The 144,179-nt window shown below is 36.5% G+C and overlaps 2 protein-coding genes across 6 annotated transcripts; one reads left to right on the top strand and one right to left on the bottom strand.

The window, feature by feature from the left end:
• Window positions 1-24,229: 24,229 nt before the first annotated feature.
• Window positions 24,230-97,587, top strand: LOC117334608 (growth hormone secretagogue receptor type 1-like). Of its 5 annotated transcripts, none has more exons than XM_033894309.1 (4): window positions 24,230-24,430; window positions 38,861-38,945; window positions 55,712-55,824; window positions 95,867-97,587. In XM_033894309.1, exon 4 carries the CDS (start codon window positions 95,871-95,873, stop codon window positions 97,005-97,007), a length of 1,137 nt encoding a protein of 378 aa, XP_033750200.1. In that variant the 5' UTR covers window positions 24,230-24,430; window positions 38,861-38,945; window positions 55,712-55,824; window positions 95,867-95,870; the 3' UTR covers window positions 97,008-97,587. The 5 variants fall into 5 exon arrangements, with proteins under 5 accessions (XP_033750200.1, XP_033750201.1, XP_033750197.1 ...); XM_033894310.1 differs by having other exon boundaries at window positions 55,715-55,824; XM_033894306.1 differs by lacking the exons at window positions 24,230-24,430; window positions 38,861-38,945; window positions 55,712-55,824 and adding an exon at window positions 63,245-63,600.
• Window positions 97,588-119,802: 22,215 nt separating this feature from the next.
• Window positions 119,803-121,455, bottom strand: LOC117335243. The gene has a single exon (XM_033895245.1). It carries the CDS (start codon window positions 121,425-121,427, stop codon window positions 120,276-120,278), a length of 1,152 nt encoding a protein of 383 aa, XP_033751136.1. The 5' UTR covers window positions 121,428-121,455; the 3' UTR covers window positions 119,803-120,275.
• Between the last annotated feature and the right edge of the window lie 22,724 nt (window positions 121,456-144,179).

Below are 144,179 nucleotides of genomic sequence, written 5' to 3' on the forward strand. Positions count from 1 at the left end.
AATATCTTCTATATTCACATTGGAGTCAAACGGGAGCATGTATTGATCTATATACTGATGTCGGTAACACGTTAGTTACACTATCATCATACCGGTTTGAATTCCCTGTTTCGTACAATCTACCGACAATCAGAAAATAACTTAAGCTAAGCGCACTATATAAATAGTGAGTTAAATAATGAAAACACGTTTAATATCTTGTTTCGATTTTTATCGAGTGCGGTATTTTAATCTGTATGAAAGTTACTATATTTAGTATGTTGTATTAAAGGTATGAAAACATACCTGTTACAGCCCACTGAATACGTTACCCGTATATACTGGTCAGCTGTTGCGGTCTCGCTTGATGTAACATCACTTGTATTTAAAGCCTCATACCACTGAAAGGATAATTGGAGTTAATTTCAACAACAACAACAACAACAATAACAACAACAACAACAAGAAAATTTTAAAAAAAATCAGTTCACGATTGCTGATACTGTTTTCTAGTACAGTTTATGACTTCTTTTTGCCAAATGTGATTTTCACTTTTTGTTATTTAATTTTTGCAGAACGGGTACTTAAATACTTATGTGATGATACTTCATCATCCTAAACTGTATTTCAGAATAGATATTGTCAGAAAATAGATTATCAGAGTATTGCATCGCAAAAGTTAATTTTAAGTGTCGATGTAATTATTAAGAAATCATATTAATGGAAATTAATGATAAAAGTTAGATTATAATGCAGCGCTATAAAAGTATAAATAACAGGTCCATTGATATACTTATATAACACAAATTAACTTAAAACACAATTTTATTGGTATCCTAAGCCATGAAAATGTTTTATATCTAATTAAAGGGAAAATTGATTGTAGCGCTGTCTCTTGTGATGGCTTTTTGATAGTTCATGTAGTTATAGATTCAATTAAATAATATATATTAGGCAATGTACGTCGTTTCAGAAAACTACATTAAATGATCCCGGCCAGCTGTTTTAATGACATCAAGGGAGAATAACGGCTGTGAAATAATTGCTACATGTGACAGAAGACAGAACAAAGAGGACGCTAGTTTTCGTTTGTTTCCTAACATCTCATTTGGTATTAATTGTTTCATCAATATCTTGTCGTTTAACCTAGCATGATCTCTACGTTTTTATGGCACGCTTATTAGATACAACATTTAATATATAATCAAATGTACTATGTCACCATACAACCTGTCGTGGCCTGAGTTTTTTAAGACTGGTTGATGTGTAGATATATATATATATAGTTTTAATGTTGTCAGACACTACTTATATCTGAGGAGTGGATTCTCGTTCTGTCGTAATATTTTCCTTTACGTCGCAATAAAAAGAAACATAACCATACGGCGTCATTCATACATGTCACTGGTCACCAGGGGTACAAAACGTTCATTACAAAAAAAAAAAAAAAAAACAATTATCTAGGGACAAAAGGAAATAATTATCCCGGTCACTCATGTTTTGTTACTTGTATTTCGACGGGAAAACTGCAGATATGACTAGCAAAGAAGAAGTACACCCTCGAGTAAAGTTTTGTTATATCAACCTAAGAGCGAATATTTATTTTATGTATGTGTCTTGTCTAATCTTTTTTAAACCTATAACATGTAGATGCACCGGCATCTTTCCTGATGCTGAATGAACATTTTAGGATGATTTCGGAATAAATATATTGAGTACACCTTTGGCTCTGAATCAAGGTATCGTTTAAGAAGGCATTTTATCGCTCGAATGTCTAACTAAGTTTAAGAATTGTAGATTATTTAGACTTTCTGTAATACTAGGGAATTGTTTCAAGTTTTCAATTACTTTTTTGCATTATGTTTAAAACGATAAATACAAAGCTACTTCAAACAAATATGTTTCGTGGGAGCTCATGAAACAAATAGTTATCCTCGAAAATTTTTTTTTTTTTTCTAAATTTCAAATAATATGGCATTTCATTATTTCAAAGAAGATTAAATCTTTCAATTTGTATCATAAATGAAAGGTAAAGACGGCATTATGTAGGATTTCGTTCCTCTGCCCCGCAGAAGGACAGCTTACATTGAAGTCATGATTAACAACAGAAGTTTGTAAGCAGTAGCTGACACACTGCAGTGGGTGGTCCACAGTCTATTAGTATCTACATTGTAGCACGACTGTTCCCCTGGGTTGGTTACAACCAACTACCATTCCTACCTATCACTTTCCTCTTATGACATTTTCGGGCTATATATAAACTATTCATAACAGTTATAAACTTGTCAAACTATAACAAGGAAGCACGATGTACAATCAGGAATATTTCAGCCATGACAATTACCCTTATCTAGATAACACGGTGAAGTGTGTGATCTGGCTTTTGTGTTGGTGTAGCTAATATTAGCTTTAAAATTTCAACTAACTGACAATATAATCTCACAGAGATGTATAGCAAGTAGCCCTAACGTTATGACTATAACTATCGAATGTAAGAGTGGATGTACGGTTCGTTGGATAAACGCTTTAAGAGGCCTCTTGCCGTTGACAGCGTTTAACCACATGGGAGTCAAGACGACATCATAGTGGTTCTGACGAAGAACATTGAATGCGATGTAGTCTCTCTACATTTATGGTGAACTGAAATTAGAAAGGCCGATTTTTATCGCCGTAGTAGTGTGTAGTTCATTGTGTAAGTAGACTCCACACAGTTTCACTTGTTTTAAGAAGTGTTTGAAGTAAATGACACATATTGGTATGTGAGTGGAGCTTTCAGGGAACTTTGCGTTCCGACCGTAGGAGTCGTTGAGGATAAGTGAAGAAAACCTCCAATATCGGTAAAGCCGATAAAGGACTTCTACACTGAAGTATCATTTAATTATTACAAAGTGTACAGACGACAACAGTTAGACTCTCTAGACTTACACAAGGCCGTGTTTAACAGGTGAGTACTGTTAATAACTTATTACTAGATTATCCTTGCATTTATTATTATATATCTTTGCATTATGTTTCGGAGTAGTTTGTTTTGTTTGAACTGATATTTGCTAGATATTTTACATTTTTTTTTCATATCGATATCTTCCCATTCTGCGAGACATAATGTTTTAGTAAGGCGGGCGCCTATGACGGGATTTATAAACTAATACAATGGTGGTATTTTTTTTATTTATCTCTTTTAAATATGTTTCCCCGTGCTAACAAATGGCACGTCTCAGAAGGACAAGACAAATATCTAATTCAACTCTACATATATGTATCAGCAACACAGCACATCAATTTCTAGACGGTACATTTGTGATTAAGTTGTCTGTTTTATTCAATGCTTGACTAAGCATACTATGCTGTTACAACGCGTTTATTACATGTACAATTTTGATCGGTAGGAAAAATACAAAAAAGGAATGACGAATTAAGAGAGATGGCATACTCAGTCTTTAATGTATCCATTGTTAACATAGTATCATATATGTTTTCCCAGCTGTATTAGCTGCGGTATCGGCGAGAATGTTGTGTGATTACAGTTACCTGACGGCAAGCCGATGGTTTAACGGGAGTGTCATTGGCAGAATGACTTGGGCTTAGCCTGTGTAAAACAGAGATCTAGATCGATAATTAAATGATGAGAAGAGGACGCCTTAAGCTGTCTTTACATCAGACACCTCAGAAAGTAACATTTCCCCAACCTACATTCAGCCAATATTTATACTTCCAATGGTTATCGTGATTATCAACATTGGTCACATTGACCCCTATGAATAGCAAATGAAGCTCCATTTAAGGACTGATGTTCGGTATTTATCAACAAGGAATTTGTTGAATGACGTATATCCGAATGATCCCATGATAGTATCCGTCTTATAGCGCCAGACTCGTAACCTTAAGTGAAGGTCCGAGGTGAGTGGCTCGACGCTCCCTGCCGTGTCGGTGTGTTTCTTGGGAAGCTGCGAAACGGTTCGGTCTGTAATGTGACTTTTGGCGACAACCCTAATTGCTCTCGATGCCATGCAGCGAACCACCCATACGTTGTTCATTGAGGTAGTCACCAACTACTACAATGAGACCCCGCCCCATAATGACTCTGGGTGTTTACGGAGCGATGAACCAAGCAAACAAACCACTTTAAATATTATCAATCCTTAATTATAACAATACCTTCCGATTATCGCTATATTGTTCTCTTACTGGTAACCATTATGGTTTAATTCAGTTTTGATTGGTTAACAACAAAAAGTAGATTATGAAGAAAATAAATGATAACACTAATCATGGTATCAGGGACTTAGTTTGTTAATCCAATGTGGCACATGGAACACATTTTATCTAGAGAATGATAAATCACAGTAGGAACTTGGGAATCGTCACGGCTTTTTATATGCCTTATTGGTAGAATTTTCCTGTTGTTTACGTTGTAAGAAAAGATAGAGAAGAAAACCTGACATGGAAAAGTTAACGTCTGTTATTTCATATCCTTGAGCCACGTGGTCAAAACACGTCTTGTTGTTGAAAGAAAGCCCGTGCACACAAAGTTGATATTGAAAGAAATTTTATTCGACCATGTTTGAAAATACATCTCAAACGTTTTCGACGATATACTGGTATATGATTTAATTTCAAGGTAATTTTTAAATCACCTAAAGTATTTTTGGAATCACCGAAACAATAGCAGTTTATTCATGGCCAATATATTGCAATTAGGAATTTTAGCTAAATACTAATTACACCTGTAATCAGAAACAGCGACAAAATACCTTTAAGGTATTTCAGGTAAAAACCTGTTAGGGTGTTCTTTTCATTTCATCAAAAACAAAGTGTGATTAATCCTAGGTCTGGGTTTGAATATTTTTTTTTCATTTTTGTAGAAGTTAGGGTTCCCTGAAATGATTCAATAAACAATCTATATAATTTAGCATTTTAATAAATACATGTATATCCGTCTAATTATGGTGTACAGAAAAAGGTTAAAACAATACAGTCCACTAACATACAGTGTATTTTCATTGAGCTTGAATGACATACACTCACCTATAAATGCAATTGCAGTTCAGCTTCCAATTTCCAAATGTCAGTTTTGTGCGAAGATAAACATTGAACAAATTATATAAATAATACATCATAGACCAAAACAAACCCGTGAAATGTATCATACTAGTGCATCTTTGAATGGTTTTATAGCATGATTACATTATCCTTGTCGTAGTCCTATTGAACCACTTCTGACACCAAAATTAGGATGTGTTATATTTATGAACCTCACTTAATGTTATATAAGTTACACAGACAAACAAACCATGGCCATTAATTAAATGACTAAATACCAGTATTATAATTGAATTAAACTGTATAGTAATTGTATTACGTGATGTTAATATCGTTAGAAAGATAGTAGAGACTCTCTCTCGGATTAAAAATAAATACGAAACTAAGGTTAACAGGATAATCGGGCTTTAGAAGGTGCCGGACTTCCTCTTCTTGATTTCATTACGTCAGAATGAAGTTCTTATACATGGTATCACATCACATTCCTAGAAAATCCTAAGTAATAATGACGTCACAATGTCAATGAATTTAGGATCAAATTGCATTATATTATGAGACTCGAACTTTGAGTGGTCAAACGTAAATAGAAGGAATGTATTGTCTTTAATCATTGGCCTTTCCAGCATTAGGATTTCACTCTTTGCTAAAATAAAACATTTATCATTGCAGCTGATGTTGGTAACTGAATACTTGTTGATCAGGAAAATTAATTTCTTCTTGTCTCATATCTTTTTGTGTCTGTGTTGTCTGTTCATCTTTTGTGTCAGATTTGATTGCTATCTATTGAGACCACACACGTATTGTCTTGTCAACAAATGGGTAAACTATGTCCTCATCATGGTTTTATTACATCAGATACGTTTTACAGATATGACCTGCATTAATGAATTGTCTCTTTTCCCCAGAGATTAAAACCAAGTGTGTGTATACATGTTTTGCCTTGACAGATATTCTAGGGATGTATTTGCATGCGCTCATTTAATGCAGAAAAAATATTTAGCTTATTCGTTATGTATTATATTACTTACATACACTATATATCACCAACAAATCTACATGCACTGTATGACACTTGCATGCACTATATGACACTTGCATGCACTACTGTATATGACACTTGATGTACTATATGACACTTGCATGCACTAAATGTCGCTGTTATGCACTATATGACACTTGCATGTACTATATGACACTTGCATGTACTAAATGTCACTTGCATCCACTATATGACACTTGCATGCACTATATGATACTTGCATGCACTACTGTATATGGCACTTACATGCACTCTATGACACTTACATGCACTATTTGATATAAGTTTATACACTGTATATATAAAACGCATTACATGATAATAGTGACATTTAACATTATTCTGTAAATAGACATAACATTATCAGTACCCACAACCTGAACATCTTGGCCCGAGCGATGTGTTACCACTGATTTCTTGACTTGATTGTTTTGTAAGAAAGCATACAATGGCCAGGCATCACTGTCTTTCATACTGGTCTAGTCGGTTGTTATGATATTGTGGTTCCGATATTAATTATATTTATATACTATAGACGTCTCATAAACAAACGATATGTTTTAATGTATTGCTTGGATGAAAGGCCAAGGCACCTCTTTGGAAACGGTTGTTCAGAGACTAGATAACTTGTATAGTAACAAGGCGTGTTCGCTCAATCTATTTTTGTTGTTTTTGTTATTTTTGCTTCTTATGAATACAATGTATCAAAAACCACTGTAGTTATATCGCTTCTGATATTTCTATTTCTGGGTATTTAGATGTACATGTACACTGAATATAATATGTATCACACAATTTAACAAAAAAAATCGTGCATGTTTCTTCATCCTTGTGTTGTTTATTTACGGTCTATTGAACATTGAATGCATTTTAAACACGTTGTTTACACACACAAAAAAAGCTGATTCATATTAAAGACAAACGTTGATAAAGTCACGTAAATGTCTGTTTTAATAATACCTCTCCTCTCTAGAAATTATTTGAAAATGCCAGGGATTTAACAAATATTGAAAAATATGATTTAATGTTCAAATATTTAATTAGCGGTTTAAAATTACGCAGGAAGGAATTTTCGCTAAAGATAACCGATATATATCAATATATATTTCTAAAGAACGTAGTTGATATAAGAGAGAAGATACTTATCTCCATACTATACGTATACAGATCTCGGCTATTTTCGTTCTAAAATTCAAATCTTAGATCTGTTCTCAACTTCGATAAAACGACCAGTACCTTTTTTTGGAAGATCAGTGAAGCATATGCCCATTTATGTACGTACATACAAACATCTATCTGCTAATAAATGGGCTTCAATCTGTTTCCGTGTTTGTGATTTACAGCGGTAACTTTATAAGTAATCTGCTATCAGATGTTTACTTTAGGTGTCAGCTTAATAAAGTATTTAAATGCGTTCTATTTGCATTTTTACGTATGTTATACTGTCATTAATAGTTACATTTTGCAACTGTTTGAGATATACCAAGGTGATTGTGGCGCCCTTTCACTTTGAATCTGTCTTCTTCAATTAATGCTTTTATCAGATACAAACAACAGAATCTCATTAACTTCAAAAACTGCATGTAAATGTATTGATCATCTGTCTAGCTACAGATAGCATCTTATTTTCACAAATCAAAATGACAATATAGATACATATCAAACAGCAATAATATTATTGAGTGTGCAGTATCAGTCAGTTGGCTATCAAATTCAAAACGAACATTTATAATTATGGTTTGGCAGGTGAGACACGATAAGAAGAAGGTGCATTAGCATCCGTATTGGATAAAAGCATATGATTTCCGTACACCTGTGTACAAGTTGATATGTGTTCGGTCATTAAGAGATAGATGTACATTTCAATGTTACTGGTTCTGCGTTATTGAAAAATAGGAAAATATTGAGTGAAACAATATCTTTATTTTAACTCATTGAATGTATTTTGGTTTTCACGATAGAGGGCCATGTCCTAAACATGAACAACATCAACGGGACCCGCTATGTTACACGATATTGTAATCTACAATGTAAAGCAAAATTAAGGCATTGTCAAGTGCTCAAAGTGTTAACCGGGGTAGAGACGGACGGTGGAACAAGCACCAACCCCATCAAAGATCGATAGCATATGACAGAGGGATGTATATCAAATGGATTCTTGTTGGCTTTAGTTTTGTTATCATTGCTTGGTTTAATAGATGATTAGTCAGTCTGTCTGTGTGATTTGGTGAGCTTGCTTGGTGAGTGTTGTTCCAATGGTCGTGAAAATGTTGTTTTTGTGACACAGACCTCAAATCATTTTCACCTATGTCGAAGCAACCAAAATAAGAGATATTTTAAGCATTTTGTGGAATTCGAATGCACATAAAACATGTTAGGACGCATTTCTATAGGATAGTTTTAATTTCCACACGATAACACTGAAAAGACTTCGTTTCATAGGGTAGGATACCTTTTTGTCAAATAAAGGTGCCTGCTTTATAAGATTTTTTTTCATGTCTGGTAGTTTACATTCAGAAGGGTCGTCGGAATTGCATGGGACACGCCGTACGAGATGTACAAAGCCATTGCAGGACAAAAATGTGTGTAATTAAGGGAGTGAGTTAAATGGTTATGTGCTGAATTGAACTCGTGATAAAGCGGTATGAGGATACTGTATAACTGATAATATTCACGGAATGTTTAAATTCGCTTTGTTAGAGGTCGTTATATAAATCCCGAAAATAAATACCAACGAATATTCATATTTGACACCAAATGAACAGAAGTGTTTACTAGAAAACGTAAGCATTACGTGTTTGCGCAAATTTTATACACTCGGAATTTGCTCGATCAGACCTTCGCAAATCATTGCCGTTGAAATTAAAACAAAATGCAATACATGTACGCGTCGTTGGGCGTCTGGGGGCGTTTTGAGGGTTAACTATGTATTGAAGGTGGCTAAGACGTTACAGAAACAACAAAGAAACCAGACATAATAGCGAACCAGTAATTCTGACTCAAATTAAAAACGGGAGCTAAATATGAACATAAACATAGATTATCAAGGTGAAAATTCTTCGTCAATGACACACAGAATGCAAATCCAGGTCAAGTCCGTGTTAAGTAACATTCTCGAAATGAGAACTAGGGTAGGGATCATAGAATCACTAGGCATATCTACACGTATCGACCATGTCTGTCCTCTTATCGCATAAGGAAACATTTCCAAATGAATTCGTGACGTCAACCATAAGACTTTGATCTTCATTAACATACATTTCTCGTTGTGGTGTTATGTACTGTAAAAGTGGATATTTTCGCGTCTGGAAATTTTCGCTTAGCCAGCTTCCAAAGTGTTCGCTGTGTGGATATTTTCGCGCCGTCAAGATATTTTGCGCTAACTGTTATCTTTTATATTAGTATTTTTATGTGTTAATATATTCGCGTGTGGAAATTTTCGCGGAGATTTACTGATAGCGAAATAAGCGAAAATTTCCACACCGCGAATATTTCCACTTTTACAGTATTCCATCAATTGTAGATCTCTGCAACGAAAGTCGTGATAAATGAAAATATTCCTTTAATATCGTTTTGACTGGTTTGGTTTGAATTGTTAATTGTCTTGCCGACAGTTTAGTTCATTTAACTACGATTTCCCCTTTGTGAGAGGTACATGCATGTGGTGAATGTTTGTGTGTGTTAAGGGGGTAGTGGTACGGTCGTGTTTGCCTCTTTGCGAAGGCATGAAACTGATGTCGACATCATAGTGCTACCCCACTGAAGCATACTGTCGAAAACACCAAGCAGACCACATCACCTAGTCGCATCACACTGACAACGGGCGACCCAGTCGCCCCACTCCTAAAATGCTGACCGCTAAGCAGGAGTACAAACTACCATGGTATACATGTATAGACTAAGTACATCTCGAAGAAGGATCATAAATTAAGTCCCTTCTTACTATCATGCAGTGGAGGAGGCATGTACAATACTTTCGCTTTGCCTGTAGGGCAGTATTCAACATAAACATGTTAACACCATTGCTAGAGCAAGCAGAAATTTTACTATCTAGAAAAAGAAAAAAAAACATTTGGGAAATTGTGAATTTTCTATTAAAACACGGTGTAAGTCCTATGAGTAGACACATACATGGAGTAGGTACTGAAAGGTAGACACCGAGTAAAAGTGTTGTATTTATAGAAAGAATTTGTATATATAGAAAAAATTAAATGTTTTAGGGCGTAAGATCGTGTACGTATTCAGGGGATTGAATGTTAGAAGGCGTAAGGGGGTGTATGTGTTGAAGAATTGATATGTTTGAAGACTTTAGATCGTGCATGTATTGTAGACTTGTTAAGACAATATATACAAATGTAGTTGTGCATTGAATAGATTAAGACGTGTGTATGTTTTTATGGATGACGTATTATTTATACATAGTATTCTGAAAGCTCTATATTGCAGATGTGCCATAACATACAGACAAAAATTTGATGCCATTCATAATCAGCAAAAAAGATAAAACGATAGTTACTTCTCATTTAACTTACGCACTCTAACAAAACTCTTTTTGCGTATCACTTGCGGGTTACAATTGGTAACAGTTACATTTCTGGAGTTTGAAATGATGCAAATCACAATTTCTGATATTTTTATGGACCATCGCTTGACTTTTCGTTCAAATCTTGCAAAAAATAAGGTAGTTTTTATTGTCTGCCTTGTAAACCTACAACTCACCTTGAGTAATAAAAGTCATAGCCAGAATTCCGGGCTCTTTAAGTGTCTACCAGACGCTGTGATGTGGTCATCAATCTGTTAGAGTCGTAACGCTTCATTTGAGGCGCGTGCGCTGCCGCGCGCGAGTTACCGACACCGACCTCTATATCATGTAACTCATGGAACAGCATGGCTGTTCCACACACTACGTAGCGTAGGTCTGCAATCACATGAACCAGCGAAATGTGTATGCGATGTGTAATACACTGAGCGAAATCTCGCCAAATTGCAATTGCAGGCAAACTGTTTCCTCCGAATTGGGTGGCAAAGTAGCAATTTGGACTTGTGCAGACGCCATAAAACTGTGTTTTAACATTCTTTTCATGAGGTGATTCATTCGAATGATATTAAAATCTAAATTCTGTTGGCCATTATGGCAATGGTCATGACCAGAATCGAATGAACTTTTGTAAAGCGGAGTCTTGGCGACGCCACACGTTCGGGTCAGAAATATATATACTGTAGTGATATTCTATTGTCGCAGCAGCCAAATACAGGCTAAATGAATTCCACCAGAAAAAGCACTATGCTAATGAAACTGATTTCTGAATACATCCCAAATAGCATGCATTGCTTGACAATCGTTATTAATTGATAGAATATATGAATATATCTTATACTATTAGTAAAGCTCTGTAAACATAATAGTATGTTCAACTCTTAATTGATTAATATATTAAAAATCATTCACCTCTTAAAAGTAATAAATAGCCAAGTGTTCTGGCAAAGCAATGGTGTTCCATACTTGTTTAACCTAGCTAAAATCCAAATGATACCACGTTCCCGTGAATGCATTATATAACTGTATTCACTAATAATAAATTAATTGTATTTGTGTTATATACTATTCGGAAAAAAACTGGAAAAAATCAGATATTAATCTCTATGTTTACCAGACATATGCAAAGCAGTACATTAATTCATATTGTACCTACTGTCTGATGAAATAGTAAAACTTCCTGTATATAAATTACCAAACATTATATTTATTTGTATCAATCCTGTTTGCCCAGTTGGCAGCAAGAATGGACCTCGAACATGAAAACAATCCTCAATACGGAAGGAATAGGCGATATCACTATCCACTGAGCCATCTGACTGTGTTAACAAACCACCAATATCATAATCTTATCTTTTTGCTCCTGGTTCGATTACACCAATCCTTCTATATTGAAGTTATCAATATTGCTGAATAGTAACCTCGCAAAGATCACGAAAGAAACTAAAGAGGGCTCGGGTCTTGCCAAGCGTAATTATTAACGCACCATTACGAGTTACCTCGCAATGAAATGTTTGGAATTTAACGACCGACAATAAAACTGTGAGAAAAACAAATAAGCTTATGCCTGTGATTCATTACATCTACGAAAGACATTATTGCAATGATTTCTTATCACTGATATCTAACACTTGGAACGGTCTTCAAATATTTAAATAATTTTGTTGATTGTAATGCATTAAAATAGCTTTACATTTTATCAAGGCTCATTCGTCGTTTTAATATAGAGACCATATTATCAGTCTGGCTATGGTGCTATGGAAACAAGCTAAGAATAAGTTAATATCCAGGGTGAAGTTGTTCAGTAGTTGATTAGGCTACATGTAGTTTAGCATACATTAAATCTCGATAGTACGATTTCTGGTAAAACTAACTTGAGAAATTGTTTATTACTTTAGAGCATCAACCAGTTTCTTCGTACCTGCATAGTTAAACGACACATACGGATTTTGAAGTACGGGGGAAATGAGTTTTTCACTTATAATTGATTAAGATAATCATCTCTAGATCAACTGACCCAAATCGTTTGCACTTTAGAATATCTAAAAGAAGGTATATAGCAAAATCATAAGTAATCACAATTATTGTTATACCCCAACAAAACCCAAGCTTCTATCTCTATTATAAAATGTGTCTTATTTATTTATCTATAATCATAACGCGATAAATACACATGTTTATATACAGTTTTGTCTTCAATAAATTGATTCTCAGATAAGAAAATTGGGTCCAGATAAGAATTTGCGTCATAAAGATCTTTGCTGCCAGTTCTGCAACAAGGGATTTTTTTGTTGGCTATTGTGGTTCTCCGTCTTGCCAAAGTAACGTAGCTACGGTGGTCACGGTTGACTTGGCAAATGAAGGACGCTTGTACTCTGTCAATGACATGGCATTGTCACACATGGACACGGTGGCATGACATGTTGTACTGACAAAAGTTCAACCATAAAAAATGTCACATAGGGACTGTTTGACATGGAGGTCATATCGACCTTTGTAAAACTAGTCTCAAAAGATAAATTAAAGATACATATTATTGAAAGTTGTTGTTCCATGACAAAATCATAAGTTTAATATCTTGCGCATGATTTTGAAACATGCATTTTTCGCTACTATTTTTCTCTCATTTGAAGAACAATGCCCATTAAAAACGCCGTAATATCTATCTTAAAACACATCTATTGTTATATTTTTTCTGAAAGTTTTATGAACAAATATAGAAAGTTCTTAAACATATATCTGTAGAATTAGTGATACATTATTGGTACAGGAAAAAATCTGGAAATGAAGTAGATTATACGTACTGGACTATCTTTGTACGTTGTTCATGTCATTTATAGGTTTTGGTTATGAGCAAACGCTCTCTTCCCCCACTTGGGAACCTGATAATATGTGTCACGATGCGTAAACCATGGTTTTAAACTTCAGATACAGTTTGCGCTATCTGTTAAGATTTAAGCAACATCTTATGGGAATTCGATACGTCTTTTTTCTTAATGGTTCCTACCGTTCTCTATCGATTTGTAGATACGCCTGAAATGGACATAATTCCTTGGTATCATGTATGTTGTATACTAACGCTGATATTCAACTAAGGCTTTCTCGGAACATGAAATATGCATGCTTTAAGATACTGTTCGTCAGAGTGTAATACGTTAGAGTCCTTTGCCTGTACAACAATTTCCATCGTGATATATTTTAATGTAGCAGCTATAATTCATAAGAAGATATGTGTGGACGTTCATGTGATTCCTGGGAATTTAGTACAAGATATATACAAACACTTGCAATGTCAGGGTATGTCATTTAAGTAAAAGGTACAATAGGTATAGGTCATAGTGATCCTGTGACGTCATTATGTATATGGCAATGACGTACGAGGTTGCTTAACTGGACAGTTATACGATGTCAAAGGTTGCATAATGTTATTTCATCGTCGAGTATTTAGACCTTTTCTGCTATGAAGTCGGCATTGAAATATCGAAAATTGTTCATTCTATAAAAGTGATACTGTTTACTTGTGAAAATCATAACTTTTTCTGATTTGTCACTTTAGGGAAAATTTAGAGTTTGAATAAATCTCTCCGTCATGTTGTATGACGTGTGCCTTGTATGGCTTATATGACGTATGCTCGTTGGCCTAATATTTTGATATTTTTCACGAGTGCGTAGCTACACACTCGTTAAATATATTTGGCAGTATCGAAGACACTGTTAGATACCCGTGTTATATAAATGCACTAGCATACCAATACCAGATATGTATTTGGACAAACAGCGTATATATCTCACGAAGCAATGTATATTGCTTGGCGTTGTATTGAAATCTGATACTATAAAAGAATATTGATATATGGGATTACATTGTACTTCACCTCCCCATATATATTTTGGATCCTTCTTTTGACCAATTATAAGTGTCCTTACTAACCTCCGAGGTTTATTTAGCAAAAACTTATTACAAGTGCTTCAGTATAATACATATTGGCTCCAATTCATGAAAGATCTATTTTGTACCGAATGGTGCTTATAGGTTATTATCTTCTCTACAACTCTTTCAAGACTCACATAATCAGGATGTTTTCTATTCGTTATTTGTTGCTTCTTTGTAGTGATGTATTACATAAGTAACTACAATTGCAGTATGAACATGCATTACATAATGAGATTATATGTATATATGTGTATTATTGTCTGAGAAAAGCTTACTCCCCCTACAACACAGCATATCTGAAGACAAACAATGGCCATCTGCCAGAAAGGGGTGGAGTACCACTGACAGTTCAAAACAAAAACAAAAAAAAACAAAAAAACAAGGGAAAGAGCGTTCCATTAGCTGGAGGAAAATGATAAAATCAGTCTATTTGAGGATATATTGTACATATTCACGTACTTCAACATCTGTACATACGCATTTATGAGAGATTTTCTCGAGATATGGCTACTAATAGGGATGTCGAGATATAGATTTGTCGGCAATGTGTTTTTTCGGAGTTGTAACAGAAAACGAATATTATTATCGATAAATAAAAAGTACGGCCAACCCTTTTAATTATTTATGTAATACTGTACTGGTGATGTAGACATTAACATTACCAAAGATTGTATGGTGATACCGTTTATTGATGTGTTTCAATTACAGCACTTACGTTATTCATAATGTAATTGTATGCCGTGTAAGTATTTCTGTATATCAGTAATACAATGTAAAATTTATCCCTGAAGATCATGAAATCAGACATGCGTGGCATGGGGTTTCCTGCTTGGTGTCTTCAGAAGTGTGTTTCAGTGTGGTAGCACTATAATGTCGGCATCAGTTTAAAAGGAGATAAACACAAACATGCAGCAGCGTCTAAAATACACACGAATTCACCTCACACATCCATCTCGCACACAGGGGAGACTATCACTAAATGACCTAAACTGTGAATGGACGTTAGATGCTAATCCAAACCAAACAGACAATAATTCATCCGCTTCATTCTAGTTTCTGAATGAGAGGCAACTTATGTGAACATCATTTGTGAAGTTAGGGATTTATTTTCGTGATATCAACTAGGTACCAACAAAAATAAATCAAATCTTCCAGGCTTCATGACTTTACCTTCCGTTTTAATGTAAATCTTGTTAATAATGCTCGGTTTTTGTCTCAGAGTATTAAGTCGTCCGCCATTATAAGGAAGGATATATAGCCTCCCCTGTGTGCGAGATGTATACGTGTGGTGAATGCGTGTGTTTTGAGAAGCTGTGCTATATTTGTGTTTGTCTTTTTGTGATAGTGCGGAACTGTTGTCACCTCTTTAGTGCTACCTCACTGAAGCTTTTTAGAGACTCCGGTATGTCTTGGCTAGGGGACAGAACCTGTAACCTTTCTACCAGGGACGAACGCTCAACACTCAAAATAAGATCCAAAATTTAATCGTCTCTTACAATCATGCAGTTGGGGAAGCAGGCACAATTTCTAAGCTCTACATGCCAAACCAGAGGACATAGGGCAATGGAAATAGACAGATAACGGGCTCATCACAAATAACTTGAGACGAACAATGGTGACCCGAAAGGTTTAATGTTTCCTGTGCTCCCAGGTTGGTTATCAAATATTCTGCAGGAAAGCTATATCTGTCAATAGGCCAACATAAGGTAACATGCTGATGCCATATTGTTAATTCAAGGCGTTGTGTTGCCTTACTATGACGATTGAGTATAACCATTACGACCAATCGTTTAACTTTGTATTACAATCTTACTTTCAATACAATGTTTGATGACAGATCGAAATGATTTTAATTATGTTAATGATAATAATTTAACTACACCCCAGTTGATCCTTTATCTCATAATTTTCTTAAATTTTCGTATAAATTGGTCTAGTTAAAGAGAAATGACGTCGCAATATTTGCCCCGAAAAATCGTATTACCGTAACGCGACATTAGAATATTCCGATGGCAGAAACATGCCGCTATGCATCAAAGAGACCCATTATCTAATTGGTGATTTTCTTTGTTATATAAATTATCTGAGTCGTTATCCCTTTAACAGAGAGCTAGTAGAACCGTTTGGTAATTGACGGCCAGATGGAAAGGAATGGCTGTTTTGTTCAGAATAAATCTTGTATGTCGGTATTGGAAAAATAACGTATTAAGCTTTACGACCGGAGTTCTATTTAAAACTCTTGATAACACTTAATCTTCTCTACAATTTGGCCCTTACATTAAGCTGATGACCTAATAAAGATACGGCATTTCTTTATTTGCTCCTGACTGTCTCTCTCATACTGACACAGTTCCTTTGGTTGATTAACCTATTAAGAATAGGAAGCAAGTCAGGTCCTACGGGACAGCGTCCTGTTCCCTTTTCCTGTATTTCTATAGAATACGGGATTATTTCCATCTTGTGTGTTAACATTGTAATGAAATGTTGCCCCTAGAGCTGTCTGCAATACCGATTCTTACACCAGACCCCGACCTTTAGTTTAATAAAGCTGATTGTTTAGATCTGACCCTGTCAAATCAAACTAGATATAGTGCATGCAACCCAAGTCTTCTTTAGACATTCGCCGAAAGTCATGTGGTGTTTCAGCGGGACACGTTCATTTCTGATATTGATTGAAACGAATCCATGTCTATATGTTACATGCATTATGAAGGGTGTTAACTTGATAATTGAAAACATCATTTGCTATTCACTTTTGTAAAAGCATCTAGTCAGGGCAAAGAAATTAATATACGATATGTATTTAACATCAAAAGATTACATGATACTTTCACGCGCTATTACCACATTACATTGCTCTCCTTAACGGCATGGCTTTGCCTACGACTAAATGTTGGTCCTGCATACTAGTGATGCTATTCCTTCGGCTTACTCCGTGGAGGACTTGAAAGAACCGAAATTGATCCTATCCGATTGAATCACTTACTATCTTGTCTTCTCGCTCTTTCTTGGCATTTCCGTCACTCAACATTAAATAACAAGCAAGCAAGCAAAACGCCATAAGCTTAATTATGATGTATATAAATGTTAAAGTCCATTACGTTTCTGATGCCATCCAACACGAAAACAAATTTTCCCCGATGCCTGACTCATCATTTCAGCATTTTGTATTTATCATTTCTTATGTCAAATGCATGTCATTAGACTTATTACCTTATACATATTCTGAACGAGACATATTTCTTAATACGTAGTTGAATATTTCTCAATGCTACATACATCCAGAGACTTGTAACTACGCCCGTCTGATTACCACTTAAGTATACCTTATAGGTATCAAGTGTAATTTTCAATATTATCTTTTTTTGAATATTATCTAATCAGTTGGAGAACATGTACTACGCGTTAAACGCACTCTGAGTGCTATTTCGTTAGATTGTTGTAATGGGATAACACATATCAAAATATAAAATTTCTCCTTACTTGTAAATTACTTGCCGTAAGAGTCCTTATGTTCTCGATGATGTATCCGAAATGCATATGAATTTGAAATATGACATTAGTTAAAGTGTTTCCTCTCAATTATTATAGAGAACGTCCCCGGAAATTGAAGCTGGAAAAAATCATTATCATCTTACTGTATAATGCACGGTAAGAATGTTAAATGACTTAAAGCCGACAACGTTATCAGCCTTTTCAACGTTTTCTGAAGATATTAGGATCAAACCATACACAGACACCAAACGTGCATTAACGCTGTGGAGTGAAATCTCTTCGCTATCCCGATCAATATAATTCTGCATGGACAGGTCATCTAAATCACGGACCAGGAATAATAACTTATGATGATCTAAATTAATATTTTGAAAATTGTCTTTTTCTCTTTCCGTTTTTTTTTTTTACCCTTAAACTAAATGACACAGTGTATACATTTATATATGTATATTATGAATAACAACGCCGGCGTCAGTGGGTTCAATGTGTACAGTTCTTAAATCAATATTAACGGTCTAGTAGGTAAATTCAGAATGCTACATACATATTCCTAACGCTTGGCAAATAGGATTGTATTTTTTTATTGTAATATCGTGGTTAGTCAACCATGCTAATTAGTTACGATATGGATGGTTGGACAAAATGAAGGTCTAGGGGGGCAGGAAACAACCTATTAGGTCGGAAGTATTGACATTGGTGATGGTCGTTACGACGTCAACCTACTCTTTTAGAACTCTTTAATTATCAATATTGAATGGATCTTGTGGAATTAATATCCCATTATATTTGCTTCCGTGAGTATAGCGAACGGATTCTTCTTGTTTGTCGAGACAACGAGAATTCTTCCAATTAACAAGATATCGATATCCTTACTTAATGGTGTCTTCCACGGCACTAAAACATCACTTCCTCATTTTGCGTATTTACTAAAATGTAATATCTGTCTAATTGATATTGAGCAACTTAAATTACATTATTCTGTATTATTTTTACCGACCAGTCATCAGAAAAGGGATGAGTGTGTCAGGAGGACGTATGGTAATTTTTCCTTCCCCTGTAGTTAGGAAAACATGTTTTTTTTTTTTTTTTTTTTTCAAACAGCTCGACAACAACGCAAATAAGAAACACATAATGTTTCTTTTTCACTGCACATATATCTAATCAGTATACTTTTTGTAATAAGACCACTCCAATGTATATGTGATGTGCATGTCCAAATAAATGGCAAAATACATGGGTTCTGAATTGATGAAACATTCAATCAGTCCAAAAAGACAATAGCCATAGATTGATATACATCATATGTTTTTTTATATTATTTCATGTTATGTATCATTTATATATATATTTATATTATCAGAGTGATCTTACATATATATATATATACAATTCTTGACCAGTCGCTAACATTTACTGGGGGCATTTTATGTGCGAAAGTATTCATCTCAAGAACGTGGCATTTAAGTTTAACTGTATGTCAAATAAACAATACTTTGCTTAACCACCAGGACATCCTGCCTCCATCAATAATCCCTGTCCGTCCTCCTTGTGAGTGTAAACGTATGTATACATCTGTTGCACCACCAGTATAATTGACAACATACAACACTAGCTTGCATAAATCCTTTGCCCTTTGAGCGCTGGCAGAGGTCTTTCTGATGAATTTACATGCATGCATTCTATTCTGTAATCTTATTTTTGTATCCTGGGAGAAAGAGATTCCACTTTCTCATATGTGGCACGAGCTAGGTCGTCCCATACAGTGAATATTAGCAATCTGGTACAGTTCTGTACTATGGATTCATATACGAATTGCGTACTTTGGATTTATGAAAACGTTGTTTAGATAGAATTCCTATATCAATTCTGTAGTGGGGACTAATGTTAGAGTTATATACTTATACTATATATATCGACTTTGTATTAAAGATTAATATAATACTTAGGAACTGATAATTCTTATATCAATTATGTACTTTGGATGAATGTAAAGCTTAGATACATATAATCTCTATATCAGTTTTCGACTAGGGTCTAACGTAAAAGTTATACATAAGAATTGCTATACAGTATAAATTTTGTGTACTTGGGACTAATATAAAAGTTTTATACGGATAACTCTATATAAATGTTATACTTGAGATTAACGTAAAATATATATATTGTGTCTCTCTATATTATTCTTTTACTGGGGACTAATGCAAAATGTATTTAATGTGAATATCTATCTCGATTTTTAACCGGGGACTAGTAAATACAAAAAATCCCATTATCTATTTTGTACTGGGGACTAATGTAAAAGTTATGTACTGAGCAATTCTATTTCAGTATTGTACTGGAGACTAATGTACTGAGTATTCCTATATTATTGATTACTTATAAACGATATGATACCTTATTTGCACGACAATTAATTTGTATGAACACGTTACGTATTACGTAACATGACGTTATCTTACAAATTACATCACAGGTATACCACTGTTTTTTTTTTATCACCCTGGCTGTTACGAGGACGTTAAACTCCTAGAAACGAAATCATGTCTTATGAGAAGTACCACAATATTTGCAAGACGATGTAAAAAAGTTTAAAAGTTGCTACAATTTCATACGAAATCTATGTTATTTCATCATTTATTTATCGTTTTACTTCGACGTATTCGACGCTTAACACGGAAGCTTCAAAGTGTATTTAACCCGCTTGCCAATAGTAATTGTTGTATTTCATTACATTTTCATTTTGATCTCGCCTTGCATTAGAAGAAATGTGAACATTACTTGCATCCAAGCTATCCACAGAGCTTGCAATAGCGGAACCATAGAATTATCTCATTAAGCTTCACATCTTGACATTTATCTGCAGTTTGACAGGAATATCACCTCATTACTAAACTCTATTACTAACGTGACTGTTTTAATTCCTCCATTTCCTCAGTATTAGCAGCCTTCCAGCCTCCCCCACCTATGTAATTTACATAGCTTAGTTCCCATTCCAGAATCTGTCCAAAGAAACCAGCATTTCTTAGATACAATTTTATATATGCCCTGTTATCCGATTTAATTACTTCCCTAGGGCAGTTTTTCGTGATGTGCTTGATTATTCTAATATAATGACACTTTCATAAAAAAAAAAAAGTGAAATGATGTCAGCGTTCCTTTAGTTACTATTTAATGGGATAGCTTTTATGACTTCTTTTTGTTTGGTTGGTGAACATCGACCAAGGAATTATTCCCTTAGATCTGATTTATTTACAACGGGTGAATAGAATTAGCATGTTAATATATGAAAAACAAATTAAATAGTTATCGCTTACATATACTTGTACCATCTCGATATGCTTGAAAGGTTGTACAAAATACATGCCACATCTCAAAAACAAATTGACAGATAAAGGTGAGCAAAAGTGAATTATGATGCACGATACAGCTGATTTGTCCTGTAAGGACTCGTCAGAGATGCAAAGGCTCCAGTGTTGGGGAAAGAAGTCTGCCAAAAGCAAAGCATGAAATAGATCAAAAGAAATGCTAATTCCGGTTTGGGAGGTACAGAAGGCCCGGCATTCAATATTTCATAATTGACAACATTGCATTTCAAAGCAACAAGCACCTGTGTGCATCCTGAATCGTGTCACTATTCGAATGAGTTAAAAGGTGACAAGTAGGTTGAGCAACATATTTCATTTCCGATAAGATGTATAATGGCTTAACCTACCCATGCAGGTAATCAGCGTATTTACGCTGTACATGAAAGTGCTACTCAAACACTCTAAATATAGAAAAACTTAGCCGTATTTTGGGGTAACCTTTTTAGCATTGATAAATTGTGTGCCGTATATTTATGGATTGTGCACCATTAAATATAAACAGCTTTGTGTCTCCAGCGTGTCCCATTTCAATCCATATTCGGGTTGCATTTAAAACAATTATAATATACAGCAGTTATTTGAAAATGAAATATAAAACAGCCAAATTAAAATATAATTAAAAATGAAATAATAACAATATATATAGGATATTAAATTGTTTACCGTTAAATATAACACATATTCAACAAGTATGACCAAATATCGATTTTTCCCGAGTGCTTCTTATCGTGCAACTCAATCTCCCCTCGACCAGCCAGTATCATTTTGAGGTTATATTTGAAGTAGTTGGTGACTACCCCACTGACTAACATACGAGAGGCCTGTCGAATGCCAATCATGGCAATTGGGGTAAAATGTTTGCCTAAAGACACTGCCATGACAGCACAGATAAGACCGTTTCTCAGCTTCCCCAGAAACAAAAATCGAACGGGTAGGGAGCGCGAACCACGTACCTCGGACCTTCACCAGGGGTTACTTAGCCAGCGCTTTCCTTTAACCGATTAGTCTATTTCGGCCCACATATTCTAGCTTCGCTTAATTAAGATCGTTAGATCCTAACAAAACTATCGGCGGTTTTCAATGCAGTGAATAAAACCAGCCGTTCTGATTGGTCCAATATAAAAGTTACACCTTCATTACTGACTTAAAATATGTTGTTCGAAGAATGTTGATACCAAATATATAATATATATACGATATAGAAATATACATTGACAAATGACATTAACACAGAAGGTAACAATAGGCAAGAATATCGCCTGCTTGATATTTCAGACTCCGTGTAGGAGTGTCTTACTATAAAAAAAAAAAGTGTATTAATGAAATTAAAACGACCTTGAAACGATTAGCAGATATTACTAGCAAAAAATGCACCATTTGCAGGCATGTACATTGTCTCTATATACTACTAATTTCCATGAAATACAATTGAAAAATAAGCCCAATCGTGTTAATGCTAATGCAGCTAGGTACGTTTACGGCAAGATCTAGCACTTCGTTAATGACATTGGTGGCTAAATTTAGAAATTCAGCTTCTCTACATTTGTACAATATCACACTTATTAGATTGGAGTAGAAGAGTACAACACCTCCCCACGGAGAAAGGAAATCTAATCTATTTCTTTTTAATCATTACCTATTGAAACTGTTGATATGTTTCTGGTTGCTGTGAACCCACATCAGAAACGCAGTTGCAGTAACTTATGCACTGGAAGTACTGAATGGAATGCTATAAACCTGTTCTTACAAATCTCTTTAGAATATTCTACATTGTGCATCAGTCTGAGGGTGATCATTATCTTTTTCATTTGGTGGGTTACAAGCTATTAAACCGTGTTAATCTGTTCTGCTTAATACGGTTCGTTGTTTATTGTACTTCATTTATTACCAGTAAGGAATTTTATACGACAGCTTTGAGGAAAACCCTTTCTTTTTCCTGTTGTATCATACTATGAGGCACGATCTAGTTAGTCTCAGGCCAAGTAAAGCAACTCAATTACATCCGTTCCAAAAAAAATATTAACTTTTCATTGTAATGAAGTAGATTTTTTAAAGGTCAGGCTCCACTGATAGGTGAAAAGTACTATTTATATATGTGTTATATCCCCAAACTACCTTATACTGGTGATAGTTTAAGCGAATTTGGCACATTGTTAGCATCATGTGATCGGATGGGGTATCGAGGTATCGTGTCTGGGTTTGACATTTCAGCTGGATGACACTTTAAATGCGTCTGTCAGTGGCCAAGGACTCATCCTTCAATGAATGTCTAGTGTTGATGGAATACACGGCAATATCATACTGTATACGTGTACATGAACTTTCAGTAAGGTATTCTGTCGTGCGAATACAAATGCTGGCTTGCGCAATAGCACTTAGTTTAGATAAGCTCATATTATTTCTAAATTGAAGCCACGGAGCATGCATTATTAACAACTCGTGCTAACCTTTTATGCACTCACGAATATCGGATCTTCGCTATGTTTGTAAACAAAGGGGCGCGGCATTACGTATGCAAATGAAATACTCATACAATATTGATGATGCATATCTACAAGTAAAGTTCGCTTTTATAGATTCAATCAGACATATTCCCAAAGGTGGAAATAGTTTAATCATTCATCAGGTAAATGTGTGATACATATGTAGCATGTTAGGTTTTCTTACAATGAGTAAAAGGGCGGCATCACACTATGCAGGCAACTATCAAGATTAACATGATTTCCGTCTACACCCCCTACCTGATATTTAGTCACTGTGACGAGTATTTATACAGGGAAGCATTCTGCTGATATGTTATCCATGCGAACCCATCCAATCAAACCATAGTGCGCGGTATACATGTATGACCGCCTGTCGTACTACAGACTCTGCACAAGCTCTCCTGAGCGTGTGGGGGTGCACACAGATATGTACTGTCAACAGTGAGTGAAAGAACGGGTATTGGGAATATACATCATCTCGCAAGCTCCAAAACATTGCCGGATTTTAGTGATATCTAACGTTTGTGAACCTCTCCTAGCACCAGTTCAGCACAAAGAGTAAGTATTGCTTTTCTTTTACGTATACATTACACTCTTTAACGACTTCTTTTTCCCTTATTGATCGCAAACACTTATTTCAAGTAGACACATTGCTGCTTAATTAAATTTTCCACACTTTTAATAGCTGCATTTAAATTTAATATCCCTGCTACATATAGGTTAGGTCTTCAGTGAACAGTGCACATGACTGAACTACAATTGTCATCCATGGTACATTTGGCAAAATTGCAATTAACATAAATAAAGTCGACATATATCTTCAAAAATACATTTAATCAAAGCGCCTTCTCAACATCTTTAATACTATGCGAAACAAGAATTTCCCCAACTATTAGCAGTATGATATGTACTTTTTGAACTTTGTTTGACGTTTTCGACTCTAATATATAGATACATCTAGCTTCTTGTAAGTTTATCTTATAATTATGTCTAATATCATATTTCTGTAATTGGCGACGGGGTTTCAAATTCGGCGCATTTATATGCGGGACATAAATTCACCAGTATCTTCTATCTAAAAATAATTTAGGAACTAATTTGTGTATCCTTTCTGTACATTAATAATATTCAAAGGTATACGTTTGGTTAACGATCTTGATAAACATATCAGGGCTATCATATGAGGTAAAAGTTTAAGAAATCAAATACTCCATTTGAAGGCACTAATTCCATGTGGTGTGTGTTTTGACTATGATATGAACTCACAAAGCTGGTGTGCATTTGGCAGATCATGAAATGTCCTTTGATGTTGATATTCATCCTTTAACAAATTTGGGTACAAAAGGAATTGTTTGATTTCCAAAGCGAGAGTAATATTTTGTGAAAATGTTTAACCATGTAAAGTTAATTAAAAACGTGTTAAAAGTAACAGAATTCAAAAACTTGTTTCGCGTCATAAGCCAACGGGATAACATTGCGTAAACAACGTCAGAAATGTAGAGCAAAAAGGTGCGGCTGTACTCACTCATGTATGGTTGATTATGTGTATGCAATTGATAGAAGTGATAGTAGTAAAACGACGCCGTTGTTGACTATTGGTTTGAAAATGTAAAATGTATATACATGTAACTAGTAAAAAATGTACCATACATTAAGGGCGTTTGTAGCCTTCCTTTTGGTATATTATGTGACAATAGAAAGAAGCTATCATTTAGGCAAAGAAGGTTTTAATTAAATCTGTCATGCCAGTATTATCAAATCATTTACTACGTTTTTGTCATTACGGAATCTTATAGAACAGGATCGTTGGATGTCACACTGCTAATACTTGCCTTTAACCTTGGAGGCTTAGGTTCGATTCTCCGATCGAACGTGAAAAGGTATGAGATCACCTGCCCGACCACGTGGGCTTTTTTCCAAACTTCTCTGGTTTCCTCTCATAGTACGGCCCATTTCGCTTCAATCTGGACCAGCAAGCGTGATTGATATAAGATGATATAAGCTGTTGTGCAGTTGTTGTGAAATAAATAAAGTTAACACGTTTAGAACAGAAAAAAATAGCCGGTGCCTACAATTGGTTATATTTAGCTGATTTATAGATGAACATGATAGGTATTGGTTTAATCGTTAAAATAATGGGTTTTTTTTTTTTAGAATTGTTCATGTTCAGTTTCGTTCATCACACAAACAGATATATGCATATCCCTTACCTTTGTGATACGGGTACGTATGTCATATGCACGTGTAGGTATAAATGATGCGTCCGCCATCTGATGGATAAACTGAATGATGTGTGGAATTGTTAAAATATGGGATGTGTGAGTTGAAAAAGAGCAGGAACATCGCAGGTACATTCATTCAAGTTGTACAATGTATAATTTGGCTTTTTGAAATACATGTACACACTATGTATGTAAATACGACCACATCGTTTAACTTGAATCACCATGAAGATGAAAGTGAATAATCAGACAAGCAGTTTTAAATATTTTGCTTTAAGATGTGTACACGCGTTAGAAAATACTAAACAATTATTTATTCACACCTTGGTGAATAGTGCACCAATTGATAATTTACATTCATGCATGGCATACATTACTTGGCTACTCATTCACTTCGAGATTTTCACACATACAACACACACACACACGCCGTAGTGATTTTTTTTTCTTACACTATAGAGTTGTTGACTTGAAATTCAATTGTCCTTGACATCAAACAGGTATTTTAAGCATTCCATGTTTCCTTTACCAACAACGAACTGTCACCGGTTGCTATGGCAAGGATCCGATAAGTGTGATAAAATGTTAAAATGGTATCAACAAATCGTGAGACCACAGGACAAATGTTTGGCATCCGGTATGAAGACGTTTTACTCCTAATCGAGTCTGGTTGACAGGGATTTGGCAAAAGCATTAAGGAAAAGTGCGTCATTAAGGCATATTCAGTACTTGTTCTTCAGCAACTTCGAGCGGTTTACTGAATAGTGTTTTCTTACGTTACTACTTCACATTGTGGTGGTTGGTTATTGCCAAAACTTCTCCCGAATGCCCTGAGGATTAATGATAATTGATTTCTAGACTTGGTTCTGCTGAAGCAGAGATAAGGCTACTTGGCTGCTTCCGGTACATTTAGTTACTGTCATGAGTTCCCTTAACTAAAACTGTCGTACACGACACATTCTAACGGAGTTTGTATATCAAAATGCACAAATGAAGTCCTAAGATGCTGTTTTTATGATTAACATTTTTTATTCTGCTGCAAAAAGCAATATCATATATCTTCTAATACTGTCATTGCTGACGCAAAAATTGTCAATGTCGTTTCGGAAAACATTAAGATACATTCCATCAATTTTGAAATAAATTGAATCATCACAAAAATCACGCTCTGCTGTATCTACTTTCATCCAATACAAACCAAATTGATTTTGCTAAAGATTGGTTTATCGTAAAATTTGAAATATCAATTTTCGTTGGTGTCATCGGCTTATAAGACCGTTATTTACAAGAGTTTAAAAACTGGCCGGACTCAGTCTTTATGCATGAATCACTAAGAGTATTTCACATTCAACTTAAGAAAAATGCTTATACTTCATCAGAAAACCATTTAAGAAAAACTATGCATCACATCAATACATGTGCTTATGGAAGCAGTATCCATCATTATATGTATGTCTTCATGTTATAGATACTGTAGATCACAATTATTTCGCAAATACTTTATTTCGCGAACTTACTTCTTCAGACATGTTCGTGAATACATGATCTCGCGATGATTGCTGATCTCTAAATTACCTTAAATTTGCAAATGATGAGCTATAGATGTAATAGGCTCGGTAAAACCCCTATACCGGTACTCTTACCGATAGGTTGATCGACTTCCGTAAACTTTATTTATTTTACAACAATTGCGAAACAAGTTATATTAACGTGTATTAATCCTGTTGTTGGCCCGGATGGAAGCGCGCGAGGGGTCTAACTGTGGGAGGAAATCGGAGTACCCGGGGCAAAACCCACGTGGTCGGACAGGTGACCCCATACCTTTTCACGTCCGATCGGGGTATCGAACCCCGGTCGCCTAGGTGAAAGGCAAGTGTACATGTGTTACCACTGTGCCACCCGACCACCCAATGGTCGACTCCCAATGATGTTATCTACAAAAATATCGCAAAGGATTTGAATTCGCGATAGTCGCAACTCCCGTATTAACGCGAATATAAATCCAACGAGAAATAAATGCGATTTACTGTAGAGGAAACTTTCAAAAGATATTCCGAAGAGAATGCAAAATAACTATACGGGCATAGAGGGAGCACATGTACATTTGTATATAGGCTAAGTACAAACTTAAAATTATACTGCCTATACCAGGGAAAAGAACTCCATTGAACTTGCCGGAAACATACATATGTTAAAGGGCAATGTTGGGTTTTACCGATTATAAAGGAAACGTTAGCTCGGTTATAGACAACGTAGACTTTTATTGGATATACCGGGAATGAAGACACAGCAATGGAACACTTTGATCCCACGTGGATGTACAGAAGAATATTGTTTTCTAAGCTCTTTTTTTTTTGGTATGATGGAACGTTTGACGTGATACGTTGTATTTATCTTGTCTTAAGACAAACCTTCTCAGATTGACTTTTTGTTATTTCATGTAATGCACTGCATCCTCCAAGACGATAGTACCATTTAGTGTTTCATTGGAATTTGACAATTCGATATAGGATCTTTTCGCCGGGTCTACTTCTGGTTAAACCAACAATCTTTATATTTCTAAATAATGCATTATCATTGGCACTAAGAGAGGTGATTTATCGCATACATAATTACAATGTAGTGATGCTGAAGTAGTTATATGTTTAATTCGCTCAGATTTTTATCAACTTAGTCTTCTAGGGCTATCATGCCTGCTCAAAGAAAACGCAAAAGAGAACAATTTTAACTGCAATAACAAATAATTTGGATTAGAACATTACAATAAATCGAGTGCTTAAGATATACAAGTTGAGATACGATCTTAGAGAACAAAGGACAATCCTAATACAGGTAAACTATAAACTTATCCCACGTACTTCATTTATAGAATCGATTCCATTATTGTCAAATAGCTACTATACGAAAATTGCCCATTGATAAATTAGGCAAGGAACATTTCACAGATAAGTTAATATCCTGGGACACTTTCATCTCCAGTGGGTGATGCTGTCCAGATCTTGACTCGTGCAAGCGTGCATGTAATTGACGAGTGTTTTAATTGGACGTGTCAGTTTTGACGGGTATATAATGTTTTTATTAATAGGTGACGTGTCCAGGCCAATCCGCTCTTAATATAATCGGGCTGACCAAGCCAATAACAGGGCGGAAGTAGCCGAGGTCTGGTCAGTTAGGAACTTGGACATTAGCTGTGAAGAATCAAATTATCTTTAACGGCGATAACATTTTTACGGCTCTCGGATATGCCTAGCATCTTTCCTCTGCCGTTTATAAACTATTTCAAGACCAGCGGTAAAGCATACAGGTAAAAACGTACAGTTCTTATCACATTATAGTACTTGTACCATATGTCAGTCTTTGAAGAGTAGATGGTCTCACTTGATTAGATGCAAATTTACATTACGGGACACGGCGTGTTATATGACAAATTTACATCCGGGGATGTGCCGTTATATCCCGCCAAACGTTACAGAGACAAGTGCCTAATTGGAATAATTTTCCAAGCGTCGCGCTGCCATTGAGCTAATCAGTCTGACGTGATCTTTAACTATCAGCTGATGTTCCACAAATAGAACATCAGAGACCGGAGTGACGGTTTGATCCCCATATCTCGGACATGCGTCAGTAGCTGTGATGAATTATTGACGTGTTGGATTGTGTTATAAGTGTCTCAGTGTCGAGTGACACTACCAGTGACCCGCGAGTAATACATACAAAAACCACTTACACTACACTAGCTAAATATGAAGCAATTTTCATTGCAGACAGGAAACGCAAACTAGAGTTGTCAAATTAAATATCAATGATATAAAGTACGATACATACTAATCATGTTATAAATCAAGATGTGCATATTTATGTACGTGTTCCACATACGACCTGGTACAAATGTGTAAAATGTGTATTTATGTTGTGTGTTTTTGCTTTAAAATATGCACTGGTATGGTGTTCAAGATAAGTTGATGGAATGTACCTCACCTCGCACGAAACACCTATGTGTTGGGTATTTCAAATATCTATTGTTCTTTTATATTCAATAGAAGAGTTAGATATTTGTGTAGGAAAAAATTGTTTCATGATCCATGGAAACTAGTTAGAGCTAGCAATGGAAAATCCTCTTAGATCTCCATGTCGAAACGACTGCAACACAAAGTGATAAAAGGCTTTCCTATAAGTTTAAGTATTTTCGGCTAAGGACTGATATATCTTACGATTACAGGTGTGGTGAACCACTGTTGTGTTACCTATCGTTCCGTATTCTCCGTATTCTCCGTCTTCCACTTCGTCCATTAGTCCCGGCGTCGAGTAGACGTGTGTAAGTAAGATATACCTAGGGGGTTTAGAAGCTTTCCAAAGATCCAGATTTGATAATAGGGGGCGCTAGTTTCAACTTTCGCGGGAGTATAAAAGGCGACGGTTGACGCTATTTAGGGTTCACTAAGTTCGTATACAGACACAGACACTGCAAGGTGTGACACATAGGTTATAATAAAGATATAGACGTGCCTGAATAAGGCTTTCCTATATCAGGGTATTGTACTGTGTATTGATAACTTACGGTAGAGTACGGAGGCAGATGTGCCCGAGTAGGGCTTCCCTTCTCCGTGGGGACTCTAGCAAGTCTATGTGATCGGTACGTCACATAGGTTGTAAGTATTGTAAGTTAAATATATCAGTAGCCTTAAACTTGGGCCCGCTCTAGATCTGGGAACACAGAGTTATACGTGCATGTGCAAACTAGGGAGTGCTCGGTAAGAAGTGAGTACATGTACTCAATGAGTGCTCGGTATTTTGAGTGAGCGGTAGCAGGGTGTACTCAGTGAAGTGAGCGCTCGGTAAAAGTGAGCACTCAGTAGAATCGAGTTCTCACTATGTCAATGAGTATTGAACTATATTACCCTTGTAGCAATTATATAGTTTTAGTATATGATTTATTACCCAGAATTACCCCCAGATAGGGAAGGTTTACTTTAGTCAGAGAGCGCTCAGTTAGTCATGCATGATATTTTGTTCTGTTCTGTGATATATAGTTCTCTGTTAGGTTTATTGCAGTTATGATTACTAAGAGAAACTGAGCACTCATTGTGCTGTATTCTTGCTGTATAGATAGTTGGTACTGTTTATTTCTGTATATATTTGCACTGAGGACTCGAGTAATACTAATCACATGTTAGACAATATGTATCACCAGTAGTGACTGATACAAACCCTGTAAGCGTCATACAGGTCACGTGGTAGTTGCAGGATCCCGTTATATATATGTATAAGTATATTTATTGCACAATAGCAAACTGCCCCGGGAGATCATAATACAGATGCTGCAGACAAACTCACGTTTTTTGTAAACCCATACGGTTCGGCAGATGTGTCCCTCTGTTTTTTTGTTAAGAATTTCGAAGTTAAATTCTAATACTAGATTATCTGTCCCTAGTTTGTAACTCATGAATCAGACATATCATAGGGACCAAAATCATAAAGCTCAATTTTATTTATAATTTTAATATTTTAGAGACAGGGGACCAGTCAACCTCTGGTTGTTTGAGGCAACTTACGTTGGAAGCTTGCAGTATCGCGGATTACTTACATATAATTATGCATCCTATGTTATGATATGACAACATAGAAGCGACACAGAATCCTATTTAGAAGCCATGTATTTTTGTCTTTCCTGTTCTTGTAAGTATTCATTCTGACACTATCTGCCTAGACATCGTGTGACCTAAGCTGTTGAGAGGATGTTTAACCCTAAACAACACAAACCAATCTGATTGTGTTATGCCAATCATTCTGTAGTATATTCTCCACGGACATCTATTGTCTATAGCACGTAAGGACACGCTAGAGTCAGCGTTCATTCAGACCTGTACATCAAATGCTGGTAATTGAATCGTTTCTGAGAATGCCTATGTCCCCGTGATGTTCAGTTTGAAGAGTACAATCATTTCAAATACTCACACATCTAAAACCCTCTTCTGGACAAAAATAAATTGACGCCGTCTCGTTCCACAGCCAATATCTTTTTCACTAGGCTTATTGAAATATGTAAGCGTCGATTTAATACCCCTGAGAGTAACCGGACAGGATTATGCTTGTAGTAAATAATCGTATGGATATCGGCTCAGTTCCAGGGAATCTTTGGTGAATCTACGGGGTCCATAGTATCATTTTAGGCACTATAGGTGGCTTTGACTAAATCTATCATTTTCCTGTAGAAGGGTTAGGTGATCGTTGTTAGTGATATGTTTTACCTATCTCCCGATGTATCAAATAACAGAAAGTGTTATCATGATCTATAACATAAAATGTTAGAACGACCAATACGAATTTACCGAAGATTATTCCAATGAATTCTACGTATGTGTTGGAATTGATCGTAATCAGATTAACTTTTAGTAGTCTATCTTTGACATATATGATACATATCCACTGCTGTTACAGGCATGATACATTTTAGATAAAAGTCTGATTTCAGACGTTTTATCTCATTTTGGCTGTAATGTTAACTTTAATATTTCATCATTGAAAACACTACAAATTGGGATTTCAGATTCGTTTTTTACACCCAGTAACTTTCATCCCTGGCTGGAAGCAGATCGATGCATGATCCATAGATATTGCTCGACAGTTGATGCAGCAAATATCATTATGACCGGTGCAGTTTTGTTTGGTTTGGTTTTGCTTAACGACCTATCTTCTAATACTGGTTTTCCCTGAGTGTGAAATGTATTTCATCGGTGAGTACATGTACCTGTGTGTATGAGGGAGGGTAAGCGAGAACAGGAGACACGCTACTAACATTCTACCTTCAAGGTAGACCACTGGTAGAGAATTTCAGTCGAGGGTCTATGCCAAAGAGCTCTCGATAGAGAATATATAATTGATACAAAAAAAAGTAAAGATACATAAGCATATAACAACGTCAATAAACAGTATCTTGATAAATCTTGCCAATACGACGTTTCTAGTAATCTTCCATAGATTTTTATACTATATACATGTATATCCCCGTATGTGCTGGAATGATTTGCCTATCGACGTGTAAAAACACTCTACTTTATAGACAAAGAATGCCGTTTAGAAACCTGTGCATTCCTAATATAGCACCAATATCGTGTAGGTGCGTGAAACCCACACTCACTACTCATACTTACAACTGTTTATCAAATCGAAGTCTGAAAGTTGTGATGAACCACTATAGGGAACACTTGGTAATTGCTCATTTTTAGAAGTAACTGGTATTTGTATAGAAACACAAACTATAACTTGTATATTTAGAGTTGAGTTATGTCATATGTATGTAGTTTTGATATTCGCTACATTGAGGATTTTGATGTCGTTTCGGTTTCTTTTAACTATCTGTTTATTTTCTCTATGCTCTCATTAAAAAGGCATTTACTTATCATTCCATATACAAAATAAGATATTCCTGGAGGTTGTCTATTCCTGGTGATATAGATCATGGTGTTCGCTTTGACAGTATATGTATGACCAGATCATTTTGCGTTTCACAGATACGGGTCTATGTGACACTCTGCAGTGACAGGACATACACGTAACCCAGACATCTGCACGCGAAACTGACATTATCGTAACAAATAAAGGAATGCATATAATTTGATAGCGAGTAAACAGTGTGTAAATGTACAACAAACATAAATGAGGTTTGACAGCAATGCCACAGGGATATACTTGACGGTTAGTTTATTCCTGTCCAACTTCAGTCCATTAAATTAGCATTCTTTGTTAAATCTTGTCGTAAGTGACCTTGCTCAAAGATGGTGCTCTTTTATCAGATGTCATTCTCCATGAAAAATATGAACTGGATGGTGTGCGCTTCGTAATCTTGTCAAATCTTCAGATGCACCAGTGTGTTTGATGAACACGCGTAAATCGTAGGCTATCCATGAACCCTGGTGTCATCTGAAGCTATTCGAGATGAGAGCCAACTGACCTGGAATAGGACTTATAATAGTGTAACATATTTATTTGAAGCTTTTTAGAATCAAAGTCACCAGCGAGATTGCCATCACATCGCCTTATTGGAAAGAAGTGTGTTGGCATACATGTTATATCGGCAATATACAGCATGGTAACTAATAAATGATACATCAGAAGGCCTATCGTAAGGAAAATTTTGTCACATTCCCTGCCAAACTCTGGTTTTTCGTTAAAGCCACATACTCCCAAAGAAATATGCATAAATGTTTTCATTTTGACCCTTTCACAGATTTCAGACTTAGTATATACCCAACAAATTATCGTGAATCAAAAACTGGAGGAAAATGTGTATTTATGAAAGTAAAGGGGAAATTCCCAAAAATGATAACTGGGTCCGACGGACCAATATCCTATCCAAATTAGTCCCACAATGCAACGGGCGGGTTGTTAGTCAACACCAATGGCGAAACGCCAAAAGCATGTACCTGCCAAAATGTAGACAGATTCTGACAAAAAGAAACGTTAAAGAGACTGGGATCGGCAAACCCTGAGGATTTCCTTATAAGAATTTATTCGTTGGAACTAAGCAAGAGAAGAAAATGGAATAAACTCGAATTCCGATTTTGCAGAACGTTCAAATTAAATCGTCAATAGGCAAGTTCACGCATACTCGATATGTGATCAACGGCCATGTGTAGTTTATGTGTACTGTAAGTTGCTGTAGCCTCGTTCACAGCTCCGTGACAAATATTGTTATGAAAATAAATGCGGCGAGTTATTTTTATATACTGATGTCGCAAGGTTTCCATTTGTCAAGCGTCCTTTTCAATGGTCATTTTAATGTTAGGAGAGCGTGAATGAGCATTTGGGATTGCCATTAATACATGTGCATAACAAGAATTTTAGGTTATTTGGGAGTATGTGACTTAACCCTGGTTTTGTCGTTCTATCTTTATATACTGAATTTAAATTCCATTTAATTAAAACTCAAAGCTGATATCAAATTCGTCGATAGCTAAATTAATGCAACAGCTGCTTGAGTTAGTGTAGCGGTGTTGACTTACGATGCATAAGCTTTGTTACAAATAATTGATGTCATTATTGTGACAAAATATTCCGACAAACAATAATTAGGGAAATTAGTTAATATCATTTTCTGCTGCTTAGACGGCATACGACCTCGGTCATCAAAAGCAGTGTTGGCTAATTGACGATTCCAGTCCAACAACAACTAAAGCACTTTTTATTTATATATATATTGATATTCTTAAATCATATTCGTGGAAACATTCGCCAAGAAATTTTATAAATATAAATCATAGAAGTCAACGATAAATCATCGAAGACAAATGCAATGCTTTCTTCCTCATTTATTACGATATGACATTTGACCCGCAAACAAACAGACATGACATCTATTATCATTGTACATTTCCCTTGTACACATTGACGCAGCAAATTGTGACTTTACAGAGTCGATATCCTGTAGACATACATATATTACACGGAGAGAAGTAAGGACAAACAATTCTGTTGGTTTTGTCAACAACAAGAGATCAGACAGCGCGGAAGTTCAATTTTCCTAGCCAATACAATAACAGTCATCTTCAAACAAGATTCATCTTCGTCTCGGGGAATCATTTTGCTACACAGGCGCGGAGGTTTGCCGCGGGAGTTAATATAGTGTCAGAGATATGATGTAACGTCTTCTTAACTATGTATGTGACATCACATATTAGTCGGGCCAGGAATCTTCGATGAATGAAAATTGCATTCTCTTACACTCGATGCCACTGAATGTGTGGCCGAGAGAACTTAATTCTCCATTAAGAGTGCACCTTTCTGCGAGAGTGTTTCTCTCACCCTCTCACTCTAAGGCCGGCGCCGTCGGGCAAGTGCTTCACAATGTAATCAGTATAGAGCAAGGTCAATACATTGGTTTTGCTCGGGCTCTCAATAAAATATCAACGTTGAATAAGCCTAGAATAAAAATAAACCGAATTGTCACAGATAGATGTATCACACAATGCATATGCATTGTTATTGTACTGTTTTTGCAACATTGTTTTTTGTTGTTTTTTTTTCTTTTTTTTTTCTTTTTTTTACGTAACCACAAAAATAAATATAAACGATTTTAATATTAGATGTAGGTGATTTCTTCGCCTTTAATATAAGGTGTCTACGTGTATCTTTCATCCGAAATTCAGGCATTGAACAATATTTTCTAAGATAACTTTTCTTTGCATGCACAGGGATTTTGATAGTGTCTGATTTGAGCAGTTTTGATGACTGGAATGCCTCGCAATACTTGTGTGATATTATTCACAACCGCCATTTGCATTTCAAGGTCAAAACAGAATCAATATGTGCGCCTTTATAGAGTCATAAATGGTCAAATAAATGTCCCTTTTGCATGCTTTGGATACTTGTTAGAATAACAAGATGTTTGTTTTTTTGGCAATATGTGATTTGTTCTTCTGAAGCATGTATTTTACAAAACTTGACAGTTGTCTTTGATAACATGCCGAAAAGTCCGCGGCATGATATGATAGATACAAAGAATTGATTTCAGTTATTTCTTTGAATTTTGGCACGAGTAGCGAAATTAAACTGATGCAGTTTCTAACCGTTCTACTCTCTGGATGACTCTTTGGTTATAAAGTATGCATCAAAACAAGGAAGACATTGTAAAGAGCTTGCTACTAAAATATGAAGCATTGTAAACTCAACATAAGGCTACACAACTAGTATGACGCTACACATTATAGTTAATCTTACATGGACCACAACGGTATATGCGCTCTTCTCTTAATATTTCAAAGCTCAGGACTAAAACATGTTCTGCATCGTCATTTATTTGAGAGATACTGTAAGTGATTTTTTTAAAGAAACAGGAACCATGGACTCGCTGTTCTTGATGATAAAATCTGAAGTTATGAGATTCTTTGGCTGATTTCTTTACTATTCTACGTTCGCTATATCAATGTTATCGCGTTAGATAATAAAGTTACGGAACGTGCATTTACGGTGGGCTTTCCTATTATTAACGCATGCGATGCCTTTTACGTTGGGATCCAAGGTTTTCACATCGACACCTTCCTTGACGTAACGATTTAAAAGGGGAGAATAAAGACGGTGGGTGTTCTTGAAAAAGGAGAAGATATGTACCCCTAATGTTTAGATAATGTGTTGGAACCTTTGACCTCTTAACGAGCTGATTTATAAATGACCCTCACTCAAGATGACATGTCGAAACGTAATATGCATGTCAAACATTTACGCTAATATCACTACCGTGAAAAAGGAGCAGAACAATGCATTTTTCTTTCTATATTGGGATATATTTTACAGAGCCACCCGGTATATAAAGCCATATAAAGCCGTGTCGGCTTGTCAAGCAGTATAAGATGGCATGGCCGTCGGTAAAGACTATCCTGGCTTGCTACGTGCTCTTCATGGTGTTGACCAAATATTTACCGCTAAGATAGCTACACATAATGTTATTTACTGACCGGAACAGCTCTGTAATTAGTACAATGAATTGTTCAGTGTATTATTACATGTACGTGGTTAACATCAGGGTGCATTGTTCGGGGGTAACAATCCGTACTTAACCCCATAAATTGTTTAGGAGGTCGTAAAAGTGTCGATAGTTTACTTTTTGGCCAGCGATACGTCCTTGTCAGATATAACAATGCTTTGATAAATCTATTTTTGATACCTATGCTTAGAGTCGTTATTTTTAGGTGGTATCTTATGATTCGTAGTCAAATCGAATTTCACTTAAATGAAACTCCTTCTTTGTCAAGTTGTGTTGATGGATATGTTGGTATTATCATATTCAGTTTAAAAACCCTGACGCAAGATTGTATTTCTGACCTGTCATTGTTGATGACGCAAACTATTTGCAAAGCATTGCATACACTGGTATGCGTTTTGTGCAATACAACATATATCCGTTGCCAAAGTACAAAGCATTTCTCATATCCAGAATAACTTGTCTGTTCATCAGCATTGCTGCATCATTAATTATCCGACAGGTTTATTATGGAAGACATGTAGCACCCATAGCACGATATTTATTTTGTTCTGTAATGCTGCAGTAAAGTCATTAATCGAAATTAATGATGGGCACCTGTTGTATACATCAGCACTTCGATTTATTATTCATGTTTGGTCAACGAAATATAAGAAACCTACGTCAATAGACCAATGCATGTATCAACTGATTCCATTAAAACATCTTAATCCGGCAGAGTTTTATTCTGGTTTCAAGCCGTAACACTCATAAAAATGACATCAGCGGATTATTAGTTAGATGGCCGCTGGACAACTTTGACATTTGCTATTTATTTTATAAATATTTTCTATTTAATGTATTTAATTCTTTGTAAGAATACAAGTGCCATGTTATGTGACTACAGTAAAACCTGAAAACATTTATACGAAATTGAAAAGTTTTCTGCTTAATTGCTTTCAATACACTGACCTTACAACGGGTCACGTGCTCACAGCTTCGTGCCCCAATAGAGCTACTGGTGCTGAAAGCGAAAGGTCACACAATCGATGACCCCGACATCGTTAGTATTTGGCAGCTATTACTTATAGTAATTTACAAAAGCCTATATTTAGAACAAAGTGGTTTTCACAATTGGGCGTATATGTACACAAACCCTCAGATCGCCATGTGTGTTCTCTGATACTCAAACGCTGGCGCATTATTTCTGCTCTCACTAGTAGTGATTCTGGGTACAAACGGAATTCATGTTCATATACATGTAAAAGCTATTCTTCATAGCGGTAAATTAACACATTTGCTTCGTTACAGGCGAGCGCCCGATACCTGGTCGAATGGAAACTATGATACTGTGAACTGAGATTTATGCCCTACATCAGACATCACGGAAACAAAGGTAGGACCACCCAAATACAATATTTTCCATTATCTGTTTGCTGGCTGCCATGATATAAATTGTCTATTACTTCACAAGGTATCTCAGGCCAGTATGATATATTAAGTATTTGTTTTCATAGCTGGCTTTATTTTATATCATATACACCCTAATTAGTAAAGCAATCACGAGATTTTAATGACACATACTGTATTGAAATGCACAAAAATATTTAAAACAAAATGAGAAACACAATTTTTTATTTATTTATTTATTTTTTTTTTTTTAATCTTAATATTTGCTTTGTTTTCGTTATATCATATCAGCAATTACTGACTATCATTCTAAACTAAGATTTTCCTTTCTCAAATTTGTAGGATTAATTAGAAAAATAAACAACAGAATAGGGTAACTTAATACTCTCATCACACGGGTCCAAGAGGATATATACAAAATCTATTGAATGTCTAGCTCATTCACAAAGTTAAATACATAATGTTATAAATTCTTTACTAAAACGATATAAATTAAAACATAATTACACACAACACATTTATTCCTAATTCTGGAAACTAGAGCATTTAAGAGCTCACTCATAGTGGAGTTGAAGTGCAAATCTTGTCAAGGCATCATATGTATATATAATGACGCGACATTGTTTCATACATCTAGATCTCCTATAGCTTCTACATGTAGCATAACACACATGGTTCGTTAGACTCACATAATCGTAAGTGGCCTCGCGACCCACAAAATCATGGCAACTGTACTTTAAGATTGGCTGGATACAGGGTTTATCAAATATAAAATCTCGCGACGTATTAGTATATTCAGGTTATTTATAGAGAACATTATTCAAATTTAACTTTCATCTATATAATTATGTCGGTCTTGTTGATATGACCTATACGCGCGGTATTTTACACCGACGAACAGTCTTTGTGAAGTGTTTCCTGTCGCTGCAGATTGTAGTCACGTTACCATGGTAACATTACACAGTTTATTTTAACTTATAATCATAATACCACTAAAGCTACAAAGAGTTATTCATTTAAAGCTACAACAACTTAATAGTCAGGTTAAGTAATATTAAACAATGAAATATCGCACGAGCTAAAACGCATATTGTCAAAAGCATACCATATTGTCTACATTAAGAGGACATGTACCTTACTTGAGCTGGACTCGATATTAGATATATCTAGTAACTTAATCATAAAAGAAGTGTGTGGCTTGCTTATAGTTAATAGTGCTAGATTTGTAGATCATACAATTACTGTTTAGTCGGTAATATCTGCGGAGATTTAACATCACTATATTCGCGGTCATTCAATAAAGCGCGAAAATAAACATCTTGCGAATATTTATATGTACAATCAAATGCATATTCATGCACATAATGAAGTGTTTACTGCAAAATAATAATAAGCTGTAGGGACGTGAAATTATTTACCCACGAATTAGGTCCGACTATGAAACCGCGAACTTTGATCGCTACACAGTATACAATTAAAGTTTAAATAGTTATTGCTAACCTTTTAAGTCCCAGTTTGGTTATTCATACGCAATACTTAGAATAGTAATTCCAAGTGTACTAAAATATACATTGTCTTTGACTGCGATAAATACCTTGACCCGAAAATTGTAGAAACACACTACTACTTACACTGAAAAGGTGTACACAAAATCTAAGGGGTTATCAAACATCTATTAACTTAACCTTGAGATGAAATGATTTGTTTTACATGTATAAACAATTAAAAATAAGGACGGATGTGCTAATAATAGCATGGCTTCTAAAATATGTAATATGAAATTTAAAACGACACTCCACATGTTGCCTTAATTAATAAAGTGTTTAGAATACCGTGAAAGCGTTTGGTTGATATTACAAATAACGTCTGTTTAAGCCGAACAGCAAATACGTCAGTGAGTAGAAAGAGATGTGTCAAATTCCGAGGCAAACGTCACTTTGTCAAGACAACTATACAAGTGAAATACACAATGCTGTACGGAAAAAATAAACACTTTTGATCAGTCGGTCTCCTTCGACAGACAAAAGACATGACACACTTTAACAGAGCTATTGGCGTGATATTACAATGTACAATTGTACAATTATCTGCTAAATGCACATGCTGACCTACGTGTTTCCGTTATATCCTTTCCGCTGGCTGAAAGCTGAGGGATTTCAAAATGAGCGATATAATGTAAGATCATACAGCTACATAATTGTAGGTGGACTTTTTGAATTAACAGGACATATTTAATAGTATGTTCTGCGATCGTTGTGTAGATTTATCGGAAACAAAACAAATACGGCCGATTTATTTACTTAAGATTGCAGATAATATCACAGATACTCTTGCTTGACGTAAGAGCAAAGCCATAACGGTGACTTTTGTAACAGTATTTCTTTGCTAGGCGATTCACTGCTCCATGCAGATCTTCACAATTTGTGCTTGAGTGATATTGTACTAGTATGCACTATGGGGTTTAACTACCTCACTATCGGTTATGGGGATGAGGAGGGGGAGTAATTAATACAGTTTGAAGAAAATGTCAAGATTAATATATATTTACCATCCTTTTTCCACCGTTCCACTTCCATGCAAAGCAAAACGAACGATCCATTTTCATTAGAAATAAAAAGCAACGAGCGTTTCTCATTACCATATGTATACGTTTCTCTAGGAGTATATTTTCTTAAAAAAACACGACGGGACCAAAATCAATTTGTACAGAGGGCGAAGTCGTGTGAACGATTCGTTGAACCCGTGGTTGACATTACATGTGTTGAGTTTGACGGCAAAAGGGGGACACCAGACTATTGGTATGCCGTAGGGAAATGGTTGTGTATCTCTCCAAGCAGACTTGTTTGTTTTCATATGAGGTAATGCATTAGAGGTGATATCAGGTCAGACATTTGAAAGACCACCAGTATCTTCAATCGCACTTTCAGAATTGCTTAATTTACTCTTCGTAGTAGATTTCGCCGTTAGCTTCATGATTATGAAGTTAAGATAATATGAAATAACTAGAACCAACACAGATTTAAAAGCTAGATGTTTCTGATGAACCAGACGAGCCTGGATGACGTAGAACATCTAGTCGTATTTCCCTTGTAAAAGAAGGTCGCATTTGTGTCTGGATAGATATTAAGTTTGCTTTCCGATTTTGTTTACAATTTTGTATGAGCGTATTTCATGCTTACAAATAGGGTCATACCTACATCATTGAACCGCTCTTTATATTGTGAGCAGCTTTATTTGTCAACTATCAATAAACTAAGATGAAAACCACAAGAAACAAAGATAAATATGATGCACCAGTACAAAAATGTACATGTACCTCGATTGCAAAGGTTTTTTGAAACAAATTATTTTAAACATTCAAATGCTTCTCAATATGATATAGAAATAACTACATGTATAATCTTTTGTAATTTTTCCACTCACTATGTCGTAGATTACACGCGAGATAGATTGTGATAACATCATACACCGCGTAGTGATATCACATGCTCCTCCGCGTGTCTGGCAGAAAAAAACGAGGACACTTTTTATGGGGCTTCTTCAGACGTGCTGTTTGCTCGATTTATTACCACTATAAATTAAGAACAGCCCAAGGTAAAGTTAAGGTTTAAAAACAAACCTATTAGAATGCACTTGTGGTGTTTTAAGCTAATCACAATAATGCTGCTGATGGGAACATTGGGAGGGGCATGTTATAATGGATTGTACATACAGTGTACCTACATTTTTCATTGAACACACATTGTATATCTAGATTTATTAAAATCTCAAATATCCATGAAACAGTATTTGGGACAGATATTTGCTTGGCCTTTGAAGACCTGCCATGTGAGATTTGTTTGTTTTATGCCTCATCCCTTGAACCATACATGCACATCTAATTCCTTAGTTGAGTTGATTTGTAGTGAGAGCTCCACGTGCGTATAAATCAGGATTAAATCCTCGCACGAACCCCACCTTGAGGATAGATCGGCTGCCGAGGAGGAGGATTAGCCGGTTTTTGCTGCACATATACTATCACTAGATGTTATACGGTTATTGTATGTATATATATATCTATATATATATATAACACAGTAACACAAATGACGAAGGAAGACTTTTTGACTCGTGCCCTGACCGTGCCTCGAACTCACGATCTACGGCACCAAATCGCCTAGCCAGAAATACCGCTGCGCCACATCAGCGTTCTGAAAAAAGAACGTTTCAATGGCGCAGTGATGGTCTGCCCGATATATAAATCGATTGTTAGCATAATCACTGTCTTGAATCAAATAATTTCTTAATTGAAATACGATAACTTTCATGTTAAATAAGTAATTGTTTTGATGAACTGGTGTGTCCTTGTTGACCCCCGTGACACAGAGAACACAAAGGATGGAGCAAAAAGCGTAATGCAGCATCATATGCAATACCTGATCAAATAACAATTGCATATGCCACGATTGTATAGGAGATAAAATAGCAGAATTCTACAATACTGAGGTAGTATATGTAGCATGTTCCGTAGAAACAACAACACAGTGTTAACAAATGGGATAATATAAAGATGGTACTACAAAAATATTTTTTTGAGTAACAGTATTGCACAACAGTACGCATGGGATAACATGCAGTTGGTACCACAGTAAGGCATTCTGGGTGAAAATACTGTACAATGTTACTTATGGGATGAAAACAGATTGCGTCATTGCAATGCATTCTGGGAAAGAGTACTCTAAAAGGTTACCTAGGGGGTGACATGAAGATTGTTCAATTATAATGCATGCTGGGAAACAGTACTGTACAGCGTAACCAAGGGGATAACATACAGATGGTGCCATAGTAAGGCATTACGGGTATTAGTGTTTTACATCGATACTAAGAGTATAGCATATAGATAGGGCCAAAGTAGGGTATTCGGAGTAAAATACTGTTCAATGCTACCTAGGGGGACATAATAAATACACTGTACAACGTTATCCATGGAATAGCAAACAGATATTTTCACACGAATGCATTATGGGTAAAAGTATTACATACAGATGGTACACAGTAAGACATTCTTGGTATTCGTACTATACAATATGGCAGTTTCGGCTCACTATCAGTAATCTATACATTGTACATGTAGTTCTTCAAACTACTCGTCGCAACACACTGTTTTTAAAATGATCATGTTTAACGTATGAATCGTAGAAGTGGGATCTAGTATTAACTTAAGGTGTTTAAATACTCGGAATTGTCATATTAAGGTACACATATTTAGGTATTAATATTTACCATTAACGTATAATTCTTCATGTACGCAGTGCCGTGTCATATTTACCAGATTCCGTGATGAAGTCAGGCGTCATAATTATACTGATCCCATTATGCTGAATCCCAAGTCACACATTTTTCTGTTGCTCACTGTATACAGCTTCTACGTTACAATAGAATCAGTCATAACGGTGTAAACAGGCTTAAGGTCGTGAAATATTTATAGTCTGTATAATGAAATATATTGTTATAATTAAAGTATCGATATATGTTATGATAAGGTCCCATGGGTAACACGAAACTTGCATGTCCAACACTTACAACTTCATTAATTCAAATGAAATTGAACGATGATCATTGTGTAAGTGTAATCACCAGATTGCATGATAAAAGTGTTTTTTTCTTTGTGTTTTGTAGTTTTCCGTTTCCTATACAAAATTGATAGAGCACTTAAACAGTCATTCTCACACTATACCCATACAAACACGTGTCGTTATTGATTTTGGCTGGGACACAGATTTTGTATTATTTTTTTCATTGAAAAAAGTCATAAGAATTCTATTCAGAATGGAAAAGGGTTTGGAGTTATTCTAAAGAATCTGAACACAATAAAAACCTAAAGAAAAGGAAATAATGGAACTCAAAAATAAATGTGAAAATATATAACTAGTCCAATTATGACTATAAAATAAAAAGTCCTATAACAACGAAAAAATATGAATTGTTCAATGATAACGATAAAATAGAGATATTCCAATGATGAAGATAAAATAAATATAGTCCAATGGTGACGATAAAATAGACATAGTCCAATGATGACGATAAAATAGAGATAGTCCAATGGTGACGATAGAATAGAGATAGTCCAATGATGACGATAGAATAGAGAGAGTACAATGATGACTATTACATAGAGATAGTCCAGTGATGACGTAAAATAGAGATAATCCAACGATGACAATAAAATAGAGATAGCCTTGTGTTGATGATAAAATAGAGAAAGTCCAATGATGACGATGAAATAGAGATAGACCAATGAAGACGTAAAATAGAGAAAGTCCAATTGTGACGATAAAATAGAAATTGTCTAATGATGACGATAAAATAGAGATATTCAATGATAACGATTAACTATAGAAAGTCCAGTGATGACGAGGAGTTATTGCAAAAGAAAAATGATCAGGTAAGGCTACATTGTATTAAATTACGGAAGTGTCGAAGCAAGGGCAGCACAGACAATATGAAGGTAACGGGAAACGGTACCAATGAAAATACATTATCTGCAATAAAATAAACCAGAGACCGCGAGGGAAGGATTAGCACAAATTTATCGCATGTGAATTTATATTTAAATGAAACAATTAACAGCGATAGTTTCTAGTCCAGAATGAAACTGTAGACAATAAAAGATGCATTTGAAGCAGCAGCTGATCAATTCGCCAATGCTATCAATAAACTTGTAATAAGGTTATCGAGGCTTCTGTTTGTATTGTATAACGTCCAAACAGCAGTTAATGTCATTGCGTCATTGGGGTGTATTGAATAACATCACATGACCGTCTCCACAGTGAATAAACGTGCATTCGATCCAAATCATAGGGAAGCTGATTTAATTGTTTGTTGTTTATTTTCCCATGAATTTGCGTTATGATAAATACATTGTTGCACTGGTCTTTACCTAAAATTGGTATACACTTAATATAAACAAGTCACCGAGAAGCCATCCATTCACTCCGCCTCTGTTCATACTCATTTCTTTCTTCTATATTTAGATTTTGTTTAGTATTATCTAACGTCTCAAAACAGATTTAGTTATTTATGGACAACCCCTATTATGTGAGAGTAGCATGCGTTTTGCCCCGAGGCAATAGTGCGAGACCGAACAAAAGAGGTTAATTTGTAATAAATGTTGTGTGCTTTTCAGCCTTATTTTGGAACCAAATATCTAAATGTTCGTTAATAAAGGATACTCAGAGTCAGTTTCCTAAGTGCGATAACTATCTTTAATATATCTTGAAATGATTAACCCTTTCACTAAAATATCCAGATAGGCTTCATGTTAGATATATGGTATGTCTCGACCAGGGGACAGAACCCGAATCGTTCACCTCAGAAAGGCGAGCGTTCAGCTACAGGCCAAATGGAGGCAGTATCAAGATAAACAAGATAAGATTCCAAATTCAGTCGCCTCTTGCGATCATGCAATGGGGACATTAGATTTAGTTCTTACATAATATTTCAACAATCGTACAACCGTCATTGCGGATAAGAGAAAAAACTGTGACGCGGTTGAGAAGAGCGTAATATCAATAGCAATGTTATTCTTGTTTAACGTCTACAATCCACAAAAGATAATATATTATTGATAGACGGACGCACCTAAGTGTCTGACACTGGACCGAACATTATCTTTCTTGTTTTCTGAGCATTATATCTGCGGATCGCAATCGATTGTACATAGTTTATTTCAAATTTCTGTTCGTGTTTACTGTAGCAATTATTCTCATCCTTACTAAATAACCGTGGGAAAATCCAGGCTTCAATCCAAATCACGTTAGAAGCATAGCAATGGGAGGTTTATAAGTACTTAGGATTTGTTTTACCAGGTTTGTGTAAAGGAACACTTTTTTTAGATTACTTGTTTGTTTGTATTCCATACACTAGAAATGTTTGAGTTTGAACACAGACGCATTTTTAACACCCATACCTATGTCTGATTAATCAATGCTCTCTCGGGCTAATACAAACGCTTACATGTTTTTGCCAACCTCCAATGATTGACAGTATCGATTTATTGATTGAAACTTAGAAAAACAAAGTGTTTACGCAAATCTAGGCCTAGTCCAGAGGTTCGAACGGCGACAGCTTTCTACTATGAGGGAGCATGTTACAAGCGGACGGACCAAGATGTGCTTGACAAATTAAAATACACAGGAAACTGAGATGCTTGCATGTGTGTTTGTAACCATGAGGGGATTACAGCCATTATATCACCAAATTATTCCGCCATAAAGTCCTGATCAACAAATCAGTTTTTGCTTTCTGGTGAAAATAATTAAATATCCTTCACACCCATACACAGTGTTACCGTTTATCGAGACAGCCATTTCCCTTTCAGCTCATAACATCAAACCGTGCCGTTGCTGTCGGGCATATAAAGTTTGCACAAGAAACTTTATCTTCATTGTTCTGGATATATAAATCACCCAGGCTATAATACACAAGTTTCATGTATCACTGAATGCAAAATCAAAAATGCAACGTTCAGGAGCACATATGATTCTGATCATTGGATTATGAGTAGCACTTTATCCGTCAGATGGCGTTAGTGTTGTTAATACGGAGGGATGGTATCGGCCGCTACCAAACAGGCCTTGCTTTTAAGTGTAAAGACCAACTTTCACATGTATAATCTCTTACTCACCATACACGTAGCTATCGATCTTTTTTAACATCAACAACACTTGGCACCAAAAACTATGCATTTGTTTTAAGAACAATGTTTTGTAATTATATGGTTAATAGACATAATTTCGTTATTGTAATAATACATGTTTGTCACACAAACGGCGAGCCTTTAACTAAGTATCTAAAGAAAAGAAAATCGCATGGTACTTATAATCTTTAATATTAAAACGTTAAAAATTGTAAAACTTTGGGGCTTAATTTGATGTCTCAAAGATCGTGTCTGAGTACTTCAGTGTGATGACGCTGTGCGAACTCTAATCATCATATGACCTTGACTATTGCATTGACATAATACACTAAATCTAAAAACATATTTTGTAAAATATTATTAGTATTAAAAATATCTCAATTGTTTCAAAAAGGATATAGCAAAGTCAGGATTGATCAAATTGGGACATAATTAAACTTAAAAAAAAACACCATCTGTGTTTCTGACAGTCGGCGCAGGTATATTTGTTTTCAATATACTATATTTACATTCAGAGTGTTGATTCTTTATATGAGCATATCAAGTGAAAACAACAAATATTTGACTATGAAAACACTATAAATTCAGTATGAAAACATCATTTCACGTGCCGATTTTCCATACATTAGAACAGTTGGATATCGATACGTCCACGTTTCATTTACGTAAATTGTGTTTTCATTGCCATCTATTCACATAAAATAATTATAATTTAGCACGAATTATTGTATTTGATGTATTTTTGTTTTAAATAAAAAGCAAAAGAAAAAAAATCGACTGGAAATTCCTGAGTGGAAAAACATGGTAAACATGGCAAACATGGCGGAATCGCCGGCTGTTCCATTAAATCATCATCTTTTCGTATATAGTTATCCAAAGTCAAAAAATTAAAAATGACTCTGTTCTTAATTTATTTATTTGTGTTCTCACCCTTATGAAAATATATGAATTGAAAGAAGCCCCCCCCCCCCCCCCCCCCCCCCCCTATTTTCAATGGCGTCTATGAATAGCAGCGGTTATCTACATATCTTCCGAGGTACGCTAACATAGCCGCCAAGAAAATAAAGAAAAAATCCATTCAATCCCTATCTATGAGTTACTTTCAATATATCTCGGATACATCGCGTAAAACTAAGATAATACATTCTTTTATTACTCAAGAAATGTCTGATGTTGTCTTCAGCGTATAATACCTTCTACAATGTATCTCTAAAAAGTGCACAATAATCAAAGACACACATATACTAAAATCTAAATATGGATTTGGGAATTAGCAAATCTCTTTTGGAATCTTTTTGTATTATTGTATGGAATGTCTTGATTGTAAAGAGGGAAAATGTAGCATTCGGAGTAAACAGCGGTGGAAATGATCATCAGAGAATATCGTATATATTTGAGCTCAATCGTAATAATGTTCTCTTTTAATAGATAAAAGAATATATAAATAATATGCAGATGAAAATGCATCTAAATGCAACGTCTTTTTATCAGGGATCTGTTTGTTTCTGAAACAGAACTCGCTTACTTCCAAGAAATATAGATAGAATAGCTCTTGGAATTTGACCCAATATTCAATATACGGAATATGTACAATTCAGAATTTGTTGTTTTGTCGGCTAGACCTACGACACTCAGCTTTCGGAATTTGAAGTATTAAAGTTTGAATGCTGAACCAACACAGCTAAGGCAAGTATATATGATAAACTCGTAATGCGTAGTATCTATAAAATAACGCATACCGTGAAGAGATTAAACATTTGAAATTGGGAACATATGAGGTAGAATGACTACATGATCTGAAAGGGCCTCTTCTGCATCTTTGACGGCACTCTTCATGTTTAATATCGGTAATAACTAGATAATACCAGGTTCTCTAAACGTGAACCGCGATAATGACAATGTAATCACCTGAAATACTGAAATACTCTTCATGTTTAATCACGGTAATAAATATAACTAGATAATACCAGGTTCTCTAAACGTGAACCGCGGTAATGACAATGTAACCACATGAAATACTGAAATACTCTTCATGTTTAATCACGATAATAAATATAACTAGATTCTACCAGGTTCTCTAAACGTGAACCGCGGTAATGACAATGCAGCCACCTGAAGTACATTTTAACACAAAAACGGATACATTTTTTGTGTACATCCAATATCATAACGCACAGCAGATATTGCTTGCAAAGGAGATCTCACTTATTTAATAAGTGATATCATTTTGAAGTTTAAGTGATATCACTTAGTCAACACTTGAGTAAGTAATATCACTTAATACATAAGTGATAATCACTTCATGCATAAGTAATATTACTTAAAAATTAGATATCTTTATGTTTGCTCTTCTTTTCTCTTTCCTCCTATTACATTTTCTAACGCTTAGGCTTCCGGTACTTGCATACATTTCCATTGTCGAGATATACACAGAGTCTATGAAGTTGATAGATACTACTACTGGTAGGTGCTAAGAATTCAAGAATGAGACGGCTGGTTCGCCCGTTGTCAGTATCATGTGGTATGGTTTGGTGTCCTGCTGGCGACTATCGGCAGTATACTTCAGTAATTTGGCACCAGTTTCGCGCTATCAAAAGGAGGCAAAAAAGAATACCACAGCCTCTCAAAACATATTTACCAATGTGTGAAGCTTACACACAGGAGAGGGTGTCCTTAAATGACCACGACTGTTTAACAATCTACAAACAAACTGACACATTCTAAAACATCGTAAGTTCAGATATATACACATTTTGTTCACTTTGCCGTTATACCCTGTTCACTCTACGGCGCGAGCACTTTTACCCTCATAAAGCACATAATGCATGTTATCAATAAGAAAGCCCTACATGCGTCGCTCATGTTATGTAATAGGCCGAAAGTGCCATCTTATTTATTGCTAATGCGATATAGTGATTTTGATAGGATTTTGCGCTAATGGTTTCGTGAAAACGTACAACGTCATTGAACCCCAAGGAATGCTTGTAAAACAGCACGACGAAGCAGACGACGATGCTGTGTACTGATGGACGACACAAAACCAATCAAAAATTCTGTAACAAATAACTTTAAAAACAAGTAGAAAATATTGATCAAATGATTATGAAATTAATTAAGAGTAGTCATGTTGGAAGCAGGGTTTCAAATAATCTTTTAATTAAATTAATGATGATTTTGCAGTCTTTGTTGAAACTTTAATCGAACGTACTCTCAGGAGCATATAAACAGATAAATCTAGATAGATTCCACTGACAGTTATCTCTTTCCCTACCACCCGTACGTTTCCCTTCCTATCCCACCCGTACGTTTCCCTTCCTATCCCACCCGTACGTTTCCCTTCCTATCCCACCCGTACGTTTCCCTTCCTATCCCACCCGTACGTTTCCCTTCCTATCCCACCCGTACGTTTCCCTTCCTATCCCATCCATACGTTTCCCTTCCTATCCCACCAGTACGATCCCTTTCCATCCTACCCGTACGTTTCCCTTTCTATCCCACCCGTACGTTTACTTTCCTCTATCCCACCCGTACGTTTCCCTTCCTATCCCATCCATACGTTTCCCTTCCTATCCCACCAGTACGATCCCTTTCCATCCTACCCGTACGTTTCCCTTTCTATCCCACCCGTACGTTTACTTTCCTCTATCCCACCCGTACGTTTCCCTTCCTATCCCACCCGTACGTTTCCCTTCCTATCCCACCAGTACGATCCTTTCCCATCCCACCAGTACGATCCTTTCCCATCCCACCCGTACGTTTCCCTTCCTATCCCACCCGTACGTTTCCCTTCCTATCCCACCCGTACGATCCTTTCCCATCCCATCAGTACGATCCTTTCCCATCCCACCCGTACGTTTCCCTTCCTATCCCACCCGTACGTTTCCCTTCCCATCCCACCCGTACGTTTCCCTTCCTATCCCACCAGTACGATCCTTTCCCATCCCACCAGTACGATCCTTTCCCCATCCCACCCGTACGTTTCCCTTCCTAAACCCACTCGTACGTTTCCCTTCCCATCCCACCGAAAGTTCCCTTCCTATCCTACCCGTCTTTTCCCCTTCCTATCCTACCCGTACGTTTCCCTTCCTATCCCACCGTACGTTCCCTTCCTACCCTACCCGATGTTTCCCTTCCTATCCACCCGTACGTTTCCCTTTCCCTATCCCACCTTTACTTTTCCCCTTTCCCTACCCCACCCGTACTTTTTCCCTTCCATCCACCCGTTACTATTCCCTTTCATCCCACCCGTACGTTTCCCTTCCTATCCCACCCGACGTTTCCCTTCCTATCCCACCGCGCGTTCCCTTCCTTTTTTCCCCACCCCGCGTTTCCCTTCCTATCCCACCCGGGTTTCCCTTCTACCCCACCCGTCGTTTCCTTCCATCCCACCCGCTTTCCCTTCCTATCCCACCCGCGTTTTCCCTTCCTATCCCACCCGTACGATCCCTTCCTATCCCACCCGTACGTTTCCCTTCCTATCCCACCCGCGCGTTTCCCTTCCTATCCCACCCGTACGTTTCCCTTCTTATCCCACCCGTACGTTTCCCTTCCTATCCCACCCGTACGTTTCCCTTCCTATCCCACCTGTACGTTTCCCTTCCTATCCCACCCGTATATTTCCCTTCCTATCCCTACCCGTACGTTTCCCTTCTTATCCCACCCGTACGTTTCCCTTCCTATCCCACCCGTACGTTTCCCTTCCTATCCCACCCGTACGTTTTCCCTTCCTATCCCACCCGTACGTTTCCCTTCTTATCCCACCCGTACGTTTCCCTTCCTATCCCATCCGTACGTTTCCCTTCCTATCCCATCCGTACGTTTCCCTTCCTATCCCACCCGTACGTTTCCCTTCCTATCCCACCTGTACGTTTCCCTTCCTATCCCACCCGTACGTTTCCCTTCCTATCCCACCCGCGCGTTTCCCTTCCTATCCCACCCGTACGTTTCCCTTCCTATCCCACCCGTACGTTTCCCTTCCTATCCTACCCGTACGTTTCCCTTCCTATCCTACCCGTACGTTTCCCTTCCTATCCCACCCGTACGTTTCCCTTCCTATCCCACCCGTACGTTTTCCCTTCCTATCCCTACCCGTACGTTTCCCTTCCTATCCCACCCGTACGTTTCCCTTCCTATCCCACCCGTACGTTTCCCTTCCTATCCCACCCGTACGTTTCCCTTCCTATCCCACCCGTACGTTTCCCTTCCTATCCCACCCGTACGTTTCCCTTCCTATCCCAACCCGACGTTTCCCTTCCTATCCCACCCGTACGTTTCCCTTCCTATCCCACCCGCGCGTTTCCCTTCCTATCCCACCCGTACGTTTCCCTTCCTATCCCACCCGTACGTTTCCCTTCCTATCCCACCCGTACGCGTTTCCCTTCCTATCCCACCCGCGCGTTTCCCTTCCTATCCCACCCGTACGTTTCCCTTCCTATCCCACCCGTACGTTTCCCTTCCTATCCCACCCGCGTACGTTTCCTTCCTATCCCACCCGTACGTTTTCCCTTCCTATCCCACCCGTACGTTTCCCTTCCTATCCCACCCGTACGTTTCCCTTCCTATCCCACCCGTACGTTTCCCTTCCTATCCCACCCGTACGTTTCCCTTCCTATCCCACCCGTACGTTTCCCTTCCTATCCCACCCGCGCGTTTCCCTTCCTATCCCACCCGTAAGTTCCTTCCGATCCCCCTTTCCCTTATCCCACCCGTACGTTTCCCTTCCTATCCCACCCGTACGTTTTCCCTTCCTATCCAATCCCCGTACGTTTCCCTTCCTATCCCACCCGTACGTTTCCCTCCTATCCCACCCGTACGTTTCCCTTCCTATCCCACCCGCGCGTTTCCCTTCCTATCCCACCCGTACGTTTCCCTTCCTATCCCACCCGTACGTTTCCCTTCCTATCCCACACGTATATTTTCCTTCCTATCCCACCCGTACGTTTCCCTTCCTATCCCCCGTAAGATCCTCCTATCCCACCCGTACGTTTCCCTTCCTATCCCACCGTACGTTTCCCTTCCTATCCCACCCGTACGTTTCCCTTCCTATCCCACCCGTACGTTTCCCTTCCTATCCCACCCGTACGTTTCCCTTCCTATCCCCCCCGTACGTTTCCCTTCCTATCCCACCCGTACGTTTCCCTTCCTATCCCACCCGTACGTTTTCCCTTCCTATCCCACCCGTACGTTTCCCTTCCTATCCCACCCGTACGTTTCCCTTCCTATCCCACCCGTACGTTTCCCTTCCTATCCCACCCGTACGTTTCCCTTCCTATCCCACCCGTACGTTTCCCTTCCTATCCCACCCGTACGTTTCCCTTCCTATCCCACCCGTACGTTTCCCTTCCTATCCTCCCCGTACGTTTCCCTTCCTATCCCACCCGTACGTTTCCCCTTCCTATCCTACCCGTACGTTCCCTTCCTATCCACCCGTACGTTTCCCGTTTCCCTTCTATCCCACCCATACGTTTCCCTTCCTATCCTACCCGTACGTTTCCCTTCCTATCCCACCCGTACGTTTCCCTTCCTATCCCACCCGTACGTTTCCCTTCCTATCCCACCCGTGTGTTTCCCTTCCTATCCCACCCGTACTTTTCCCTTCCTATCCCACCCGTACGTTTCCCTTCCTATCCCACCCGTACGTTTCCCTTCCTATCCCACCCGTACGTTTCCCTTCCTATCCCACTTGTACGTTTCCCTTCCTATCCCACCCGTACGTTTCCCTTCCTATCCCACCCGCACGTTTCTCTTTCTATCCCATCTATATTTTCCTTCCTATCCCACTTGTGCCTTTCCCTTTCTATCCCAGACCTACGTTTCCCTTCCTATTTCATTCCTAACCTTTCCCTTTCTATCCCAGACCTACAACCCTCCAAATCTTTTCCTTCTTTTCCAATCCTAATTCTCGTTATTCGTACATATTGCTATAACGAAATTCTTCCCCGTCGCTACAATGACATACGAAACGATTCCCATCCGTGTTAGCCGATAAACTGTATCATTTCCCCTGTCGTAATAATAAAAGTCTTAACATCCCCTATAACTATGATGAACAATATTCCGTCCGCCTGTCCCTATAATTTTTTTTTTTTGTTTTTTTTTGGAAAACCTATACTGTCCTATCCATTTATTGCAAAACGAAGATATACGCATGTATTCATGTAGTGAGAATATGAAACCTTCCCTGTTTCTATAACGAAATATCCTTACCTACCTTCCCTTAATAGGACTTAAGTCCATCTCATCTTGCCTTATAAGGACTAAACGTTCACCCTTTTTTCCCCTTTGTGCCGCATGGCACTAAACCTCACAATAATAACCTTGAGCTAAGATTGACAATGCATTTTTTCATTCCTCCATGGTTTATAACTGATGCACGAAACCGCCATTCAGACATCTGAATTGATATACTAAGTACACAATTGCATGTCCCAAAATGCCACCTTGTCTGCTTATATTCATAAATACATCATCGGTGAACACTAAGGCTACACAAGCTCAGATTCGTTTTACACAATCTTTGCTCGGGGTAGAATATTTAATTACAATCCCGACAAGCGGCTGTCATTCTCGACACCATGGGCGAATTGTGATTATGATTCGAGAAAGTTAAACAAACGTAAAAAAAAGTAAAATCTACCATATATAGTGTGGAAATCGGCGCTATAATGAATCGACATTTATCATGAGAGGAGGATGTTGTAAGCTGCTCAAGTTTCTGTAATTTGGCTGTCGGGGACAAGTCTTGTTTCATAGTGACAAGATGATTGAGGTTTTGTTCATCCCCTAAATATTATCACTGTATTCTTGCTCTCGGGAGACATCAGGATTCGATGCGCTGTACGTGTGGAAGTTGTTTTTTCCCCGAATCATAACCAGTTATTAAAATTGCATGAGAAGACATACAACTCATTATGTGGTAGTTGTACTTCAATTATAACCAGGATAAAAAAATACAATCTGCTTTTACCGTAGTCAGTTCTCATAACACAGAACACGTTGGTCGGTTTCAACGTACATTAATTGCCAGTATAAACTGGTTAAGCTTTTTCTGAACTAATTGGATATTTGTGTTGCAGCAGATGGTTTGAGCCAGACGTCGACCATTAACATTGCCGGCCAGTTGAGAATAATTCGAGAAGTGACGGAAATCTGTGCTCCGGTGGGAATGTGTTAAATTGTAAGCGTTTCGGTGAGTAATCATTTTAACATCAAAAATTATTAGGCCTGTACCTTATATCAGTAAATATTTGAGTTCTGGTTAAAATTGTACTGTTATAAAAAAAAATCGTTATGGTTTTAAGCAGTTTTTCTAGATTTGAAATTAATTCATTTCAAATCTGTCATTATTCTTGTGAATAATTTCCAACGGAAATTGTCGGTTTGAAAAAAATTGCTACTTTGTAAAATTTTCCATGGCTTCATCATGTCTGTAATTCACAAAATAAAATTGAAAACTTATTACTTACAAGTTTAAACTAAATAGCGAAACCAAACCCTAACGATTTATACAGTACATACCTCGGGCTGTTTAGCCTCATTTAACGGACTACTGGAAACTATTATGTATTTTTCTGACCACACAGTTGGCCGGAGAATGACCCTGGTAATGACTAATAGTCATCTGCCTATTTACAGCAATATCCCCAGATTTCAACACTATGTATATCAATATACCATAGCATACGGAACTCTCGCTGGATGACCCAAAAATTGATGGAGACAAACCCTAACTAAGCTAAAATTTGCCAGTTGAACTAATGGAGACCTATGACATTATTGTCACGCGCTGCAAGATTAGGTCAATGTCGCATATATATGTATATATATCTATAGCATTGGAATATGTCTGTGTGTTAAATACAATTTTCGTCTCCTTCCTCAAATGACCAATTGGTCGTGATTGACCAGTGGACCATTATTCGAACACATTGGTCAGACCCCTGTCGACCTATCGATTGTGTGTCACCACGAGTATAACCATGTCACAATGTAGTTGTTCTAACACACTGACTATTACTGTTGGGTTGGTTAACAAACCATTCCGTCTCCTGAGATTGAAAAATAGGGAATCACTTTACAAACCTACATTGATGGAAGTCCTTGATAAGACCATAAGGAAGATCTTTTCTCCTTAAATACGGCTCATGGCGCCATGCAACTTCAGATCTACGTATACATAAACTTAATTAATCGTTATGAGAAGGTAGTTATGAGTCACCGGTCCGTGTAATGACATATATCCGCGAACTTGTGTTTAGTATCAAATAGAGGAATCTTTATGTTGATCAATTCCAGTTAATGTTCTTTTTTTTATGTATGAATCTAATACAAAATAGATCAATGCCAAAAACTCACAAAAACAACACAAAGTTCTTGTTTCCTTGTCACTGCCGTCAGTGTATCAGATCAACGGCACTAGACATCATTGAATTACATTCTGTAGCCGACTTTTATCTTTAGTTTTCAGATTATTTCTCAATTCTTAATTGACACCATCTAAAATCTTGTTTTACCATGTGATCAAAGTCAGTTTTCCTCATTACGATATTGATGTAATGTCTGCTTAGACTCTTTCTTTATGAATGTATCATTATTTATTTTAATTTCATGTTCAAATTATTTCTTCAAATTACTATTTGTCTGCTATATGTTTTAATTATGACTGTCCCCATATATTACTAGCGAGTTGCTAAGGATTTGGATATTTTACAAGGATAATGATATCAGTAATCTGCTAGTCAAGGTCTCCCATGTCGCCAATATCAGTTTTGACCAGCCTGTTTAAGCTTAACTTAGACGTATCCATCAGCGTAGCATCTACTAAACTGTTCTAGCATAATTGGTGATAGTTAAATATCTATGCATGTTTGTACTTTTTGAAAGTGTTATTCATGAGCAGGAATATTGGCATTAAAACCTGATCAGCATAAGGATTGTGTTACGTGTTGAGTATGCGTCCGTGCCAGGAAATAAAAAACACGGTAGGGATCGAGATTCTAACAACTTCTAGTTGACTTCAAAGATATCTTGATAATCTCTAGATTGTCTATCTCTGGAGTGTAAATCATCGTGTAAGCGCGCAATATATTTTCGCTTTATGTCTCTTAGAAACCTAGGCTAATGTACTAAACCTAGACTGGCCACCAGCCCCTAAGTTTTTTGTTAGAACTACTCCACTAAATTTCAATACTAGATTATCTCCCCCTAGTTTGAAACTTAGGAATCAGACATATCCTAGTGACCAAAATCATAAAGCTCAATTTTATTTTTAATTTTAATATTCTAGAGACAGGGAGCCAGTCTATACTAAACCATGCATTGCTCAAGCTTTAGTTTTGTGGTTGACATTGTGAGCTGCTTGCATTTCACAACATCATGTCGGTTAACGCATCTCGTCAAATTTAAATAAAATAAGTTTATGAATTGTCGAATGTGAAGAAAACAAGGTAGTCATGACAATGAGGGTCAGTGTTGTTTCAAGTTCAAAGTAGTCAAGGGATAACAGGCCGAATATGAGACTAAAACATATCTTACCTTCGTCCTGTTGGGTTGTGGTAAGTATTTTCAATTATATATGTGATATCAACGTGTCGTCTGAAACTTAAATTCATTGTATTGCGATTGTCATTAGGTGGTCTACAACAATGGGTTAACGAACATTGTTTAATCAACATATCAAGAAAGCATCCACACATGCAAAGAAAGGATTACTTTGTACGAAAGCTATGGAAGTTAAATAGTTCGCGATGTTTAAAATCCCTGGGCCGATTCTTTCTTTTGTAGATTTCATGAGAGAAATTCGTCTGAAAACTATTCAACCCATCATTCCATGAGATTGAGAAAGCAATATTCAATCCTTATACAGTGGAACTTCGTTAACTCGAACTCGGATAACTCGAATGCCCCGCTTAACTCGAAGTACCTCGCCGGTCCCGGCCGAATTCTCTCTTTATCTTAGTAAAAAAAACTCGGAAAATTCGAATTCGGATAACTCGAAAAACTCGGATAATACGAAGTAAAAATTTGGTCCCAACAATAAAAATCCTACTTGAAATGTTCGAATAACTCGTAGTATAATTTTCGTCGGTCGGTGGCAAACGCCGACATTTTTTAAGAGCTAGATTCCGTTTGTAATACTGAACATATCGGCACTACTAACCTACATGCTATTATAAGTGTTTCATAAATTCATAAAAGAAATTGTCGGTTGAATCTTATAACAACAAGTCTTGGTGATAAAAAGTACTGCTTTACTTACATCAGGTAATTTCCCAAGGCGGTCGCCGATATCAGTACACACGATAGTCAACAACTCATCTACCCGTTCGCTCAAGCGGAACTAATCTCTGACACACCGGTAGATCTACCCGGCTGATGTTTTTACAGGTGTAGAAATGACACCGACACCGGCGCCTATTAAATCTTTAAACTGCTGAAACAATAGCGTAATTACTGCCGAGGTGTTCAGAGTACAGCTGTAACGGTCAGTGCTGTCTATTAAATCGGATAAAACGCCAACTCAGTTACAGTAACATTTTATACGCACATGCGCAGCCCAACTTCCGGTGCTAATACACATGGCAATGGCGTGGTTATCAATAAAAAGTAAGTAGGCCGATCAAACAGTATTTTATATATGTCCAATAAAAGTTAATGGTTCTGTTACGTTTTGTATGCAATCTGTGTTAAACTTAAACGGTTATTTGTTTTGACATTAATAACGTGTTATTTTGTCGAATTCCGTTTTATCGTTTACCTTTTGCAAACATGACTTGCACATCAGATCGTTATTGAAGTGACTAAGTGAAAGAAACTTTATCGTGACTGTATATCGGCAAAACTACACCAAATTACAAGTGACATAACGAAACATTACATATATATTTACATGTATTGACCAGTCTTCACACTAAACTGATGAGCGACAGAGCGAAGTTATTATGATTATATAATGTTGACAAATATTGACCAAACTTTTCACCAAAAACGATAACTCGCTTAATTCGAACACTCGGATAACTCGAAGTTTTTTCGTGGTCCCGTCGACTTCGAGTTAACGAAGTTCCACTGTATTTCAATTTAACACGTTTTGTTGGTTAACCTGAGCGTGCATTGTACATACACAATTCAACTTGAAGTACTATAGAGCTCGCACTTGCACAAGTCATTGCAATACTGTAGTCCTTCAAGGAATAGCCATTGTCAAAAACCTGGTACAATGAAAAAATATTTCTAAATATAGCCTGTGTATTTAAGAAAAACATGAAGACGTTATTTTTTTGCGCTATCTTGGCGGTTTTCGCTTGTTTTTTTTTAGTATTATTTAATTTTTTGCGAGTTTTTGAGTTTTCGTTTTGTTTGTTTATTTTTTTTTAAATTTTATATTTACTTTCTCCTCAATATTTTAATATTTTAAATGTCAGATATAAGCCAACATAGATACCTACATGTATATATCCGACAGAGTGTGCATTTGTGTACCAAATTACGCTCTCTCAGCCATCACTCTACTAGAAGTTATTGTCCCGACATTCACACTGTCGTTGGTCCCTAGGTCCCAAGTACTGATTACCTGTCACGTGAAGCATATCGCGTGACAAGTCGAAAGACCCCGACCAAGACCTGCGTCTGACTTTGTGATATTGTAAATATATTGACTGGCTAGACGCCTAAATGTCCGTGAAAATATTGATCGGAAAGGTTTAAGAAGTGCGACAAGTAAGAAGCTCGCTAATAGCTAATTGAGCAAAGGGCGTGTCCTTGTCACCATCAGGTCATTTAGTCTGAACATGGACTGTTTATCCTGGGACACAATGATAGCGATTACGTCATTCCTGTCGAGCAGTTTCCGTGAATCATGTAATTAGTCTGGTATCTTTTTTGTATACATAAATCGTTGACATATCTCATGTCCTGGCACGAAGACTCCAGCACTCGTTGTGGTAGTCACTGCAATATACAATACTAGCTAATTGTTGGAATTACTCTGTTACTACCATCAAAGCATATATATATTTATGAAGACTACATTGAATTGTCTTCTTAATGACGATATTTATACAAAGCTGTATGGTAGATAATTAAGTAAGATAATTGAATGTATTTTTTTCTTTGGCGCCATCTATGTCACAAAATGACAATAAATGAATAAATGAAGCTTCAAACAAAATAACACCGGGAAATCAGAGAACCTAATGAATAATCATACTGGTATCATTTAGCCTCGATTTCGCTTTGGAGCAACAAAATATAGGAATGGTCACGTGGTGTGATTTATACCAGGACAACCCCCTATTTGATGTGTTTTTGATGAAAATCATGGCAAAAAGGTGTGAGAAATCGACTAAGAAAAATAGCATCCTTACGATTTCTCCTTAAAAGATCCAAAACAGGTTGGAGTTTCTCCATCATATTCTGCACCAGACACGGCGTCGCCGTTCCATCTGGTGTAATACTTGAATAGACAACACACTCATTAGACACTGAAATAGTAAGTTCACAATGTCTACATCGTATGAAGTGCAGGGACCATCAGACAGAAGGTTAATACGAGGTATAATTCTGTCGAAGAGGCGGCTGTATCTCTTATTGTAGGCTCTTGAACAAAACTTCCCCCAGATCTTCATCAACCTACATCTTTCGAAACCCTGAAATATTACTTTTTTTGTATTACTAGTCGACATCTCCCACTGATATTGTAATACTGTAATATCGAAGCAATCGGACATGTATACGGCATTCGTAGGCATGTTACCACATAGAAATGGCAAATTATCATATCGCTTAGTAGGAAACTGTCCTCGCTGCTAACGTTATAAGTAACGGCTATGTTGAATTATCTGTTGTGTCCTTGTTTTATAGCTGAACAAGGTATATCATATTCACAAGGGCAATACAGTTTTGCCATTTAAAGATAACATATCGTCAATATTGAGGACTTTCCAAGGTCTCTGTTGCTTGTTCTGATAAGCTTTGTTATATAATCAGCCTCGTGTGAAAAACAAGTCGACCAAGACAAGTCCACAGTTTGTTGCCATGGGTTTTGCCAATAGTCTGTTGGGTGATCTTGTCACCAAACTCGACCAAGAATCCAAGAATGCAATTATTCTCCCGATATCTTCTTTGGTGCAATGCCTCAGTGTCTGATAACTTATTAAGTATCAACTGGTGGAATCTTTAAAGTGACAGAATGACAGAACTTCCTTAATGTCAAATACACGCCCTGTATGGATTCTTACGTGTATAACTGTTTTATTTATATTTTTTCTTCATGGCTTAAAGTGTTTGGGTTTGTTTTTGTCCCCCCCCCCCCCCCCCCCCTTTTTTTTTATATACCCACAGATTAATTCAAACAAACAAAAAGCCGAATAGGACCAATGAAAACAATAAACTTAAAATCTCGTGGTGTTTTATTGGTACATTATTTACATATGTACATGTTGTTGTTTGTGTATTTACGCTTTGATTAAACACTAATGTATGGCTACCTGGTGACAGCTTCATTTACAACAACACACCAGGTGGCGCTCCACCCAAGGGTTATTGTCCGTGAGGTTTCCACGTCACATCCTTTATTATTTTTTTTTTTTCTATTTTATTTTGTCTGTCTGTAATCAACACATCAGGTGGCGTTCCACCCCGGGGTTATTGTCCCTGAGGTGTTCACGTCACTTCCTTTAGTTGTTTCCTTTTTTTTTTTAAAGCTATTTTTCTATTTTATTTTGTCTGTCTGTAAATCATATCATACAATGTTTTATGAGGTAAGCTTCCAAATTATTTGTTTATTGCGTATTTATGCAAATTTTTCGTGTACACGTTTTTCTGGTGCACAATGCAAAATAATAAAAAATGCGAATTTGATGTAACCTAGCTGTATGCATTTAAATCAATTGAATTATGCGGTGTCTTGAAATGCATTTAAACCATGCATAATATGCATCATGTTTGTATCTGCGAGGGAAAATCTAACACTCATAAGAAAAAAAATGAAATGAAAAATTGTACCGATTAGTTATTTTGTCGTTTCGAACATTTGGCTGATCATTCCCGTTTTCCCACCGCCCCGATAAGTTTTAAGGGGACGTAACCTAAGGCATTCATGACAGTTTGAGAACTACAGAAATGACAGAGAAATAACACATTGTTATCTTAACTTGTCGTTCAGGCTATATACATTGTGTATATATACTTTAGCGACAATTTATCAAAGACTAGACATGCATATGTCATGTACATAAGGTTGATATTCTGTTACGGGCATCACTTGACCTTTCCGGTCCACACTCTAATGAGAATCTCTTTCATCATCTGTAGATAATGGACATTTAGTGGTTTGAATAATATATCTTTGTCGTACTGTTTTCTGTTGTTGTTTTTTTCTCAGAAAATGGCATTTTACATTGGTACACAATATACGTGTAATAACATAGATAATTATGTACAATCCAGAGATCTTTCCAAACTGCTGACAGTGTTTGTTCGGGATACGTCGGGCCTGTAGTACAGTGTACATGTACATACGGCCTTTAGTCGGTCAGATTTTGTACTGTGTACATATGATAACCTTTCTAGGGCTGCAAGGTATAGCGTGGTCACTCGGTCCAGTATTAGTCCGAACTGTGACACTTAAAAGTATTGAGAGTTATCAGTAGTTTTAATCGTGAGTGAAAGTATTAAGTACTGTATGTAAATGTTTGTTTCCAACTGACCCATCGCCACATCCAGATACAACGCGTGTAAACTGTCCAACCTACATCAAGCGTACATATTTCAATCGGTGGTCAGTTAATTGCTTGACCACCTGCTGACCGGGGAACCAGCTTGAATAACTCCCGGGCCTTGTGGTTGTGCATGTAATTATAAACATGGCATGGATCGGCGAACTCGATTTTAACATTGACATTCGTGAGGATGACGTCGAGTTGAGGAAACTATTTCGACAATTGCTGCCGTACCTCCATAGAAGGTGAGTGATTACGTCACTACCGGTAGAAGTAGCGGAATTGGGTGGCAATAATCCTGCAGCACTTTCAGTGGAAAATTGGAAGCATATGGCTTATAATATTTGTACATTGTAAAATGTTAGACCCCCACTGGTTTGCGATCGAGTACTACATAAATACGTGGATTTATGCGTATAAGTAAACTGCTACCTCATTTGTTGAATCCACGGTTATCGTAGTACTGGTTAGGTAGCTGGTTAACTGTTTCATCGGAAACAAACCACATTGTACTTACTAGAACCAGACAGGACCTATGTGTACTAGATATTATTAGTATATGCCATTAATGTCAAACGTTTAGTTTTATAAATCAATTGGCTAATTTGGATCTTACAGATGCAATAGAGACGTCCCGAGACGATATTACGGGGCTCCGCTACACGTCCGCCACATAGATACCGGTAATGCCATTGAATTTGACGATAAATTATGTTAAATGAATATGCCGTATATCTATCGCCGTTATCATGTTTAAAATTAGCTGAACCCATTGTACCGTCATGTCTCCCACGGACCGTGATATCCCAATTCACGGCGGCCCAGCGTGATTGAATTAACCGCGTGTGTCGGAGACATCCTTCATGCCACAGTCACGTCCTCCGTCAATTTTACAAAGTGTTAAGATGATTCTAATTATTCCATGTGTGTGTGGCTTCCAGTCATTCTCACGACATGCGGGTCGTTATTTAAAACCACCCCACATGTCGTATACTTAATTGGATAGTAGATCATATCACTCCATCGCCCGTCGTTTTGAATAATACACAATTTTTTTTGTAAAAAAAAATATTAATATATATTTCTTTGAAAAGATAATATTGCGTTTAGAAGCAACTATTACAAATCCATCATGCGTTTATTTTCCAATTACGTTAGATATCAACTTGTATTATCCTTGTAATAATACACTTGATGAGAGTTCGCTCTTACAATACAGAAACTTTTAGTGTCCATTCAGAGGCGATTTTGGATTATTTACAAATGCAACATGTTGTACAATACACCTCCTTGTGTACAATGCGCATTGTCGAGAATGTAATCACGCCAGGTCGCCGATGAAATCCCCTCGACTTGTCATCATTTTATAGCCCGCGTGAAGGTTTTACCGTCCCGTTTCGTGAGAATCACGAACTCTATGATACATCTTATTTTATTATATACTCGGCTGACGATGATATATGCCGGTATTAAGACCTCAACCTCAGTAACGCGCCGTTTTATGGCAAATGTTTCATTTTTAGGGATCTTCCCCTTTAATATGTTAGCTGAGCTGTTGAGGGACCCATACGCATTAGTTTCTCCCGTTATAATCATTTCACTACAATGTTTCCGAGTAATCTCTAAGCGATATACTTATAATGTATATACATGTATATTTTATGTGCAACGTAAAATAAGGTGTGTGTGTGGGGGGGGTTAATACAGTACTTAGGATTTAAAAGGCACTAAATCCTATATTTAGTTTTATTGTCTTTCACACACTGACATATTTTGCTTGATGTTCAGAGATGATTAAAGAGTTTTTTTTTTTAACAAGTTTAGACTGTTTTTATGGCAAGACTGCTCTAAAATAGACAGGCGTATTTCGTTTTAAATATTTCTTTATTATTGTAAAGTTGGGTTTTTTATTTCCTATTTCGTGTATGTACAGGACAATTCATCCAGTTCGATCCTGACAAATTGAGAAATATATTAAATACGTGTTGGGATTATTAGAACTTATTGACACTTAAAAGAGCATAATGTATTGTGCATCTTAATACTCTCCAGAAAGAAATCATATTTTGCCAAAATTACATGCAACAAACAGCTTAGCAAAAATCAATGCCCATTGTTAGCCTTGATTAATGGAATATTAAATAGGTCTGTTCACAGTACAGGCCAATGTTTGATTATTTCACATCCTGAAAAAAAAAGAATAATAAATATGTAAGTTGCTGTTATCTTTTCTTTTTTCGTTATACCGCTATCATCAATGTCTCGTGAAATATAAGTCAAAAATTGACGACGATATCAATTTGCGATGTGCTTACGCTACATAAATTGATGACGTCACGATATTGTCAGTGGCGTCTTTTACCGGAGTGAGATTTGCTTACCTCATCCAAGGAAAAAGACAAGCTGCACATGCTCTTTGCATGTTCTTCACAATTGTATGACGTCACGGCAACAATACCATGGAGTCACAGCAACAATACAATGACGTCACGACGAAAATTCAATAACGAGCGTTAACAGAGAGTTTTAAAATGAGAGTGGGATAGGGGATTTCATCCCTCAGGGAAAGATTCTTAAGCTGCCAAACACTCGTCTCATCCACAAGGGGATGAAAGAGTCTATCAATCCTATCCTTAGCAATCACGGGATCGCCCTGTTATGTATGTGAGAAACATTTATCAAGATACGTCTGTTAAACTCCACCAAACTAATGATTAATAGACTTGCTAATATATAACCGATTTTATCTAGTCCCATCTTAATGTTACAGAGGTAGATTGTATCTTTAAAATTTGTATAAAGGCATAATAACTTCGTGGTTTTGTTTGATATATATTGCTTTACTCACAACGGTGTTGACACTTTTTAATATTGTGAACAACTGGAATGCCCATAATCCGTGTCAGATTACTGTATATATCTACCAGTATATGAAGTTTAACATACGTCATACATATACAGCTCTATTTCTCTAGACGATTAGGTAGAGTTGTCTCCCTCAGTCAATATAAATCAATGCTTACACACAGGGACTTGGTAAGAACTCCAAAACCAAAGATCCAGCTGATGTATTATAATTATTTATCATATACTGATGGACCCGTCAACTTGGTTAACAATTCGTGTCAATTGTTATTCCCCGTGACGCGCTTTAAACTTGTATTCGAGTATTCCAAGAGGGAAATTCATGTTTAAAATTGTATACCGCACACGTTAGATAATTTCTAGCTGTCCTGTCCCTTTTAAGAACTCTGTCTAATGGCATTTAAAACTATCGTCAGCACCAAAATACAGGTATCTAGCCTGTAGTCAGATTGGACAAACGATATTGGATGGAATACCCCCGCGTGGGTCAATATAAGATTAGACTGCCGAAATAAAGCGGATTGGAGAATCCGGAACTGAAGGCTCACTTGATCATAAATGCTTAAGTACATAATTGTGTATATCTTTAACTTACAATTTCAAATAGACTATAATTGCATTGGCTCTAAGGCTTATTTCATGTGGAATTTGAAATAAACAGAAATATTGCACACCTGTTATGACGCAATTAGGGCCGCCGTGCGTTTGTAAATCGATCTAGCTAGTTCGATATAGAATTTCTACAAATTAAAAATACTGTACGTTTCTTTATATTTATGATAAATTGAGACGTACGATTTCTAAAAGATCAAAAATAAATGCATTTGCGCATTTTGTTTTTGTCTTTGTTTGTTTTTTGTGTTTTTTTCGTAAAAAGTATCACGTAAATTGAGCGGAATATCTCTGGCAAGGTTTAGATAAACGAAGAACTTATCTCTAGTCCAAGTGCAGCGCTACATGTAAAAGACATACATTTTTGTACATGTATTCTACGATTCCACATACCACACAAATACATATAAAATGATTTTCGACAAACATTTGTCACCTGTTACATCCTTTTAAGTATGCCTAGACAACATCAAGATATTATGTAAACAAGCACTTGTAGGTGAAGCCCTGGTCAACATGATTTGAGTATACAAATAGAGCCAGACTCACCTGGTGGTTAGGACTAATTCGATCACATATATACAACACAGCCTGTGGGCTACCTATAGGGTTTTACAACTGAAGGGATATAACTCTCGGGAAAGCATTTATTTTATAACGACGATAATCTGTTAACATGTGATGTCACTAAATATACCATCGTATTATGCAGACTTTGTTCGTTTCTTCTTCTTCTCCTCCTCCTTTTTTTTCTTTTTTTTTTTTAACTTATTTCGAAAAAAACATCAAACAAACAATTATTTATTACGAATTTTGACAATGTCTGGATTATCTAACGGTAATTCGTGATGTTATGCCTTCTGCTGTGAAACACGAGTTAATTTGCGACAAGAAGTGTTTCTGACGAGTTCCGACACCTACACGTGTACGACCTCAAATGCGAAGAGTTATATAATATTTAAAAAAAATATTGTATTAAAAATACTTCTAAAGCAGAGATCCGGTTTCTCATTTTGGCTATTCATGTTAAGCTGACTCCACGCGTCACGATCACTGGATCCATTCATTTGTTCGTTTGTTCATTTTTGAAAGCGTTTGATATTTTTATCAAACATGACGCAAGCATATCTTTTGTCGCTTTGAAATGTTAATGAAATATCACAAATCAGTAACGAATGTTAACAATCTCGGCAGAATTACGGCGTCAAAATATTGTATCGAAATTCAGTATTTTTCCAAGTAAGATTCCGCGTGGTAAACGCTAACCTCAGGATGCATAAAGACCTCAAACATTCATTGTGATGATTGAAGGGCGCATAGATGCTCGAGGCATGCGTGTAACACTAACTACAGATGTTAATTTATTCATGAGAGTAGATGTCGATCATCGTCCTGCCTTATCTATATACACGTATCTAACATTGATTAACATTTGTATTATAAATGGCGTTATCATCGTCCACAACAACATATGTCAGTTTTTGGTTGCCATCCCGGTCACCCAGTGAGTGTCTAGCGCTAAAAGTCATCAGCAGTTCTGCCATCAAAGTCAATAATGAGTTAAAAACTGGATACAATCATGTCCAATCCGCCATTACAGTCCCGCAACCAATCTGTCGCCCGCACTCACACTGTAGTCCCGCAGCCAAGCTGTACTCCGCACTCAAAATGTAGACCCGCGGATAAGTTTATTGAATTTTTTCGCTCGCCGAGGCAAAAAAAAAAAAAAAAAACTCATCAGAGATATCAACAATAATTACAAGTTTAAAATCCTATATATCACATTTCTACCAACTAATATGTACTTCTGATATAAAACTTTACTTGGAATCAATATATCCGAAGAGGGTTTATTGTGATTACATTGTGCAGGGTGTATCAAGGGACTGTGGCATAAATAGTTCAGATGATCAATTTCGACTAATTTGGCCATTTAAGTATAACGATATATAACGAAAACAAAATTTTAAAACAATTTTTTCATAATTTGTATTGGCTTCCATAGATTGGGCAGGCGTAATTTCTTTTGAAGCTTCAATCAATGATATTTTTGTCGCTGAATAAAACGTTATACAATATAGTAATAGATAAAATTATATTTTTTGTCTATTTTCTAAGTCTCCTTGTCGTTATTTTCTAATGTATGGAAACGTTATGTCTGTTTTATAAACACACATATCATTACTAACAGTACCAGTACGGAAATAATTTAACTAAATCAAGCGTGCAATAATGGCGCGTGCTTCACGTGATGAATTATTTGAATAATGACTTTGCATATTGTACAAAATACTGTAAGCATGATGCACAATTTACAGGAATCTGCAATTTTTTTAATTTAGTTGATGAAATATCTTGAACGTTTGTCACATTTAATATACAAGACTTGCTGGTAAAGACGAAGGGCGTTTCATCACGTGCTTCGTGACCCAGTCCATCTACAGAGAAAGTGCGTGAGGCGTCTCCCATAATGGGTGTCTTTGTAGACACTAATAGTTACAAATCAACTTCAGACCCGGCCCCACATCATTGTGTATCCATTGTTCCTTTTGTTTGTTCTTCCCTGGTTAGTTGGTAATTGTCTCTTTGTTCATCCCACGTGACTGTTCCTCACATCCCTTTTCGTATCATGCCAGTCGCTTGTTCCGATACCGACCCTTCTATACAAAGGTACATATGTACATCATCCATCGGCACGTACTACTATCAATTGTTATACATAACAATAGTACAAACAATAGAAACTGTGCTTAAAAGTATTACGTATCAGCAATAGTTCTGTTAAAAGTGTGGTACGATTTGATTAACGTCAGATAGCTTGATTGTGCCTTTTAGAGATGTTACAGTTTTCACCTCCTGTCCGCGAGGACGATTGGATCGTCCGATTTACAGCAACAATTGATGTACCTAAGGGGGCACTTGTTGGAATGAAGTTCATTTTTTTTCAATTCGTAAACATGAAAAGGTGCCATAACGATCTCCTCATTTTAACCAATCGACAATAACGATCAGATTAGCTGAGATAAAGATAGAATGCCTTTGCGCTTGTGCTCGCCTTTACGCGCCTCCTGGGGACAATAGCTGATGAGGATGAGGACCCGCCATTAGTTGGTATAGCGCGTGATATGACGTCAAAGGATTTACTGGAAATGAGCATTCTCACAAGAAACTCTTCGACCTTTAATTAATTAGCTCTTTCCCACCGGAAGTTGTAGTTATTACACTTACTGTTTGATGAACGTTGATAAAATGTACTTTTCGTACTGTTAACACTTTTTCGTTATTTGTCCCTTTTAAGACATTTAAAACTTGATGTACATATGAGGAGTAGTAGGTATAACTATATACATGTGATATAAATTTCTAATATTAATCAATGATTTCCATATCAGATGTTTCTATGTGATTGGTGTAAAGCATGGTAATTGGTTATCATGTAGTTTTCATATTATTAATGGAGATAAATACGGGCATATTTCCAGCTGATGCTAAGAAATATCCCTACGTGGTAGGTACGGCGAATAATAATTATGTTCCTTTACGGCCTCTGAATGGCGGCTATCTTAAATGCTAATTGATGCCGAGTGACTATTGAACATATTACAACTCAGATCTTTCTATTGTCTTTGCGTGTAGTTCTGACTGGAAAGTACTTTCCACTTAAATATTGTGGTTGATTTTTGCGCAAAGTAATCTACCATGCCACATAAAAAGTTCGCGCTGGTTTTGTCGCGTTAGCGGGGGATGCAACACTAACGCGACGACGTTAAATAGCGGAAACTTTGTTTGTTGTTTGTTTGTTTCCTGGATTTATCCGGCTGTAAACAGCCTGATATTTTGAGTTGGAGATCTACTTGTAGTAGCTGGTGAATATCTCACTGAATAATATACGGGGGGACCATCGTATGCCATCCAGAGCAATTACGGTATAGTGTCTTGCCCAAGGACACAACTACGACAGCACAGACCGGCCCGTTTCTCAGCTTCCCGCGAAACACAAACCGACACGGCTAGGGAGCGTCAAACCACTCATCTCTGATCTTCACATACCGGTTATGGAATCCAGCCACCATACAAATTATATACTCAGACGTTACCGTCTTAATTATATATTCAATTTTTACATACGGTGCAGGTAAAGGTCCGTAGTTCGAGTCCTGATTCTGTTATGATAAGTCCTGGCCTCATTCGACATGCATGAAACACAGTGTTGGGCTGACCAACTTTCTTAGGTATATTGGTACAGCGTATTACTTTAATTGATCATTTTAGGAGAGATCACCAGGCACTTTAAAAGTTCGCGTTTTCCAAAGATACGTATATACCACTGAGATTTCATGGCGTTAATGGATGTTTTGTTCTGAAGATGTTGGGTGGTTTTATGACCGTTAAGTAGTCATTTCAATGTTAACCATGATATATTGAGTAACCAACCACTTGATATATTATTGATTCAAAGAATTTGATCTCAGTGGGTGAGCAGAGCATCCATTGACCCCCTGAACCTGTAGAATTAACGGTTGACAAAAGGGGCCGGGAGCAAGACATTATTAATACAGTTTTAAAATGATGAAAGAGAGCCCCAAGGTGTTAAATCTCCAGTGTTCTATGACTTCTATAATCCGTGATTTTAAAGGGAATCAGTATGACGATACATATTAGACAAAACCGGACACTACGGCTGGACATCAGACCGGACAAATGTGTAAGGTTTACAAGGATTTGTCGGTAAACCTTCCCAGTGTATGCTTATCGGATTATCTGAGCGGTCAACTTTGAGTGGCCGTGATAATATTAGTTTGTCTGACCACTGAACTTGTAACGTGTTGTCGAATTAGTTTAAATGATAACGTACAGGTGCCCAGCACCTTTAAAATACCTGTTCATTCATTACCGTATCACCATCTCTTCACCAGAAGTTTACATCTGTGGTCTGACCCTTGATTGATAGGTAAATCGACACACGGTCTGTTCGCCGCTGAATCATGGGTAACCGACACCCGTGACACTTGAGTATTCCGAGGGATTTTTAGTGGTCAGTCTAGAGGGAAATATACTGATAGCCAATGAAGATAGGTCAACTGTAAGTAGATATCGCCTATGGTCAGTGTAAGTTGGTGTGCGTGACGAACGGGAGTTTATCTGTTGTGTTCACATCCTACAAAAGTCTTTGGAAGAAAAAGGAACAGTATATTCTGGCGTTTATTACAAAATACGTGTTAATTGTGGTGTGGATCTCGGTGAACGACTAACCTTGACCTATTACGTATCAAGTGTCTGCGTTAATTACCCGTCATAAAGTGGGTAAACTTGCTAATTAATTATACATGTACATCGCGTCAGAGCCTAACGATTCAAGGATTTATGTTCCAGAAAGGGTAGCTTCAAATTGTTATTCTTTCTGAACAATGGATCTGGATACAGAAATTTATCAAGATTTTATGAAATGGTGAGTATTAATGGATTGTGTGGCTTTGGACAATTATATGTAACCCTGGTAAATATAGGCCGAAAGATACCGCTCGGCTACAGTGATCTTCGTTAGCTCGATCGGTTTAGCGTTTGCAATCATTGCCTCCGCTAGTGATCGAACCCGGAACCTCTGGTTTACCAGTCTTACGCACAGCCGATAGAACTTAACAGAAAATCTCTCTAGTGAAGCGGTTTATTGTGGCTTTATTTACCAAGTTACTGCATATGTACAAATAATCAAAATGCAATGTACCCAGGTACCGTTTGTACATGTACTGTATGTACAAAAAACGTGATGTACCCAGGAACGTTTGAATGTACACAAAACGTGATTTACCCAGGAACGTTTGAATGTACACAAAACGTGATTTACCCAGGAACGTTTGAATGTACACAAAACGTGATTTACCCAGGAACGTTTGAATGTACACAAAACGTGATGTACCCAGGTACCGTGTGTATGTACACAAAACGTGATGTACCCAGGTACACAAAACGTGATGTACCCAGGTACCGTGTGTATGTACACAAAACGTGATGTACCCAGGAACGTTTGAATGTACACAAAACGTGATTTACCCAGGAACGTTTGAATGTACACAAAACGTGATTTACCCAGGAACGTTTGAATGTACACAAAACGTGATGTACCCAGGTACCGTGTGTATGTACACAAAACGTGATGTACCCAGGTACACAAAACGTGATGTACCCAGGTACCGTGTGTATGTACACAAAACGTGATGTACCCAGGTACCGTTTGTATCTACACAAAACGTGATGTACCCAGGCGTGATGTACCAATAACCCGTATGTAATGTATTCAGATACTCTACTTGATACATGTATCTAATATTGTATAATTTGCCAATAATACTGAAGCATCTCGGCGACCTATACTGTGTGTCTCAGGCGCGGTAATAAATCTGTGTCTAGACATATTTGACATTTTTTTTTTGCTCATCAACAATTTTATCTATGATAAACAATTTTGTTTACCGGTCAATAGATGAGTCACGCGATTTCCGATAATGTGACCAGTATATACAGTGACAGGTGACGCACATCCTAGAAACATACACTGACCGGTCATTTACACAACATACAGGCAATGACTGTCTTTGTTTATTTACTGATAAAGTAATATACACAAATACATATTTTCCAAACCATGGATAACTATATTACGGCATGTATGCTTTACATGGCGGACTGAGCTTAGGGAAATCTCAATATTTATCATTTTCACTCATTACTTAGTGTTTTGCAATGACAGAAAATGTATAAATTTTATAAAATAATGAGTAAATTTAGCAAATTATCATCTCAATCTAGTAAATACCATGGTGAAACGGCGATAGATGCGTAAGAAATCACCTAAACGTATATTACTGAACACGAGCATATGTCGCTGTTTCAGACATGCCCATGATGAGGTACATGTATAACGCAACCCCAAATTATTTCAGTGCCTGGAATGGCTAGAAGCAGAATGGAAGCAAATGTTCCATTTTGTATTGAAATCAATCACAGATCCATTTTATCAATAAGCCTTTAATCACAACAATGTAATATTGTTATCTTTCTTAATCAATGATCATGTACAATGAACGTTGTAATTAACTGCAATAATCACAATTAAGCCGCTTCCGAAACGAACATGCTGAGACCATAATACATTTCACGATATGACTCTGGCTATAGTATTTAGCAGACTTATCGTGTTTATAGAATGTACAGCGAGGTTAATGTGACCTGACGATTTACAGATGTCATGGACATTTAGAGTATATGCCTATAGTACATATGGCTGTTATCGATATTCGGGTCAATCGAATCAGGACAACTCAACTGGCCATACCCTGTTCGTGAGGGTTTAGACAAACTCTCAAAGACTTTCCAGAAAATTATACAGTGTTTTAAGGTAATTTTATATAATTCTTTAATGCCATCATTTCCTATTTGGAAAGAAGAAAAAAAATGAAAATGAAAAATCCAATTATTGAAGCGATTTCAGAAATGCATGAATGAAGACCTATATCGTTGGCAATGCGCGAAGCATATGTGTTATGCACATGTGCGGCTCACTTAACACATGATTTGTAAATAATGTATTAATGTCATGACGTCACTTCTGTTATTGATACTTTACCCCTAGAGACTTCCGGAATAATCATTACCGTACCGTAATTAGGTATCGGGGCGTCTATCCTCGCTCGTTACTGTAATCTGGATGGGTTAGCATATCACTGACCCAGACCATCTACACTGGAACCGTATGTTTTGTCCAATATAATGTGGCAGCAAATGTCAAAGTATCGTGACTGTTAAGTTGGTAACGCAGTCGATACAGAAAGATTTGAAATGTCTTTATACCCTATATTTTCTGTACTGTATATACATGTAATGTCCGAAAGTACAATACAAAATATAGTAACGGTTACCGGTACAGGAAAGGCTGAAATAAAAGAAAATTTCAGCTGATATAATTATTTTTTTATTATATATATATATTGTTTTTAATTTGGTGCCAATAAATGATTAATCTATTTTACTTTAAATTCTGAAACTCTACCGCCAAATTAAAAGAATGAACAAATCGACTTCCGGTCACTATACGATTGGTACACAAACATGTCTACTTCCTGGCACGTAAACCTCATGATTTTTGCACGTTGGGTGTCGTCGGTAAAGACGATTATCCTTTCAGAACACGTAAAATCTTATTCTCAGTGTACTTTCAGGGGTCACCATGATCGTATTTTGCCTTCGTGTTGTCAATTCGAAGTAAAACAGGTTCTGGGGTGTTTTTGATTTCTTTTTTTTACTGTTGCAAGGTACAAGTGTACCAAATTAAGACATTTCACTTATACAATCGGCCATATTGATATATATCAATGTTCGCCTGCCAGTGGAAGCAATTTTGATGAGATTTTGGGTCAGGTCGAAATGACAAATCCTCTCATGAAAAACGAAATGTTCAATTGGCAAAGTGAACATTTCAACAGATATGGCAATGCTATTTTCTAATAGAATGAACTTTTATTCGACTTTCCTGCCAATATCACTTTTTGGCAATCATTTGAACCAGACGTTTTGCTGAAGGCACTCCTTGCATGACTATTAACTGTTGTCAAGTGCATACACGATATTCCGTTTACCAGTGTTAGGCCCTACGGTCAGTTGGCATCGGTTTATCTTGATGCAATTTTCAAATAATCAAATGTAATGATTCATTCTGTTTGAAATAACAGTTGGATTTTTATTTATATTCACGGAAATGAAGTTACAGGTCTCTGACAATGGGGGTGTCATGTTTACTATTGTTCGACATCAGGGTGAGTGAAACAGTGATCTCTAATCTAATACCATCATTATTAGTCGACTGTGTCATTCTGCTGCGCATTTAGAAGGATTGGGATTGGCAGTCTGTTTTGCGCTGTATGTTGCCCAAAGGAAGCGTGCAGATTGTTTCTTTTCTAAAGATGACATGTTTCTGTTTTAAGTAGGCCTTCAGCAACATGTTTGGTTATTAGGTGACGCAAAAGGTTGTTGATTGTCCAGACCTTTAATTGTCTCCTGTATCGGCGCGGAAGTGGTGCATTTTGCCTCTAGCAAATGCTGCTAATATACAGTACTTCGATAGAACAAAACAAAAGGATTGACGCTTTATGCTACATTACACTATTAACCAAAACCGGGTGTGTCTGGGTTAGTTATGTTGTGATATTGTTTTGTTTGTTTGTTGTTGTTGTTTAGATTTTATTGTTTTTTATTTTGTTTAGTTTTTTGTTTGTTTGTCATTTGTTGTTGTTTTTTGGGTTGTTTTTTTTTTGCGTTTTTTAATCTCTCTCTCTCTTCACCCTGTACAAAACTGATTAAAATTTATTTAAATATTTTTATATTAGCGATTAGTATTGATGGACTGATCTATCTGCATTTCTATAGTAGATAAGTATATAACGACAGACATTTTATAACTTACATGTACAAATGTAAAATGCAAAAATAGTTTAATTCTTTCCAGTTTTACGTGTGGTGCATGTACATTTCATTTAGAACACGTTCGATGAATATTCATTGTTTAACATCTCAATCCATTCCTCCAATCGTATAAAGACACCAGGCTGTATGTACACTTATACTTAAGAACAGTTCATGTTTGCTTTTTGTACTAGAATATCCCGACGAATTCCATGAAGGAGTAGATAACAATACAAGATGCAAACAGCATATTTATCGCAAAATAATCATATTCTGCCATTTAATCTTTCGCCATACATTTTGCATGTGCATGACGCTCGTGCCATGTGCGTAACGTTAGTATGACGTCATAAAATAATGGTCATTTTGGTAATAAAAACATTATGAACGAGTCTACATTTACCTGTATGAAACGTGAAGGTATATGATGTTGGTTCAGTCATGTTTGTACGAAGATGAAAAAGAACGAATAGGATGTTTTCTCGTGTACCGTTTACTTTGGTCCCGAAAGGGTTAGCGTTTTGCGTACACCATAGCGCAGGATGTCAATAAGGCCCGATCGAGACAAACCTAAAATTGTCGACAGGGACTGATCGGCCTGTTGTCAGTATATTGTAACATAGCAGTATGCCATACTTCTCTGTCAAGTATGCCATTTCGGTATATGCGCACTATATATTCCGCCATCTTCATTGGATACAGACGTCATATGACCTTATGATTAATAAATGAACAAACCATCCAAAAGTTTCTCACCATCAATTGATGCTCGCAAAATGTCGTCTATGTTTTAATAACGTTTATCTGCTTACAGTATCAGCTAGGCACATAAAACACCAGCTTTTATAAGCCATATAGTTAAACGAAATATGTACTAGGCGAAGAAAATTATGATACTAATAAAAATTATAACATAAATGTTCACAATGACAGAAAAAACGCATGTGTAAGTGACGATGGTGATTAGCTGACCTCTGAATACTAAAGAATAGGAGTCAATATGAGATTCCATTATCAGAACCCTGTGTTTAATCTTTACCAATACAGCCTTGATTCAGTACTGATGGGTCGGCCCTGGGATTAAGGTAACACCACCTTGCCCGCGGGGATGTGACCCGAGATTGACTGGCTATTTCATTATCACAACGTTATTGGTGATACCGACCGGGAAAGTCTTAGGTATTTTGTAGACGCTTGGCGTGACTTACATTCAAATGGAGACTTTATCAGTCGGAGTGAGGATGAGCGTCGAATATTTAACTAGATTCTTAGTAAATTATTTGTTTATAAGCTGTGAAGTTCACTAAAGTCATCCAAAGCACAAAGCGTCTGCAATCATATATATATCTGTTGACAAGATCGGGTACGCCATGCTAAACCCATTGATTTGTATATTTGTTTGAAAAACAAAGAATACCGACATAGTAACGAAACAATAATTCAAACTAAAAAAAGCTAACAATGACAAAATATTTCTACATGTATAAATAGTAACACAAATGACGAAGGAAGACAACTTAATAACTCGTGCCCTGACCGGGCCTTAAGTTCACGATCGTCCGCACCCAAATCGTCTAGCAAAACATACCCACACCTTATACCGCTGCGCAACATCCACGTTCTTATGAAAAACAGTTTCAATGGCGTAGTGATGGTCGTCCCGATATCCTGACATGGTCGTAGTGACAAGTTGTCTATTAGATGATATGAGTACCTGGATCGCAATGTATATGTATTTACATACATGGATGCAAATTGTACACATATTATAAATAATCATCACAGTACAACTACGACAGGAAATTCAAATCTTTATCTTCGGATCACCAACACATACCTATGATGCATTGTGCTAATTATTTGATATATAACATAACTACACAAAAGACGAAGGAAGACAACTTTATTATTCGTATATACATGTATACATATATTATATTTCCCTGGAGACTCATGAAAAATGTTCCAAAAAGATTAAGACCATTTACCCCGGAAGAGTTAGCGTCCTCTGCTCTCTCAATATTCACCATGCAAATTTAGATTAAATCCAGGTTAATAAGTCACAATCTGAAATTCCCACTTGACAAGCTCACACACGTCGCGATGATCTGTTTATCTGTTGACAAACTCACTAGAATAGTTGTTAATACACGTATATGAAGTTTATTTGAGTGCTCGACAGTACATTGTGTGTTTTTGGTTTTGTTTTTTGTTTTTGTTTTTGATTTTGATTTTGTTTTTGTTTATTTGTTTATTTGTTTCTTCTTCTTGTTTTTTTTTTTTTTTTTTTTTTGCATTCTTGTTTTTTTTTTTTTTTTTTAAGCTGGTATTGCTGGTCTGGTTTTCTAATGTTAAACTCACTATTGGATTTAAGTGGGGAAGCTTAGCTAAGGAACTTTGCTTTAAATCTGTTATGGGTTTCTTTGAAAGGTGTTAATTGAAGGACGTTACTTTAATTAAGAAATATTGGTGAAACTGGCATGCGACATCAACTCTGCGTCTGATTGGAAGATAATTACCAAGTCTTTGATTTTATGACACATGTCATAATTTGTCGGGTGATTTGTCTTGTTCCATAGTATTTCGAAGACAGCGAATGTGCATTTAGTTGGTCTCGTTGTCAAAGTGCGTGTGTCATTTTCTGATAATACAAAGAAACACATAACATATAGGTGTAATAATAATAATGACAAATGATGGTTTTATCCACCTAACTTACTCGGGTATATCGTCGTTATGCTAGAGAAAAGATTCCAACAAAAAAAAAACAGACCTTTGGTGACCTTGGTATGCCTGTAACGGTAATGTTTCTTCATTGTATCATGGTCGACTGATTTCAATGTTTTTTTTTCAATGGCATGGGCAATGCTTACATTTTCACTTATGTACAGTAATACTTTCAGGTTATTATTTATGACAAACGAATTTTCCCAGTATGTCAATAGATGTGATCAAATCCGTTTTGAGACCATACTGTATTTTAACATGGCAAACTACACGATATATAAAAAAATTGAAGATTATTAAGTAGAAAAAATCATTTAGGAATTTTCAGATGTCTTGTGAAAGAGCCGCAACTGTTGTGTCATTAACAATAATATGACTTAATGGTTTATAGCATCAAGTTGTGTGGGGTAGTTTAGGGTTACATTTACGATCTTGTTATGCATATCAGATGTAGTTCCTTAATCAAACGGAAACTGTATTAATCAAGTGATCATTGGCAAATTAGACACGCGATTGGTGAGATTGCGGTAACCAATGGTCTGAGCCAGTAACAGTGGCATGCCAAGGTTGTCCATTGCATCCTGGTTCAATATGTCGGTACCATCCTCATAATGAATGAGTGACATCCCAGCGATGGATAACTAGCCAATGTTTATATACCTATCGGGAATTCCCCTGTGATCAGCAACGGCATTCAGTCATTGCCGGAATCCCCCTTTCTCTTCAACACTAAGGCACTCAACCGTTGCAGCCTTAGCTTGAAGCGTTATATATCTGGCGACATATATTATGCATGGCTTCATACGATACAGAAGTATATGTATATATATGTGTGTATATCACCAGCACGCTTGACTGGTAATTATAAGACAAGGCTAGATTATCGAGTATAATCACACAGTGCAATCGGGGATGGCTTCTGAGCCAATAATGCGCTTGTAATGCCTCGCGGAAGGATATTAGACTTGGTACTGATGGTCCCCCGCTTGTCTTGGGGACTTTATAGGTCGGTATCGCCTGACATTTGACATAGATTATATGGACATCGTATCTCTATAAAGTTAGAAAGATCCTATAAATGATGTGATAACCGTGAAATTCCAGGAAAGTGTCGCTTGAAATGGCGAAACAAACCTCACAACTCACGCTTAATGCACGTGATGTCACTATATGATAAATTGGCTGGGGAGAAAAACCTTTAATGATTTCAAATTACAGTGTGGAATGATTTGTGTGGTGAAGGATTAGCTTCCAACCCACGGTCGGGAATTCAGTGTCCATAATGGAACGTTACCGCGAACAGTTCTGTGGTGCTTAGACTTACATATAGTCATCTTAAAACCTGACTATGACGTCATGAAGATTCTAAATAAATCCGTGACCACGTAAGGTGTTTTCCTCATTATATGGTTGGAGGGTAAGACGCAGCTATGATGGATACGGACTACCTGTTGTCGTTGCTGGCAGATTTCAACAGGTAAGCTTGTTATCAGCCAATAGATATCACCGATACATCTGTGCGTGTATTAAATATGTATGATAGCTTTTCAAACCTATTGTTTAACGTAACTCTCCTTGGCTTAATGTAACAATAGAATAATACAAATTTAAAAGGATTGCGATTTCAAAGCCCATTCATACATTTGTGGATGAGGATCTTATTCATGTGGACGTTAGTTTGTATGCACTTGCACATATATTCGTAACACGGGAGCACATAAATCATGTATGTAATTCCTCCAGACAAACCTATGATAGGAAGAAGTGGCTCTTTAGATGTATAACGACGGACATGACCCAGATTAGACCAGCGTTAGGTTGAATGTCTGACATCTAACGATATTAATATATCACCGCGGTAAAGATGACATATATTTACTTTTAATGGATCAAATATGATCGCACCATTAGCAAGATCCGGGTGTGAATCTCTTACGATCTGGGTACTTAAAGGCACGTTTCGATGACATTAGGAAGATGTTGTCAATGATATATCATTGTCTCTTTCTCCGACTTATTATCGGAACAACTGTACGGCTATTGTTACTGGGACGATTGTTCTCTATCGGGACAATTGTACGACTATACTTACTGGGACGTTTGTTCTCTATCGGGACAACTGTACGACTATACTTACTGGGATGTTTGTTCTCTATCGTGACAACTGTCCGACTATACTAACTGGGACGTTTGTTCTCTATCGGGACAACTGTACGACTATACTTACTGGGACGTTTGTTGTATATCGGGACAACTGTGCGACTATACTTACTGGGACGTTTGTTCTCTATCGGGACAACTGTACGACTATACTTACTGGGACGTTTGTTCTCTATCGTGACAACTGTACGACTATACTAACTGGGACGTTTGTTCTCTATCGTGACAACTGTACGACTATACTTACTGGGATGTTTGTTCTCTATCGGGACAACTGTACGACTATACTTACTGGGACGTTTGTTCTCTATCGTGACAACTGTACGACTATACTTACTGGGACGTTTGTTCTCTATCGGGACAACTGTACGACTATACTTACTGGGATGTTTGTTCTCTATCGGGACAACTGTACGACTATACTTACTGGGATGTTTGTTCTCTATCGGGACAACTGTACGACTATACTTACTGGGACGTTTGTTCTCTATCGGGACAACTGTACGACTATACTTACTGGGACGTTTGTTGTCTATCGGGACAACTGTACGACTATACTTACTGGGACGTTTGTTGTATATCGGGACAACTGTACGACTATACTTACTGGGACGTTTGTTGTATATCGGGACAACTGTACGACTATACTTACTGGGACGTTTGTTCTTTATCGGGACAACTGTATGGCTATACTTACTGGGACGTTTGTTCTCTATCGGGACAACTGTACGACTATACTAACTAGGACGTTTGTTCTCTATCGGGACAACTGTACGACTATACTTACTGGGACGTTTGTTCTCTATCGTGACAACTGTGCGACTATACTTACTGGGACGTTTGTTGTATATCGGTACAACTGTACGACTATACTAACTGGGACGTTTGTTCTCTATCGGGACAACTGTACGACTATACTTACTGGGACGTTTGTTCTCTATCGGGACAACTGTACGACTATACTAACTGGGACGTTTGTTCTCTATCTTGACAACTGTACGACTATACTTACTGGGACGTTTGTTGTCTATCGGTACAACTGTACGACTATACTTACTTGGACGTTTCTTCTCTATCGGGACAACTGTACGACTATACTAACTGGGACGTTTGTTCTCTATCGTGACAACTGTACGACTATACTTACTGGGACGTTTGTTGTATATCGGGACAACTGTACGACTATACTTACTGGGACGTTTGTTCTCTATCTTGACAACTGTACGACTATACTTACTGGGACGTTTGTTCTCTATCGGGACAACTGTACGACTATACTTACTGGGACGTTTCTTCTCTATCGGGACAACTGTACGACTATACTTACTGGGACGTTTGTTCTCTATCTTGACAACTGTACCACTATACTTACTGGGACGTTTCTTCTCTATCGGGACAACTGTACGACTATACTTACTGGGACGTTTGTTCTCTATCTTGACAACTGTACCACTATACTTACTGGGACGTTTCTTCTCTATCTTGACAACTGTACGACTATACTTACAATGTACTGGGACGTTTGTTCTCTATCGGGACAACTGTACGACTATACTTACTGGGACGTTTGTTGTATATCGGGACAACTGTACGACTATACTTACTGGGACGTTTGTTCTCTATCGGGACAACTGTACGACTATACTTACTGGGACGTTTGTTCTCTATCGGGGCAACTGTACGACTATACTTACTGGGACGTTTGTTGTATATCGGGACAACTGTACGACTATACTTACTGGGACGTTTGTTGTATATCGGGACAACTGTACGACTATACTTACTGGGACGTTTGTTGTATATCGGGACAACTGTACGACTATACTTACTGGGACGTTTGTTGTATATCGGGACAACTGTACGACTATACTTACTGGGACGTTTGTTTTCTATCGTGACAACTGTACGACTATACTAACTGGGACGTTTGTTCTCTATCGGGACAACTGTACGACTATACTTACCGGGACGTTTGTTCTCTATCGGAACAACTGTACGACTATACTTACTGGGACGTTTGTTCTCTATCGTGACAACTGTCCGACTATACTTACTGGGACGTTTGTTCTCTATCGGGACAACTGTACGACTATACTTACTGGGACGTTTGTTCTCTATCGGTACAACTGTACGACTATACTTACTGGGACGTTTGTTCTCTATCGGGACAACTGTACGACTATACTTACTGTGACGTTTGTTCTCTATCGGGACAACTGTACGACTATACTTACTGGGACGTTTGTTGTATATCGGGACAACTGTACGACTATACTTACTGGGACGTTTCTTCTCTATCGTGACAGCTGTCCGACTATACTTACTGGGACGTTTGTTCTCTATCGGGACAACTGTACGACTATACTAACTGGGACGTTTGGTCTCTATCGGGACAACTGTACGACTATACTTACTGGGACGTTTGTTCTCTATCGGGACAACTGTACGACTATACTAACTGGGACGTTTGTTGTATATCGGGACAACTGTACGACTATACTTACTGGGACGTTTGTTCTCTATCGGGACAACTGTACGACTATACTTACTGGGACGTTTGTTGTATATCGGGACAACTGTACGACTATACTTAGTGGGACTTTTGTTCTCTATCGGGACAACTGTACGACTATACTTACTGGGACGTTTGTTCTCTATCGGGACAACTGTACGACTATACTAACTGGGACGTTTGTTGTATATCGGGACAACTGTACGACTATACTTACTGGGACGTTTGTTCTCTATCGGGACAACTGTACGACTATACTTACTGGGACGTTTGTTCTCTATCGTGACAACTGTACGACTATACTTAGTGGGACTTTTGTTCTCTATCGGGACAACTGTACGACTATACTTACTGGGACGTTTGTTCTCTATCGGGACAACTGTACGACTATACTTACTGGGACGTTTGTTCTCTATCGGGACAACTGTACGACTATACTTACTGGGACGTTTGTTCTCTATCGGGACAACTGTACGACTATACTACTGGGACGTTTGGTCTCTATCGGGACAACTGTACGACTATACTTACTGGGACGTTTGTTGTATATCGGGACAACTGTACGACTATACTTACTGGGACGTTTGTTCTCTATCGGGACAACTGTATGACTATACTTACTGGGACGTTTGGTCTCTATCGGGACAACTGTACGACTATACTAACTGGGACGTTTGGTCTCTATCGGGACAACTGTACGACTATACTTAGTGGGACTTTTGTTCTCTATCGGGACAACTGTACGACTATACTTACTGGGACGTTTGTTCTCTATCGGGACAACTGTACGACTATACTTAGTGGGACTTTTGTTCTCTATCGGGACAACTGTACGACTATACTAACTGGGACGTTTGGTCTCTATCGGGACAACTGTACGACTATACTTACTGGGACGTTTGGTCTCTATCGGGACAACTGTATGACTATACTTACTGGAACGTTTGTTCTCTATCGGGACAACTGTACGACTATACTAACTGGGACGTTTGTTCTCTATCGGGACAACTGTATGGCTATACTTAGTGGGACATTTACAAAGTCGATATTGATCTAGTAATATATATATATATACCTGGCGTTTATGTACAAACTTAAGATATTTTTAGCTGACAGGTTAATTGATAAAATGTAAATGTACAATGTATATGTACTTCCAATTTTAATCAGAATGAGAATGATAGAATGCTATGATTAATTGATATACATTTCATATTTATAAATGATGAGTTGGGTAATTGTGCACGGTACCAAAGGTGGATGTAATAAGAGTATAAACAATTTGTTGATAAAGGGTTTCTCTAATATTTTTTCTCTCAAAACGACAGCGCATAGATGATGATTGATCGCCTGTCTTGTTTGAAATGTATAATAAGAATACTTTGTGCAACATCCCGTTCGATGAAAACGACGAATTCCTTTAATTTGATTTCTAAAGGCAATAAATCACGTACATGTCATCGAATAGTATACGTTAGGAAATTAGTTTGAAAACATATGCATAATAATGACGTCCGGATGAGATAGTGATATGAAGTTAAAGTTCGTAATTTAACGAGAAAGAAAGTCACGTAAACAAGGTAGATACCATTAGATCGGAACAGAAAATGTCCCCGAACGAGACGAGAATTTGTGCGATAAGACTCTGAGATGCGTACAGTCTATCTTAAGTCATTTCCGAGAGGAAGCAGAGCAGTGTTTTGAGTATATGGATAGAAAACATTGACCATTACAGCACAATTTTGAAATTACTGATTTATTATAACTGTTACGAAATGCGCTTAATTAAGTTAAATTTTACCGCATTATGCATAAGAGGACCCTGTGGAAAATTAGCTTTGCTCAACAGGTTTTTAATCCTCAGTAAATAAAGTTTATTGTATTTTTTTATAATAACGAAAACTATTGTTTATATACAGTTAACTCTTAGCGGACTACATCATTTATATGTTAGACACCGATAAAACGGCATTTTCATGATCTAGGACTTATTGATATTTTAGTGGAACTATTCACGTATTTTTGTACTCAACAAACAGGATGAGGGCTCGTACATGTACAAAATGTACAAAATATCATTTCCTCATTTAGACATGACGTCATCTTGTAGTATGGAACGAGTACATTTTCGTTTAGATTAATCAGGAAATGTTCGCCATTGTTTTATAAACCTTTTTACAGATTTTGGAAGTGGGATCCGTAATTGCAAGCAAAATATTTAATAAAAGATTTCAATTTCACTCAACAAGTCAATCTGCTATTTGGTTGCTATCAGAATTGAACAGAATTTGGTTTTGATTTACAACAAACCCTATGAAATATAAATTTATCAAGTTCTAAATCTGAAGTTTAACTTTATAGACCCAACACTCCACAGAAAACCCTGTAGGTATGTTTGTGGATCGATTGGTTACAGGAGATATTTATGTCATCATTAAGTTAAAAAAGAGACATTTTGAGCTTAGGTTCAATATTCTCTCCGACATTTATTGATATAATATCAAATAAAAAATGAAAATTCTCTACAGTGAGTTACGGAGATGTAGCTCAGGGGCTCAAACATCCGCTGTAAAATCTATAACTTCTTGATGCACGCCTACATCTTGGAACATGGCCGGTTTTATTATTGTCTATCATGAATCCCCGAGTCACTGATCATGATGGAGAAGAATGAAAGTCACATGCAATTCATAACGGAGAACCCGGAAGATATTACCATAAAAAGATTATCCATAAACCGTACAGAAATGACAAGGAAACACGCAAATATATCCCCAGTTCTTTACTTTAATACAGACCCAACTTGTCATCAGTTTTATGTCGGTTTATTTTTTTTTATTTATTCATTTTTTTTTTATATATATATATAATTTTACCGTTTTCGCTATAGATGACTACGAAAGCCTATTAGGGTCATTTTGAAATGTAAAATTAAAAAATATATCTCGTTAAAACGCGATAATTATCTCGTTAAAACGCATTAGTTATCTCGTTAAAACATGTTAGTTATTGCGTCTTAACGAGATAAAATCATACTTACGCATTTTAATAATATAGTTAACGCGTTTTAACGAGATAAATAACGCGTTTTAACGAAATAATTATCGCATTTTAACGGGATAACATCATACTTACGGGTTTTAATGATATAGTTATTGCGTTTTAACGAGATAAATAACGCGTTTTAACGAGATAATTATCGCATTTTAACGAGATAACTAACGCGTTTTACATGTAACGAGATAACTAACGCCTTTTTACGAGATAACTAACGCCTTTTACGAGATAACTAACGCCTTTTTACGAGATAACTAACGCCTTTTTACGAGATAACTATTACGAGATAACTAACGCCTTTTTACGAGATAACTAACGCCTTTTTACGAGATAACTAACGCCTTTTTACGAGATAACTAACGCCTTTTTACGAGATAACTATTACGAGATAACTAACGCCTTTTTACGAGATAACTAACGCCTTTTTACGAGATAACTAACGCCTTTTTACGAGATAACTAACGCCTTTTTACGAGATAACTAACGCCTTTTTACGAGATAACTAACGCCTTTTTACGAGATAACTAACGCCTTTTTACGAGATAACTAACGCCTTTTTACGAGATAACTATTACGAGATAACTAACGCCTTTTTACGAGATAACTAACGCCTTTTTACGAGATAACTAACGCCTTTTTACGAGATAACTATCGCCTTTTTACGAGATAACTAACGCCTTTTTACGAGATAACTATTACGAGATAACTAACGCCTTTTTACGAGATAACTAACGCCTTTTTACGAGATAACTAACGCCTTTTTACGAGATAACTAACGCTTTTTTACGAGATAACTAACGCCTTTTTACGAGATAACTAACGCCTTTTTACGAGATAACTAACGCCTTTTTACGAGATAACTAACGCCTTTTTACGAGATAACTATTACGAGATAACTAACATACTTACGCGTTTTAATAATATAGTTATCGCGTTTTAACGAGATAAATAACGCGTTTTAACGAGATAAATAACGCCTTTTAACGAGATAAATAACGTGTTTTAACGGGATAACTAATGCGTTTTAACGGGATAACTAACGCGTTTTAACGAGATAATTATCGCGTTTTATCAGATACATAGTTTTATTTTGCTTTTCAAAATGAACCGAATAGGCTTTCGTAGATGATGGAGAAAATTTGACTGCAGTTTATTTTTCTTGTTTTGCAGAATATGCAAATACATCAACTAATAAAACATTTATAGACTTCGGACTGTTTTATATTCTAACTATTTCCGACAGGAAATGGTTTAAGTTAGTTGCTAATTCTATAAAATATATAGAGCACAAAACTCTGGAAGAAAATGTATATAGACACAGCTCCAGGGCTTACAGTATTGCATATATGCAATCCATTGGCTAATTAAGATTTCATTCTACTAGCAAGCGAGACGGATAACCTAATTCTATAATATGTTGTATAACATGTTGGAAGATTTGTTTAAAGATGAAAGTGATTTGACGCGACTGTTTAATATGTGACGACATCCAAGCTGTTACACAATTTGTTTAAGTGGGATTTGTGGATGGTACTGACTAAGGTGTTCTTCCATCTTACCGCCTCAGCAATCAAACTAGGCTGGGTTCCTCGCTTCGACCTTGTCAAATAACGGGGAAACTCATTACACTTTCAACAAGGCTGAAGGCAAAGCAAACATTGGAGCAGTCTCGGAATTCCCTCTCTTTCGATGGCTAGTCAACACATTGACAAGGAACCATAACGCTGTCTAATTCAGGGCCAAGCTAACAAGGAAAGTTAAACAATATTACAAACACGATTTACTACTTACATTCGCTGTGACAGTATAATTCAGAAACTGAAAGCATTGACCTAGTTAATACTGAGTGGATGTATCAGAAAGAAGAACCCAGATAGCCAATCGAGTTATTATATTCTTTCTAGATAGGCAATCGAGTTATTATAGAGCGTCTTTTCCATAACTTGGACTATGATCAGTTCTAAAGCATAACTGTCTGAACATTTGTATAATATATTGTTATTACTCTTGAAAACAAAATTTTCAAGGACACAGTTCGTACTATAGCAACCTATGGAAAATGTAAAAAAAAAAAAAAAAATTAAATTAAATTAAAAAAATCTCAAAGATTTGGTTTCGTTCGGTTCGTTTAAAGTCCTATTCATCCGGTTCGTTTAAAGTCCTATTAACGCAATCGTGTCAACTACTCTCGGTCTTGCATGGAGGCATGATACGAATCAAATGTTACGTAATTCACGTCTTCAAAAGGAGCCATTCGTCTATTTTCGCTGTGACCTAGTAAAGCCGGGTTTGAGCGTTGGGATGGTAAATCTAATGAACGTAATGTCCTGAAAAGACGAGAACTGTTCACTTGTTTGTCTCTTTGAGTTTGTTCACGTGTTCCATAATATCGACTATTCTCCATTTCCAAAATTCGCTGGCACACTTATTTCAGTAGTCTAGCAATCAGTGTCTTTGTCAACACAATGCGTCTGTCGTTACAAAAGATCCACTGTCATCTACGTCTGGCCGTATAGTATTAGCGTTGGAACATTTCCTTATTGGTTAAGACACTAGTTTAAGCCCTCGTGTAAAATTTCCACAGACTTCTTTTGTTGATGTTGTAAGGCGATACTCTACCTAATACATATACCCGTACAGATACATTAAACAATAGCTGAACATGTTGGTATTGAAAAGAAATCATTATTGTGAGAACACAACAAGTCAATCACGCCTGAATGTCAGTATGTATTCTTCTAATGATTCCAAAATATTGGTTATCGAACTTATTTGATATCCTTGATATTGTCAAAGTATGTTTTACTGTCAGTCTTAATCTAACACAACATCTGTAAGTTTTTCAGTTTACCTATTGTTAAAACAAAATATAAATACATATAATATATCATTTGTATAGCTATTATAATTGAAATTGTTCCATACAATATACAGTGGTTGATTTATTTATTAAAATCTGTGCAATGGATGCTATTTTTCTAGGAGCTTTGACATCTCTGGGTCATACCCTCTTGTGTAAATTGTACATTAAGTCTCTGTAGCAATCGTGAAATGAACGTTCATTGATAAATACATCTACAGGACCAATCAAATATCATAACCTAAGTTTCCGTCTATTTAGTTACACCGAAAAAAAAACGAAAAAAAAAAAAATTTCCCACTCCAAAATTTCAATATGAACATATCTAATAACATAAATCGTGTCCAAAGAGTCGGTGTCCTGCCGCATACCGACTAAATAAAGGCGACAATGACGTGAAATGCAACACCGATCATATACACTGTATATATATATATGCTATTCAAGCCGCATTCAGTCGTTTTAAACGTTTCTGAGAAGCCGAGTGCTATCGAGTGATTACATACAAGGACACACTGGTGACGCTGTAGTTGACACTTGTCTAATCAGTCCGCCTACGGGACATGCTTTGATATTTGGCACGTACGTTTCACATATATTGTGGTGTGAATGGTGTCTTGTACATTTGCCAGTAGCTGAAGTTACATAGTAGCTACTGTGTAGGACAGCTATTGGTGTTTTTGTGTTGGTATACATGTATAGCAAATGTATTATTGAATGCTGATCTTATATGTTGCTCATACAATTACATATGTAACTGCAATATACCAGTAGGGAATCCTCAGCAGGGAATCTGGGGTTCTACTTGATCACAACAAGGCAGGTGGAATCTCGACAGTTACATTGCAATGACTTTTCCCCAACCTAGATTAGTCGCCAAATCCGAAGGCCATATCGCCATATCTTCAGTGTGCGCACAACGTAATGACTTCCGTTGACTGTATTAGTGGACGGATCCATACCCCTCTCATTTATCACGTCGTTTGGCCAGTAATTAAGATAGGTGATCGGTCATGGACTTCATAAGACAGTATACACACGCCAAAGACCCTTAACGACATGGTTACTGACTAAATGAGGATTTATGTCCGATCACGAGATGTAATGTATACGGAAATCGATAAAATTAGTGTATTATATCTGTGTGATCGTCATAACACCAACATTTTCAAGGGATAGCAATGATTTCAAATAAAGAAAATACAAGATTAGAAATGAACTATTTTAATTTTATTTCAATATATTGTCAAAATATGTTTTGTTGGTTTTCCTTGTTATAGTTTTTTTTTATTGTGTGTGAATGTGTGTATTTTGTTCTTTTTTTTCTTTTTTTTTTTTAATGGCAAAGTCTGTTTAAGTGTTAACTTTGACGTTTCAAAGCCTTTTTGTATTTAGCTGTTGTAATTGGTAATGTTTCGTTTTTGTCTGTATTCAAATCTCATACTTTCGTCTTTTGCTCAATGACAAGCTCTATCATTCTAAAAACTTAAATATTAATTTCAATTACTTATAGGCCCTATGTGTAATTATTGAAGATGAATATCAATATATCCATATTAAGCGCTAATAAATCATACATCAATTCTGTACCCGGCTAGTGATTTACATTGTTACGTATTTCACCAAAAAAAATTCTACATAGTATCTATGACGACAACTTGTCCATTCTTTAAGTTGTCAATGAAGTGACGATGCAGGTTAATAAAGACTATATCGAGAACCTAATCAAACGCGCCTGACCCACAGTATGGCCAGTGTCACAAACCTTAAGTATGATGCAGTCACTTTCCGCCCGGTATTCAATTTCGGCACGTGAAATCAATATGGTTTGGATTTACCGGATTGATTACACAAACGCTGTATATTCCAATCTAATTCCTTGCCGTCCGTTATGACGACCTTCTCTTCCTTCTGGCCGCGCTGGAGATCCGCGATTTGTAGCTATTATGACCACCTCTCGGCAAGTCTCACCGGAACTCAACATGTCAATCCAAGGCCTCCTTTAGAATCAGACCTTCCGGGCACCCTACCGGTACACGTGTCAGCGAAATATCCGACACATTCATCTCAGAAATACATGATACATTCGGACGCTTAATTGATATAACTGTTTAAAAATAACTTTGTTGAACCTTATAACAAGAGGACCACATAAAAAAATAATAATAATGATAAAAAAACAAAAAACAGTAAAACAACACTTGTGTTAATATAGTAACGATTTGCCTCTCGAAATGCCTATATAACCATGTGCTAATTTGTTATAGAGGCCTCTATTACTTTAACTATCCGAAAATTACCATAATACCCGAGAACAAGTAAGAAATAACAAATACGCACACGCCCCCTCCACTGCAAGATGGAAAACGTTAACCAAATACAAATCGAAAATCTCGTGGGAGTTCGAAAATTAAGTTATATAATGTATGGAGATCACTTAATTGGACGCCTTCAGCTTATTCAGAATAGCGGATCCTTTCACACATTCGGTGTTATTCGATTATATACAGGACTTTATCTACATTACTTACATATATCTATCTACAGTTACCGATATATGCAGATCGTATGGGGATAGACATATAAACGCTACTAGCGACCCGATAATTGGTTACGGGCTTGGAAATATCCCTATGTGCAAATACCATTAAGATAGTAATACATGAAAAAAGAGGTGTGATTTTTACCAAATATTTATATAACCCTTTATAACGTCTAACTCTCATTAGCCGTGGGATTTTTAATCCTAATTCACGTACATCGTGAACAAATGCTGATTCAAGAAAGATGGCGATTACATGGTAAAATATTCTGTAACTTCATGACATTTCGCTTTATATTTTTCTTGTGCACACTAAACGTCATTCATCGACAGTATGACGTCATGGAATGGTTAAAATCTTGATTAAGACTGTTTGAAATGGATATTAACAGGACTTGTTCCGTGAACGTTGCTTGATAATTGAAATACATCACAGCTATATTTCGGTTGGTGTATTAAAGCTCTAGTTTGTCTGGAGGACCACAACAAATGTGGCCGAAGAGTCAGACTCACTCTGAGTGTCGACTGTCAGTCATTGTGAGAAATGAGTTAACAAAATAATTGAATTCCATAGGTCACTCGCACTCCGTACAATTTAAATGAATTCGAAAGAAGTTTTTCCGTCCTGGATGGATAGGGGCGGGGTAGAAATACTAGACCAATTCATAAGGAATATCGACTGGTTCTGACCAAATGAATGGAAGACTGTAACATGTCGACCCCATCGTGCGTACTCACCGATGTCTGTTAAATTAGAGCATGCAGGTTTTGTTGATCCCCGTATTCTGGTAATCTCTCTGACACGATGTTGTACATCCTCGTTTTCCCATAAAGATAGATGTTGCTGAATCTCGTGTTCTGATAAATTGAGCACGAGTGCTTTACAAATGTATTGTGGAAGTTTTCCTCTTCGCCCTGACATTTTTATTGTGTGACTAATGTTTTGTTCGAGACTATAAACTATCCATATCCTCACAATAATGAATACTAGTGTTTAGTTCTGTACCAGATCGTGACCTAATCCAATTCTCTGAGTTCCAGGGAACTTGAAATTGCACAATATTTCTGTCAACCCAGGTCTGTTCGTGTGTTTGGCACTTTATATACACGTTATGTGACGTTATGGGCAGATAAGAGTTCCCCACCTTTCCTGATTGACAGGGTGGTCTTCTAACTTTCGTTCCCAACTTTATGCTTGTCATTGGGTTGTTTTACGAGGTCTTTCAGACAAGTATCACTTCACATTGCATTGAGTAGCGGAAACATATTCTTACTTTACTTTTCCCCTACGGATACAACTTCCGGTTCGAATGGCGTCTGTCTGGCTCGAATATCATTAATCCGAATCCGAGAGTTGTATCGTCATCATTAGCGATCTAGAGTTACACTACTACAAAGATCTAGGGAAATTTATCATAAACATTTCTTCGAGTTCAATACAATTGCTTATTTCAACTCTTGTTATAACTCTTTATCATTTACAACATTTATTTGATATGCATTTATGAAGAATTTTTTTAAAATATAATCGTCTAATTTACAGAATATTTGTTTTAGCCCATCATTAACGTAATACCGGGACATTTATCATAATCGAAAACTACTGTAGTTACATTTTTGTTACTTTAAACAAACATGATAGCGCCAATAAAAATTAATAAAAAATAAATAAAACAGTCCCTTTAATGAATTGTGTAGAATTACCTTGTTAGGTCGACAAAGGCAATGTTCTATTCTTATATCTAAAGAAATTCTTTAATCTACTCCTATGTGTTTTACTTGTCCACATCTATAGAACATTGACATTATCATCCTTAAGTGAGTTATGTCTTTAATCTATCGGTATTTTACTGTTTTAGTAAAATGTACTAAATCAATCCAGCATCTGTGGTATGTTTTCAATCAGTCCAATTGAATGGTCACTCTCATACATTGTAGCCTGATTTATGCATAGTTGCTGAAAGTCCAACTTGGTAAAATACAGGATGATCGGCTGTATTGCCGTCGTCGAAATGCAAGATATCAATGTTTATTTCACAACTGTAACCTGTTTAACAATCTTATATCTATTAAATATCATTTTTCTTTGCTGGCATAATTGCCTGGGTATCTTTCAATGTACTTAACCAAAAGCAGTTCGAGTTAGACCTCATACTGTCACACGACCAGGCCGTATGTATTACGTAGACAGGATTTCGTAAGTTATACATACGTTGTCGAGCAGATGTCGGCCATTTGTATAATTTAAAGTATTGCTCAATAGGGATAGATAGTCTGGTTTACTTACTTTGTGTAATGGACATAGAACTATATAAAATGTGATTCCCAGCCTGAGCAATACAGCAATGGTTTATATCGACCAGGAAGTAGCTGTGTAAAGGAACATTTAGGCCAGGTTTATATCTTTTTTATGGTCTATAACCGACTGTTAGAAAAGGGTATGAAGCAAAGCTGTCGTGTTAAAATAGATAAAACCTCTATTGTGCATTCCACGTGTTTAACATACAATGTCCATTGGCTGTTCTACGCATGTGCATTTTTCCTCCATGACCTAATATGTAAATTGTTTGTCCAAGCAGTATTTACACATCGCCTTTGACATTATATTGAAGATTTGTTATCACTACCAAATGCCGGCTTTATTTGACTTGTTATGATGGATTAACATAATATGTAAAATTATCTTCCGTCTCGCTGTCACAGCGTATAACTAATCTTAAACAACCATAGATTTACACAGTTGTTTGAGTGTATTTATTGATATTCCTACATTAAAAAGGAGTAATGTTTTTGCATTTTGAAATGGCTATACATATTTATTCAAAAGGTGTTATTAGACCCCTACCGGTGACACCAGAGGACTGTAAGTTTCCTCTCCGTCCGTATTACACATAATGTCAAAGCTTGTCATGCGCTCTAGCGGGTTCATCACTTGAGGGATTTTGATCAAACCCCAAACCATGGATAAGAACCATACTATCACGAACAAGTTCGAGTTGCAGGAATTTTGGGCCAAGGTCACGGTCACTGCTGCTATTTTTATCGGGGACGGTAGGGAATATGTGTTATTAACACTTTAAATTGAATCTAGAACAAGCGGGATATTTATAACCAGTTTAGGTGCTCATTGTTACATATATAATTATTAATGTCTGTACTTCATTCAATATCGACGTGATCAAAGCAAGTATTTCTGTAAATGATTATAAACATTGACCTCTTAAATTTATGTCCTTCGATTTACCTGCGCATGCTTCATCATTCAATTACCATGTCTGCATATTGCCAGGTTGTCTCATGGGCAGTTGGCGATCCGCCTAGTCCGACTACAACAGCCACACATGACATGAAATGAATACATTGCTCTGGTAAATTGAGCACAATCTTTATGAGTACTTATAGGATGTTTTGAATTACTCGTACTGTTACATGTATATAGTGGTTGTGTATTAAGCGCATTATTAAGATTACATTTTGTAAATGATGTATTTCGGAGCCATTTTGTTATGATGAGTTCACGCCTCACCTAATATCGCGACACATCTTAAGTTGTAGTTTTATTACAGTATTACATATCTTGATGGTATACAACACGGCGTACATCATCAAAATCACATCATCAATAGTTTACTTAAAGCTTCAGTCTGGCTAATTGTGAAAGGATACCGGTTGTCAATTTCAATACTTTAGTGATAGTTCTTAACCTTTTGTGTTTTTCAGGATCATGGAGAATACCAGTATGTATGACAACGTGACCTTGCATCTCAACACGACCCAGGACGGTGTCCTCGCTCCAACCGTCTCAGAAATCCTGCAGACGTTTGCTCCGGCAGTTATTCTCGTAGACAGGATTATCTCCCCTATTTGGTATGTGGTTGGACTAATTGGCAACCCTATTTCTGCCTTCGTATGGCTGAATCGACGCATGCGGAAAAACAATTCGTCAGCCATCTACCTGGGGACACTTGCTATCGTGCACACGATATTCCTATTTCTCCATTTCATAATGGAGTTAAATTATGCCTGGGACACGCCCACATACAACAAGCCCGTGATATGTGCTCTATTTAACGTTCTCCTGATTATGCCCCAGTACCTCACACCACTCTTCGTCATGGCGTTCACAGTGGAGCGTTATATCGCGGTGTGTCACCCATTTTCCAAGGAAAAATTCTGTACGGTAACCAGGGCTATTAAAGTGTCCGTCTGTCTGACGACCTTCTCCCTCAGCCTCGCGTCCGTGCAGGCCTATATTTGGGTCTATGTCGAAGAACACCAAAGCTGTGTGTTCGCTCCACACGACGACATCGTTAAGTTCGAAAAGGTGTGGACCATGGTTACGGAAATGCTGCTGTTCTTCATCATCCCGGTGTGTGTGCTTGTATTCAATGTGTGTGTTATCCGTGAAATCAAGCGTATTACTACCTCAGGTCCAGTGAATACTCCACAATCAGGATGCGGAAGTCCCACATCCACTATCACGCTGCTTTCTGTGTCTTTCTATTTTATCTGTACTCTACTTCCGGCGTCTATTGTTTACGCCTTGCAGTCTTTGCTACCACAAGGGAAGTTCCCTTCAACGCTTCAGCAAATGGCTGTGGACCCTGTCTGGCAAAGATATTTCACATACCTTACAATTCGCAAAGTTGTGGAGGAGATTTGTTTATCTAACAATGCTTTATATGGCTACATATACTACATCACAGGTCCACATTTCCGAAAAGTAGTTAATAAAATGTTCGGTATTACAAAATGTAAAAAACTGATGAAAAAATCTTCAACGCAAAGCCCAAAATCGGAATATTCGCTTGTGTCCTCAAATGGCAAGTCACAGTATGATTGCGTTTCTACGCAAATATAAAAAAGCTACCTGTAGAACGCGTGTTTGTAAGAAGGCACTATATGACTCTGTGAATACTGCTACTTTCATATTGTGATTTACTGCAGGCAAATCAGTGTCAACTCGACTGGAATTGAAGACTTCAAGTAACGACGTGTATCAACTGATAACAAAGCAATGGATGTATATACTGTTTTTGATGGTGACAAGCATGTCGCTAGTAGTGACGTCACAGTCAGAGACTAATACAGTTGTGATATGAACTATATATAGTTGTACCTGCAGAGAATGTTTGCCATTTGTAATGTCATGAACTAGATAAGTTTGAAAACAATGCTAAATACCAAACACATGTATATATATTGATGTAGATTATGGTCAGAGCATCGGCTATCATCGGCTATCATCGGCTTGCTGTTGTACATTACTATCTGCTTGTAATAAGAAGCTTCGTTATGCATAACATGTAATTTGAACTTCGTGTTAACATATGTTTGACAGGCTAGCATTTAGAGATATATTCGAGATTTTTAAAGTTTTCCTTACAAAAATGTAGACAGTCATCCTCAAATGAGAAAACAAATAAACACTTAATGCTTCATCCTGTTGTCCAAAACGTACAATTAACTGCTTACAACAACAAAACGTGCAATTAATGTCTGAGAGGGATGCTGAGAGAGTGCGGTACCCGACGATAGAAAACAGAAAAAATAATACGAAATTCAGAAAATGTAGATAGTAATATCCCCCATCACGATTGTCATGTAGATGTAATGACGTCACGAGAGGCATATATACGTCCAAACAAGAGATATTACAAGTGCGCTAACGATTTCCTACTTCTCCGTAAAGTATTTAGTATTATACCATTTGAACCTAAATACGGATTTTCAACTGTAATTTAAGCATTTAACTTCTTTTTTTGGGAAGTTATAGGCCTATAATTGTCACTGGATTGCAGACAAATTGAATAAAGCACGTGATTCTCGCCGGATTGCAGACAAATTTAATCACGCACTGATTAATTTGTCTGCAATCCTGTGAAGAGGACATGACCGTAACTTTCTAAGGAAGGAATTTTAATACTTATATTTCCGTTTTAAATTTACTATTTTGCTATATCCAATCTGTAACAATGTTACCGCATTCTTAAGTCTTCGCGCTGTCAATGATGTGACGTCAAGACTACAGACGACCGTTTCCGGACAAAAAATGCAGTTCGTGAAAATAATGAAAAAAAACTTCAATTTAATTTCAATATTTTAATCAATGAATTCCACCATGAGGATATGCATCGTTATTATATAACAAAACTAGAAAAAATACACTTGATAGATTGACGTCAGATAACTAGACTTAATTAACGAGCATCGTTCTTCAAGAATTACACCAATTTGAAAAATTATAGAATTATGATCTGATAACTTTCGATTTTGTTTGGAAAGGTTAATATACATGTATGGTGACGATGAATATCAAATGGAAGAATCGCATTCAAAGATCTCGTCAGTAACTAGAAAATACAGAAAGTTATTCATGCGTCAGAATTCACAATTTACATAATTCAAAGAAAGCACGTGTTCTTCTAGAATCATTCATCGCTTGAATAATTTAATTAGCATTACGCCGAAATAAAAAGAGGAACTATTGAATGAGAAACTCAACAATCGGGGCTTCAAAATGTCTTAAGGTATTAGATTTCTAAACTCCAAAGCGGGATTCAATTATTTCCTCGGAGAAATATTGACGAACATTAACGCAAGATCAGCCACTTGACTAGCAATCAATGATAATAGAATGGATCAAATAACGAGTATCGGGACACATTTTTTTTTTTTAATTCCCAACTCCTTTTCTTTTATTTTCTATTAAATTCATATATTCAGCGATATATCACCTTATTGAGACTTAGTACACACATATACAAGGATGCTATTTTATAGTGGAATATTAGAAAATACAAAATTAGTACAGCAAAGACGCGATTGTACGTTTGCACATTGGGCATGGCCCTCTCTCTTTCACAGAGTATGCCAAGACGGCGGGGAGAATGACAGTAAAACGTTATACGGACACGAAAGATCAAGACGAGAAGTGTATCCGAACATTGCAAGAACATACGATGGCGAAAGACATAGGGGAGAATGATATTCGAACTTTACATAGACATGCGGTAATGAAAAATCTAGAGGAGATTGATATTTGAACTTTACATGGACACACGGTAATGAAAGATCTAGAGGAGAATGATATTCGAATTTTACATAGACATACGGTAATGAAAGATCTAGAGGAGAATGATATTCGAATTTTACATTGACATACGTTATCGAAAGATCAAGAGAACAACGCTCTTCGTGCATTACCTTGCCAAGAATCGTACTAAAGGAATTATTACAAATAATTAAACAACATTTTATGTACATTGGAGCCGTCTAGTCTATTTTTCTGAGATTTTCGGGGGTTTTCATAATAAAAATCTTTTAAATGCGAAAACAAAGAAATACCGATATGATAATTAAACAATGACTCAAGCTCAAAGTCGAGTATAAGTGACAAAATATAAACATAAATAAAGATTTTCGTGGAGACTTCTGCATGTTTGATATGGTCTATCAGGTCCAAATTTCACGATGACCTTTCTTGAATGAGCTCATTGGCTGCAATTGGTCCATAGGAAATCATAAAGATAATGGTAAGATTGTTTTCCTTAATTGAGGATAAGCTGCTTTTGAACCCACGATAGTATTTGCATATGTTTCAGAAAAATATTCACGCCAGATGAATTTAATGCAAGACATGTATGCTGTTATACATAAACTTTGTCAGGTATAGAACAGAGAAAAGTATTCAACGCAAAGAACAATATTGTATTTATATACATTGATCACATGCCCTTGTTCCTTTGCATAATGTATTTCCTTAACTTGAATCATTCTAAAGGAAAGCATTACAGAACTTAAGGCTCAAAATATTACTGAAGGGTCTCTCCTTGAAATCCGTAAATCTTTCCCATGGACATTTGGTTTAAATTAAGGCAGTTCCTTAAGAGGGGAATATTGATGAAGCTGGCCTCAAAATATTTATAACATGGTAAAAATACTGTAAAATTATTTAGATACCGTGTAGCAGTACAGCGTCACGAACTGATAAACACGAAAAGAAACAAACAGACTGACATAACATAAAAACCACATTAGAGAGTGACTAATTGAGATGCGGCTGACATGGAATCCTGATTCCCTAGAGATTCATACCAAACCTAGTCGACATCCTTAATGATCCTTAACGACTTGACTGATAATGTAAAATAACAAGGGAATAAAACGACATGTAAATGACAAAGCACAGTACAGTATCTTAATAGTGAGATACTTGATTCGATAAATATTTTAATGACATCAGGCGTGCTTACACAGTATCGATAAAGCATTGCAAAGCCCCGGTAAATGTCCCATCAGCGTTCCCTAACACAGGTTAACTCATAAACTGCTTCTCCCTGGGAAACATTCCAGAATTTAAGGTTATTTTTCGTCGGCTGAGATTCTCCCCTTAAATCATTAATGCTTTCCCGGAATTTTTAATTCATGGGTCTTTTTGAGATAAGGAAAGGTGATGAAACCATTGTCAGTAATTTTTTAACTGTTAGTGATAAACTAGTTAAAAAGAAATAGCTGATATCAAAACTGTTCCAAACAATTGCTTGTAGAGTGTGCAGTATAAAGACGAATTTCGAAATACTTGGACACTTACTTATATAATATGTATCGAAAAACAAGTATGTCTTAAACCAGAACCTGTCTGAAATGTTCAACACAACGAAAAGGTCAAAGGTAACGAGTATAAAATAAAATCGACCAAAATTAAAATGCCAACGTTAGGAAACGAGATTACATGTATAGTACATTGTAGAAACGTAAAGGTACACTTGGCAGAAATAAAAAAGCAAAATTAACGGAAATGACATGCTTTCAAATTATGAACCGTTGAAGTTAAAGCGAAAAACTAAAGAGTGGATTATCTATTTGGTTTTGCTCACATCAATCAGTACTTAGTTGCCATTTAACTGCACTCCTCCGTCTGTAATTGGTATCTACCATTAAAGTAACGGTATCTGAAATTTGCTTTCCTACAGAAAAAAACCCCACTTTAACCTGAAGAGTACAATAGCAATGGTAAAGCATAGAGCAATGACATATCACAATAATTAAAAAGTCTATTTTTTCAGGCGTTTTTGCGAAACGAATGTCCAATTCCGATAATTTTCAATGTCGCACCACTACTGTTATTTAGATTCAATAAGACCTTGTGGTGAGAATTAGGATGCGAATATGTATGTAGTCAGACAAGCAATAGTATAGTGTACATGTATATAGCTCAATTCTGTCCTTGTCATTAACCGATGATCACATGGATTAAAAAAAAGAAGTAGGTTTTCAAGTTTGATGATTTATAGAAGAAACAATAATCACTTAAGTTAAGGATGTTCGTAAATGTCTTCATTTCAGGTATAAGGATACAAATACTTGTTACATGAATCGTTAATTATAAACTTGACATAGATTCTTGGAAATATCTTCAATACGTTTATGAAAACTTAAGAAAGTCTATGACCACCTACCATCAGGCCTCCCCATATACCAGTATGTGTCGCCAAAGGTCTCGTGACATCGATGTTATCCGTCATGAAATAACGAATCTAATAGAATTAATTACATGCACATGCATTTGATAACGATGGCTACTGGACACCTTTCATCACTGTCTTGACGTCTCCCGACACTCTGAGTACTGTCATGACGTCCCGACACCTTTGATACCTGTCATGACGTCTCCCGACACCTTTGATTACTGTCATCACGTCTCCCGACACCTTTGATTACTGTCATGACGTCCCGACACCCTTGATTACTGCCATGACGTCCCGACACCTTTGATTACTGTCATGACGTCCCGACACCCTTGATTACTGCCATGACGTCCCGACACCTTTGATTACTGTCATGACGTCTCCCGACACCCTTGATTACTGTCATGACGTCCCGACACCTTTGATTGCTGTCATGACGTCTCCCGACACCTTTGATACCTGTCATGACGTCCCGACACCTTTGATTACTGCCATGACGTCCCGACACCTTTGATTACTGTCATGACGTCTCCCGACACATTGATTACTGTCATGACGTCCCGACACCCTTGATTACTGTCATGACGTCCCCGACACCTTTGATTACTGTCATGACGTCTCCCGACACCTTTGATTACTGTCATGACGTCCCTGACACCTTTGATTACTGTCATGACGTCTCCCGACACCTTTGATTACTGTGATGACGTCCCGACACATTGATTACTGCCATGACGTCCCGACACCCTTGATTACTGTCATGACGTCCCGACATCTTTGTTTACTGTCATAACGTCTCCCGACACCTTTGTTTACTGTTATGACGTCTCCCGACACCTTTGATTACTGTCATGATGTCCCGACACCTTTGATTACTGTCATGACGTCCCGACACCTTTGATTACTGCCATGACGTCCCGACACCTTTGATTACTGTCATGACGTCTCCCGACACATTGATTACTGTCATGACGTCTCCGACATCTTTGATTACTGCCATGACGTCTCCCGACACCTTTGATTACTGTCATGACGTCCCGACACATTGATTACTGTCATGACGTCCCAACACCTTTGAATACTGTCATGACGTCCCAACACCTTTGAATACTGTCAAAAATTATTCGAACACATTTGATTACTGTCATGACGTCCCGACACCTTTGATTACTGTCATGACGTCTCCCGACACCTTTAATTACTATCATGACGTCCCGACACCTTTGATTACTGTCATGACGTCCCGACACCCTTGATTACTGCCATGACGTCCCGACACCTTTGATTACTGTCATGACGTCTCCCGACACCTTTGATTACTGTCATGACGCCTCCCGACACCTTTGATTACTGTCATGACGTCTCCCGACACCCTTGATTACTGTCATGACGTCTCCCGACACCTTTGATTACTGTCATGACGTCCCGACACCTTTGATTACTGCCATGACGTCTCCCGACACCTTTAATTACTGTCATGACGTCCCGACACCTTTGATTACTATCATGACGTCCCGACACCTTGATTACTGTCATGACGTCCCGACACCCTTGATTACTGTCATGACGTCCCGACACCTTTGATTACTGTCATGACGTCCCGACACCTTTGATTACTGTCATGACGCCTCCCGACACCTTTGATTACTGTCATGACGTCTCCCGACACCCTTGATTACTGTCATGACGTCTCCCGACACCTTTGATTACTGTCATGACGTCCCGACACCTTTGATTACTGCCATGACGTCTCCCGACACCTTTGATTACTGTCATGACGTCCCGACACCTTTGATTACTGTCATGACGTCTCCCGACACCTTTGATTACTGTCATGACGTCTCGACACCTTTGATTACTGTCATGACGTCCCGACACCTTTGATTACTGTCATGACGTCCCGACACCTTTGATTACTGTCATGACGTCTCCCGACACCCTTGATTACTGTCATGACGTCTCCCGACACCTTTAATTACTATCATGACGTCCCGACACCCTTGATTACTGTCATGACGTCCCGACACCTTTGATTACTGTCATGACGTCCCGACACCTTTGATTACTGACATGACGTCCCGACACCTTTGGTTACTATCATGACGTCTCCCGACACCCTTGATTACTGTCATGACGTCTCCCGACACCTTTGATTACTGTCATGACGTCCCGACACCTTTGATTACTGTCATGACGTCTCCCGACACCTTTGATTACTGTCATGACGTCCCGACACCTTTGATTACTGTTATGACGTCTCCCGACACCCTTGATTACTGTCATGACGTCTCCCGACACCTTTAATTACTATCATGACGTCCCGACACCCTTGATTACTGTCATGACGTCCCGACACCTTTGATTACTGTCATGACGTCCCGACACCTTTGATTACTGTCATGACGTCTCCCGACACCTTTAATTACTATCATGACGTCCCGACACCTTTGATTACTGTCATGACGTCCCGACACCTTTGATTACTGTCATGACGTCCCGACACATTGATTACTGTCATGACGTCCCAACACCTTTGAATACTGTCATGACGTCCAAACAACTTTGAATACTGTCAAAAATTATTACGAACACATTTGATTACTGTCATGACGTCCCGACACCTTTGATTACTGTCATGACGTCCCGACAACCTTGATTACTGTCACGACGTCCCGACACCTTTGATTACTGTCATGACGTCCCGACACCCTTGATTACTGTCATGACGTCCCGACACCCTTGATTACTGTCATGACGTCCCGACACCTTTGATTACTGTTATGACGTCTCCCGACACCTTTAATTACTATCATGACGTCCCGACACCCTTGATTACTAACATGACGTCCCGACACCTTTGATTACTGTCATGACGTCCCGACATCTTTGATTACTGTCATGACGTCCCGACACCTTTGATTACTGTCATGACGTCCCGACACCCTTGATTACTGTTATGACGTCTCCCGACACCTTTAATTACTGTTATGACGTCCCGACACCTTTGGTTACTATCATGACGTCTCCCGACATCTTTGATTACTGTCATGACGTCCCGACTTCTTTGATTACTGTCATGACGTCCCGACACCCTTGATTACTGTTTTGACGTCCCGACACCTTTGATTACTGTTATGACGTCCCGACACCTTTGATTACTGCCATGACGTCCCGACACCTTTGATTACTGTCATGACGTCCCGACACCCTTGATTACTGTCATGACGTCCCGACACCTTTGATTACTGTTATGACGTCCCGACACCCTTGATTACTGTCATGACGTCCCGACACCTTTGGTTACTGTCATGACGTCTCCCGAAACCTTTGATTACTGTCATGACGTCTCCCGACATCTTTGATGACTGTCATGACGTCCCGACACCTTTGATTACTGACACGACGTCCCGACATCTTTGATTACTATCATGACGTCTCCCGACACCCTTGATTACTGTTATGACGTCCCGACACCTTTGATTACTGTCATGACGTCCCGACACCCTTGATTACTGTCATGACGTCCCGACACCTTTGATTACTGTCATGACGTCTCCCGACACCTTTGATTACTGCCATGACGTCCCGACACCCTTGATTACTGTCATGACGTCTCCCGACACCCTTGATTACTGTCATGACGTCTCCCGACACCTTTGATTACTGTCATGACGTCCCGACACCTTTGATTACTGCCATGACGTCCCGACACCTTTGATTACTGTCATGACGTCCCGACACCCTTGATTACTGTCATGGCGTCCCGACACCTTTGATTACTGTTATGACGTCCCGACACCTTTGATACCTGTCATGACGTCCCGACACCTTTGGTTACTATCATGACGTCTCCCGAAACCTTTGATTACTATCATGACGTCTCCCGACACCCTTGATTACTGTTATGACGTCTCCCGACACCCTTGATTACTGTTATGACGTCTCCCGACACCTTGATTACTGTTATGACGTCTCCCGACACCTTGATTACTGTTATGACGTCTCCCGACACCCTTGATTACTGTTATGACGTCTCCCGACACCTTGATTACTGTTATGACGTCTCCCGACACCTTGATTACAGTTATGACGTCTCCCGACACCTTTGGTTACTGTCATGATGTGTCCCGACAGCTTTGGTTAATGTCATAATGTCTCCCGACATGTTTTACAACTGTCATAACGTTTTCTCAATATAACTCTTTTATGTTTGCACCCCAAAGTCAAAGTTATAACATTCGTCTCCTTTCGGGAAATGACTTTCTGGAAATTGATTTTTTTTTTTTTAAATCTTTACAGAAATAAGTAAGGAATGCCGACCGTAAATTTCCATGGAAGATACACATTGATAACCTTTCCTACAACACGTGATACTAGCCAAATGTGTTATTTGAAGCAGTCTCTGGAATTGGTAAACAAAAAAGAAAGGCTGCTTATCATAAAAATAAAACAGTGGAAATATTTGAATCAAGAATGGCAAATAATGATGTTGTTAAGATAGTACATACGCTTTCATGGGCGTAAGTGGGCGAGAAAAGGAACTTGAATGGACGCGCTCAAAACATCATAAGGACTTATCAAAAGACAATCCGCAATGTAATTGTTCACCGCGTCTTTGCTGACGGATTTTACTGCCAAACATGTTTGTAATTAGGTCGCAGCCATGATTCTTGGATCAATCTCCCCAAAACGATCTTAGTTTTCCCAGGCTGCCTTTAATTGTAGAGCTGTGGCTGGGCACCATACATTCCGCGAACGACTTGATGTGTTAGATAATGGGACTCTCTATATCGGGAACAGTGAGGAGAGCGTCCCGCACTATAGATGTACACTTCAGTTGTCATCAGTTTGTTCAGATACAAAAATCCCGTATCTTGTCGACACATCAGTGTTTATTTATGATTTGTAATTAATTAATTTTGGTTAAGACGTGTTCAATCCCAGATATCTGGTTTATGGCGTAATCATCCACAAATTAAAACAAAAAACTTTAGGACTTGCCAATGAAATTAGCAAGATTTGCATTTTTATCCTCATATAGTGCAATTAACACATATTACATACAATGCTACTACAGTACATAATGCAATAGAAAATACATGGTAAACTGCATCAATGTCAAGAACCATACATGTAAATAAACATATTAAACATACATAAACTGCTTAATATGCATTGTCAAAACAACAGGTTAAATAAACATCTTGAACAAAGAAACTGTTTAGAATACTTGAAAATAAGAATAAGAAAGCTATTTAGACGTGAATCAATTGTAAAACTTTTAAAACCCTCTAATTCTGCCGCCCAAGTCTCCGAAATGAATATTAAAAATGAAACTAACCATCGTCTATGTTGACTCATACGTTATTGTCATTTATAACGTTGATAATAGAATATCATAAGTTGGGTGAGTAGAGATGTGACCTGTATAGAAATGGAAAGATCAACAATAGAGAAATTGAAATAAATCATGTTTTCCAATTGATAGGTTAATTATATGTACTTTCTTTTTGTTTATGTTGTAATTTGTAAGTTTAGATCAAAGTAAGCGGCTAATGTGAAACGGTCTGAAGTATTTATGATTGTCAGTTCAGAATTTGGAGAGGAGGACGAAAATGTAAATTGCTTACGGACGGACGACGCACGACGACGGACAAAAGGCGATTAGACAAAGTCTCAAGTGGCCTCGAAAGTGGAAAAAATAGTAGCAAGAGAAGAGGACGTAATGTTAGGACATTGACTTTGTATAACTTGCAAAATGTCAAAGTTGATCTTTAAATAAGAACATTAAACTTCAAAATTTCAGTCTAAAACCATACTATATATAACATCAAACACACACACTGTATACTACCGTCAGTTTGATTTTATACTCCAGGGAGCAATTCACCTTTAAGAGCAGATATGCGATCGCTAGACTCTGAAAATGTCATGTTTCAAACTAACCCTTGATATCAGAGAAAAAAACAGGATTGATATCATGCGTGCAGTCGCCGAATACAATATTTCCTAGACATGTTTTGGTCGTAGAGTACTCTGATGTCAACGACCATAATATCGCCGCACAAAATTACGTTAAAGTGTTTGTTAGTGTACAGATGACACAGCCTGGAGTATGTGGCAGTGTTTACATGTAACAACAGTGTAAATATACAAAACATTAATTAGCTGGTGTGATGTTGTTATGTGTATGATGTTCATATTAAATACATTTCACGTACTTGCCAATTGCAACTCATTAACTAAAAATGCCAACACGCTTTAATGACTAGTCTTTCATGTTACGTAAAATGTTTATTGCCTTTTTATCCATAAAGATATGCAAAGGTTCTTTTATGCTTAAAATGGCACACATCAAGTTCGTCACAAATTCTGCTATTAACGCTTTAGATTTCAGTTCTTCAGAAAAATACAAAGTCATACATGCCTTTTGTTACCGATACGTGCAATTCAAGCGTACAGGTCAATGTTCGAGAAAAAAAGCAGGACGGATGTTTACGTAAAATATGCGGGATGATTAAACTTGCCAGCGAACGGTATACAAAAAAAAACAAAAAAACAATATGTAAATAAATAAACAAAACAAGTCCCATAACACATCCGCCTATATCATCCATTATAAAAAATTGCCTTCTACGCCATAGTGTACCTCTTGTTTCTGGTAATAACTGTTAATTTAACTTGGCATGCTTAACAAACATACAACACAGCTCATCGTGTCAAGGTTCTGATATGGAAATCCAGACAACATGTTAGTGCGCGGTTTATACATAAACAGATCGTAAAGAGCTAGACTGAACAGCTAATTAATGTGTTTGCGATTCCATCACGCACCCACACTTAGTTCTATGAAATAACTGGCAAGCTGGTAATTCACTCAGAATCATAAAATTTCATTCAGAAAAACAAACAAACAAAATTCATAGTCTCATTTCATGAGTCCTACGACATTTCCTCCCAAAATAAAAACAACTACAATAAATGTACAAAAATATTGTGATGACGATCGATAGCTGGTCCTTATCAGAACGTTACATTTTTTGCTTGTTCTTTTTGACAACACTTGATTATTATTTTTTTAGTGTGTACGGCATGGTTAACGCCATCCTCGTTATCGCCAGGGTCATATGATGACGGGTCAAGGAACCAGATATACGTAACAGAAGAAATAAAAACATCGAAGCAAGGAACAAGAAGGAATAACGGAAGGGATAAATTATCCCTCCAGTAGAAGATATAGAGGAAGAGAGAGGACCACTTTGGCTGTCCCCTCAACAGAGGATGTTAGAGCTGAGACAACGACACGTGTTCTACGTACGGTATTCCTATGACTTTATTTGTATTGCAAGAGCTGTCCGTTACAAACTACCTTAGTCAAGGGTAAGGTCACAGCTAGAGCTTGAAGTCGTTTTAAGTAGGCCACACCATCCATTTAGAAAATGAAATTAAAAATGACCATTTACGTATCCGGTATCAGCAAGATGTAAATTCCAAAACAGGACACGATAGAAGAAATTGATATTTTAATGCGCGTGTGACATTTGCGATATCAATGCACCAATGCGCTATCTGTGACGAACAAGAGAATCTGGATCAGGAAAAGGCGGACAAAGCTGAGGAAATACGAGTAAGACAACAAACAGAGGAGAGCGAAGAAGGGTCATCACGGGCGTGCCTTAGCAATGTTTATGTAACTGTAGAAAAAGTTCCAGCAGTAGGACCCAACTTTTTTTTCTTTTTCTTTTTTAGTTTTTTACTGTTATATGAGACCCTAAACTTTCGTTATCAATTATAATGGCCAAATTGAATTAAAGAATTTATTATATACTCCAAAACATTAACACTGAAGGTTATGGGAAACAACTGGTTGGTTCGTTGCTATGGGGATATCCCCACCTGTTACAGGAAATTCACAAAAGACTACAACCATTCTTAAGGAAATAGTACGTCTCGCTTTAGAAACGCCCGCACGCCCTTGTCGGATTGCGTCACAACATGCTTGTGTCTTCTAAGCCGAACAGTGTAAAATATTTTCTAACATTTTAAAATCGGCAAGATATAAGTCTAACGAAGCCATGAATTTGCAGTCAATGCAGAAATTATTCCGTATACGTAAACAGCGTACTCTTGTACAAAACCTACGTTCTGGTGACCATTCCATAGTTGGATTCATCAATGGGCTATAGTTAGACCAGCTGATTTTATATTGACAACGGGTATTCCTGACAGTTTCGCTTGTCGAAACTGACTACAAAAATGATATTATTTGCTGACTATAGCTTTAAAAGTGACAATAAAGAGTTCGTTAAATGTACCAAACAGCCAGAAATTTGAACCTTTGGCAGTATGTCCTTTTCAAGATATGGTTACCTTTATCTACTACTGTATTCAGTCGTCATAAGAAAACGAGATGTACAAACAAGTGAAAGCTGAATATGGATTTAGAAACAGTGTTATCTAAAAATTAAATATAGAACTTTACTACACACTTTTATCGTCCTTCCTTTATTAACTTATCTACTGTCAACTGTACATTTTTTGGTCTGTGTTGAGACGGAGTAAACATTTTCTTTATTTCTGCAACACGAAGTGAACCGAGAGTCGAGCACATTGGTCTACTTCCTCACAGGAAGTGTGATTTTTGTCCTACAAACTGATCGATCTTTTGATCGCGTTTGTTAAGTTCGATTCGCAATGCAGCGAAACAGTTCATTCGGAACACCTCGGCTGATTCCGTGTGGTCATCTGACCTTTGATGAAAAGCACTGTAACCAGAGGAGATGTTCCAAATGAAACAGAGCTCTGTCTAGCTTGTTGATTTAAGAATGTATGTATCACAGCCAAACAGAGCTTATTCTGAACACCTCAGCCGATTCACTGTGGTCATATGATCTTTAGTAAAAGGCACTGTATTCAGGCGAGATGTTCCAAATGAAACAGAGCCCTATCTAGCCAGTTGATGTAAAAATCTATGTATCACAGCTGACAGCGGATTTGAGAGTCCGAGTGACATGCAGACAATTGCGATGATCATCAAAAACAGATAAACGCCGTCACTACCTAACCTAAAGAACGACGAGACTTGAATATGTAAGCCAAGGTTAGGATTTGTTTAGTTATGATTTTTTCCCGCCGTATTTTACTCTGATGTTTAACGTCCGGTCTATCTAAGAACCAACCTACCAGGAAGTGAACAACTTTAGTGTCGCTTTTTAGTGCAATTTTACTGGAAATTCATATCGGAGTGTGTACTTATGAAAACACGCTAGGTCCATTATATATATGTATAATGACACTAGGATTGACATCGTTACAGAGTTCATAGCATTAGGAAGAAGAAGATCCATTATATGGGAGATACTAGGACCACTGCTTACATCATCGCATCCCGTCTCGAGAGTGGCACATGCTCCCTTAAGTAGGGCTGTACAGCAAACCCTTCCTAGTGTCGTCCCAATAAAATGCGGATAAAAAGTCGTAACATCAGCTATGGTGTAATTTACATCAATATTGGATCAGATTTTTATGTGTTCACGTAGAAGCTAACGTTGAGAATCCATGCGCAACCTAGCTGATTCACTTATGTCTGTATCACTTGGGTTTGAACTAAAATTCTTCAGATATATACACATATATGTTTCTAGTCGTAATGGTTGACATATTGAATGCATCTTCCCGATATCACCGACACCTTTACCTTAAGTTAAACAAAAATGATCAACGAAACTTGTTCGTATGATTACAATATCTTCTTACAAAAGCTGGGATACGAGTAACGGAAAAACATTCTTATCTATGATAGCCAGTTGGGGTCATTTTCGTGGGAGATTTTTTTTTTTTTTTTTTTTGTAATAACGCAAAATTAATGCTGTATAACGCTTTATAACTTCCGCGTAGTATTGCGACACTATCGCGTTATAACACAAAACTAAAGTGTTATTACGCGAAAAAAAAAATCAGAAAATAATCCAAACCAGCTTTCCTACTGATCAGTCTAATTACTTTTGTTTTTAAGTCAAATTCTTAAAATGTGGCGAGATATTACAAGGAAATCGTTCCGCATTCAGATCATTTATATATTGTACTAGATATGATCTCATTTTCCTGAGTTGTCATTGACTAAAACATGGTCACGTTTTAGATATTAACCTGATGTTTTTAATTTCAGAAACATCAAGTCAATATTGCCTTTATGACGTCGCAATTATTGCGACGTTACTATGCCCAATTGCAAATTTCATGTTATCAAGATATAGCTATATTGTAACTGTGATGCAATCACGCCCTTTTGCAAACAAGTTTCGTATCTAATATAAAAAATAAACAAGAACCTTTGATTTCGGTCAATATGGTTGTATGTCAACCTGGTAGAATATACAATATTAACCTCGGAACCTGGTCAGTCAAACACCGTATTAACTTCAACAAAGGTCCATAACTGACATTCTTAGGTTTCCTTAAATATCCTATAGCATACATATTGAGAAGAATTAAAAACATCGCTTTTCCACTTTTGAATTTACTGATCGTTGAAAAAATCGAAAGTTAATATTGGTTTTATCGATGCAAAATACATATAACTATATTTAGAACCAATCATGCGACATTCCCAAAAGACAAATCTTGGCGGGATGTATACGTACAAAAAAATCCCTGAACTGAATAGGTCAATACATGGAATACTTGAAACCTTCATCAAAGAAGTAATAGTTTGCGTCGAGAGAATTAGATGTTAGGAAAGGTCTTGACGCCTGCAACAATCTGCAAGCTCATAACAGCCGTGTGTCTCTAACTACAGTTGCGATTGATGAGATGTAACAGATTATTGCCGACTGTATAAAGTGAGAGATTTCAGATGTAGGACCCGCGGACAGCGCGCTTACTGGCCATTAAGACAACCTAGATACAGAAACGAGGCTCTGGTGTTGTAATTAGCAATTGTACGATGGTTTAATCATGGCATTATTTTGAGTTGAAGTATTTCAAGAGATAAGTGGCAAACCTCCATCTTTGGTAGCTGGATCAATATGTTACAAGAAATAAGAGAGTTTCCTCTATTCCGACGAGTGATCACTTTAAGGCCCGCCTAAATCAACAAATCTGCCGCCAATTTGACGTAAATTGCCAATAGCCCTGAAGACAAAAACTGTTAAGATATGGAGACACTAACTATTCTAGGTCAGGGCGTTATATAAGGAATATATGTCGAGTCGAATACCATTCATTTTTTGAATTCCAGAAACATTTAACTAACGTAATATATTTGGTTTTATCTTCTCGCCAACGCAGTACAAACCAATGAAATATAAATGTTGATAAATAAGAAAAATTGTTGTGTTGCCATGGTTGTGTCATTGGGTAAGACACTTTGCTCTATGCGACGGGCTTCCCGTATGTTATTCGGTGAGGAAGTCACCAACTACAACCAGGAGACCTCAACTCAAATTGACGTTGCCCAGAAAATGAAAAAAACAATTAAAGGTGTGATTTGTTTTATGACGTCACACTCATCTGACGTCATAATAAATTGGACCAACGCTGAATACACCAATTTCATGTTTTCGCGATGTTTAATGATTGTACCTCATTTTGACTGCGTATACGGCAGTATGCCCGCAGTTGGCAACGAACATTTCCTATGGTTAGCGCGTTAACGCTCCATAAGATATGTCCGTTGCCAACTGCGGGCATACTACCTTATATGCAGTCAAAATGAGGTACAATCCTGATAAATTCAGGGTGTGTTGCGATGCTGGTAACTACGGCAGCGGTGGTTGCTAAGATAGCATAGTTCAATGTACGGACAAAAATAAAAGTCACAAATCAACAATTTTGTTAAATACCTTTTACGTTTTTAATCAATTGATATATTCACAATCAATTTCCGTCTCAAATTAACTATGGTTGTCAAGCACAGCATGTATTGACACAGCTTTAGTAGTGACGTGGTCGAATGTTCTCTAAGAACTGTACTCTTCATCCATTTGATTTTTGCTTACCTCGTGGAGAAGTTAAATACATGTATGCATCCATTTCCGCAATATTAGTTTGATTTTTGACAAAATACTCACATCTGGTAACAGGAGAAAACGCTAAAATTGCATTGATCAGTCCTTTCAAAATGGCGCCCTCTAGGCCTAGTTGACGTTCCGGTAACGTCACAAAAAGACGACGTCATAATTATTTTCCCACTCGTTGATCTGCTGAGCCTTTTTTCACTGCGTCTATATGCTAATGTATTCGCAGTTCTAGTTTACCTAGCTGAAGAAGGGAGAGATGTAATCATTAGCTATTAAATGCAGTAACGGTTTCATTCAATTAACAATGTCTTATTCTTGTTGAGGTGTAGCTAAAACGACGGTGAAATGAATAGCTCTTTCATTCTACGATATTGGTTTTATACGTATGAACAGCAATAACATGCTCGTCAGATATAACTTTTAAAACTAAACCAAACCTTGTTGTCTAGAATCACGTTGTAAGTATATGTCGTCAAATATTACGCCACTAATCCAACAATTTTGAATCCAAAAATAGTTTAGTTTCAAAGTTTCAACAGAACATCATGGTCTGGGTTGACGCAAGCTGATATTTGAAATATACGATGATGAACCTAAACGTTGAGATGCCCAGAGCTTCTACAGTACTGTACATTGTCTGATAAATAGGGCATAGTCTACCTTCTAAATTATAATGAGTGCCAAATCATTTTATGGTTTTAGATATCGTCCGATTTTTCTCAACTCTCATTCGCTAAAACATGGTTATGTGGATGTCAATATTTTGATTTATTGCATTTTTGCGAGTGAAATATAGAAAATCAAACTAATAACAGCAGAAAACGCTTTTCGCTGATCAGTCTTTTCAAAATGGCGCCGTCAAGTTGATTTGGAGTAACGTCACAAAGAGATGACGTCATTACTGATTCCCGCACTTTTTGACTAGTAATTTTTCGATGTTTTTAATTTTGTTTTTAAGTTTATGAAATGCAATAAAAAGAAAATTGAATGGTTTCCCGATAAATATAACATAAATTTCTCTTGTATGACAGAATATTTCGATATTCTTCACTCGTGTTTTGCACTCCACTCGTGAAAATATCGATATTCTGTCATACTCGTGAAATATATGTTATATAAACGGGAAACCATTCAATATCCTCGATATATTAATCTGATGTTTCGTGTTTCGGTGAATGTTTGATTCTACCAGATTGGTATAAACCATATCAACCTCATCAAACGTCCATAATTGATACTTATTTTTAAGAAACTAGTAAACCAGTATACGTGTTTTAACCTTCGATATTAATACTTGATAGGAGAGCAGCCTTTTTTGTTATGTTCACTCAAACAAAGAGCCTCAGTCAGTTAGAGCGCTGGCCACGTAACCCCGGCTCCTTACCCGTATCGATTAGTGTTTCTCGGGAAGATAAGAAACGGGCCGGTCTGTACGTTGCTGTGTCATTGGGCAAGACAGTATACCCTAATTGCTTTGCATGGCAAACGACGGGTATCTTGTATGTTGTTCGATGAGGAAATCACCAACTACTACAAGGAGACCAAAAGATACCCCTGGCTGTTCACGGGACGATAAACCCATCAAATGAACAACCCATTACTCGAATGAAACATATGTAATACAGTACTGACTATTACACTTACATGTACTAGAATACCACATAAATGGATGTATCACCTTCGCCCCCTTAATTGAAATGGTAATTTTTCAAAATTTCATGGTAGCCACACTTATGAAAAAAAACGTTGTGGTGGAGCTTAGCGTCCACGCCACATAATGATGCGATAGGAAATACTGATCCCTAATAGGTCAAAGTTGACGAAAAGGGCACATATCTCTCACCTGTAACCTTCAGCTTATATACGAGGATGATTTGGAAACTAATTTTGGATAGTAAATCGTTTTAGCTTTCATTCGATTAATATGTAATTCTGGATTCTTTCTTTCTTTCTTTTTTTTAGAATAAGAACTGCAATATTTGTACATGCAGCAATAACACACAAAAATGTCTACATAAAATCCAAGCTTGTTACTTGAAGAGAGACAACTGCAATAGCCTTCTGTGGATTTGGAGAGGTTATCTTCCTTATCACTGACACGCTCTACATGGTTGCTTTGATTTTTGAAAAATTTAGCTGAAATATATCAAATCTCGTTAATAATCTTTTAAAATATTCAATTGAAACTTGTAAAGGTCGTGTCTATCATAGCTTTTAAAAAAAATACCTAACTCCGGTGAAATGATTACCATGTTCAACAACCACGAGTCATGTGACCTGTTCCTAACACAATACATATGACTCGGTAGCGGCAGAATTGTTGTCTAGTTCGAATACACGGGGTGTTCTCTGAACGCCAACATTTTTTTTAACAATAGATAGGTGTTGTTTCAGGAAACAATGGGGATGCAATTATATACTGTTTCATATAAGTTGTCCTTTTTTATATGTACAGTCACCTGAGATTTACCTGTGTTTCACTAGGCATATATCAGAATTATATTTTTTCCAGCTTTTTGTACATGACCATATTCAACAAATAGCAACAAATATATGATACAATGTACCATGTAATAACATCATTTTTTTGTCTATATACTTATACAGATCACATTTACTAGAAATATTCAAAGAGTTAAATATAATTTACTTAGCTTGATCCTCTAAACGTTGTTTGATCAAGGGTAATAAACTGAGGATTAAGTCTCATCCATGTAAAACCCAATCCAAGTTCAAAAAGTTTCTGTTTTACAAACTCTAGCCAATTAGATTTTGGATAAGCTTTTTCAGTTTCTTGTGACAAAAATCTGTAAATTTCATTCAAAATACAATATGTACAATTATCATGATTTAATAAGAAAAACTAATATTTCATGTGATTAAAAAATGTGGTTATTTCTTAATCTTAAAAATGGAGATAGATTATCGCTTAGTCGGACCCCGGAAGAACTCAAAAATACAGTTGAGAATACACCATCTTTACTTACTTTGGCCTTGATACCATTGTATAAATTTTTAATAACCCGAAAACATTTGCATCGATATTATTGATATTATTGATCAAAAATTTATTCCAAAAAGACCAATTCGCCATACACTATCAAACGCCTTTTCAAAATCTATAAAAGCGCAAAAAAAATCTTCGAAACCCTTCCTGATTTTTTAGAATGAGTTCAATGTTATTAGCATATTCATTTAAACGGGGATCGTACAAACTACCATTGTTTTTAAAAACAGGAATAATAGATAAAAAAATCATTTCAGTAATGAGTAAATACATAATCACGTTTTGAAAAGTAGGAAATTGAAAAGTAGGAAAACATCTTCTCTTAATATTTATTTTCAAAAATTCCAAAGAAACTGTTAATGTAATATCGAAATGGAGTTCATTTGAAAATCGTACGCTTTGCATAAGCATCTTGTATTTGTAAACAACAAGACAAAAATACATTACGTTAAAAAGATGGCAAATATAAATGATATATTAGCTATTCAAAAGTGATTTTCTCCAAAGCGTAGCATGAATCAATATCTTCCAAAACTCCTTAAAGTTAATACTATTGTAGTTCCGTTATTTTGTAAACCGATGGTCGGTGATAAAAGTATGAATTGATATATTGTAACTCTTGATTCTGAATAAGTTTGACACAACCAACAATATAAGATGATTTTCATCTACAGCTTAATTATTTTCACATGGAGTATCTACCAGTATCAAAATTCAACGAATGTGCACTCAACCTATACGTATATTGCTGTTTGGACACACTTTTCTATATAAAGCTGCATATATTTAACTATTTCATTTATCTCATTAAACATTTTTTGGAAAAAAACCAGTTATAATTTAAGACGTTAATTTTAAGACTTTGATAAATTAAAATAATATTTTTTTACATAAAAATCATGTTCACAAATATAATATTGTATTGCATTTTTTTTTAGAAATGATCTTTAAAACTTAAAAAAAAAGTACATGATGTTTAATTTAAAATCCTTCAATTTACCTACAAGTGAGTATCAACAGGAAACTTTTACAGGTAAATTTACCTGTTGGCATTGAGACTCCTTTTTGGAAAAAGACTATAATAAGGTGAAGTTATATTTTAAGATATAAAGTGTCCTTATTTTATATTTAAAAAAAAGATTTTAGTTAATAAATTATCATTTTCATATTTATCTCGTCAGGAACCACTATTTGACAAATCCCCGGTAGTTCTAGTGAAACTTCTTCCAAACTTTAAAGTCTGCAGTTCTGTAGCCTCAAACTTAACTATCGCGGACCATATGTACATTGTACTTCCGCCAAATGTGTCTAGTAATCGCCGTCTCTGCCGGAGTTCAAGGCAATTGGTCTGGGACGTTTTTGCGAGACTTGCGTCCACAGTTTAGAGACCACTAAATAGTACATTGTTTCACTCTGAAGCGTTCCGGAGAACATTTTGAAAAGAATCTCGACGTTCTTCACGTCACCAACAGTTTTTGTGTTTACCTCTGATGTAAAATTACTGTCAGTCTATTCCACCACGAACAGTGAGATATAATTACATTATTGTATGTGTATAAATACATCCCTAATTGTACCTATATCTACCAACTACCTATTGATGAGAAAATGAGAAATAAGAAAAAAATAAAAATATATAAATAATTACATTAAAAGCTAATGTATTGTGTAAAATTGAAAATTACACAGATTTATTTCAAGTTTCGCAATGTTGTTTACATATATTTCTAAATAAAATAACGAACACGACTTAGGTGAATTACAATGATAGAGTTATCTCCCTCTACTCACATTTGGAGTTAATGTGTGGGTACATACACACATGTACAAGTGGACTGTGATGATCGGCAGCTGATAACTAATGCACGGATTCAAGGTCAAAGAGCACACCTTATTTGCACTATATATAGAGAGAGATAACATACACAAGCTGTCTCCGTTTCTCGGAAAAGATTGATATAGTCCATCATATGTAGGTATGTGGGATACGGAAATTCTACCCGAGAATTTGGGGTCAGAACCGAGGCTTACTCAGTTTCACGAAAAGATAGTAACAGTCTAAGTACTGATATTGTGATGAAACCGGAATGAATACTTATATCAAAGACTCGCCAGTATTTTTTTCTCTGGAATTAAACATAAAGCCCTGTGGTTCGTATATTATGTCAAAGTATATCGAAAATCACGGATATGTGCTCTATTCATTGGTGTTATTTCATCCATGGTATTTCGCTTAAGATTACTGTTTTCTATGAACTACAGTCAAACCTGTCTATAAAGGCCACCCAAGGGGCGGGTCCTTTATACAGAGGTATGTAGTGAATTGCAATGTGTGGGTCTGATGAGTCTGTCCTTTATAGACACGTGTCCTTTATATAGAGGTGTCCTTTATAACAGGTTTGACAGTATATATCGTGGTTGTCTCTGTTCAGCAATATGGATCAAATACAATATAGATAGTAACGAGATGTCTGTATGTCCAATATACAAAATAACATTTTACCAGAGCAGTTGAATCATACCGGGGACGCGTACAAGTATGTACGTCACTGATAATACATGTACGTACATGTATTACCTGAATCCGATCACAAAGATTTTAAGTCCTGATTGCATTATCGGGAAAGTTATACGGTTTACATGTACGAATAACATTTAATTCATCTATGATAAACACTGAGAAAATGCATCGATATTGGAGTTAATGTATATACATAAGTAACACAAATGATAAAGGAAGACTACTTTATGACTCGTGCCCACACCGAGCCTCGAACTAACGATTTACGGCACCCAATCGCCTAGCCAGAAATACCCGCAGCTTATACCGCTGCGCCACATCGGCGTTCTTAAAAAGGACGTTTCAATGGCGCAGTGATGGTCGGCCAGATACATTGACATGACCAAAGTGACAAGTTGTCTATTAGATGATGTGAATACCTGGATCGCAATGTATATAAATACATGGATGCGAATTGCACACATATAATGAATATTAACTACAGTACAACTGCGACAGGAAATTCATATAAGTTTCTTCGGATGTGTACGTATCGTATAAGTTATTATTTTTTTGCTAGGTTTGGCGAAATTCTGGCGAATACAAATTAAAGCTTCAAATCGGATATGAAATGACAACAAATCTAAGATACTGTTTATTACATAACTCAGATTGACAGGTTTTAATGTCAAAATTGGAAGGACTTATTCAAGCGGAGACAACCATTCTGTTACGCCCATCAAAATTCGTGACGTCATGTCATTGTATACATTATGACGTCACAATCGATTTCTGACTAGCAAAGACAATGTAAAAAAATCAAAACACTCCATGGTATAAAAAACACTACTGGCTTATATATGCAGAAAGTAGAGTACAAAGAGCAATGATGTATGTCAAGTCAATCACTTAGCTCGCCACCTATCGGACTCGGATATGAAGTTATGTTTGTTAACTACATATACATAACATTGTTTGGTCGTTTAAAATATATATTGTTTGTTTTCATTCTAAAAATTGAAAATCATTTATTGAACACGGTGGCATTGACCTTGTCAACAAAAAGTGTTGACAATATCTGAATCTATATACCATAGTATGTACGTTTTACGAAATTCATGGTTTGCTGTGATCAGAAAAAAGTTTCTTTTTCATTTAATTTGCGCGACATTACTCGTTTAGATCGTCCATATCTGAACACAGTGACCTCGCCATTAGCATGTCCGACCCACATCAACTCGTCCCGTCCAATACTCAGAACAGTCGCTTCACTCCCTCCGATTTCATCTGGGGCGATCTTCCTCTGTAATTTTCCGGAACTGTTTAAAACATGGATACAATGCGACTCACCGTCAACTACAAAAATATTGCCTTTATAATCAATGCACATGTTTGTTGGACAGAAAATATCACCATTTTCTGAGTTTTCGCCGTGGTATGTAAACTTCACTCCCCCGATATCGTTAAACACTACGAGGCGCCCAGCAGTTTCCGATAGTCCATCAACGAGTATAATGTCTCCATTTATATTCTCCAGAATACGGTACGGACCGGTCAGCATTTCGTCTTCATCCTTAAACTTGACAGACGTGACAACACCGCTGTCCAATTCCACCTTGAGAATATCTTTCGGTTTATCCTTGCCGGTCACGAAGTCAAACTTGTCAACGACACACACAAGCAGGCTGCCTCCATTAGTGAGGCATAGTCCCAAGGGGTGTAACGGCGAGGTATTCAATACGTATCCTACCTTCCCAGATACGTCCAGTTTTTTGACAGCCATTTCCCTGTAGGACGAATAGTATATATCCCCACTGTCGGAGATCGCGATGGTTTCTGGAATATGGTTAATCTTCCGTTTCACCACTGTCTTCCCGTAAATGTCGACTAAACATAGGTTCATATGATCGTCACACAACCATGCTCGTTCTTCGGATGTTGACATTAGGACATCAACGGATCTGGTGTTATTACGGAGTGAAGACATTTTCCATAACTGTGCGTTTTTCACGGGGTCCCCCTCGGCCTCAAGCCGTCCAAGTATTTCCTGGATTTTCTGAGTGTCGATATCGCCAGGTTGGAAGAACAATAGCCCACTGCTATCACTACCACTGACTTCGACACCTGTCCTTGAATCCCCATTACATATACTGTTTTCACTTTCAATTTGGCACCTTACACGAGCAATCATGGAGTCCCGGAGTTTGTAAGTCTCGGAACAAACCCTGTCGGCAGCTTTCCGTATATCCTCGATACACCTTTCCGATCGTGTCAAATCCGCCATAGCGCGTGCACACGTACGTCTTCGTCTATATTGCGATGAATGGCGAATAACTTTGCCACACCTCACGTGTAATCTGTCTATCATCAGATAATCTGATCATTTATCATATTTATATATACATGTAGATAATTTATTGCGACATGTACATATGTAGGGGTATATAGGACGCGTTCGTGTGTTATAACTATCTTTCAGACAGTTTACTCTGAATTTGACTTGACTTGATATCTAGGTACAAAGTCACACATACCGTGGTAATGATTGCAATGTGTAAGTGAAGATCTGGTAGATTAGAGAGATATTTTATATAAACAGATCATCCAATATTTTTATACACGAAAAAATTAACTGACCAGACAGGTAGGAGGCCCTTCCCACTGGGATGCCTTGGGACGGACAGTCCGGCTTCATTGACCAGACAGGTACGAAGGCCTCCCACCCGGGTAGCTGTGTGGGACGGGTAACGAAACAAAAAATGTTTAAATTGTCCGAATTTGCAACGACCGCTCCAGGACTCGAACCTGGGACCTCCGAGCTCTAGGCGGACACTCTAAACATTTACGCTCAGCCTAGCCTCTTCCACCACAATTAGATGATGGACAATTGTGTGTCTATACATATATAAGGGGGAAAAATAAGCAAATCAATAAATAATAAATAAATCAATAAAAACTGGTGCAAATTCCCGCCGCGCATAATGTCAGAACCGATTTGATCCAAAAGTACAGACGCAAATCGGAACAAAGCTCTTTTTTTCTTTCTTTTTCTTAGTAAGTTGAATTTTGACAAAAACAAAGTGATTTCGCAAAACTTGCAATTTGTTTTCAAATGCATCATCTATGTATTTACATGCAAACATGGTTAATATTCTCTTATTATACATTTAAACATGTCAACAGATTTGTGATAATTTAAACGCAAATACTACGTGAGTAGGTAAACAATAAACAAAACATTTTACGCACATGCAACGAGTATGTAAAGCTGTTCGTGAGAAGCCATACAAAGTAAGGGGAGGCTACTCCTGCCACATTTAACTCATTGTGTGTTTGTCACAGTCAATACAAGAGCTTGTCTCATTCAATGCACAGATTAAATGATTTACAAAGCAAATGTCACAGTATAAAGTGACCATTTTGAAATTAAAAAAACCCCACACGTAATAATGCAATTTAACTGATCTTAGTAATAACTTACCAAATTAAAAATAATTTTTTTACCAATTCTTATACACAAAACCATGGCGATTTTTCTGAGGAAAATACAGTTCGAGCTTCTAAACTTTTATCTTAATTTGTCGATTAATACGTGACGAAAGCCTTTTCAAACTTTCGTATTTTTTATCATTGCTTAGTTCTGTGCCCTTAATGTCCTGTGTTTTATTTTACATTGAATTCAATATCGGGTTGGGTACATCAAAATAACATTTGTATTATATATATGCTATTTAAGCATGAGTTATGTTTATTTGAACACATAAACATGTTTCAAGCAAAAACACCCATGCAACTTTAATAGCAATATCGCAATTGTTTCAATGGTGATCGTTTTAAGATATATACCATACGTTAGGCTACAGTTAAACTTGGTACGATCATGTAGTGACATTTTTGTATGGGTAAGGAAAGACAACTCTTTAAACTTTTAAAACAAGATACAAATATTCACTTGCTAATAACCAATCACGTTATCGCTATTGTGTTAATTACAGCACCTATCAACACCCAATCATGTTATTAGTATTGTATCGATTACAGCACATATCCAGCGACCAATTGTGTTATCAGTGTCGTTTTAATTATAGAATATATTTAACGCCCAATCATGTTAACAGAATTGTATCAATTACAGCATCTATTAACCGTCTGATCGCGTTTTCAACATTACATTAATCACAGTGCTTGTTCATCTTCATTTTTTTCTCAGTGAGTCGGTGTAATTTTTTCAAGATTCGAAAATACATCGTAAGATGACCCCCAACACGTGTGTTTTGTATACCGAGACGATCCCCAAATCGTCTGTTGGCAAGAAGACCTATGCACGAAGTAACTTGTTCGAAGACACTTTGGAAAAGTCAATAAAACAATAATTTTGTGTACCGTGAATATTCCTACAAAAAAAATGTAACAAAATCGATTGCAAACGAGACAGCCATAAGACTTATTTCCGGGTGGCAATGCTGGGGGAAATCCGGCTTCCCTCCATCGCTCCCCCCATCCCCCCTCCCCCCCTCATCCCCCTCCCTCATCCCCTATCAAGTCCGTTAGCAAGCCGACACTTTACACCAACTGGGGACGTTTGTTCCGCTATCTGTCAAGGGAGTGACAGCACTTCTGAGCTCTAGCACGCGCTGGTCACCAGCTTCTTGGTAAGATGGGTCAGTGCTCTGCTAGAATGGCTTAAACGGTCAGTCAATATCCGGCCTGTATTATGTTGTGGCAGTGTTTTGACGGAAACGATATGTTTGGTACCGGTAATCCGAAGGTATACCCGGACAGAAGATAGAACACGTAGAGCATATCAGATTACATTTTTCGGCATAGCCGTATGATATTCTTTTGTCCCCGGAAATGACGCGACAGGTGGCGTTACTGGTCAAGATGAAGTATGTGATTGGTCAATGTAGCGGTAAATGCAAAATGCAGATATGCAGTTAAAAACGGAACAAAGTTAAGATTGAATGCAAGCTGAATAAGTGGATACATCTTTTCAAATGACACATTGATAAAATTATAATTCTGATTGAAATACAGTCGTATTCAGGCACGTAGCTGCCTATACGCAAATACGCAGTTGCGTACACATCAGTTAAAAAAAACAAAAAAAAAACACACGCACAAAATAAAACAAAAACAAAAACAAAAAAACAACAAAAAACAAAGAAAAAAAAACTCTGTTATTTATATGAGCTTATCTATACGCAAACTATGAATGCTGTCCCTAGGGGGTGGTTCTGGTCAAACCCACTAATTGATATAACTAGTCATTACGTGGTAGGGAACGCAATCAATCGGTCGGTTACAGTGGGACAAAGAAAAATCCGAAGACCTGTTTCTTTGGAAGAAATTTCAGCTCGCCCCGCAGGAACCATCAGCATCAGAAACAAGTCAAAATGGTACACCTGATGTAACAAAGCTGCCCGGTGGTTGTCAGAATTGCAAAATGCTTACGCTAACATTTTAGAGCATTCAGGACATAAAAGATCAATGCCAAATTTATGTATTTTATATACAAAATTTGCAAGATATATGTATATATGAGAGGTTGAAGCAAATTCTAAATAGCACACAAAACTTAGTTTTGATATCCAACGGTTTACACAAAATATGGGGAAAATGAAAATAAATCCAAATAATTTCAAAATTAGGTGTCAAATCAAAAAGATGCCAGATATATATACTAATATAGACTTAAAAACTTAATATAGACTTAAAGGTGTTTCGATAAGTTTAAAATGAGCTTTGCCCTTATTCGTTTGTACTTTCTCCCGTACCCTGATCCGGACGCGGCCATGTTTGCAAAAATGATAATTTTCACTAGTGAAAAATATCACTTTTATAGAATGAATAATTTTTGATATTTCACTGGTAAAAATGTAATAAAATGATAATCGTTATAATTCAAACTTTTAACTTAACTCTAGAACACATGTCGTGCTATGTTATGACCACCGGTACAGTTGAAAGATTCATTTATATTAAATTGTAATTCGACTTTACTGGAACTTTTATAATTACAACTGTACTTTTATATATAAATGTATTTTACTTACACATACCGTCATGAAAATATCATCCATTGTCGCAATGATCATCCCAAAGCGTCATGTTACGGTAACGCGACTTAAATGCAAGGAAAGGTATTGCTTTGCCCAATGAACTATGGTTATTCGGACATTATGTAAACGTGTTCCAAGCGTGCAAAATAAGGTAAAGTCAACACAAATTATTATTCTAAATGCTGTACAAGGCTCGTCGTTTCAAGAAAACAGGACAACGTAACTATTCGGACATCGTTAAATGACGGACGTAAATTGTCCAAACACTTAACTGTATATCATAATACGGTATTCATTCACCCCTCATTTCATTTCTGCATACACGTACAAAATAACGCGCATGGTATTATCACCAAAATGATTCAAGCTGATATCATTTTGTTATCTGTGCTGAAACACATTAGCTCGTTCATTTATTTCACCAGCAGTTCTATATTACAAACACCAGCATTTAAACTATGCCGTTTATCTTTTTTAAAGATATTTCTTGTTTATTCGTTCTTTGAAAATGAGACAATTATATCCGATTGAATCAGCGCGTTCATCCCCTAAAATCATAAGGTCAAGGTCAAGGCCAATGTCACTGTTGCGAAAAATAGGACTGAGTATAAAATGTCAAAATACATCATATAAGACCATTATAGAACGACAAATTCTCTGATATTTCACACGATGGTAAACTGTAATGCAGATGCGTAGTAGGAGTTCAAAAATTGCATAGGTCAAGGTCAGGGTCACTGTTACTAAAAACAGCACTGGAAATATATATTATATGTATATGATTTACTTGCTATTTTTTAATCGGAGAACAGTTTAATACTTACATTTGTGTAACTGTGCTTGTGAAACTTATCGATGTCATGTTTTGGCTTTGCCTTCGTTCTTTTCAGAACGACAGAGCTTACGTAAACGAATATAAGGGGGGGGGGGGGGGGGGGGGGGGGGGGGGGGGGGGGGGGGCCGAAATTAATTTAAGCCGCTATGTCAAGTCTGCTGTCGTTACATCGATTCCCTGTTCCTCCATGATGAACCAGATATCGCCTGGTCGACTGTATCCTTGGGCTAGACATTGCTCGAGCGAGTGTGAAATACATCCATCCCACCACTTTCAATACAACCCACAGGGACATGCGGGTATTGTACAGCACTTTTTCAGACATTTTGAGGGGCCAGATTAAAATTCAGTAAAAACTGATAACCCTCGCTGTTCATTATAAGCTGATGCCCCCCCCCCCCCCCCCCCCCCGCACACACTTCATTCAAAAATAATTAAATACATTAATATGCCAGCCAGTTGAAATGACGGGTCTAAGTAGATTCAACTAAGGCGGTACACCACATACCCTTGTTGTAGGCAATTAAGAATTTTCCCTTAAACCATTTCACCTAGGCGACCGGAGTTCGATTGCCCAATCGGACGTGAAAAGGTATAGGGTCACCTGCCCGACCACGTGGGTTTTCCCCGGGTACCCCGGCTTCCTCCCACAGTAAGACTCCTCGCGCTCCTCCATCCGGGCCAACAAACGTGATTAATATAAGATTATATAAATTGTTTCGCAAGTGTTGTAAAATAAATAAAGTTTACATTTGCATTATCACAATTTTCATGATGTTGTCGTAGGACGTGTGAATCATTTCAACATAAAGAAAAGTTCGCGGATAAAAGTTCTCTTAGGGATTACCTGACCCGTTTTAGCATTATCAAGTAAAGAAAGTAAATAAAATTGACTTCTATTCTGATTATTTGAAATCTGTGATATCTGGTTTTGTACTTTAATTAAAACAATTGCTCTTTTAAATTAGGAGATTTGTTGTTTTGAACATTACGATGAGTTTGTTTGGAAATTGGATTCTACTAAAATGACCACAGAACATAAATCAGTAAATATTTAATGAACTTGTTAATGGCAGTGTTAAAACAGATAATTCGGCTCACGCGCGTGTGTGACAATAAGTCCAGGAGATATGGGCAGTATTATCGACAAATTAAATTCTTTAAAATCAGGCAAATGTGCACGTCGCATCATAACAATACCACTCCCCGTAATATAGTCACATAAATGGCTGCACTGTTTAAAGGAGCAATTTAGACACTATTTAAATTGGCCATGAATATGGATGTTTAAAATGTATATCGTTCCTATTGTTTAGCTTGCTCGTCATTTATCATCCTCGTATCAGCCATTGTCATAGGCTGGCGGGTGTCTGGGGAAAACGCAACGGGAAACCAATGCATAGTAAGGACAAATAGAGAGAAACGTAAGAAAAACGAAAATGTCTAAGTAGTGCAGTAATTAGTTGTCAACAAAGCAGTGTAGGCAACGAAAAACAAACAAACAACAACAACAATATATATGAATAAGAAAAAAAAGAAATTAAAAAAAGAAAAGAAAAAAAAGGTGATCGCAATTTCGGCAAGGTTTTTCCAATACACCTTATGAGAGTTAACACACGAAAAATGTCATTGAATCAGTTATCGAACGATTATTCGGCGAAAGATGGCAGGTACGTGTAATTGGGATGACCAGTGTAGAGAATCAATCGTGTAGCACGCGTACGTAGACATAAATCAACTGCCCTATTTTTGTTGACCATTAAGACAGTGGGCGGACTCCGATATCTATATGGAACCTATGCTTGTTTATGTTGTTAGAAATCAATAAAGGGAGTTCAATCGTTTTTGAGCTTCACCAAGTCACTGTGCGATGCTGTTTGAAAATGGTCACTAATCGTGCGACAACTGATGACTTGGGTATACATTTAGAGTGCCATTTCGTCATGAATTGTCACGAGGCGTGTCCAAGCTCTATTTTATTGAGGCATATTGAACACTTATCTTCTCTGAATTTGATCCTTAAATAGCATGTACGCTTATTGGTGCCATCTATCTCCTGCAGATTGATTTCTGAAACAATTTTTATTTGATTTCAGTATAAAAAGTGATTAATTTGAAAGCCTGATCCAACATCCAATATTTTCCTGGACCGGGGTTACAAGAAGTACAGCTGGGGTGACATGTTTGTCTTTAAAGTTTCTCCAAGAATTCTGTTATTGGCGAGATTCATGTACATCAACTTGATGTATGAATACATGCTAGCTTTGGATTGAAACCAAGTAAAATGTGACGAGTATCTAATTCGAGTATCAAAATAGTGGTAATTTATACTTAATTCACCGAACAGCAAAAAGTGTTAACAAATTATAGCACTTGAATGTACATGAAAATCCAGAGCAAATATTTTAGAACTTTTTATGCAAAACCAATTTTATTGACATCAGGAGGGACTGGCTGATTTGGAGAATTCAAAGTAAAAGTAGAGAAACAAGTTTAGACAGTCACAGAGGCTCTTGAATAAGTACAAGCAGAATGTCATTCGCCGTATCTAGCTGTGTTACATGTGCAGCCTGATCTTACCACGAAATGGTGGCTGTCACAGTGAATACGTCACTACACATACTGACGAACGCAGACCTCTAATGCGCGTGAGGAACTAAAATAAGACAACAAGGTCACGATGGCGGGCATACACTCTCCTTGTTGAAGTCCTCATCAATCTGCATTTCTTTTAGAAACAGCTCCATGGTGACGATAATCTACCAAGCTCTGCCCTATGAGATGGAAAAGGTGGATTTGATGGCGATGTTATGATTGAATGTAATTTATCAAAATCTCATCGAATGGGTGACTGTATTCCTAATCTGCACATGGCAAATTAATTAACTACTTTCATCTGGACTATCCGTACGCATTCTGCATAAGTTCGTCTATTTCATGTTGTGTAAACAATTACCCTGTATCCAAACTTTACCATGTTAAAGAGGCACTGTGGTAAATATCTTCTGTTTCTTTTTTGTTCTAAGTCTGTTGAATTTTTACTAGCTATCTTTCTTAATTGCCTAAGGGTTTAACCCTTACATTCCTGGCAAGTCTCAGAAGGACACACACTTTGATGCAATTTTAGAATATTTCTTGGGCGTATACTTTGATATATGCATTTGTTGTGTACACCAATATTGTTTGCACTCTATCATTGTTTGGTACACCACCATTGTTTTATACACTACCATTGTTTTATACACTACCATTGTTTTATATACTACCATTGTTTTGTACACTACCATTGTTTTATACACTACCATTGTTTTATACACTACCATTGTTTTATACACTACCATTGTTTTATACACTACCATTGTTTATACATCGTACAATGCCGTTATTTGTATACCACCATTGTTTTGTACACTACCATTGTTTTATACACTACCATTGTTTTATACACTACCATTGTTTTATACACTACCATTGTTTTATACACTACCATTGTTTATACATCGTACAATGCCGTTATTTGTATACCACCATTGTTTTGTATACCACCATTGTTTATACACTACCAGCGTTTTATACACTACCATTGTTTTATACACTACCATTGTTTTATACACTACCATTGTTTTATATACTACCATTGTTTATACAATCAATCAATCATATTTTATTAAAGTGTCACATGTCAATACAATCATAATAAAACAGCATTTGAGACTTAGCATAAAATTGATATCGACATCCAGCCAATTTTGGCTTATGAGACACTATTAGAACATTATCTATATACACTATTAAATAAATATATAATATACAATATATCAATACGAATCAGAAATCATAATAGACAAACTAAAAGTACAAAGATCTAGTTCTTAAAAGAGTCATTATCGGTTTTAAAATATAACTGCATACGCACATATATGGACGGAATGTATAAATAATTAAAAATGATAGCAACTATATTATGACTAGTACTTGTTTGAAAATACACTTGTACCAAAGCCAGTGATGGGAGAAGCACGAGAGTGGTTGAGCCTATCCCTACCGACAAGTCGCACAAATCCCATCACTGAATACTCTTTCAGAGTGACAGGTTAGATATGGTATAAATATCAACATCTTTATCATTTATGTACATGCTAATACTATCATCATAAAATTTATAAATTTATACATAAGATATATGTGGATATCATTATGACTAAAAAAACATAGACAACATAAAATAATTATAAAATGTGTCTTAACTATATCAATTTTATGAATTAAAAGGCTATTAACAGACACGGAAAATAAGAAACAGATATTAAATAAATTGCATAAGCGTTCTTCTTCTACGTAACATTAAAAATACAGTTTTGTCAAGTAAAAATTGGACATCTGAATTTGTCATTAATAAATTAAACTTTCCAATATGATCACAATTTACATCGTACAATGCCGTTATTTGTATATCACCATTATTTTATACACTACCATTGTTTTATACACTACCATTGTTTTATACACTACCATTGTTTTATACACTACCATTGTTTTATACACTACCATTGTTTATACATCGTACAATGCCGTTATTTGTATACCACCATTGTTTTGTATACCACCATTATTTATACACTACCAGCGTTTATACATCGTACAATGCCGTTATTTGTATACCACCATTGTTTTATATACTACCAGTGTTTTATACACTACCATTGTTTATACATCGTACAATGCCGTTATTTGTATACCACCATTGTTTTATATACTACCAGTGTTTTGTACACTACCATTGTTTTGTACACTACCATTGTTTTGTACACTACCATTGTTTTATATACTACCATTGTTTATGAAATGCCATTGTTTGTATAACCCCATTGTTGGTACAATCACGAACTGCTAACTGTAATACAAAATGTAGATCATAAACATAACAGATTCAATGTCATCATCTTCAATTTACACTGTAATGTACATTGTATGTTATTGTTTAAAAGACAATTAGTATACGCTTTATTAGTGGAAAGAATACATGTATTTGTATTTTATGAGAAAAATTGATTTTTTTTTTTTTTTTCATCAAAATGGCTCTGCGAGTATAATGATCTTCGTTCAACCAAAGTAAAAAAACCCAAATACCTTCGTCTCGGCAGCTTACATGTACAATGTGAAATTCTGATATATCATAATAATCCAGGCTAGAACCTGTACGTACGACGGCTGATTTGTGCCACTTCGTCTTTTCGCCCCGAAAAGACGAAAATGAAAATATCTTAATACTCGTTCTTTCGCCTTTTCGCCCCGAAAAGATGAAAATTAATCAAACTTAAATTTCGTCTTTTCGTCCCGAAAAGGCGAAAAGGCGAAGCATCATATGCCTTAAGACGAAAGAAATGTACGCAAATTAGCGACTTTAATTCTGGTGTTTTAGTGTTCATTATTTCCGTCTTTTCGCCCAGAAAAGAGGAAAAATAACAAACCTTAGATTTCTTCTTTTCGACTTTTCGCCCCGAAAAGGCTGAAATGACACAAATCAGCCACCGTATATATGCCCCTCATTGTAAGCTTGGTACAATATGCTGGTTTGCTATAAACGTCTGTGTCACTCTACATTCATATTCCCCCAACAACGGGATCTCTATGATTATATATTCTCTGGACATTGACCGTATGCTTGATTCTTGATTGTCACAAATGATTCACCGAAGTTGATCTGCAATGCATCCAAACAATGCTTCCTGTCCCAACGAGCCTGTCTGACATGTTTACAAAGCTAATGACTAGACAAAAGGCGTCGGGCGGTACATCCAATACGTATCACTTCATGGAAAGAACAATGCTTCTCCCAGTATCATCTACACTAACCGCAATGTACTGTAACTGGACCGACGTCCCCCTCCCCGAGGGGAAAGGGTCGAAAGGGCATTAACTATGCCCGAGTTTGTAGTAATATACATGACGTCTGTCCAACGCTCGACATAGATAATTATTCAGGACTCTGCATTCTATAACAGGAATTGACATATTAGGCATAATTACAGGAGAGCGATTCATCTTTATTATACCAATTGTGTTTAGAAGAAAATCATCATACTTCAAAAGTCCGGTGGTTACTTATTCATATTGGTCACTTGTGGACTTTTGATGAGGTTGACATGTTTTTTATCAACCTTGTAGGAAAGATTAACCTAGAGCGAAGTCAGAGGTTTTTTTTTTTTTTTCTGTCAGGTCGATGGTAAGTGTTGTATGTGTAAGGCACAAAATAGAATACATATTTGACATAATTGGCATATATAAAACTGGGTTACTTTGACCTACTTTTTGACCTAGGGCTATTTTTTTCAATTGGTATTAGTTTCAACATATCTATGCATCATAATTATGAAGAAAGATTAGATTACAAAAATATCATTAAGTTTGGTCAAAATTGAGCCAATCTCGAAATTGACACCCCCACTTTACCCCGTCATAACTCGAAATGACCTCCGACCTGACCTTAATTTCTTGTCATAGCATGACCACCTAACCTAAAGGTCTTTATATACAAAAAATAAAACTTATCGGTGATAGCCACCAGAGGGCCCAAATTGGCACCTCTCCATAGTATGTGTATGGTATACGCATGTCTTGACCTGCACGTGATCATTCCTTATCAGATCAGAACATACCTGCTGCATCTTTGAAACGTAAATAGTTCCATGTCAGATATAAAGGGCTGATGATAAGTTTTAGTTTTTATGATGATACCACATATTTGTCATAATTGTCAATTTCGTTTTATTATTTTAAAAAAAAGTTTTTGTTTCACGTCTCGTAAATGGTCTTAGACATTTTAAAAACATTCGGTACCTTGTTGATTAGAACGTTACAAGCTTATTCTAATAGATCTTATTAGTTTTAGCTTGGATCGAAAAAGGATAATGTGTATCCTAATCTATGAATTTCTTTTTTAGTAACTGAATGTTAGAATAAATACATTTGTGCTTGACAAGACTAGTATGGCCGTCTAGAATTCGTTCCTAGAAATACATTAGAATGCACGTTTATATAATCTATACCAGTTCTGAGAATTTGAGTCTTTACATAAGTTTTGGTCAATGATCGGAATATGCTGTGTAAGTATTGAAATGATATTTAAATGTAACACCTTCCCAATTCGGAAGAATTCTTAAAACTTTATCGACAGTATATATATGATAATGGTAATCAGTTCACTACGAGCTTAGAGAAGCCGAAAACAGCGAATAGTCGACATTAATAAGTGTTTGTTTATTGAACGATTAACTTGGATGCATTATATATATATACTTATATAAATAAAATGGAGTGTATTCTCCATAAAATATGTAAAGGGTAAAAATATAATTAACTGTTTACAATCCACGTGAAATCTTGTTTTATTGACAGACTCTTTTCTTTTAGCAATTATTACGCCGCTGTATCAGCCAATAAAAAATTACACATCATGTGACGTGTTTTTACGTTATGGGATGATGCATATGTGACATAATTTCTAAGACAATGAAAATGCTTGTTACAAGCAATATTGAATTATTCATATTCTATCTATACAACTTGCCTATCAACCAATACAAAATTCATCATGCAATAATCAACGCTTTTCTTTCGATGTCGCTATGTAATAATCATATAATTTGGGGACAGATGTATCTATCTACCACACAGTATAGTTTTAGGAAGAAGATAAGGTTGAAGTTATTGCTGTATACTGTACTTGCTGTATGCTGTGTTTGCTGTAATCATTTTATTGTTGAGCTGTATGCTTGGCTGTAAGAAGGTATACATTAGTGTCTTAAGTGTATGTTAATTCGCGTAAAAGGTTGGGGAAAATTATGTTATTGTACCACTCAAAAACCCCGGTTGTTGTAGGATCGTATGTTTCTGTCCTTATCACATATGATCTAATGTACTGACCACGTCCACTTCAAAGGAGGAACAACGCTTCGTCTAAGATTAAAGTGCTCAAGGAAAATAAAGGTCAATGCAAATCGTTAGAATCCCGTAAAGGCATGTCTGGTGTTGTGTACACGTTCGTAAGAGCATGTTGTTTACATGATAAAGATCGGGAACATCATTGCCGGAAACAGCATCTGGTTCCGGGAAACTCTCTCATGTGTCATTCATGGTATTTTGGTCTAAGTAGAGGTGATAGAGAAACCCCTGCTTATATGTAGTATAACAGTTAGGTCCCTCTTATATAAACCCCGTCTAATCTTTGTGATTCGCGTATTTCTTAATTAAACCTGATTAAATTGACGGTAGCTAGAGTTATATATATATAATATTGATACAGATTACTTTATTCGAATCTGATCCATTCATGTATATAACGGTAGTATTAAGATGTTGCCATAGTAACAGACATTTTATATATAAAATTAAACTTGTACACGTGTACATCGGTCTTAATTTGCCTATATTTAACAAAATCTAATTATGGTATTTCGTATTTCGCGAGTAAATAACGTTGGAGAGAAAACTTATGTAATGACAGGTTTATGACATTTTGTCGTATGTACTATTTATGTATACACTTTTCTGTAAACATGAATGAAACATTGTTACCTATATACACATACACTGTAGCAAAGCATCCAATAGTTTTATTGAAATTGTATCCGACAATATACAGATTACCAGTTATACGTAAGTGTCATTTGTTATCTTTGTTTGGATTACTGTAGGGTATATTGATATAAAAAATATATCACGAGAAAATCTTGTACTAGTATACTATATACTGAACGGATAACGTAATTATATAAAAAAAATGTATTATAGTATACAGAGACAAGATCGTGTACATGTAATGATGCACTTGTATCTATTAAACATCGTATGATACAAAAATGTACATGGAGCTTACATCGCAAAGATCATGTTATGTTGTACACCTGACGCGTACTATGTATATATACAAATGTACCATATTGTGTATTGATTCACAGATCGTGTAATGATGTATATAGAACAGATCGTGTAATGATGTATATACAACAGATCGTGTAATGATGTATATACAACAGATCGTGTAATGATGTATACAACAGATCGTGTAATGATGTATATACAACAGATCGTGTAATGATATATATATATATAGAACAGATCGTGTAATGATGTATATAGAACAGATCGTGTAATGATGTATATATAACAGATCGTGTAATGATGTATATATATATAGAACAGATCGTGTAATGATGTATATATAACAGATCGTGTAATGATGTATATATAACAGATCGTGTAATGATGAACAATGTATATACAACAGATCGTGTAATGATGTATATATAACAGATCGTGTAATGATGTATATATATATAAAACAGATCGTGTAATGATGTATATAGAACAGACCGTGTAATGATATATATAGAACACATCGTGTAATAATGTATATATAACAGATCGTGTAATGATGTATACAACAGATCGTGTAATGATGTATATACAACAGATCGTGTAATGATGTATATAGAACACATCGTGTAATGATGTATATAGAACAGATCGTGTAATGATGTATATACAACAGATCGTGTAATGATGTATATACAACAGACCGTGTAATGATGTATATAGACCAGATCGTGTAATGATGTATATACAACAGATCGTGTAATGATGTATATAGAACAGACCGTGTAATGATGTATATACAACAGGTCGTGTAATGATGTATATATAACAGATCGTGTAATGATATATATAGAACAGATCGTGTAATGATGTATATATAACAGATCGTGTAATGATGTATATACAACAGATCGTGTAATGATGTATATACAACAGATCGTGTAATGATGTATATACATCAGATCGTGTAATGATGTATATAGAACAGATCGTGTAATGATATATATATATATATATAGAACAGATCGTGTAATGATGTATATATAACAGATCGTGTAATGATGTATATACAACAGATCGTGTAATGATGTATATAGAACAGATCGTGTAATGATGTATATAGAACAGACCGTGTAATGATGTATATACAACAGGTCGTGTAATGATGTATATATAACAGATCGTGTAATGATATATATAGAACAGATCGTGTAATGATGTATATATAACAGATCGTGTAATGATGTATATACAACAGATCGTGTAATGATGTATATAGAACAGATCGTGTAATGATGTATATATAACAGATCGTGTAATGATGTATATAGAACAGATCGTGTAATGATGTATATACAACAGATCGTGTAATGATGTATATACAACAGATCGTGTAATGATGTATACATCAGATCGTGTAATGATGTATATACAACAGATCGTGTAATGATGTATATACAACAGATCGTGTAATGATGTATATACAACAGATCGTGTAATGATGTATATACAACAGATCGTGTAATGATGTATATACAACAGATCGTGTAATGATGTATATACAACAGATCGTGTAATGATGTATATACAACAGATCGTGTAATGATGTATATACAACAGATCGTGTAATGATGTATATACAACAGATCGTGTAATGATGTATATACAACAGATCGTGTAATGATGTATATACAACAGATCGTGTAATGATGTATATACAACAGATCGTGTAATGATGTATATAGAACAGATCGTGTAATGATGTATATAGAACAGATCGTGTAATGAAGTATATATACAACAGATCGTGTAATGATGTATATACAACAGATCGTGTAATGATGTATATACAACAGATCGTGTAATGATGTATATACAACAGATCGTGTAATGATGTATATACAACAGATCGTGTAATGATGTATATAGAACAGATCGTGTAATGATGTATATAGAACAGACCGTGTAATGATGTATATACAACAGATCGTGTAATGATATATATATATATAGAACAGATCGTGTAATGATGTATATATAACAGATCGTGTAATGATGTATATACAACAGATCGTGTAATGATGTATATACAACAGATCGTGTAATGATGTATATAGAACAGACCGTGTAATGATGTATACAATAGATCGTGAAATGATATATATAGAACAGATCGTGTAATGATGTATACAACAGATCGTGTAATGATGTATATAGAACAGACCGTGTAATGATATATATAGAACACATCGTGTAATAATGTATATATAACAGATCGTGTAATGATGTATACAACAGATCGTGTAATGATGTATATACAACAGATCGTGTAATGATGTATATAGAACACATCGTGTAATGATGTATATAGAACAGATCGTGTAATGATGTATATACAACAGATCGTGTAATGATGTATATACAACAGACCGTGTAATGATGTATATAGACCAGATCGTGTAATGATGTATATACAACAGATCGTGTAATGATGTATATAGAACAGACCGTGTAATGATGTATATACAACAGGTCGTGTAATGATGTATATATAACAGATCGTGTAATGATATATATAGAACAGATCGTGTAATGATGTATATATAACAGATCGTGTAATGATGTATATACAACAGATCGTGTAATGATGTATATACAACAGATCGTGTAATGATGTATATACATCAGATCGTGTAATGATGTATATAGAACAGATCGTGTAATGATATATATATATATAGAACAGATCGTGTAATGATGTATATATAACAGATCGTGTAATGATGTATATACAACAGATCGTGTAATGATGTATATAGAACAGATCGTGTAATGATGTATATAGAACAGACCGTGTAATGATGTATATACAACAGGTCGTGTAATGATGTATATATAACAGATCGTGTAATGATATATATAGAACAGATCGTGTAATGATGTATATATAACAGATCGTGTAATGATGTATATACAACAGATCGTGTAATGATGTATATAGAACAGATCGTGTAATGATGTATATATAACAGATCGTGTAATGATGTATATAGAACAGATCGTGTAATGATGTATATACAACAGATCGTGTAATGATGTATATACAACAGATCGTGTAATGATGTATACATCAGATCGTGTAATGATGTATATACAACAGATCGTGTAATGATGTATATACAACAGATCGTGTAATGATGTATATACAACAGATCGTGTAATGATGTATATACAACAGATCGTGTAATGATGTATATACAACAGATCGTGTAATGATGTATATACAACAGATCGTGTAATGATGTATATACAACAGATCGTGTAATGATGTATATACAACAGATCGTGTAATGATGTATATACAACAGATCGTGTAATGATGTATATAGAACAGATCGTGTAATGATGTATATACAACAGATCGTGTAATGATGTATATAGAACAGATCGTGTAATGATGTATATAGAACAGATCGTGTAATGAAGTATATATACAACAGATCGTGTAATGATGTATATACAACAGATCGTGTAATGATGTATATACAACAGATCGTGTAATGATGTATATAGAACAGATCGTGTAATGATGTATATACAACAGATCGTGTAATGATGTATATAGAACAGATCGTGTAATGATGTATATAGAACAGACCGTGTAATGATGTATATACAACAGATCGTGTAATGATATATATATATATAGAACAGATCGTGTAATGATGTATATATAACAGATCGTGTAATGATGTATATACAACAGATCGTGTAATGATGTATATACAACAGATCGTGTAATGATGTATATACAACAGATCGTGTAATGATGTATATAGAACAGATCGTGTAATGATGTATACAACAGATCGTGTAATGATGTATATAGAACAGATCGTGTAATGATGTATACAATAGATCGTGAAATGATATATATAGAACAGATCGTGTAATGATGTATACAACAGATCGTGTAATGATGTATATAGAACAGATCGTGTAATGATGTATACAACAGATCTTGTAATGATGTATATATAACAGATCGTGTAATAATGTATATATAACAGATCGTGTAATGATGTATACAACAGATCGTGTAAAGATATATATAGAACAGATCGTGTAATTATGTATATACAACAGATCGTGTAATGATATATATACAACAGATCGTGTAATGATGTATATAGAACAGATCATGTAATGATGTATATACAACAGGTCATGTAATGATGTATATAGAACACATCGTGTAATGATGTATATAGAACACATCGTGTAATGATGTATATACAACAGATCGTGTAATGATGTATATAGAACAGATCGTGTAATGATGTATATAGAACAGATCGTGTAATGATGTATATACAACAGATCGTGTAATTATATATATAGAACAAATCGTGTAATGATGTATCTAGCACAGATCGTGTAATGATGTATATAAAACACATCGTGTAATGATGTATATAGAACACATCGTGTAATGATATATATAGAACAGATCGTGTAATGATGTATATAGAACATATCGTGTAATGATGTATATACATGTAGAACAGATCGTGTAATGATGTATATAGAACAGATCGTGTAATTATGTATATAGAACAGATCGTGTAATGATGTATATAGAACAGCTCGTGTAATGATATATATAGAACAGATCGTGTAATGATATATATAGAACAGATCGTGTAATGATATATATAGAACAGATCGTGTAATGTTGTATATAGAACAGATCGTGTAATGTTGTATATAGAACAGATCGTGTAATGATGTATATACAACACATCGTGTAATGATGTATATAGAACAGATCGTGTAATGATATATATAGAACAGATCGTGTAATGATATTTATAGAACATATCGTGTAATGATGTATATAGAACAGATCGTGTAATGATATATATAGAACAGATCGTGTAATGATGTACATGTATATAGAACAGATCGTGTAATGATGTACATGTATATAGAACAGATCGTGTAATGATGTACATGTATATAGAACAGATCGTGTAATGATGTATACAACAGATCGTGTAATGATGTATATAGAACAGATCGTGTAATGATATATATAGAACAGATCGTGTAATGATGTACATGTATATAGAACAGATCGTGTAATGATGTATACAACAGATCGTGTAATGATGTATATAGAACAGATCGTGTAATGATATATATATAACAGATCGTGTAATGATATATATAGAACAGATCGTGTAATGATATATATAGAACAGATCGTGTAATGATGTACATGTATATAGAACAGATCGTGTAATGATGTACATGTATATAGAACAGATCGTGTAATGATGTACATGTATATAGAACAGATCGTGTAATGATGTACATGTATATATAACAGGTCATGTAATGATGTATACAACAGATCGTGTAATGATGTATATATAACAGATCGTGTAATGATGTATATACAACAGATCGTGTAATGATGTATATATAACAGACCGTGTAATGATGTACAATGTATATACAACAGATAGAATAATCATATTGAACAGAACATTCTGTGTAATAATCATATAGAACAATTATCGTATAGAGGATCAGTTACAAATCAACATCTACATTACATAGACTTCTGACAAAGTAGGAGAATAACAGGACCTAGTATTCCAGAATCACAAACGTCTTCAGCTACACCGGCGACACTTATACCAATCTAGGTTAGAAAGCATGTACACTAACGAGGGCTGGACACGTCATAGCTCCTATCAGACTAAGAAAATAAACTTGAAATCATATTTTTTCCCTCTCGGCATCGATCGAATCTCTGTTATCAGGGTTTTTTCTGTTTTTTTTTGTTTTTGTTTTTTGTAATTTTTCAGCAGTAACATTAACGGGATTTTTAAAATTTGAATTAAAATGAAATTATTTTTTTACTGAATGTTTTATTTGAACACCATTGCATTCCAATTGAATTAGAATACACGATTACCTTTACCTTTCCTCGATCAAAAATGTCACAAATGAAGTTAACATTGACCTCAAATACCATTGGCAGCAGCATTTCAAGGTAATGTAAAAAAAATAAAGATGTATGATTATTTCTTAAAACGTTGTCTGTTCAGTTGCCCTGATCTTATCATAAAATAAATGTTATATATTTCATAAATTCCTAGATTTTATTCCTTCAAGGCGCCACGATTTTATATTAAATTTAAATTTAATAAATATCCATTTTACATGTAGTAGGAAAATATAACTACTTGCGTGATTATTGCTGTTTTCGGTTAACAATTAACCCGAGTTTATACAATGACTCACTAGTATGATGTTCCCCATGGGACATGTTTGTCCCGATGAACCAGATTTTATGAAGGTTTTACTCCAGGATGTTTATATACGTGAGCTAGGATGTGATAGTTCCTCGGCGCTCTCGGCCCGCCCCTGTAACTATCGTAATGCGTATTGGGTCGACGTTCTAAATCCAACGCTTGTGGTCTTGTATCATACGTACACTAAGGACAATGTGATGTCTCTTATCAATTTGGCTCGATCTTCGGTCCGTTCATTTTGTATTTTAGGTTTTGGCATCTACTCCATTCCTAATATTCATCTTTAGATGCTAAATGGGGCTATTGTTTCTTTTATTCTAAAATTGATTTCTGTCAGTTAATTTCATTGTTTACAAGACAAAATTGTTGATATGCCCCAAAGGAATTACCTAGCGCCCACACACTCTACAAATATTGATATAAGATGTCTATAACAAGTAGATATTACCCTCTTTTTGTTTAAACATTGTCAAAACTTTATCATTAACATCCATATATCTTGTCGCAAGTTTCATCAATATTTTTCAATAAAGTCCCCGAACTAATCATTTTCCATAGAATTAAAAGGTATATTCACCAAGATTTAAACCCAGTAATGCTTCCCTATGGAACATTTTAAGTTAAGGGACGTTCTTTATTTAAGGAAAGTTGATAAAAGGGTGGGCCAGGGTATCTTACCTTAGTACATATAACTACATATTACTTCAAAGTATTATCTAAGGATTATATGTATGAAATTCATATCATTACTCTAGGTGGAAAATGTGTACCGCTTTAGTATTATGTAACATGTACACGGTAGAGTGTGAGATTTTGTGTAAATGTATCATGTATATGTATATATGTTTGATAAAAAAACCGATGGGCCGAAAGGCCTAAGATAATAAAAGAATTGAATTGAATTGAATTGAACCTCATAAGATATTAGCTGTCACCTCGAAACTCTGTTGAAACTTGACTCTGAACAACGAGTATGGTAATTATTTTTACACACCACTCGTAAACTGAGAAATACAGTTATAAATCGTAACATAATCGTGCATTGCGCTTTCACAAGCACTGTGGGTTATTGTTAGTGTTCACGGTTTGTGATAAGTGATAGAAACTAGGAATTGTTAAAATAATGTGTATGTCGTCCATTCCATGTATAAATGTCTTTAATAATTAACAGTAAATGATTGTAGTATATAAACAATAATATGAGTGGGTTTTTTTTAATGTTTTAAGACTTCAAAGACCTGTTTGATACTTTTTGATCAACTGATGCATTTAAGGAAAATAAGCAGAGTCTATAACAATATTGTATTTTTTTTTAAAGTTCAATATTTGATTTTTAATGCTGATGCGGCGAAAGTATGTTTAACTAGCAAAACATGCATTGATTTTGAAATAATTTATATCATAAACGAAGTTGAATATTGCCTAAGATAGCTAATGGGGTATTCGATATTGTTATTAAAGAGACCTGGTTCTCATACAGATTATTTATATCTGTATGTATATTGACGTGTTTAGATGGCCCTGTTCAAGCCAATTTGACTCCGGTGTTTCCCTAGGGCGTACTATAGCGACGACGGGAGTGTCAGGGTATATAGGGCTGTAATAATTTCTTTTTGAAACAATGGCGTTACCACCACGTCCCCTGAATGGTTATTTAAACATGCCGGTTGTAATAAAATCTTGTTGATGATATTGAGGAACACGAGATCATAAAAGAAGCATCGTGATGGCAACGAGGTCACGAACAGGCGATATTTGGCACTGTGAAATCGAAAGGCATGTAACGACCTCCTGTATAGCACATACCCCCTAATCACAAATGAATAGAACACTCCGCGCGTCCATAAAAGTAGTGCCATGACGTTTTAGTTCGAAGCTAGTTGATCGACCATACCTCTAATGATGCAGTTTATAGTTATCGGTATTGATGTCAGCCGCAAAATCTGTGTTTATGTTGCTGAAATGGAAGGTTGCCAGATGAATGGCGTGCAGTTCGTATTAGTAGGTCCAAATTAGGTTGTTTTTGGCTAAAGGCCTAAATTATATTAATATCGAATGCACATCATGTAGTTAAAGCGTTGATGTATGTCTTCCTTGAGCCGATGTGATTTCCAATAGGAATGGGTGTGATAGGGCGGAAAAAATGTCTAGATATGATCAACTATTCATACATTTCTGTAACTCACAAACAAGTACATGTAGTCTTATACAGTGTATGATATTTCTGATTTAAAACATTTATAAACATCAAAAAAATTGTCAAAGATTTATTAATTTTCTAGGTACATGAAATTAAAGTTGACAAATCGATTTTATGTATAAACTTTAAATTAATTACATTTGCGGGGATTTATTTCCGCGTTTATACGCGAAGAGAGTCAATCGCGAATTCAAATTCTTCACGAATATTTGTACAAAAGAAAAAACCCAACCTATAACAAGCTTGCGGCTATTGATATAGGAGCAGATTCTGTGACTCTAATAGCTCATCATTCGCGAGCCCAAAATTATTTCTGGGCAGCGTTTGCGAAATTATGTATTCACGAATATGTCTGAAAAAGTAATTAAGTTCAAGAAAAACACTATTCGCGAAATCCTAGTGATTTACAGTATTTGAACGTTTGGTGTTTGTTCTCCCGAGGCGCCCTTAGCAAACAAGACATGCCGAGAAGGAACAAAACACCCCTGTCTCCCCAGAGCAAGGGAAATAAGTTTTGAGAGGTGACGTGACATTTGTTTTGTAGGGTGACAGGACATTTGAGAGGTAACGTGACATTTGTTTTGTAGGGTGACAGGACATTTGAGAGGTAACGTGACATTTGTTTTGTAGGGTGACAGGACATTTGAGAGGTAACGTGACATTTGTTTTGTAGGGTGACAGGACATTTGAGAGGTAACGTGACGTTTGTTTTGTAGGGTGACAGGACATTTGAGAG

Source organism: Pecten maximus, chromosome 9, assembly GCF_902652985.1.
Source record: "Pecten maximus chromosome 9, xPecMax1.1, whole genome shotgun sequence".
Taxonomy (NCBI): domain Eukaryota; kingdom Metazoa; phylum Mollusca; class Bivalvia; order Pectinida; family Pectinidae; genus Pecten; species Pecten maximus.

Excerpts from the sequence above, each read along its gene's own strand:
- LOC117334608 (XM_033894306.1), top strand. The coding sequence starts at position 63,500 with ATGGCATGGATCGGCGAACTCGATTTTAACATTGACATTCGTGAGGAT. Across the intron at positions 63,601-95,866 it reads CTGCCGTACCTCCATAGAAG|GATCATGGAGAATACCAGTA; the intron begins GTGAGTGATTAC and ends TGTGTTTTTCAG.
- LOC117335243 (XM_033895245.1), bottom strand. The coding sequence starts at position 121,427 with ATGGCGGATTTGACACGATCGGAAAGGTGTATCGAGGATATACGGAAA.